Source organism: Eucalyptus grandis, chromosome 8 (assembly GCF_016545825.1).
Source record: "Eucalyptus grandis isolate ANBG69807.140 chromosome 8, ASM1654582v1, whole genome shotgun sequence".
Taxonomy (NCBI): Eukaryota; Viridiplantae; Streptophyta; class Magnoliopsida; order Myrtales; family Myrtaceae; genus Eucalyptus; species Eucalyptus grandis.
The window spans coordinates 20,168,101-20,312,279 of record NC_052619.1 but is presented as its reverse complement, the minus strand read 5'-3'; the positions used below and the strand labels follow the sequence as shown (position 1 = coordinate 20,312,279).

At 39.7% G+C, this 144,179-nt stretch overlaps 3 protein-coding genes, 1 non-coding gene and 6 pseudogenes across 4 annotated transcripts; 8 read left to right on the top strand and 2 right to left on the bottom strand.

The window, feature by feature from the left end:
* Nucleotides 1-19,892, top strand: part of LOC104416613 — a 103,509-nt pseudogene extending 83,617 nt beyond the window's left edge.
* Nucleotides 19,893-40,617: 20,725 nt separating this feature from the next.
* On the top strand, nt 40,618-56,805 carry LOC104428296 (annotated as a pseudogene).
* On the top strand, nt 47,860-49,140 carry LOC120286864. Its single transcript, XM_039299443.1, has 2 exons — nt 47,860-48,437; nt 48,937-49,140. The coding sequence occupies exons 1-2, from the start codon at nt 47,946-47,948 to the stop codon at nt 48,985-48,987; spliced, it is 543 nt and encodes a 180-aa protein (XP_039155377.1). The 5' UTR covers nt 47,860-47,945; the 3' UTR covers nt 48,988-49,140.
* A 2,867-nt stretch (nt 56,806-59,672) lies between the features above and the next one.
* Nucleotides 59,673-66,083, top strand: LOC104416618 (annotated as a pseudogene).
* An 8,170-nt stretch (nt 66,084-74,253) lies between these two features.
* LOC120286865 lies at nt 74,254-76,423 on the top strand (annotated as a pseudogene).
* Nucleotides 76,424-80,726: 4,303 nt separating this feature from the next.
* LOC120287056 lies at nt 80,727-88,897 on the top strand (annotated as a pseudogene).
* Nucleotides 88,898-88,931: 34 nt separating this feature from the next.
* Nucleotides 88,932-89,761, top strand: LOC120286866 (glutamine--fructose-6-phosphate aminotransferase [isomerizing]-like). The gene is made up of 2 exons (XM_039299444.1): nt 88,932-89,253; nt 89,646-89,761. Exons 1-2 carry the CDS (start codon nt 88,960-88,962, stop codon nt 89,739-89,741), a joined length of 390 nt encoding a protein of 129 aa, XP_039155378.1. The 5' UTR covers nt 88,932-88,959; the 3' UTR covers nt 89,742-89,761.
* Nucleotides 89,762-107,452: 17,691 nt separating this feature from the next.
* Nucleotides 107,453-107,556, bottom strand: LOC120287935. Its single transcript, XR_005546190.1, has one exon. It is a non-coding gene; the product is annotated as a small nucleolar RNA R71 (small nucleolar RNA).
* Nucleotides 107,557-114,309: 6,753 nt separating this feature from the next.
* LOC104453164 lies at nt 114,310-115,575 on the bottom strand (the record flags this gene model as incomplete). The annotated part of the gene is made up of 3 exons (XM_039299718.1): nt 114,310-114,606; nt 114,749-114,814; nt 115,180-115,575. Coding segments are annotated over 3 exons (759 nt in total), but the record flags the coding sequence as incomplete, so codon positions are not given.
* A 21,673-nt stretch (nt 115,576-137,248) lies between these two features.
* LOC108956656 lies at nt 137,249-140,832 on the top strand (annotated as a pseudogene).
* Nucleotides 140,833-144,179: the final 3,347 nt, after the last annotated feature.

Here is a 144,179-nt window from a genome sequence, read left to right as displayed (position 1 = left end):
GTAATGTCCAAATGGTCAGATAAATGGGTAATAGGGACAAAGTTCTTGAGAAAAACTTCATATTCAACATTCTCTGTGAAAAACAGACCATCACTCAGAGGACTATTGGACCAAGATTGACTAAATACTAGTGAATATATTATTTCATCCAGAAGATTAATCACAAAATAACACAATAATTATTCATCCCCAGAATAACATGATTACTATATGCGATATGACTTGACGAAATGAGATGTCTAAAAAATTAATCACAAAATAACACAATGACTGTTCACCACCGGATGACATGATAAATAAATAGACTGATTCATTTCAGTGCCAGTCGCCCCTCAACAACTTCCCACCTGACCAAAATTCAATTTCTAATTACATGTCTCTGAAAGATGAGATAATTCAAATACCTCACAAAAATCTAAGCATCTTCCGTAAGATGCAACACTTAACATCCATTTGTCTGCAGCTCCACAAAAGCGTCCCAATTCAATAAATTGTCTAGAAAGCTCTAAGACAAGATTCCTCCTACCTTGGTTTAGTGACAGTCACGTTAAAATTCTAGCACTTGTTTTTTAACCTTAGACTTGAGGGTTATTATCCCACAGCCTATGAGCCCTGAGCTTGATAACTCGACCTCAGCTTGGCGTCGCCTTCTCCTTGCGCTCTTAGACAATTTACGTGAATCCTCGTGTAATTCAACTTGCAGTTCCTTACCATCTTCTGAGCTATCCCTCTCGCCTTAACCGAGAGTCGATAACTATGATCCCTACATTGATCATTTCCTGTTTTGAGCCCAAACAGAGCATTGCGGACAGCTTTCAATAATTGCCTTGGGTAAGCATTTTATCAGCACGTACACTTTGTTACAATTATTGATTTTCTTTTTGACATTTTAAGTATGTGTCGCTTCCTATCTCATCTTCACAATTTCTAAACTTCAGTTGGATGTGCCTTTTTTTTTTTTTTTTTTTTTGTCTAAACTCATGTTGATAAATTGTTTGTATGAAACATTAAATCCCTTGTTAATATCTTGTAGATAAAATTAGAGAGGTGCTGAAGGTCAATCAGGAGATGAAAGATCTTGCCAAGCTGCCCATTGCAAAGAGGTCACTTCTCATGTTTGGCAAATTCGCAGAGGATACAATTATGCTACAGCTTTGGAAGGTTCTTTAAAAGTAAAGGAAGTGGCATTGGTGCACAATGAAAGAATACTTGCTGGTGAATGAAACATGGTTCTCTGGCTCTAGTGGACGAGAGTCTTCCCATTGTAATGATTGCTACTTATGATGCTTGCTTCAGGTTAGCTTTTGTCGTACAGGTTTACTCTCGCATCGATGAGATCTCTATTTGTTCTGAAGCTGAAGGTGTCAATGTTAACAGCAAGCAACAATTAGTTATTCAGCAACTCCATGCCCGCAAAGGACGCCTAATTGTCATGTGGTCGAGGGAGAATGTTGAGAAATCAAGTGGATGTGCAAGTAAAATAATCACTTTATTTTATATAAGCAATATTGCAAACTCTTTACACACACCACTCTCATATACCTCTCACACCTCACATGAACACAATTTCTTGCACACACCCACTCACTCTTTCTCACTCTACACTTCACGCCACCTACTCCCTCCCACTCACACACTCACGTACACACCCCACACTTTACGTACACACACTCCTCACACTTCACACACAAGACACAACACTCTTGCACAAGACCCCCTAGCACTTACACTTCAAGAGACAACAGCCCCTATTTATAGGAGCCAAAGTCGGCACATCCACCGACTTCCCACACCATCTTCTTCCTATTATTTTATTGCAACTTGGGTCAACAATTGCGGCTGAGGAATTGTCTGGAGAGAGGAAGAGAAATCTGGAGGAGTAACGAAAGAGAGAGGTCTAGAGAATTCTAGGATGAGGGAGAGAGGCGGTGCTTTTTCAACACTCCCCCTCACCGACTACTCTCTCTTAATTTAGATATAGTAGCTATGTCGATATTATTTTTGAAATCTTCAATTGTCTTCCTCCATTTAGCATATTGTGAAGCTTCCTCAGATGTGGATGGCTCTATGGCTTCATCTCCAATTGCTTCTCTTGTTGTGACTTTCCATTGAGTTTTGTGATCTTTAAATTTTTGCAATGCCAATTCATTTTGCCCATTAATCTCCTTTTTCTTCTTCTCACTCAATTCGGTCTTCGTATTCAGCATATCTCCTCTAAGAATTTTGAGAGTGGAACTCATCTGGTCAACCCTCTCATTTGTGACTTTCATTTCGTGCTTCAACCAATTCAATCCCATCCGAAGCACTTCAATGTAGACCTCTTGATCATTTTCCTCATAAAATTTCTTCCCCTTGATCTTATTCCACTGATCCTTACACCACGGGATGTAGGGTGTAGATGGCCTCCTTTTCTCAAAGAAAACTTTCTTTTTCTCCTTCATGTGTTTGATATCTATCTCAGTATGACCAATTGGGAACATCATAGTGGGCTTGAGGTCTTGAAGCTTCTGCGGCTTCTTGAACTCACATCGAAGCTTCTCTAGCTCCCTTTCTTTTGCCTTGAGCTCTCGATCCTTCTGCCTTATCATCTCATCCCTTTTCTTCAACATATTCTCCATCTTTGTCTTCTCAACTTTCAGCTTCTTTATCATCTCCTGCATTTCTTGCAATTTCCTTTCACGACTGCTTGTTGGCATTGTTAGTTGTCTCTTCAAGTTCTCCCTTGGCTTGCTCTTATTCGGGGTTGTGATGGAACCTGTCGAATTATCCAACTCAACTATACAAGCTGTTGCAAGCTCTTCTCGTTCCTTCATTGCAACAGGCACTTGAAAGTCCCATTCTTCTTCACTTTCAATCTCCTTCTTGCAAGAAGTGATGACATTTCCTTCTTCTCGCCTGTACCAACAGAATCTGGCAATATGTCCTACCTTGCCACAAACGTAGCACCGTTTGCTACGCCTTTTGTTGCTCTTATCTTCATCGTTGTTGACGTCACGATCTTGACGAGCTCCCCCTGGCTGATAACCTTTCCTTTCGGGTTGCCTCCACCAATCTCCATGATCTTTCCATCGTTTGCCATCTCTTGCACCCGCTCTATTTCTATTTTGGCCCTTGAACCCTCTTTTATTACTGAAGAGGGCACTTTCATCCTCCTTAATTGAGACCTTAGGAATTTGTTTATCTAAGGCCTCTTGATTTGCCAATATATTTTCCAACTCAGTTAGAGTTGACTCATTTGCCCATCCACGGGTGGCCGTAATAATACCATTATACTCCGGCCTTAACCCGTGAATTATTATTCTTCTCATTCTTGTCTCAGAGATGGCATTCTCAGGATCTAATTTTGAAATTTCTTCACAAATAGATTTAACTTTAGAAAAGTATTGACTTACCGTCATACTTTGTTGCGAGATTGAGAGGAGCTCGTTCTCTAGGCATTGTAACTTGGCATCGTTTGTCCTCGCAAACAGCGTTGCCAAGTTATCCCAAGCCTCCTTCGGGGTCTTCGCACTCTTTATGTGTTGCAGTAATTCATCATCAACAGTCACGGTAAGAACGTAAAGAGCCTTACCTGACTTGACGTTCCACTTTCTTAAATCACTATCATTTGTGGGTGGTGTGGTGTTGTTGCCGCCAACAATATCCCATAAATCTTGTCCAAGCAAATAATACCGCATGCGGGTACTCCAATTATTATAATTAAAGTCATTGAGCTTCTCCATCCCGTTCACCGGACTCGAGAAATCCACCATGGTGACTTGAATATAATGCCCCGCACTATACCAAGTAAGCTTGGTCCCGGACCAACCGACTTCACAATCCCAGATTGTGCACTGGTAGAACTCCGACGTCCTTCGCTTCTTCGCTCCTTGGCTCAACGATCCCTGACCGCCTTGCTCACTTACAATGGTCCCCGACCACTGTCTTCGCACGGCCTCCGACGACCTGCTCTGATACCACTTGTTGAGAAATCAAGTGGATGTGCAAGTAAAATAATCACTTTATTTTATATAAGCAATATTGCAAACTCTTTACACACACCACTCTCATATACCTCTCACACCTCACATGAACACAATTTCTTGCACACACCCACTCACTCTTTCTCACTCTACACTTCACGCCACCTACTCCCTCCCACTCACACACTCACGTACACACCCCACACTTTACGTACACACACTCCTCACACTTCACACACAAGACACAACACTCTTGCACAAGACCCCTAGCACTTACACTTCAAGAGACAACAGCCCCTATTTATAGGAGCCAAAGTCGGCACATCCACCGACTTCCCACACCATCTTCTTCCTATTATTTTATTGCAACTTGGGTCAACAATTGCGGCTGAGGAATTGTCTGGAGAGAGGAAGAGAAATCTGGAGGAGTAACGAAAGAGAGAGGTCTAGAGAATTCTAGGATGAGGGAGAGAGGCGGTGCTTTTTCAACAGAGAATGCTGCAGCTGTGTCTCTTCGTGGAGCACATGGAGTCTTTGAAGTTCCCCAAGTGGTAGACTGTCGTAGTCAATATTCCTTTGTAGGTACAAAGTACTCCCAATAGTTTTCTACGCTTCCCAAGATGCAATATCTTATTTTCCCACCCTACTGAATGCGTTATAACTTGCTGAAGACGAAGCTTTGATGTTGATGAGGTGGAGCTGGATGGGAGCATCTAGCTTTCTGTTTCCTTAATTTGTTTTACGCTTTCAGTGTTTGTTTTATGATTTGGCGTTTAACTCTAAAAGTGAGTATGTTTTTAAGTCTTAAAAAAAAAAAGAAATCAATTTCATTGATTGAGCCTCCTACTTGCTGATGCTGACGATTTCAATAGCCGTACCAACATTCTTAAAACCAAAACCAAAGAGTTAGGCAGAAAAGGGGGCACTTGATGACAGGAAAGCCGGCGACCAAAGCATGGTGGATAACTGCTGTGTCCTTTACATGGAAATCAAAGGACGGGGGGTTCTTGGCGGTTCAAATTGAAAAGGAAATGGTTAATTTTTTTTTCTCTTTATCATTTAGGAAAGACTAGAAAATTTCAAGATAGCAAACATTCTCTAAAATTTCTCTTAGACTCGAACCCATAATTTATGATAGAACTAGATTACTAATCCTTGATTATTTGAGGAATCCTTCATCATTGTTTGTGAATGATTGACTTTTTTTCAATCTTTTCGACCTTCGTTCTATAGGAGTAGGTCAAAATTTTGCTGTTTTTATTGTTTATTTATTCATTGATTATAGAATATTTCCACATTCCCATTCTTCCTTTCAAATAGCCGGTTTCAATTAATTCGTTAGACATGAGATATTTTTTAACATTTGGGGTTTAATTGTCAGCATATCATCTCAAGTTCCTAAGAGGATACAATGTTGACTTGACCAAGAGCCTTGCACAGAGTGTGAAAACAAAGTAGAAGCCCACTAACAAATTCCTTCTGATTGTGTATACTCAGTAGCGCAATGGATTATGCCATGAGAATGTAAAGCATCCTTTGGACACAAGAATATGCATTTTGTTGATCATTTGTACTTTATTGAATGGCAGTCCCTGCAAGATCTTTATTTATGATCAATTAGGAATAACTGTCGTAATCTACCTTCTTGCGCATTTATGGCTTGTTATGCATTTACATGTCAATCTACCTCGAAGTGTCACCTGAACATTATTTCAAGATGGAGGTTGGAAGAGGAAGATTGTATCCTTATTCAGGAAACGAAAGCAGGTGGTATATAAAAAAAAGTGTCATTAAAAGTGCAAGATTGAAGTAATTGATTGAGTATCTAACACGTGATTTGCTTCTTTCATTAAAATTAATTTTTTATGTTAAGCACATCTCTTGAGTGTTGATTGTCACATCGGTTGTTAGTTTGAGGTAAATTGTAAAGTTGACATGATATGTTACTTTATAATATGGTCCGATTTGTAGACACAAAGAGGCCTCATGTATTCAAATGAAAAGAACTTCGATGTCAACTTGCTACAAAGCAGTCCATTCTATTAGTTGAGATGCATTTGTTTTGTGAAAAATATTTTTAGGAAGATATCTTCCTCATTTTTAGATATTTGGTTCACTTAAGAAAATGAGTCATTTAACTTAAATTCAAGAAAACGATTTCCCTTTTGAAAGAACCGAAACGTTTTCAAAAATGTTTTTCCTAGTCTTAGGGTGCTAGGTTAATGAAAATTTTATTCTTATAAAATAATTTTTCAAAAAAATCAAAATTTTATTTTGAATTTGTACTTATTATTCTTTTCTCTTCTCTTCTCTTCTCTTTGCTGTCCTTACCTGCCGTAAACCTAGCTCCTCCTCCCCTCTCCTTCTCTTTCGCCCCTTCCCCTTCGCTGCCGCTCTTCGGTACGCTGTCACCGGCCGCGTCCGGAGGATCATCGCCCTTCAGAATGGCTCAGCCTGCCACGAGCTCTGGTCCGTCGCCATTCGCGTCAAGTTCCTCTTCGCCATTGCTTGCCTCGTCGGGAAGCCCTGCTGCTTCTCTGTTCAGCACACCTACGCCTTCTTCCAGTGCAATTGCAAGTTCGTCCTTGTTTGGGCCGGCCCTGCCTATGCTTTGAGGTCGGCCAAGCTTCGGTGGACGGAGCCGGCGTAGAGGGAGGCAAGGTCGTCGGAGATCGCGGCGGTGGCGGTGGACAGGAGGAAGGAGCGATGGGTGAGGTGGAGAGGCCGATGGGAGAGAAGAAAAAAGAAAAAAAGAGAAAAAATAAATATTATTTAATTTTTTGTTTGTTTGAGATAAAGTATTTTCCAATGGAATCCAAACATCAAAAACCATGTGCAATCGTATATTATTAAACAAAGGAAAACTCATCGTACTCCTATCAGGAAAATATTTTCACTTTTTCCAACTATATTAACAGGTGAACATCGCAAAAGCACAGCGCTAAGCTCCTACCGTGCTGATAACGATTGTTAGGTTTCTTCCCAGCTCGTGTTTCATTTTCCAGGGGTGTGCTAGCGGTGGAGACCCCCGTAGGACATCTGCGGCCGTGTCGACCTGGACCGATTCCCAGTTCCTGCACGGAGCGCACGTCCAGCATGGCAAAGAGGCAAGAGCTGCAGGGCTGCCCTTTCAGCGTGTAGACGGCAAGAACGGAACACGACCTCAAAGATAGATTTAATCTTGTTCTGGATCCACACGTAAAGGATTCGGGCGAGAGGCCCGGCAAGCAACACGAATAGCAAGAGATAGGGGAAAGAGCGAAAGGGAACCGGGACCAACAACGATGCAAGGGAGGCCACCGAGAGCGTGGCGGTGAGCATCATGAGGATGCGGAACGCCGGGGCACAGCAAGCAGGACCCAACGACAGATGAGCTGCGATCGCCAGTGCGAAATAGAACAGAACGCAGTAGACAGCAAGGGAGGTGGTGAAGGGGTGGGTCTCGAATGGAGACTCAGGTTTCCCTTGATATTTCACCTCAACGAAGTTGAGAAGCGCAGAAACAGTGAAGGCGAGAATGGCGTGGAGGGAAGTGAGGCCAGGGAAACCTCGGACGTTTGTGTGGGGACGGTGGTCGGTCGGCATTGGGGTCGGCTCATAGAGGATCTGTAGTCCTATGTAGAGGATGATTATGGAAATGGTCGGAGAAAGGGATGGCTAGAGTGGGAAGCATATCTTGGGGTTTTATAGTGGAATTTGAAGACAATGGCAGTCTTCCACGAGTATAGCAACTGAGTAATTTCCCCAAAGGATTCGCTTTCGGTAAGTTTCCAGTAAATTTCGCCAAAATATTATAGTAATGCTTAGTCAGCGGGCGACGACCGTTTTGACTCGAGCGACTTCTTCTCGGCACTTCCACGTTGCCTTGCGATCTTGCGATCGACGACGTGGCCATGCTCGACGTCAGCAATAGCGTATAATCCCTCTCGAGTGTCCACTCGGTGGGGGTGGTCATGTGAACGGTGAAGCCACACACGGATGTGAAAATTTTCTCTAACAGGTTTAATATCCTAAAAATAAAGTTCGCTACCAATTTTATCCTATAGTCATTTTAGCAAGAATATTTAGGTTCGCTCCCAATTTTATCCAAATTCCATACACAGAGAGAGATACTTCTGAAAAACATATTCTACAAATCATTTTATAGGAATATGATGGGAAAAATTATAAAAAATTTCATTTTCTTAGGATATTCCACGAAAAACTCCAAAATGGTACACCTATGATAAACTTATCACGAACTAATTTTTTTTACTACCAACTAATTTTTTTACTACAAAAACTTCAAATTGATACATTTATGATAAATTTATCCTCAATTAGTTTTCATTAAATTTGGTTAATACCACGAAAATCTCTAAGCTATATGCCCGTTAAATTGGGGAGTCTTCAAGGGTTTGGCTCCATAAGATTCTTTCTCAAAGCTTTGACAATACAGCCTAGCCTCTTCAAACTAAATCGGGCGGGGACAATCCATTGGATCTATTCCTCTTTTCTTATGCATGTGGAATTATGTATCAGATTCAAAAGCAAAAAAAAAAAAAAAAAGAGTCAAAAGATTGAGTACATAAGATGACCTTTGTGTAAGAATTGTGGTGTGGTTATTCTAATTCACTCAGGTTACAACAATATAATATGAGTTATTGGTAGCACATATTCACTCGTTTGGTTTAATAGAAGATATAGGCTGCCAAACACTTAAGGTTTGTTTGATAATCATTCTATATTTCTATTTTTCTATTATTTTGTTCTTAGAAACAGGAAAGGAACAAAAATCCATTTGGTAACGTTAGCAAATTTTTTTTATTTCCCGAATAGATTAGTAGCCGAATAGATTTGGAACGAAACAAGAAGTAAGTAAAACTCACTTCTTTTTCTTGAGAATAAAAAGAGAAATAAGGCTATTTTTGAAAAACAAGCTCAACGTAACCTAATGCTTGTTTTTACACAATCAACACAAGGTCCAATTTCCCGACCTAATCCAAGTCCCCATTTTTCAGAATAAAAAAAATCATAAATTTAGGGAAAAAGTTAGAAATTAGATTTTGAGTAGTTTTACCAAATTTTAGAGTTAATTCTAGTTTAGAATTAGTTTAGCATAAAAAATATGAAATTGTTTGATGAAAATTGGATTCAAAGTTGAATAAGCTTTTAAGGCCTTACTATATGGACTTTTGAATGTTGTTTTCTTTTAGAGACAATATTAGGTCGCAAGAGCTTGGTGACTCTGGTATTCTTCCTTTAAGATAATATTAGAGACATCTTTCAAATCATCTATAGTTCTATTTTAATAGAAAAATAGATGGCTTTGAATAAGTATTTTGCATTATCATTTGTCTTGTGTTCATAGCAAATAAGTCTATGCTCCATGAATTTTCGATGTCATTTCCTTGAAGGTTTGACGAGTTTGTACAAATAAGTGCACCAAAAATTGACTCCATCCTCAGTTGTTCTGTCATCGCCCATTCTGCTGAGCAACGTTTGCTCTTTTTCTTGCAATTAAAAATGGTCAAAAGGTCGAGCGACCCCAAGAGGAGAGAGGAAAAGATAAGGAAAACGTTGACATTTATAATGGTGTCCCACGGACAAGTCAGTGGGAATCGGCACGTGTTGGTGGTCTGACCGTTATTTGCTTCCCTCCTAATCTTTTGTTTTCTAGCGGGTTCCCCTTTGTCCGTATTAACAAAGGAGAAAAACGCCACGAGAAAAAAAAAAAGTTCAAAGCTCCCACCCTTTGGCTCGACGCCTGGACAGGGTTGACCCCGGGGGCGCACGTGTCGCCGCCTCCTGCTTGGTGGCTCGCGACAAATATCTGTCCGGAGGCGCGACAAATATCTGTCCGGAGAGAGAGAATCTATTCCTTTCTGGGAGGCTATTGGATTGTTTTCTCTGATTGGTGGGGGGACGCGCCGGTCGCCATCCCGCTTCTCTTTCTAGATTTGAACTTTTGGAACCATTCAATAACATAGGGACAAAGTTTGGAGTCCCCACCACCCCCCCCTTGACATTTATAATGGTGTCCCACGGACAAGTCAGTGGGAATCGGCACGTGTCGGTGGTCCGACCGTTATTTGCTTCCCTCCTAATCTTTTGTTTTCTAGCGGGTTCCCTTTGTCCGTATTAACAAAGGAGAAAATACGCCACGAGAAAAAAAAAAAAAGTTCAAAGCTCCCACCCTTTGGCTCGACGCCTGGACAGGGTTGACCCCGGGGGCGCACGTGTCGCCGCCTCCTGCTTGGTGGCTCGCGACAAATATCTGTCCCGAGGCGCGAAAAATATCTATCCGGAGAGAGAGAATCTATTCCTTTCTGGGAGGCTATTGGATTGTTTTCTCTGATTGGTGGGGGGACGCGCCGGTCGCCATCCCGCTTCTCTTTCTAGATTTGAACTTTTGGAACCATTCAATAACATAGGGACAAAGTTTGGAGTCCCCACCACCCCCTTGACATTTATAATGGTGTCCCACGGACAAGTCAGTGGGAATCGGCACGTGTCGGTGGTCCGACCGTTATTTGCTTCCCTCCTAATCTTTTGTTTTCTAGCGGGTTCCCCTTTGTCCGTATTAACAAAGGAGAAAATACGCCACGAGAAAAAAAAAAAAAAGTTCAAAGCTCCCACCCTTTGGCTCGACGCCTGGACAGGGTTGACCCCGGGGGCGCACGTGTCGCCGCCTCCTACTTGGTGGCTCGCGACAAATATCTGTCGCGCCTCGGGACAGATATTTGTCGCGAGCCACCAAGCAGGAGGCGGCGACACGTGGTGGGGACGCGCCGGTCGCCATCCGGCTTCTCTTTCTAGATTTGAACTTTTGGAACCATTCAATAACATAGGGACAAAGTTTGGAGTCCCCACCACCCCCCCCCCAACTTCCCCCACCCCACCTTCCTCTCTCTCTCTCTCTCTCTCTCTCTCTCTCTCGTTTGGAGAGAGGGGGACCCATTACCCGAACTCCTCATTTTAGTGATGGCACGGTTAGATAATACTAATAGATTTATTAAGATTGATCTACAAAATCGGTGTGGGATTATGGATAGATATTAGATAAGTGGGCCATGTTCAACACCTGATAACAGTATGTATATTTGATTTTATAGACCAATCTCAAAAAAACTTGAGGTTTTTAAGATTTATGCACCTGTTTATTATAATGCCCAAAAATTTACAGTTAACATTCTCATATTGTGAGGTATAAACTATAGAACTCTTTGCTGTCATTTCCAACCATTCATCTTTAACTAACTGTTACATTGGATTTTCTAATGCCATCTTAGAATATTTGGATCAATTAAATCCTTACAAAAGTCTAGTTTTATTTAAAAATGAATTGTTAAATTTCCACTAACTTTTTTATAATTAAATGAAAAAAATGGGAATAGAAATTCTAGAGTTGTACCAAACGCATTTATGTCCTTTTTCTATTCCATGAATAAAATTTTTGTATAATTATTAAATGCATTATTCTATTCAGAAACTTATCTAAGAAATTAAAAATAGAAAAAAAAAGTTATGAACAAAATTCCTCCCGATTTCAAAAATGTAACTAAACGCATCCTTAGCCTCCCACCTCACCTTGCAATCTCCACCACATCAGCATAATTCCTCTCCACTCAGTGACACATGGGACCCATGTCCTATAGGGATAGATTTGAAAATTCTCTCTAATATTTCAAAATTTCGGGTCTCCCTCTTGTCAATGAAGAAGACTCTCTCTCTCTCTCTCTCTCTCTCTCTCTCTCTCTCTCTTCCCCCCCTTTACTCCCAATCCGCCGAATTCTTCGGTGCGTCACTACAGCATAATAAAATAGACAGATTCATTCAACTATTGAAGTGTGTTAAGCCACATCAAATTATGGCAAACCCTACGGGGAAAGCTTATGAGTACAACTAATAGAGAATGCACTAATTGATTGTTTTTTTTACCTTTCTAGTATGTATCACTTCCTATCTCACCTTAACAATTTCTGAACTTCTAAGTTATATCCACCTTTTCATCTAAACTTATGTTGAGAGAATTTTTGTGTGAAGCATGAAATCCTTTACTATTATCTTGTAGACAAAGTTAGAGAGGTACTAAAGCTTGACCAGGAAATAAAAGATCTTGCTAAGCTACTGATTGCAGAGCAGTCACTGCTCATGTTTGGCAGAGGATACAACTATGCTACAGCTTTGGAATATTCTTTTATAGTAAAGGAAGTGGTATTAATGCACAGTGAAGGAATACTTGCTAGTGAGATGAAACATGGTCTTCTGGCTCTAGTGGATGAGAGTCTGCCTATTGTTGTGATTACTATTTATGTTGCTTGCTTCAGGTTGGCTTTTGCGGTATATGTTAACTTGCATCCCAATAATCTCTATTTGGTCTAGAACCGAGTGTGTCAATGTAAACAACAAGCAGCAATCAATTATTCAACAACTTCGTGCCTGTAAATGACGCCTGATTGTCATGTGCTCAAGGGGAAATGCTGCCGCTGTGTCTCTTGGCGGAGCATGTAGAGTCATTAAAGTTCCTTAGTTGGAGGATTGTCCTGAGCCTGTAGTCAATACAGATGCTTTGCAGGTACAGGGTACTTACAATAGTCTCTTTATGCTTATCTATCAAGAGAAAATCTCTTTATGCTTGCCAAGATGCAACATTTTTTTTTCATGTTGTACTGAATGTGTCATATCTTGTTGAATACGAAGCTATGATGTAGATTAGGTGGAGCTGGAAGGGAGCATCTAGTTTTCTGTTTCCTTGATTTGTTTTATGCTCTTGGTGTGTGTTTTTGGATTAAGGGTTCCAAAATTCTCTCTATAATTTGGGGTTTAGTTCTTAAAGAGATTTCTTTTTTATGTCTCAGCTAGCACAAACATAACCAATATTATTGATTGATCCTTGTCATTATGCTGTTCGAACTATTTTGGTCTTATAAAGTACCTTAATATTATTGTTTCCTCTTTTCTGATAGTCTGTTTCATTTTAGTTGATTTTGTTGATTCGTTGAACATGAGAAGATTTTTAACTTTTGCGCTGCAGTCGTTGGTGTATCAAGCCTAGGAAACTCGCAAAGAGTGTGACAACAGAGTACAAGCCCACTAATAGATTTCTTCTAATTGTGTTTATCTAGCAGCGAAATGTATTCTGTCATGAAAAATAAAGCGTTTTTGCAGCAGAGAGTTTAGATTCTATTGATCACATTGATTCGCAAATACTTGTACCTTTCTAATCAATTAGGAAAAATTGTCATAACCCAACTTTGTGCGCATTCATGGCTTGTTATGCATTCACCTATTAATCTATACCTTGAAGTCATAATCATGGTACCCGATCATTGTTTTTTATAATTGACATAGCAAGAATGACTACATTTTAGTCTTATCTTGGATGCCATGCAAATTAGAGACAATATATAGTTCATTAGTGCCTTTATTTTCAAGGTCATGAAAATGGTTATTGCCGACATTGTAGTTATCATAATTAGCATTCTTGAGGGTGCGGCTATCCTCGAGTAATACCATATTCGGAGACTCCTTTTTTATGGTGGACTTTGTTTGAAGTATCTTTTGCTGTATCATAAGATGCGAAAGGAGTCTGGTGAAGGGAAGAGGAAAAATGCATCCTTATTCTAGAAAAAGAGCCGGGGTGGGAACAAAAAAGTACTTATTAAAGGTGCAAAATTGATGGAATCAATCGAGTTTCTGAGACATGATGTTGCTTTTTCACTCAGATCGGTTTTTGATGTAAAAATGTCTCTCGAGTGACGATTTTCATCAAACTGTTAGTGAATTCCACATGGTTCATACCTTTCTCGGGAAATACTCTTGAGGTTACTTGTACTGTCTGTTGAATCGACCAAATGGGCATATTAGCATGTATTCCTCCATGGAAACATTCCGCTCCGTAGGCACTGTGGGGACTTGTGTATATGAATGGAAAGATCTTCATGTCAACTCCCTCCAAAGTAGTTGTTTATGGTCTCTCACTTTGACATGTTGTTACCTGAGTTCATTCTATTAGTCAATTGTGTTACAAGATACAATGCAACTCTCACACGTGAAGCTCGCCTCGCCGAAACTGATCCGAAAATTTTCTCCAATAGGATTAACATCCTGAAATGATCTTTTGTCCCATAGGATTAATATCCTATGTACAAGATGATATCAAAGTAATCGGATAGAAAGATGGGCTAGTAGAACAGGGAAAATACTAATGCATTAGAGTGGGAGCAAATCTTGCTTTTTATAATGTGAGTGGTTGAGCACTGCACTAGTAGAGTGTCGATCTATTCTATATTTGTGTCGCCACTTTTCGGAAGTTTGACGAGGCTGGACCAAAGGAGGGTGACCTAATACTCAAACTGTCGTCTTGCAATGAATGCAACGGGGGTGGGGACATCACACGTAAGATAGCATACTATGACTTTCATGTCATGTCCACGAAACTCTTACGTTCATTTTCTGCTTCACACATCGGAGGACAAACGAAAGTTGTCTAGCTTTTCTACTTTATAGAGCGCTGGATGGTCGCCACGTATTTATTTCTTTATGGAGACAACGAAGCAGACCCTCCAATGAGCCAAAAGAGTTGAGTGCCTCCAAAATGCAAGATTCCAAGTCGACATTGATTAATATACAAGAATTTTAAAAAGAACCTCCGGAGAAAACGAAAGTTTTGGCTGGGCAGCTCGGAAGCTGGTCTTAGAACCCCCTCCCCATTCGCCCGAATAAAAATGGAATAAGACGGGTGTTATGAAATTTACCGGTGGGCCTTGGACAGATATTATTGGTCGAGGCTTATGCCAGCAGATCTGAATCTACAAGGGCCCACCTCAATTCCTAGATTCAGTGCGCGATGGCAGTTCAGCCATTGTTACTTGCTGCTTGCAGGCTCGAAAATCTCTCCTTCGCCTCTCCTCCTTGTCTCAAAATTGGCTAATCATGAAATATTGTTTATGGTCGCCCTCCTGGTTACAGGCGATAAAAATCGTTTTTCAAGTTGAGAGGATGTTCCACAAAGCTGGGAAATCGATGGAGGTGGAAGAGGGGGATGATCTCTCTTCCCAGTGATAGGATTTGTTTATTCTCTGCACTTCACTTGCAGAAAAATTGCAGGAGCTTTTTACAATTTCCTCTCCCATTTTTCACTTTAGACAAAAGATAACTAGGTGCCACCAAGGTCACATGCAAAATGCATACTTGAGCAATCCCGTTCACAGTATGTCCATCTTCTAGAACGGGTGCACTTCTTATATGGTCACCTTCTACTGAACAATGGACACCCGTATATTGTTCACCCGTACCTATATTACTAACTTGCTTAGGCTTTGAAAGCATCTCAGTCCTTTTAATCATGTCACTTAACCTCTATTAGATAGAACGAAAACAAAAGTGCAATAGAACGGAAGCCATTTCTTGACAAAACCGTTACTTTGGTCCGTTTCTTTACTGGCTAACTCTCTGATGCATGTTGAAAAGCAGAGCATACTGAAGAGCTGACTTGTTGCAGAAGCTAGCTGCTGAGTCCCTGACCCTTTTTCGGGTTTTGTACAGAACAATTGAGAGGTGAATCTGATTAGTTGCCATCACGCGAGAGACTTGATGACAATTACGTCATAGTCACAATATAAACAACACAAAGGGAGTTGTATGGATGATCATTTTCCTCTCCAATCAAAGGTGAAAGCTTTAGTCAATATGGTGCGAATAAACAAGTCACAGTCCTTCAAAGTATAGTTGAAGGAATAATTACAGCCTTATGAAATCATGATTCTTTCTGGAATGCTTAAAAATAAGAGATAACTACACCAAAATTTTTATAATTTTTTTGAAAAATGCAATTCAATCATAGAACTCCGAAAAAGTACAATAAATCATGATACTTGTGGAGTTGATTAATGTGGTTTTTTTTTTATTACTTTCTTAAAACACAGCGTTTTGTGGCCTTTTCTTCTTTCTTCGTTTTCACGCTTGCTCTCCCTATCACTATTCATCTTCTTCACCGCACAAACTCAACCACGATGCAGTCATCATTTTTGTTTGCCCGCCAACCAGGTCTCGGGAGAAATGTCACCACCAATCTCTTCCCCACCGTTGACGGCCAGTGGCGAGGCTAAACAACATCCCCTAGTTTCAACTCACCATTTTTGTTGTTCCGAGCAGCCTCTTTTTTTTTTTTTTTTTTTTTCACTATGACAGTTCTCAAGCTGTCCCCAATGCTCATCCCATGCTCCGTAGACTTCTGAGTAAAGGCCAGCGACACCTAGAATCCACCACCGACCGAGATCCAAATGCCCTGTTTTCATGCTCATGTCTTAATCATAATCTACCTTTTTGCTCATTCACAGCTTGTTATGCACTTACCAATTAATCTCTTGAAGACGTAATCATGGTACCTGAACATTGTTACATGATTGACATGGCAAGAATGACTAGGATTAGTGTCATCCAAGACGGCACAATTCTCAGAGCAATATTTTAATTCATTAATGCCTTTATCCTACAGGTCATGAAAATTTTCTATTGCCGACATTTTAGTTATCTATCAAAGTTGTAAACTCCTTTTTTTATGATATATTTTTTCGTTTAAGTTATCCTTCGCTGGATCGTAGAATGTAAAAAGGAGTCTGGGTGAGGTCGGAAGAGAGAGGCTGCATCGCGCATGCAGAAAAAAGAGTAGGTGGGGGAACAAAGAAGTGGGTCATTACAAGTGCAAGATTGATTGAATCAATCGATCATCTGAGACCTGATTTCGCTTTTTCGAGTGGTGATTACGAGGCCTCTTGGATTCAAATGAAAATAATTCAATGTCAACTCCCTCCAGAGCAGTTGTTCGTGGTCTCACTTTTGACTTTTTATCACCTAAGTCCATTCTATTAATCAGCCAAGTTACAAGATACAATGCTACTCTTCACTATATAAACCAACAAAAGCAAAGCCATAAGATCCAAAATGTGCTGTTATTAGTTATCTAACTCGCTGTATATATGTTTCTTCCCAGGTAATGTTTCCCTTTTCAGGATGTGCGAGTTGCCAGCACCCGTTGGGACATTTTGCGGTCGTGTCAACATGGGCCGATTGCCTATTCTGGTACAGAGCGCACATCCATGACCGTAAGAGGCAAAAGTGGGCGCGCCCTTCCACCGTGTAGCCGGCGAGAACTGGACACACTGAGAGACAAAAGTACAATCTTGTGTTGAATCGACGTGTAAAGTTTTTGAGCGAGACCAGGCAAGAGCACTACGGAAAGCCATATGGGTAACAAGAAATGCGGGAAGGAGTGAAATGGGCCTTGGAGCAACAACCAAGTAAGAGGAAGCCACTAAGAGCAAAGCAGTGAGCATCACGAGGATGAAACTCGGGCACAACAAGCGGGGGTCAATGATAGATGAGCAACATGTGCCAATCTGCAATAGAACAGAAGACAGAAGATGGCAACTTAGGTGGTAGACCGTGAAATAGAATCTTGGGTTCCGCTTGATATTTTACCTCGATCATGGTGAAAGCTTTAGTTATAACCATGCGAATAAACAATATGATCCTTTAATGGAGTGGAAAGGAAAAGTAATGGCTTATCAAATAATCATCCTCTGCAAAATTCTTAAAAACAATGACTCAATCGAAACACATTTTTTAGTAGCACAAAACTAGAAATTCAGATTGATTTTGTCTTCCTCTTTGACTTCAAGCCCACCAATTGATTTCTCTCTACAGGATTTCACCCAGCTTGACATGATATATATGGTGACAGTCAGCTCAACAATGATAGGCAACACACATGCATTAAATAAATAAGCTTGACAGTCAGCTCAACAATGATAGGCAACACACATGCATTAAATAAATAAGCTTTTTATTTAACATTTTGAAAGAGAAAATTGCTCTTGTAGTCCTCATTAAGCCACGCATTTGTTCAAGAAAACTATTTCCGTTAAGTAATGTCAAACTTATCCGATAAAGGGGTAATAGGGGATAAAGTTCTTGAGAAAAATTTTGCATTCAACATTCTATATGTGAAAAACAGACCATCACCCAAAGGACTATTGGACCAAGATTGACTAACTACTAGTGAATATATTATTTCATCCAGAAGATTAATCACAAAATAACACAATGACTATTCATCCCTGAGATAACATGATTATTATATGTGATATGATTTGACGAAATGAGATGTCTAGAAGGTTAATCACAAAATAACACAATGGCTGTTCACCACCGGGATGACATGATAGATAGTGCCAGTCACCCCTAAACAACTTCCCACCTGACCAAAATCCAATTTCAAGGTACATATCTCTAAAAGATGAAAGAATTCAGATGCCTCACAAAAATCTAAGCATCTTCCTTAAGATGCAACACTTAACATCCGTATATCTGCAGCTCCAAAGAGGGTCCCAATTCAATATAAAGCTCTAAGACCAGAATCCTCCTACCTTGGTTTAGTGATGGTCTCGTTAAAATTATACTACTTGGTTTTTAACCTTAGACTTGGGGGTTATTATCCCACAACCTATGAGCCCCGAGCTTGATAACTTGACCTCAGCTTGGCGTCGCCTTCTCCTTGCGCTCTTAGACAATTTACGCGAATCCTCATGTAATTCAACTTGCAGTTCCTTTCCATCTTATGAGCTACGCCTATCACCTTAACCGAGGGCTGATAACTATGATCCGTACATTGATGATTTGCCGTTTTGAGCCCAAACTGAGCATTGCGGACAGCTTTCAATATTCGCTTTGGATAAGCATTTTGTCGGCACATACACTTTCTCACAATAATTGATTGTCTTTTTGACCTTCCAAATATGTGTCACTTCCTATCTCACCTTAACAATTTATGGACTTCAGTTGGATGTGACTTTTGTGTCTAAACTCATGTTGATAAATTGTTTGTATGAAACATTAAATCCCTTGTTAAGAGTAGACAAAATTAGATAGGTGCTGAAGCTTGATCAGGAAATGAAAGATCTTGCAAGTTACTCATTGCAGAGCAGTCACTTCTCATGTTTGGCAAATTGGCAGAGGATACAATTGTCCTACAGCTTTGGAAGATTCTTTAAAAGTAAAGGAGTAGCATTGATGCACAGTGAAGGAATACTTGCTGGTGAAATGAAAGATGGTCCTTTGGCTCTAGTGGATGAGAGTCTTCCCATTGTAGTGATTGCTACTCTTGATGCTTGCTTCAGGTTAGCTTTTGTCGCATAGGTTTACTCGCATCTGTGAAATCTCTATTTGTTCTGAAGCTGAAGGTGTCAATGTTGAACATCAAGCAACAATCAGTTATTCAGCAACTCCATGCCCGCAAAGGATGCCTAATTGTCAAGTGCTCGAGGGGGGATGTGGCAGCTGTGTCTCTTGGTGGAGCATGTAGAGTCATTGAAGTTCCTCAAGTGGAGGACTGTCTTTAGCCTATGGTCAATATAGTTCCTTTGCAGGTACAGGGTACTTCCAATAGTTTTCTATGCTTGCCAAGATGCAACATCTTATTTTCCACTCTACTGAATGCATTATAACTTGTTGAAGATGAAGCTATGATGTAGATGAGGTGGAGCTGGATGGGAGCATCTAGCTTTCTGTTTCCTTGATTTGTTTTATGTTCTCGGTGTTTGTTTTTGCATTATGAGTTCTAAAATTCTCTCGGGGATTTGGCGTTTAGTTCTAAAAGAGAGTATTTTTTAAAATCTCGACAAAAGCAAAAGAAATCATTTTTATTGCTTGAGCCATAACATTAGGCTGTTTTTATTTGTTTGTTTACTCATTGCTCATAGAGTACTTTCACATTCCTGTTCTTCCTTTCAAATAGCCTATTTCATTTTAGTAGATTTTGCTAATTTGTCGGACATGAAATGATTTTTAACATTTGGGGGGTAGTTGTTGATGTATCATCTCACGATCCTAAGAGGATACAATGTCGACTAGCCCAGCAACCTCTTAAAGAGTGCGACAACAAAGTAGAAGCCCACCAATAGATTTCTTCTAATTGTGTTAACTCGGCAATGAAATGAATTATGTCATGAGAATGTAAAGCATCTTTCTGATACAGAATATGCATTATGCTAAACACTTGTACTTTATTGAATGGCAACCCCTGCAAGATATTTCTTTATGATCAATTAGGAAAAAATGTTGCAACCCACCTTTTTTGTGCATTTGTGGCTTGTTATGTATTTACTTTTTGATCTGCCTCAAAGTTTCATACTCATGGTACCTGAACATTGTTTTGTTATTAACATAACAATGACGACTACAACTTAGTTTCATCGGTGATGCTATGAGACTTAGAGCAATACGTTGTTCATTAATGCCTTCATCTTAAAGGTCAAGAAAAAGTTCTATTGCTGAAAATATTAGTTATCTTTTTTAGCATTTAGTGGGAACTCCATTTTTTTATGGTGGACCTTTGATTGAAGCATCTTTTCCTACGTCACGAGATATCAAAGGAGTCAGGTAAAGGTTGGAAGAGGGATATTGTATCCTTTTTGGGGAAAAAAGAGCAGGCGGTACAACCAAAATGTGTGTCATTAAAGGTGACAGATTTTAATGGAATCGATCAAGATTTGCTTCTTTTGCGGAGATCAGTTTTTTGCGTTTTGAAGTCTCTCAAGTGGTAATTGTCGCATCGATCGTCAAACCGCTAGTTAACTTCCAGTTCATACCTTTCTTAGGAAATAGTCCAAGGTTAATTGTATAATGGTCTGATTTCCTTTTTCAGTATGATTTTGTAAGGAGAGGCCTCATGTATTCAAATAGAAAGAATTTCAATGTCAACTTGCTGCAAAACTAGTCCATTCTGTCAATTAGTCATGTGTGGAAAATTCAATGCGACTTTCAGAAGATACCAACAGAGACAAAACCCAAAGCTCCTACCGTCGCTGTTATTGGTTGTCGAAGGCAACGTTGTCATGTTTCTTCCCTAGTTGTATTATCTTTTCCAGAATTGTGCTAGCTGTGGGCATCCCGAGGGATATCTGCGGCCGTGTCAAGACGGGCCAATCCCCAAGCAATTCCCACTTCCGGCGCAGAGCGCACATCCATGACCGCAACAGGCAAGAGAGGCTGGGCTCTTCCACCATGTAGGCAGCAAGAACGAAACACAGCGACATGCACAGATACCCACATAAGAAGGTTTCGAGCGAGATGATACAAGAGGACCATGGAAAGCAACACAAATAACAAAAGATAGTGGAAACAGCGAAAGGGGCCCGGGACCAACAAAGCTGCAAGGGAAGCCACGGAGAGCAAAGCGCGAGCATCGTGAGGATGGGAGATGCTCGGGCACAAGAATCGGAAGCCAACGACAGAAGAGTAACGAGTGCCAATGCGCCGTACAACACATTACAAAAGACGGCAAGGAAGATGTGGAAAGGGTGGGTGTCAATTGGGGATGCCGATCTCTCTTGGTATTTCAGCTGGAGGAGGTTGAGCAGCGCGGAAACGAGAAAGGCGAGAATGGCGTGGAGGGGAGTGAAGATGGGGGAACCTCAGACGTTTGCGAGGGGATGATGGCGGATTAGGCTCCTAGAATCCCGGAGTCCTATGTCGAAGATTATGGACACAATCAGAGAGATGGCTAGAGTAGGAACAGATCTTGGGGGTTATTATAGTTGGAAAAGAGGTCGGGTGGTCGTACCGCACAGGCGGATCTGAGAAGCTTCCCAGCACTTCAGCAGTTTACCACGATATGGGTCGTCGTCCTTGGCCTTGCGTCTTCCCATGTTTTGAGTTTTGGTCGAAGACTTCCCATTTGCGAGCGACTTACTTTTGCGCCTTTGCCTTGGCACTTACGTGGAGAAAATATTGGCCGAGCGATGCCGTGCAAGGTCAGTCTCATGCAATATTTCCTTATATTTTCCTAACTCGCCTTGTTGAGGACGGGGCCATTTAGAAATATACCATTTAGAAAGTCATTTTACAGGAAAATGACTTTATTTTTTGGTATTTGATGGAAACCTTAAAAAAAAAATTGAGAAGTATTTCCCAAAATATGTTTTCCACAAAATGGATTATGTCATGAGAATGTAAAGCATCTTTCTGAGATAGAGTATACATTCTATGGATCACTTGTACTTCATTAAATGGCAATCTCTACAAAATTTTTGTTTATGATCAATTAGGGAAAACTGTCATAACCCACTTTTTTGCACGTTCGCAGGCTTATTATGCATTTACGTGTCAATCTCCCTCAAAGTGTCATACTCATGGTACCTGAACATGGTGTCATGATTGACATAACAAACAATAGCAACTACAACTTAATTTCATTTGGGATGCTATGCAACTTAGAGCAATATATTGTTTCATTAATACCTTCATCTGGAAGGTCATGAAAAGTTATATTGCTGAAAATGTTAGTCATCGTATTTAGCATTTAGTAGGAAACTCCAATTTTTCTATGGTGGACTTTGATTGAAGTATCTTTTGCTGCATAATGAAATGTAAAAGGAGGCTGGTGGAGGTTGGAAGAGGAAAATTGTATCCTTATTTAGGAAAAGAGAGTAGGCGGCAAAACAAAAAATGTGTTATTAAAGGTGCAAGATTGATGGAATCGATCGAGTATCTAAGACACGATTTGCTTTTTTCGTTGAGACTGGTTTTTGCCTTTAAAGATGTCTCTCGAGTGGTGACTATTGCGTCAGTCATCAAACTGCTAGTTAACTCCCGGCTCATGCCATTCTTGGGAAAAAGTTCGAGGCAACATGTACCGTGTTTTGGTTTCCTTTTTAAGGGTGATATTTAGTCCACGATATGGTCCAATTTGCAGGTACGCAGAGTATTCAATTGGAAAGAATTTCAATGTCAACTTTCTCCAAAGCTGTCTATTCTAACAACTAATTGTATTTCGAAAATACAATGCGACTCTGAAAAAGCAAAACCATAAGCTCTTGCCATTGCTGTTATTGGTTGTCAAACGCAACGTTGTCATGTTTCTTCACTAGTCGTGTTATCTTTTCTGGGGTTGTGCTAGTCGTGGGCACCCCCCTAGCACATCTGTGGCCGTGTCAACACGCACCAATTCCCAATTCTGGTGCAGAGCGCACGTCCATGTTGGTACGAGGCAAAGGCGGCGGGACTGCCCTCACACCATGTAGTCGCCAAGAACGGAACCTGGGGACAAAAATAGATACAATCTTGCATTGAACCCACATGTGAAGGTTTCGAGCGAGACGATGCAAGAGGACCACATAAAACAACACAAATAACAAGAGATAGGGGAAACAGTGAAAGGGTCCCGGGAGCAACAACGATGCAAGGGAAGCTACCGAGAGCGACGCTGCGAGCATCATGAGGATGGGGAGCGCTCGGGCACAACAGTCAGGAGCCAACGACAGGTGAGCAACGAGGGCCAATGAGCAATAGAACAGAAGACTGAAGACAGCAAGAGAGGTGGCAAAAGTGTGGGTGTCGAATGGGGATGCGGGTTTCCCTTGGAATTTCACCTGGACGAGGTTGACCAGCACAGAAACAAGAAAAGCGAGAATGGCATGGAGGGTGGTGAAGGCAGGGAAACCTCGGATGTTTGCTGGGGGATGACCGCCGATCGGCATTGGGGTCGGCTTCTGGAGGATCTCGTAGTCCTATGTAGAGGATGATTATCGAAATTATCAGAGAAAATAATGGCTAGAGTAGAAGCAGATCTCGCCGTTTTATAGTTGAAGAAAAAGTCGGTTCGTCCATTGTGGCATTTGTCGGTCTGGGAAGAAGCTTCCCACCGGTTTACACGAGACTGATTGTCGACTTCGCCTTGCTGACTTCCGACTTTTTGCGAGCCACTCAGCGTGTGACTTCCCATTTGCGAGCGATGTGGCCTGCGACTAAGCGTGCGGCTCTCCTTTGCGAGCGATTTATGCGTGCTGACTTGCGTGCGACTTCCCGTTTGGGAGCGACTTTCTCCTAACGAGCGACTTCGTGACTCTTTCGCGAGCGACTTAGCGGGTGACTTCGCCTTGGCACTTTCGCCTCGCCTTCCGATTACGTGATTGAGGGCGTGGCCCCGCTCCACGTCAACATAATCCCTCTCCACTTGGTGGGTGAAACGTGGAGCCACATCCCGCCAAGACACATCTGAAAATTTTCTCTAATAAGCTTAATACCGTAAAAAACCCTCCTATTTTAGGTTCACTCTTAAATCTATCCTTTTTTTTTTTTTTTTTTTTTTGTTCCATAAAAAACCTCCAACTTCAGTTTCGTTACCAATTCTTCCATAAACTTTTTTTTTGTCATATAAGAATCCATTTATTTCGCAAAAATATACAATTTCTCAAAAATATTTTCTAGAAAGTCATTTTTTTAGAAAAATGACTTTATTTTCTAGTATTTGACTGAAACTAGGAAAAAAACCTAAAAGTATTTTCTGTAAAATCTAATGGGGAAAATTATCAATAAAATTTTTTTGAGGATATTTCACAAAAACCCCAAACTATTACATTTATAATAGATTTATCACAAACTAATTTTTGGATTATCAAAAACTCCAAATTAATATATCTATGATAAATTTTGCCAAAAAAAGAAAAACCTCAAAATTGCATATTTATAATAAATTTATCCTCCGTTAGTTTCTATTAAATTGAATTAATATCACGAAAATCCCAAAACTAGTACTCATATGACAACCGGATGGTAAAATCGTAAACCGATATACCTATCAATTGTCACGTGTTATCTAATTCAATAATTTAACAGCAAAATTTAACGAAAATTAATGGAAGATAAATTTATTACAAATTTACTAATTTAGAGCTTTTTCGATCAAAAAATAAGTTTGGGGATTTGTCACATGTGCACTAGTTTTGATTTTTTTTTTTTTTTTTTTTTTTTTTGTGGTATTAACCATTTTTCTTAATAATTTTTTCTTTTATTCCTTTTTTCTTCTTCCTTGGAGGTTGCCGTGGGGCCAATGACAAGCCACAAGTCAGTTCGAGGCTCATGCAAAAGCCCTGAGCTTGTTGATCATCACCCGTGAACAGTTGAGGAAGAAGAAAAGGAAAAAAAAAGAAAAAAATATTTTTATAAGAGAAAATGTTTCATAACAAGGACTCAAGCCCTAGAGCCAAATATCCATACACAGCCTTTGCGAACCAGACCCTAAGGGTCTGGATGGAGCTTAAGCATTGGTGCCTTGAGCATAGCTTGTATGACCTAAGCTCAGGTGCTAGAGCATCAAGTATAGGCACCGGGGTTCGGCCTTGGCCTCGAGACTTGATCCCCGAACACCGGGACCCGGGAATATTGTGGTTTCCATGCTTAAGCATACGGTGTTGGGTCGAAGCATCAATACCTAACTATATTTTGAAAAATGTTTTCCTATTCTTTCAAAGAGAAAATTATTTTCTTGAATTTAAGTTTTAGTAGAAAAACATTTTCCATTGACTAAAAAGACATTTCTCGTGACTCATTTTCCTAAATGAATCAAATTATCAGAAAATGAGAAAAATATTTTCTCGAAAAATGTTATCAACAAAATAAACAAACCCTTAAAAACTCTCGACTTTAGGTCTACTCTTAATTTTCTCCCAAACTTTTTTTGTCTTATAAATCTGACCCCATTAACCACATGTCTCAATTTATTATTTTTTATTATTACATCCAAGAGATGGAAAACTCTTGCGTGAGCTATTCAAGGGTCATAAGTTAAGTGTCTTGAGCACGAGAGTCTCAAGTGTGAGTTGTTTGATCTCAAGAGATTAAAGACTCCCAACCATGAAAGATTAAAGATTGAGCCCAAAATCAAAGATCCCCTCAAGATGGAATGAAGACTCTCTTAAAAGTAAGAACAAATGAAGAAAGCAACCCAAGAGGTGCATTTGTTTCTGGCAAAATTTCATGATAAAACTCTTTCTGGGAAATCATTTCAAGAAAGTAGATAGTTTTTATTTGTTTAGTTATATGTGATCAATTTTTTTTTTTTTTTTTGGTGTTTAGATCTCATTTTAAAAAAAGATTTCAACTCACGGAAAAAAATTTTGACTTTATAATTTTTTTTTTCTTCTCCTCTACTTGTCGCCGGGCTTTGGCGACCCAGTGATAGACAATTAATGGCCATAGGTGCAGGCCGGTGAGGTACAAGCTTGCTCGTGATCGTTGCCAACCTTCGCCAACCAAAGAGAAAGAAGGAAAATGAAAAAAATATATATATAATATTAAAATTTTTGAGATGAGCACTTCTAGAAAGTGTTTTCATCTCTTTTAGTTTAGAAATTTACTTTCCTAAATTTATGCATTGGTGTTTTCATTGACCAGAAAGTATTTTCGGTTTACTAGTTATTTTCCATGAACCAAATGAGTGAAAGTCTGGAAAATCAATTCTTGAAAAATACTTTCCTCCAATCAAATGCATCCTAATTACTACAGTTTTTATCCAAATATTGAATCTAATAAAACACCATTTGGGTTGGTCTGGAAACTCATCTAAAAAAGAAATATTTTTTGGATATGAAATTTGGGAAAAAAATCTAGACTAATAATGTGAAAAAAGCCCCATCACTAAGGACGATTTTGGATGGAGGGTTAATGTTGGTAGATATGAGATTTAAGTAAAAGTTTAGGGTCTTTTATAAGACAGAAAAAAATTTAGGATAGAATTATGACTGAATCTAAAGTTGGTGCTTTTTTATGGAACAAAAAAGAGTTTCTAGATCAAAAGTTGGAGGTTTATTTTATGATCTTAAAAAAATTTGAAATAAAATTGAGACTAATGTTAAAGTTGGAAGTTTTTATGGCATTATGCCCTCTTGATATTTCAAAATTGTGGGTTTCCCCCTCGTCAACAAAGAAGACTCTCTTTTCTCTTCTTTTCAAAATTCACTCTCTCTCACCTTCGCTCCCAATCCGTTGCATTCTCAAGCGCATTGCCTCCGCCTCTGCCTCCGTATCCATCGTCGCATCCAGGAGCCCCAAGTTTTGCACCAGGACTTGTGCCGATAATTCTAAATTGAATGCCAAATATTTGCGCAATTACCTTTTCCCCTGTTTACCTCTGGATATGGGGTTTTGTTATTAGGGGTTTGATGGGTGAAGTTTCTGGTGTTGAGATAATTGGGAAAATTGTGTGAATGTACATCTTGGTTTTGATTTGATTTGCCGTGCAAACTGACGATAAGAACCCCACATTGCAAGAGTAGTTTGTGTCCACACTCATTAAAGGGCTTAGGGAGTTGAATCTTGTGGTGTGGGATAGCAATATCCACACTTTCAAGGACTTTGTCAGCCCTGGCCCTGGCGAGTAATTACTTCTTGCCTTGAACTCATTTTGCTAACGACACTGTTATTAACTTGTTTTGGATCTTGGTCCTTAGGTGGCTTGTGTTCTTATCTTAGTTGTGTTTTCCATGGGCTCAAAGGGTTTGGCTCCATGAGGTTCTTTCCCAGAGCTTCGATAATACAGCTTAGCCTCTTCAAGCTAAAAAATGGGCAGATATGATCCATTGAATCTCTTCCTCTTTTCTTATGCTTGTAGAATCACGTGTCAGGTTCAAAAGCAAAAAAAAAAAAAAAAAAAAAAAAAAATCAAAAGTTGGAGTAGATAAGGTGGCCTTTGTGAAAGAATTGTGGCATGGTTTCTCTAATTCACTCAGATTCCCAACAATATAATGTGAGTTCTTAATAGTACTATTCACATGTTTTGTTTCATAGAACCATAGAGGCAGCCAACCACTTAGCCCCACATTAGCCTCCTGCCTCACCTTGCGATCTCGCAATTGAGGACACGGCCGCACTCCACCACATCAACATAATCCTTCTCCAATCGGTGAGTGACGCATGGAGCCATGTCCCACCAGGACAAATCTGAAAATTCTCTCTAATATTTCAAAATCTTGGGTCTCATTCTTGTCAATGAAGAAGACTCTCTCTCTTCATCTTTTCAAAATTGGCTCCCTCTTGCCTTCAGTCCCAATCTGCTGCATCCTCCAACACGTAGCTACAACATAATAAATAGACAGATTCATTCAACTATTGAAGTGTATTAAGCCACACCAAAATTCTGGCAATACTAAGCGGAAAGCTTCTGAGTACAACCAAAAAAGAATGCAATAATTCATTGTCTTTTTGACCTTTCAAGTGTCAGTCACTTCCTATTTCATCTTAACAATTTCTGAACTTCTAAGTCGTATATGCCTTTTCATCTAAACTTATGTTGAGAGAATTTTTTGTATGAAGCATTAAATCCTTTGCCAATATCTTGTAGACAAAGAGAGGTGCTGAAGCTTGTGACTAGGAAATGAAAGATCTTGCTAAGCTATTGATTGCAGAGCAGTCACTTCTCATGTTTGGCAGAGGATATGACTATGCTACAGCTTTGGAAGGTTCTTCAATAGTAAAGGAAGTGGCATTGATGCACAGTGAAGGAATACTTGCTAGTGAAATGAAACATGGTCCTCTGGCCCTAGGGGATGAGAGTCTTCCCATTGTGGTGATTTTTACTTATGATGCTTGCTCCAAGTTACCTTTTGTCGTACAAGTTTACTCGCATCCGTAATATTTCATTTGTTCTAAAGCTAAAGTTGTCAATGTTAACAGCAAGCGACAATCGGTTATTCAGCAATTCCATGCCCGCAAAGGATGCCTAATTGTCTTGTGCTCGAGGGGGGATGCTACAGCTGTCTCTTGGTGGAGCATGTAGAGTCATTGAAGTTCCTCAGGATGGTCTTTAGCCTCTAGTCAACATAGTTCCTGTGCAGGTACAAAGTGCTTCCAATAGTTTTCTATGCTTGCCAAGATGCAGCGTCTTTTTTCCTACCCTACTGAATGCGTTACAATTTGCTGAAGAGGAAACTATGATGTAGATAGGTGGAGCTGGATGGGAGCATCTAGCTTTCTGTTTCCTTGATCTGTCTTATGCTGTCGGTGTTTGTTTTTGCATTAGGAGTTCCAAAATTCTCCCTATGATTTGGCATTTAGTTCTAAAAGAGAGCATTTTTAAGTCTCAACAAAAACAAAAGAAATAAATTTTATTGATTGTAACATTTTGCTGTTATCATTTGTTTCTTTTTTCATTGCTTATAGAGTATTTTTCACATTCTTGTTCTTCCTTTTTAATAGCCCGTTCCATTTTACTAGATTTTGCTAATTCATCAAGCATGAGATAATTTTTAACGTTTGAGGTGCAATTGTTGGCATATCATCTCACTGTCAAAAGAGGATACACTAGGAACCTCACAAAGGGCATGACAACAGAGTGCCGACTAATAGATTTCATCTGATTGTGTTTGCCCGTAGCGAAATGGATTATTTCATGAGAATTTAAAGCATCTTTCTGACACGGAGTATACATTTTGCTGATCGCTTGTACTTTATTAAGTGGCAGCCTCTACAAGATCTTTATCTATGATCAATTAGGAAAAACTATCATAACCCACCTTTTTTGCTCGTTCACGGCTTGTTATGCATTTACCTGTCAATTTGCCTCGAAGTGTTGTGCTCATGGTATCAGAACATTGTTTCGTGATTGACGTAACAATAATGACATCAACTTAGTTTCATCGAGGGATGCTATGCAACTTAGAGCAATATGTTGTTCAATAATGCCTTCATCTTAAAGGTCACAAAATAGTTCTATTGCTGAAAATATTAGTTATTGTATTTAGCATTAAGTAGGGAACTCTATTTTTATTTTTATTTTTTATAGTGGACTTTGATTGAAGTATCTTTTGCTGCATCATGAGATGTAAAAATAGTTTGGTGGAGGTTGGAAGAGGGAGATTGTATCACAAAATGTGGGTTATTAAATGTGCAAGATTGATGGAATTGATTGAGTTTCTAAGGCCGTTGATATCGGTTTTTGCCATTAAAGATGTCTCTTGAGTGGTGATAATTACATTAGTAATCAAATTGCGAGTTAACTCCTAGTTCGCACCTTTCTTGGGAAATATAATCCGAGGCAAATATTATTGTGTTCTGATTCCCTTTGTTAGCATGATAGTTAACTCCATATATGGTCCAATTTGTAGATACGGAGAGGTCTCATGTATTCGAATGGAAAGAATTCAGTGTCAACTTGTCCTAAAGTAGTCACTTTATTAATTAATCATATTTCGAACATACAATTTGGCTCTCCCTAGGCACCAACAAAAGCAAAACCGTAAGCTCCTAAGCTCCTGCTGGAGCTTATGTTATTAATTTTTCTTCTTGACTCGTGTTTCACTTTTTGCGTACGTTTTATCAACTTAAACCAATTAAAATTTGACACATTTACTGATGTCAATTTAATTAAACAAAATAAAAATTTCAGTCCGCCTCACTTTTCTACCCCGTCTACACTTTCTCCTGCGTCTCCGGCCATCTCGAGCCTAACCCCCCTGTCTCCCTATGCCATCGCCACCAGCGGAGTTGCCAACGCCGAGTCCAAGGAGAGAATTGGTGGGCGGAGTTACAGATCTGCAAGTCGACCATCGTCGCTCGTGGCTGTGGACGAGCCACTGTCACTGGAACCACGGTTGCAGATCTGGAAGTCGTTTCCAGGGGTGTGTTGGGGGTGGGCACCCGGTGGGACATCCGGGGCCGTGTCAACCTGGACCAATTCCAGATTCCGAAACGGAGAGGCCACAACCGTGACAGGCAAGAGCGGCGGGGCTGCCAGTCGGCGAGGACGGAACACGTGGACAAGAATAGATACAGTCTTGTGTTGAACCCACATGTAAAGGTTTCGAGGGAGACCGGGCAGGAGGACCACGGCAAGCAACACGAATGACAAGAGATAGGGGAATGATTGAAAGGGGCCCGGGACCAACAGCGATGTGAGGGAGGCTACCGAGAGCGTGTCGGCAAGGATCATGAGGACGGGGAACGCTCGGGCACAGCAAGCGGGAGCCAACGACAGGTGAGTGACGAGGGGCAGTGAGCCGTAGAACAGAAGAGAGGAGACGGCGAGGGAGGTGGCGAGAAGGTCGGGGTCGAATGGGGACGCGGGTTTCCTTGGAATTTCACCTGGACGAGGTTCACCAGCACGGAAACAAGAAAGGCGAGAATGGCATGGAGGGGGGCGAAGGCAGGGGAACCTTGGGCGTTTGCGTGGGGTTGACCGCCGGTCAGCATCGTGGTGGGCTCCTACAGGATCCGTAGTCCTATGCAGAGGCTATAAGTGGCTAAAATCCCCCACAGGATCCGTGGTCCTTTGCAGAGGATATGAAGCGGGTTTTATAGTTTTTATTTTCTTTTGGAGGAAAGAGGAGAGCTTGCCGATGGATCGAGTTCGGTTGCGTTATGAAAGAAGGTTTTGGTTTACAAAAAAAAAAAAAATCATCTCTTTCTTTCTTGAAAGTTTCCCAGTGGGCTCGTGAGCCGTCCGAGCAATTTCTTCGATGAACAGTGGAAGCACCAAAATTAGGGAAAAGCATGGTCAAATTCAGTCAAAACTGCGAGTTCTGTCTACGAAATTTCTATCCTAAATTTTGTTTTGTCTTGTAACAAACTCTCAACTTTTAATCTTATTTTAATTCTATACTAAATTATTTTGTTTTATAAATAATCTTAAACTTTAGATCTAATCCTAATTTGATCTTTAATTTTTTGTCTCCTAAAAAATCATAAATTTTTACTTGAATCTTATATCTATCACTATTAACTCTCCATCCAATCATCCTTAGTGACGTGGCATTTCTTGTCATTGGTATAAATGTTTCCAAAAATTTCGCATCCAAAAAAATATTTTTTCAAGATTTGATATTAGAAAAATTAGAATTGGCTTTCTTTAATTGCTCCTAAGAGACTCTTCCTCGCATAGAGTCTTCGACTGTGAGCTCGGTTTTCATGGTGCTTCCCGAGAACCTTCGCGAGCAACTTTGACTTTTACCTCGTCATTAGCATATTTCCTCTCCAATTTTCACTTGGTAGCGTGTGCTCTCCGATCGCGAAGAGCAAGAATTGTTAAAGCCCCATCTCGCGCACGAGAAAATATTTGGTGGTTCACGTCACCACGTTCTCCAGGAGCCCCATCCGCAGTTGAATATGGCAGCACCGAGTTTTGCACCGGAAATTCTAATTGCACGCCAAATCTTTGCACAATTACCACTTTTCCCGTTCAAATATGGATATGGAGTTTCATTATTTTGGTTTGATAAGTGAAGCTTCTAGTGTTGAGCTAATTGGGCAAACTGTGCAAATGAACATCTTAGTTTTGATTTTATTTGATGTGTAGACCAATTATAAAAACCCCACATTTCAAGAAAAGTTAGAGTTTACATTCGTTGATCGGCTTAGGGAGTTAAATCTTGCGGTGAGGAACACTTTATCCTCACTTTCAAGGACTTTGTCGACACAGGTGAGTAATTACTCGCTACCTTGAACCCTTTTTACTAATGACACTACTATTGATTTGTTTTGGATTTTGGTCCTTGAGTGGTGGCTTGTGTTCTTATCTTAGTTGTGTTTCCCATCGTCTCAAAGGGTTCAGCTCAATAAGGTCTTTTCTTAGAGCTTCGATAATATGGCCTAATCTCTTCAGACTAAAAAATAGGTGAGTTCAATCCATTAAATATATTCCTCTTTTCTTATGCGTGTAGATTTATATATCTAGTTCAAATGCAAATTACCAAAAAAAAAAGTTAAAAGTTGGAGTACATAAGATGACCTTTGTGTAAGAATTGTGGCTTGATTTCTCAAATTTACTCAGATTCTAGCAATGTAATATGAGTTTTTGGTAGAACTGTTCGCACATTTTATTTCATACAATGATATAGGCAGCCGATCATTTAGCGTCCTATGTTAGCCTCCCGTCTCACCTTGTAATCTCGCAATCCCTCTCCACTCGGTGAGTGACACATGGAGCCATGTCCCAGCAGGGCAGATCTGAAACTTCTCTATAATATTTCAAAATCTTGGGTCTCCCTCGTGTCAATGAAGAAGACTCTCTCTCTCTCTCTCTCTCTCTCTCTCTCTAAGTGGCTCCTCTCTCATCTTCGCTCCCAATTTGCTGCATCCTCAGGTGCGTCACTGCAGCATAATAAATAGACCGATTCATTCAACTATTGAAGTGTCTCAAGCCCCGTCAAAATTTTGGCAACACTGAGTGGTAAGCTTCTGAGTACAACTAAAAGAGAATGCAATAATTCATTGTCTTTTTGAACTTTCAAGTATGTGTCACTTCCTATCTCACCTTAACAATTTCTGAACTTCTAAGTTGTATATGCCTTTTCGTCTAAACTTATGTTGAGAGAATTTTTTGTATGAAGCATTAAATCCTTTGCTAATATATTGTAGACAAAGTTAGAGAGGTGATGAAGTTTGTGACCAGGAAATGGACGATCTTGCTAAGCTACTTATTGCAAAGCGGTCACTTTTCATGTTTAGCAAAGGATACGACTATGGCTAACTTGCATCCCTGTGGTCTGGAACTAAAGGTGTCAATGTTAACAGCAAGCAAGAATCAATTATTCAGCAACTCCGTGCCAGTAAATAATACCCGATTATCATGTGCTCGAGGGGGGATGATGCAGCTGTGTCTCTTTGGGGAGCGTGTAGAGTCATTGAAGTTCCTCAGGGAGAATTTCTTCAGCCTGTAGTCAATACAGTTCCTTCGCAGGTACAGGGTACTTACAATAATTTTCCATGCTTGCCTAGATGCAACATTTTCTTTTTCCTATTGTATTGAATGCATCATATATCGCTGAATACAAAGCTATGATGTAGATGACGTGGAGTTGGATGGGAGCATGTAGCTTTCTGTTTCCTTGATTTGTTCTACGCTCTCGGTGTTTGGTTTTTGGAGCGAGAGTTCCAAATTTCTCTTTGATTCAGCCTTTAGTTCTAAAAGAGAGTTTTTTTTTTTTTAAAGTCTTGACAAAAACAAAAGAAATCAATTTTAATTTGTTTGTTTATTCATTGCTTATAGAGTATTTCACATTCATGTTCTTCCTTTCAAATAGCCTTTTTTTTTTTTTTTGTAAGAGTAAGCAAACAAATAGCCTATTTCATTTTAGTAGATTTTGCTAATTTGTCGGACATGAGATAATTTTTAACATTCGGAGTGTAGTTGTTGGCATATCATCTCACGGTCTTGAGAGGATACAATGTTGACCAACCCAAGAATCTTGCAAAGAGTGTGACAACAGAGTATAAGCCCACCAACAAATTTTTCTGATTGTCTTAACCCAGCAGTAAAATGGATTATGTCATGAGAATATAAAGCATCTTTCTAACACAAAGTATGCATTATGCTAATCACTTGTACTTTATTGAATGGCAGCCCATGCAATCTCTTTCTTTATGATCAATTAGGAAAAATTGTTGTAACCCATCTTTTTTTAGTGTTCGCAGCTTCTTATACATTTTTCTATCAATCTGCCTAGAGGTGTCAAACTCATTGTACCTGAACATCGTTTCATATTGACATAACAATGATGACTACAACTTACTTTCACTGGGGATGCTATGCAACTTAGAGCAATACATTGTTCATTAATGCCTATCTTAAAGCTCACGAAAAAGTTCTATTGCTGAAAATATTAGTTATCATTTTTAGCATTTAGTGGGAAACTCCATTTTTTTTGGTAGACCTTTGGTTGAGGTATCTTTTGCTACGTCACGAGATGTAAAAGGAGTTAGGTAAAGGTCAGAAGAGGAAGATTATATCCTTTTTGAGGAAAAAAGAGCAGACGCTACAAAAAAATTGTGCGTCCTTAACGGTGCCAGATTTTGATGGAATTGATCAAGTATCTGAGACTTGCTTCATTTGCAGAGATTGGTTTTTGTGTATTCAAATGGAAAGAATTTCAATGTCAACTTGCTGCGAAACTAGTCCATTCTCTCAATTAGTCGTACATGGAAAATACAAATCGACTCTCGGAAGATACCAACAGAAACAAAACCCAAAGTTCCTACTGCTGCTGTTATTGGTTGCCAAAGGCAACGTCGTCATATTTCTTCCCTCGTCGTGTTATCTTTTCCAGGGCTGTGCTAGTTGTGGGCGTCCCGAGGGACATCTGCGGCTGTGTTAAGACAGGCCAATCCCCCAATTCCGGCACAAAGTGCGCATCCATGATGGTAACAGCCAAAAGCGGCTGGGCTCCTCCACCATGTGTGCAGCGAGAACGGAACACAGCGACAAGCAGATGCACAAGCTTGTGTCAAACTCACATAAGAAGGTTTCGAGCGAGACTATACAAGAGGACCATGGAAAGCAACGCAAATAAGAAGAGATAGTAGAAACAGCGAAAGGGGCCCGGGACCAACAGAGCTGCAAGGGAAGCCACCGAGAGCAAAGCGCGAGCATCGCGACGATGGGAGACGCTCGGGCACAAGAATCGGGAGCCAACGACAGAAGAGTAACGAGTGCCAATGCGCCATACGACACATTACAGAATACGGCAAGGAAGATGTGGGAAGGGTGGGTGTCGATTGGGGACGCAGGTTTCTCTTGGTATTTCGAGGCCCCTGGGGTTTGTAACGGCGAAGGTATTCCTACGCAGTTTCTGGGCTCTGCTTCTTGGAGGACCGCGCCGCGACACAACCCCGTCGTCGAGACAGACGACTTTTTCAAGGCCCCTCGTGCTCCAGCGTGGCAAATAAGAAGCCGCTGGAAAGGGCGACACGTGTCCTCTCGTGGGACCCACAGACTGAGGAGAAAATTAGGCGCCATTTTGAAAAGTTTTCGGACTGACTGACGAGACTGAGGGTTTCTTCTTGAGTGAGTCTCTTTTTTCGCGCCTTTCTCTCTACCCTCCCCCTCTCTGTCTGCGACGAACAGTACGCGACCTCCCAGTCTCTCTGTGCCCTCCCTCTTTCCGACCGGCGAACCACCGCCAGCAACCGACGAACCGCCGCACGGGACCGGCGAGAGGACCGCGAAACCTAGCTCCCTCTCTCTGCCCTCCCCCTTTCCGACCGGCGAACCACCGCACGGGACCGGCAAGAGGAACGCGACCTCCCTCTCTCTCTCTCTGCCCTCCCTCTTTCCGACCGGCGAACCACCGCACGGGACCGGCGAGAGGACCGCGAGCAATCGACGAACCACCGCACGGGACTGGCGAGAGGAACGCGACCTCCCTCTCTCTCTGCCCTCCCTCTTTCTGACCGGCGAACCACCGCACGAGACCGGCAAACCACCGCGCTGCCCCTCCGGCTCCGGTTCCGGCCCCGACTCGTCCGTCCCTTGCTCTTTCTCTCTCCTCGCGTCTCTGTCTGCCCTCCCTTTCTTCGACGGCGAGCCACCGCGTGACCCACGAACAACCGCGCCCCCCCTCCGACTCCAGATCCGGCACCGGCTTGTCCAGGTAATTTCTTGCTTTCTCTTTTCTTTCTCTCTGTCTGACGGGGTGACGGAAGGGATTTTATAGGAGTTCAGCGATGCCTGTGCTTGAGTGTAGAAGTTGTGGTCATGGCGAAAGTCTTGGTCAGTTTTGATGATAAATGTAGCTCAGTTCCTTTTGGCGATGAGGTCAATAGTGGTGAAATTGATCTGATTATTGATCAGAAAATGCCAGACAATCCTATCAGCTTTTGGACAGCCAATATGCATACCCAATGGCCAGATTTCACTGAGGGGGAGTTATCTGAAAGTCTCTATCGGCATAATTTTTCCACACGTTAAGTCTAGTGTAGCCTAGTCAACCGTCATCATTTATATGACTAATTCAATCTCAGATGACGAACTCCCTTAAAAGATTTGCAGAGACATGTGTAGGTGCTCCATTTAATCTTACTTGTTGATGAAAGTTGCAACGGAGTGGACATGCTCAATTAGAAAATTTATACTGATCGCAATGCCTTTATATTTGGAAGCATGTAATAGACTATTTAACACAGAATAATAGCAATCAATCCCTTTCTTTTTCAGGAATTTGGAACTTATGTTGCATAGCTTTGAGGACATTTTTCACATGAGAGCTGCTTTTTTAAATACCGAGACCTGAAAAGTCATTAGTTATGTTGTTCTCACATTGGTACCAATTTTTACCGTAGGCAAAGCTTTCACTTGGTCCCAAAAATTGCAAGTTTTCACTTTTTTTCCCCTGGTCATCATTCTGCATTGTTGCGATAATTCATTTCGATGGCTATTTGGAAGCTAAACTCTAACACCCCTAAAAAGGTTGCCATTTTTGCATGTGAAGCTTCTTAGGAGCAATTTGAACTGGTGAAAATCTTAGAAGGGGGTAAGGTGTATATTAATTGGTGTTTTATGGGCAAGCAAGAAGGTGAAAGTACTAACCACTTGTTGCTACGAGTCTAGTGTGACCAGAGCTTTGAGAGCTGCTACTATGTGTGGTGTTTAATAGGTCATGCCGTACTTGGTGAAAGAAGTTTAGGATTTAGCAAAGGACTTACTTAGGTGAGAAATAAGAGAACCTCTTGAAATGGAAACTTTGGGAGTGCTTAACAAAGTGCCGTTGTAATCTAGGACTTTAATGTGAGTGTGCATTCTTTATTGGTCTGAGGTGTACATATATCATGTTGATGATGTAAAGTTAAGAGAGTTTGGACCGCCTATTGTTTTTGCGTCTGTTGACTTTGTCCATCTCCTCTCTTTCTGTCTATCTGATATGCAGCACGTTATTCACATGCATTCTTTATGATTTGCAGCACGTTATGCAATGCTTTTGCTAGTCTATATCAAGGATAATGTCCTACTCGTAATATATTAGCTATAGTTTAAACGGCTTACACTGGAATCCATTTTCAGTATGTGCTGGTTATTTGTGGTGTTCAATAGGTCATGCCGTACTTGGTGAAAGAAGTTCAGGGTTTAGCAAAGGACTTACTTAGGTGAGAAATAAGAGAACCTCTTGAAATGGAAACTTTGAGAGTGCTTAATAGAGTGCTGTTGTAATCTAGTACTTTGATGTGAGTGTGCATTCTTTATTGGTCTGAGGTGTACATATATCATGTTGATGATGTAAAGTTAAGAGTTTGGACTGCCTATTGTTTTTGTTGTCATAAATACATGATACAACTAATATATTGCGTCTGTTGACTTTGTCCATCTCCTCTCTTTCTGTCTATCTGATATGCAGCACGTTATTCACGTGCATTCTTTATGATTTGCAGCACGTTATGCAATGCTTTTGCTGGTCTATATCAAGGATAATGTCCTACTCGAATGTATTAGCTATAGTTTAAACGGCTTATGCCTGGAATCCATTTTCAGTATGTGCTGGTTATTTTAGGCCATACTTAGTAATTGATTGAACTAAATAATAGCTGAAAGCAAGTAGACTTGTCCATGGCTGATTGCATGTCGTACCTCTTTAACAGGTCAAGCATTTGGTGTTTCATTTTAATTCCAGTTTGGGTGCGAAGTTGCACGTGTAAATTTATTGGATGGCTGAATCAAAGGTAATTCTTTACTTGTACTATTTGAAACATATATTGTTTTCTTAAGTAAAAGTGGGATAATGATATTTTTTTCTTTTAATTGCAGCTTGAAATTTCCCATTCTGCACATGTAATGCGTGATATGGAAAAAGACTTTGAGTTTGTAATAGGAATGGTTTTTTCAAATGAATTTGAAGCATATAATAAGTATGTGGCCTATGCACTTAGTAAAGGATTTGGAGTAAGGAAGGGTAATTTGGTTAGAAATACTAAAGGAAAAATAACCCGCCGGACTTTTGTGTGCAATTGTGAGGGGTATTCAGTCAGCTCATCTTATCAAGAAAAGAAATTTGAAAGGCTTGAAGTTAGATGTGGCTGTCTTGCTCATATCAAGTTTAAGGTTGATAATGATGTCTATGAAGTCATAGAGTATAATTCTGAGCATAATCATGCATTTATTCCCGAAGATCAAAGGCATTTGATTAGATGTGGAAGAATCATGTCCGAGACTTGTAAGGGTGTTTTAGTTGACATGATGAAAGCTGACATTGGGGGAATTACGACATTTAAGTGTTTGGCAAATGGAGCAGGAGGAAGCAAACATTTAGGTTTGCAGAGGACAAGATCCAATGGTATAAGTGGGGAAGATTGTCAAGATCTTTTGAACCATTTTCATAGCATGGAACAACAAAACCCAATGTTTTCATATGCTTTACAAGTTGATCAAGATGGTAGATTAACAAATATATTTTGGAGAGATAGTTTGTCAAAATTTGATTATGGTTGTTTTGGTGATGTGCTAGTGTTTGATACCATTCATCGTATCGACAAATGTAATATGATATGTGCACATTTTGTTGGGGTTAATCATCATTGGAAAAATGTTTTGTTTGGCTATGCATTTTTAATGGACGAGACTGTGGAATCATTTATTTGGTTATTTGAGGCGTTTTTGAAATCTATGAAAAATAAGGCTCCAAAACCATGTTCACCGATCAAGACCAAGTCATGGAAAAAGCGATTAGAACGGTATTTCCGAATACACAACATCGTTTATGCACTTGGCACATCATGAAAAATGCCAATCAAAACATTCCACATCTTTATCACAAGCCGATTTCGGGGATAAATATTTCTTAGCGCTTATGTATAGATGCGGATCGAGGACGAATTTGAATCTACTTGGAGGAAATGGAAGAAAGGTGGGATATTAAGGATAACATTTGGCTTCGGAGATTATACGACCTTAGACATAAATGGAGTTTAGCTTTTGGTCGTGATATTTTTACATGTGGTATAAGATCAAGTCAAAGAAGTGAGAGCATCAATAATGTCTTCCAAAAAATAGGGAGCAAGACATCGACCCTTGTACAATTTGTCTACTACTATGAAAAGCAAGTGGCGCATATGAGAGAAATTGAAATTCAAGATGATTATAGTTGTCGTGGGACACCCAAATTGATGGTTTCGCACGACATCTTGAAGCATGCTGCTTCAGTTTATACCGGTGCCATTTTCACAAGGTTCAATGATGAATTTCTCCAAAGTCTCTCTGAAATTATTGTAAGTAGTACATTTGATGGATTGATTTATTCATACACTCTCATGTGTGGGGGACTCAACGTGAACATGTTGTCGATTTACTCCGTAGACTCTTCAGTTTTTTGTGAATGTAAATTATTTGAATCAAAAGGGTGGTTGTGTCGTCATGCTTTGAAAGTGTTGATCGAGAACATATCAGTTACGCACATTCCACCTGCCTATGTTTTGAAAAGATGGACTAAGGGTGCAAAACAAGGGATTGCGAATGATGAATTTAAGCAAATGTCATTTGATTCATCTAAGTCTGATCGGTTTTCCTTGTTAATGCAACAATCTTTTGAAATGATGAATTTGGGAGCTGAAGATGACAATACTATGAGAATAGTGAGGAAATATATGCAAAAAGCGAAGACTGAAATTTCATCATACAAATCAAGTGTGATTGTGACTGATGATGTTAGTAATGAGGATAATGAGGCTTCTTTGTGTGACATTTCGGTATTGGATCCCCTTCGAAAGAAAGGAAAGGGAGTAATTTATGAAAGACTTAAAAGTTCAAATAAGAAAAAGAAGAAAAAATCTAAGAAAGGAACACCCCCAACGCCAATCGAAAGTCGAGGTGAGTGACATATTATTGTAATTATATGATTAGTTTAATTCTTTTTATGTATGTTATATGACGCATATTAACATATTTATTGTAAACTCATTTCCTAGATTATTCGAGTTATTCAAATCAGTTTCACAAGGTGCCTTTCATCCTAGCAATATCGGTGGTCCTACAGTAAATTCAAATATTTATAATCAGGTACGTCACTTTTAGTCTTCCATTTGAATTTATATTTTACTAATTTGGTCAATTTCTTTTATATAGATGCAGCAGTCACCATACGTCATGCCGCTGGGAGTTATGAGTGGATTTAGCCCGTTCCCCAATCAGGTATTTAATAGTTTGGTATGTTAATTTATTTGCGTTTTACTAACGGATTATTTATTATATGTAGATGCGACCACCATATGTCATGCCATCGGGGATTATGAATGGTTTTTTCCCATTTACTAATCAGGTACTTATTATGAAATCATATTACATCCAATGTTATTTTATCTTATTATTACTACTATAATATTCATTATTTATGGTTTATCTTGAATAGATGTTGGAGTATAATAATGGAAATCACGAAACCATTTTGAGTCAGGTACAACTTGCGTTTTCTCTTGTGGGATTATTTGAGACATTTTTGTCTTGGCATTTATTTAGTTTATGTAAACAAATTGATTTTTCCTTTATACAGGGATCATCAAATTCTTTTCAGCATCCTGGGTTAAATGAATTGAACAATTCTGAAAGAACACAAACAAATGGTCCAAAGTAACGGTACAGGACTCTTATCTTTCGCATTGCGATGCTTCTTGTGGTAAGATCAGCATCGTTGATGTTGGGAGCGGCAATTGGAGTAATTTTTTTGGTATTCTGTAGAATATATTATGTTTCCCGAAGTGCCAATTGCTTTGAGGATGTCTGGCCATCTTCTGTTGGGCATTGTTTGGATATATTAAAAAAAAGTGGATTATCTTTTCCACGCGTGTAATGTTCTACTCACTGGATTGAGCAAATTTTTTGCTCCAGTAGAGCTTAATTTGCCAGAGGATACAAGACAGCCACCGGTACAATCTATCACTTTGCTCAACACATTTGAACTTGATGCCATGGATTTGGATGACGCACATGAAGAGGGACACAGATAAAGAATGTTGCTTCAGTTGGTGGAAACGTATGTACTGCTAGTCCAATATCAGACTTGAACCCTCTTGGATGGCTTCTAGGGAAAAATTTGGAGTTATTGATGGCAAAGGAAACATTAGAATTGTTTCAGCTGAGAATTTCTTTCTAGGTTATCGGAAGGTGGACCTTGCAAGTGGAGAGATTCTGCTCTCAGTGTTTGTGCCATGGAGCAGAAGGTTGGAGTATGTAAAAGAGTTTAAGCAAGCCCACAGGAGGGATGATGATATTGCTATTGTAAATGCTGGAATGCATGTTTTTCTTGAGAAAAAAGATGATCTGGTTGTTGCAGATGCATCAATCATTTATGGTGGAGTGGCTCCTTTATCTATTGCTGCAAGGCAAACCAAAGAGTACTTGATTGGAAAGACTTGGAATCAGGAGCTTTAGCAAGGAGCTCTGGAAGTTTTGAGGAGTGACATAATCATCAAGGAAGATGCTCCGGGTGGGATGGTTGAGTTTCGAAAGTCTCTAACACTTAGTTTCTTTTTTAAGTTTTTCCTCTGGGTTTCTCAGGAGATGGATGAGATGAGATCCATCAGGGAAGAGATACCATCGTCACATATATCTGCCATAAAACCATTTGAAAGGCCATCTGCTGTCGGAAGTAAGGATTACGAAATTGTGAAGCAGGGGACTTCCGTGGGATCCCCTGAGATCCACCTTTCCTCAAGGCTACAGGTATCTGTACTATGTCTGGGAATCTAATGCGGTGAGACTCTTGCATCTTTTGCATGGTTGACATTGCGTATTTTCATTTGCATCATGGGACTTAATGCTACTTTCCTCAAAGCCAAATTTAGTTTCCGTGATTGCCGTCAAATTAGGTATTTGGTTGCACCTTCCTTTCATCCAATAGTATGAATTCGTGGCCCACTAACATGTTGTAATAAAGATATATACACGAAAGAATGCATGAAATGGCTGCATCCATTTCCCGAAATTGAGTTCACAAACTTTAGACTTCTATTTACTTGCTACAACAAATTTAAATAAAGCCAGAATGTTCAGTTAGTCTTCTTTGCTTCCCATATTGACGTGACCAATCTTTAACTGATGGCAGTTCTTGATGCTTATTCAACCCAAAATTCCAACTATTTTTATTTTTTATAACTTCACATGTGTTTGTCACCATATAATATTTAAGTAAGCTCATGAAGGATGGCCATTTCTGATCTCAGGGGATATCTGTTTGGCATTCTTCAATGACTATCTGTAACTCTTTCTTATTTCCATTTTCTATTTCCTTCTTTGCTATTATGTTTTGTTTTCTAGGCGGGACATCTTTGTTTCTTTGTTTTGTGAATTATCCTGCTGCAAATTATCTTATGTATTTAGTACGCTAATATTGCACATAGTCTTGATTGATGTGCCTAAAAATTTTTGTGTCAATTCTTTAATGTGCGGGCAAGGTTTTTCATCTTACATTCTATATAGTTGTGTGATGAAGATGTCATCATGATGTGATCTGTAAATTTTTATTTCCTATCAGTTGCTTTTTCCATATGCTGAGAATAACTGTTTCACATTCTTATCCGCTATTATTTCTTCAGGTCACGGGTGAGGCAGAATATGCTGATGACACACCCTTGCCACCTGACGGTCTGAATGCCGCGTTAGTGCTAAGCAGAAAACCCCATGCCCGTATAATTTCGGTAGATGCTTCAGTAGAGAAATCTTCTCCTGGATTTGCCGGCATATTTCTTGCAAAAGACATCCCAGGAAAATACAAGATGGGGGTTGTTATATCAGATGAGGAGGTATTCGCTTCAGAATCTGTCACTTGTGTTTGCCAGGTATATCATAGCAGTCAGTCTTTGTATGTTGTACAAGTGCTTTGGACTCCCCCAAACAAATCGAACTTATGACTTAAACTGGGACCCTCATATTGAAAATTCAAGAGTTAACTGCCAGACTAGGAAATTTTTTTACAGTTTTTCGGCTCTTCCTTACCCCTTTGTATGTTAAGTCTTCTTGTTTCCATATATTTGTCACAGGTTATTGGGGTAGTTGTTGCCGATACACAAGAGAATGTGAAATAGCCATGAGAAAGGTTCATGTGGAGTATGAAGAAGTTCCAGCTATCTTTTCAATAGAAGATGCCATCAAAGCTAGAGCTTTCATCCCAACATAGAGAGGTCTTTGTGAAAAGGTGACAGGGATCTCTGCTTTCAGTCGGGTGAATGTTACAAAGTCATACAGGGGGAAGTTCAAGTGGCAGGTCAGGAACATTTTTACTTGGAGACACATTGCACCCTGATATGGACAGTGGATGTTGGAAATAAAGTCCACATGCTTTCCTCCACTCAAGTGAGTGAGGCCTTTGACCAACATTCTTTTTGCTCTCTTTTATGTTGAATTTGTCTGCAGTCAGATTGAATTGCCAAATGTGGATAGCACAACTTGCTTGATAACTGAAGTCAGTTCTAATGGGTTGCTGTGGGATTGGATTTAGCCATTCCTTAGTGTGGCTGTTTATATGATGAGGGTTTTGGACAGAATTGTTGCTTTGGACTTAGTTGCTAAGTTTGATTATGAGAGATTTATATGCATGTTTTAGTTACCCTTGTTCTTTCATAAGCGGAAAATGGATTCCAGGACTTGACTTTGTAAATAGTAACATGATAGTATTCTTCCTCTGCAGTGCCCGAGGCATCATCAGAAGACTGTTTGTTGCTCACGTGCTCGGCCTGCCACTCTCAAAAGTCGTTTGTAAAACCAAGAGAATTGGTGGTGGGTTTGGAGGAAAAGAAGCAAGGTCGGCGTTCCTTGCTGCTGTAGCTTCTGTCCCAACGTATCTCTTGAACAGACTAGTGAAGACATGATGATAAGTGGGCAGCGCCATAGCTTTCTTGAAATATATAAGGTGACGTTTTGCTACTGAGCTTGTCTTTTGTTTCCCAAAAAAGTTGTTCATCAAGAAAAGTCAGAGGAATATTACCAAAGAAGTCATATGCAGATGTGCCAATTTGGTTATAAATCTTTCAATTGTACCATTTGAATTCTAAATCTTTTCACATTTGCCAATTTAGTCATTTTGATCAATTTTGGTCAGAAATTGCTATTTTTACATTCTGAATCTAGATATTAGCATCATGGCTTGTTGCATTATGGCATGTTAAGTGTGCTTAGGGAAAAATTATCTCTGCACGCACAGCACAGTGACCAGTTAAATTACTTGATAAAGGTAGGATTTACGAAGGGAAGGAGGGAAAGGTGCTGGCGCTGGATCTCGAACTTTATAATAATGCTGGGAATTCTCTCTGACCTGTCTCTTGCTGTCCTTGATCATGCCATGTTTCAATTTGATAATGTCTATGAGATACCCAACATGAGGGTCATTGAAAGGGTTTGCTTCACTAATTTGCCTAGTAACACAGCATTCCGAGGTTTTGGTGGTCCACAGGGCTTGCTTGTTGCCGAAAACTGGATCCAGAGAGCAGTGGTAGAGCTGAAGAAGAGCCCAGAAGAGATAAGGGTAACTTATACCATTGTTCCTCGGTTTACTCTTTTCCTGGTTATTTTCTCTATGCTTTCTTTCTACTTACTCTCAAATTTCCTTATAGGAAATTAATTTTCTAGGCGATGGGTCAATAATACACTATGGACAATGAATTCAGCACTGCACGCTAGACCCTCTCTGGAATGCACTGAAAGAGTCATGCAACTTCTTGAATGCTCGTAAAGAAGTCGACCAATTCAATCTGCAAAATCGATGGAAGAAGTGTGGAGTTGCCATGGTTCCAGATAGAGTTGGCGTGTGTTTCACGATGAAACATGTGAATCAGGTATGGAATAGCATATGCTGCTCTAGGACATTTTCCGGGGTCACTTTATCGAACACCTTGCTTATTGTTGTGTCCCTGTCTTTTCACTTGGGCAGCAAGAGAATTTGTTTCTGCTCTTGATCTTGCTTTCTCCTGACGGCTCATTTGGATATTGATAGTTTTCTTCGTCAAGATGCGCCGTGTTTATAGTGATTTTCTTATGGTTTCTTTAGGCAGGTGCACTTGTTCATATTTATACAGATGGGACTGCTTTAGTTACGCATGGTGGTGTAGAGATGGGTCAAGGTTTGCATACAAAAGTCACCAGTACTGACAAGGCAGAACCTTATTCATCCCGGCTTTAAAGGAACATCTTCGCAAGGCTATCAAGGATAGAGCCTTTAACTTTTCGAAGGTCCCGGATATGACCCGTAATAGAAGACTACAACTCAGTTGGGGTATCCATCCCTCGATCTTTGACTAAGGCGTTACATTTTACTGGTCGGTGCCTCCAAGATTCTGGTTGGTTTTCTTTGCAGTTCATCTCGGCAAGTTTTCTAAGGACACCCTCCCTCCTTCTCCGTTTTTCCCCCGGAGGGTTCCCGTTTGTTGGCTGTTCGCTTTCTGCTCGACACTGGTTGCTGGCTATCTCCGGTGCTTCCAAGATATTCCCTTGCGTGATGCGGCATCCAGTCTCTTCAGCTTTCGATGCTTCCATGGTGTCCCTAGCTTGCTGTTTTTCAGTTTTCTGGTTGTTTTCCTTCTCCCCTGCACGGGTGCCTTCATCTTTCCTCCTCTTCTTTTTGGCTGCTGTTTAGCCTGCATCTAGCTGCTGTTCTTTCATTCCTCTTTCTGCATCTAGCGGTGCTGTTCTTTTTGGTTGTCTTCTGAGTGTAAGCCTTGGTGCCAGGGTCTGTTGCTGTACATTTGTGTAGCTCCTTGGTTCTTTAGTTAATATATATTTACCCTTTACCAAAAACAAAAATCTTTTGACTTGAGTTGTGCAGCTCATTGGATGAAATACTTTATCTTGTAGATGTGAATATACGTCACCGCTAGTAAATTCATCCATGCTGGTATTTCGGGCTAATTTTGTCAAAAATAGTTCTTTTCCAACGGTATATTGTGCAATGCCTTGTTGTAATCTTGTATAAATCCTTGCGATATAGGTTCCCAACGCATCACCAACAGCTGCGTCTGCAAGTTCTGATTGTATGGTGCTGCAGTTTTGGATGCATGTGAGCAGTTAAAAGCACGCGTGGCACCAGTTGCTGCGTGGGCGAATTTCAGTTCTTTTGCTGAGGTATATCCATTGTGCGGAGATAATTATGTGAAAATCATATTAACATGGACAAGTGCTGAACTTAATATGTAAGAACTTCTCTATACGAGTTTCTTAACCGCTATAGTTCGACTCAATCTGCTAATCCACTCGATTTTTTGGTCCGAATCACGAGTTTATATATGAAGTTGCTAAAAGCTGTTTGCTTATTAGATTCTGCATGTCTTTGTCCTCTGATACCTAACAAGAATGGCTTGTTTTATAGGATATTCTGGAATTGTCACAACATGCGCTGGTAGCTGTTTCTGTAGTTAGTTTAATGGAGGAAGAGTCAGTGTCCTTACAAGAGTTTTCTTTTTTTTTTTGGTTTCTTATATTGTGCAGTTTACAGAAAGATATGTAGTCTTTTTATCGGACAATGATACGGTGACTTCTATGCGTGTTTAAACAGTAGTTGGCGTTCTGAAGGTCCTAGTCGTAGTCACCCAGAAGTACATAGGGAGAGATTCCAGGATTCTCCTCCTAGATCAGGAGGAGAGATTGATCATGACATTCCCACGCTAGATTTGCCAGAAATAGAAGTTATGCATGATGCAGTTCATGATGATGGCTTTGGGAACTTTCCTCCCCTGACAGATCATGTAGATGATAGAAAATCTCCGACAAGATCTAAGCAAATCATGATGGAAAAGGGAACTGTCACCCCTCTTGTGCCAGATGCCTTGGCTTCTGGAGGGTCATCATTAGCATATTAGCAGCATTCTGCAGAAACAGCTGCAGCATTCAGAAACAGCTGCTTCAGCAGATCTGCAGAATGCTGCTGTGTTTCCGGATGAGCATATTTTGTTTGGTGGGTCCTTCTACTACTTTCCACGCACATTTTATTGTGTTTATGAACTGAGTTTATGCCTTTCCAGATTTCCCATAGCTGGCATTCTTTACATGTGTTTTTCTATATGTCAGAGCATGCATCACCTGAAATGGCTATTCGATCAAGCCCACCTGTCCAGCAGCCACCAGCAAGGAAAAGAAAGAGAAAGCAATTGTTTGATGAATGTGTAGTGTTGAAAAATAGGTAATCTTAATAGTCAAGACACGCGAGCAGACTCAGATATTCTTGTTGCCTTATAGTAACTCGAAAATGTTTATGTGCAGCTTTATGGAAAGGGTTCTTGACAATCCCAGTGATATACCACGTAAAAGGAAGAACATTCCTAGCTCTGCTTTTGGTATGTGGAAGTTAAATAAATGCCTCAGGAAGGAGTGTGATTTTCAGGAACCCCCCTTCAATGGTATTTGTCTCTCTAAAACTTTTCTACTGCTTTTTTTGCATGTGCTAGGTGGAGAAATCTTCACTAGCGGATCACACTATATGCATAGCTGCAGGCATGTGCAGTGATCTTCAGAATATATTTAAGAAGGATTACGTACCAATAAATCTACATCTTTCTGGCCAAGATGATGTTATTCCAGAGCATGTGGATTCAGAGACTCCAGGTCCAACAACTGAAGTTTTGCCTGTTCTTGGGATTTCTCGTTCTCCTGATAATGCTACTGCTTTTGACACGGAAATCGAACATCTTCGGCATGACAAAGACCAGACTGGTGGCAACTTCCTGGATTTTGTTTCACTTTGGATAAGAGGCATTGACTCCTTTCTTGGAAGAGATACCTTTACCCCTATATCGGGCAGTTTAGGATCGGCACCAGAGCTTCCTGAGGGAAGTACTGTTGGAACTGGAGTCCTGCCAACACCTGATGCTGCCACATCCACTGGTCCTTTTAGGTCTGACACAGAAACACCACTGACATTTATAGAAGAAAATCAAGTCGAAGAGAACACTTGCCTTTCAGATATTCCGGAGATGAGTGCTGCAGAAGTAAGTCTTCGCTTGCTTTCTAGTGTATTGTTGAATTATATTGAATTCCTTTGCTAACTGGCCAATTACTTCAACAGAACATCTTGTTAGTTATTTGATACCTGGCATTTTTTGTAATTCAAATTTGTCTTGTTTCACTTGGTCCTTCTATAAACTCTGTTACAACTGTTTTCATTGTGACATGCCTACAATTTCCACGCTGCAAAGTTGCTCGCGTTCAAGAAGTTTGTTTGGCACATTCTTCATCTTATTTTGCATCACCAATCTCAGTTCCTTATCCTTGGCTTAGAGTTTTTCTCCTGGGAGTATTCTTTCTTTTGCCTTATCTACTTGGCATTACTACCTTGCAGTCTTTGATGCATCGCCTAGTGCATAATGCTTCCTTCTTGTTTAATAAGATCAAGAGAAGCACACATGTATTGATTTTTTTTCCCCAGTAAGTTTGGGTAGTGGAGAGCTTTGACACAAGTTTTTAATTCTGTTGCCAACATATATGCAGGAACTTTCTTTTGTGGATGCAGATGATACTTCACTGGTGGGTATGATGTAATACATGATTTGTACTACTACTTTTTTCTATCTTTTGTAAGGCTTAATAGGCAAGACTTCATGCAATGATGTTGCAAATTTCCATCTGATACAGGCTTCCTAGAAACCAGCATGATATAATATTCTGAATAAATGCTAAGAATCTCTTCTCCTACTTACTGTTAGGAAAGTGGATGCCAATACTCTACATATAAGCTAATTAATGATAGACACTTTTAACTTGATTTATCATTCTTCATTTGGAAGAGTGAACTAGGCTAATATTTGGTCATTATCTGTGGGACTCGAATGTAAGACGTTTGCTTAACACAATGTCCTTTCTAGCAAGCTTTTGGTATTCAAGTATATAATACAATAATTACAACATAAGATGTACCAAACTGAAGCCATATCAAAAGTGCTTCCGATTTTCTGGATCGTTTTCTCAGTCAATGACTTTTGAAGAGTTACGGACTCATTGATGTGCAATGAGATGAAGCTTATGGTGATAGATCGTTGAAGTTGACTCCTACATTTTCAAAGGCACAAATTTGATGTTAGATGGTCGTGTTCTTTTTATTATCTTGCTGTACTTGGACACAAGGTTATTATGAGTAATGAAGGTGACTCCTCTTAGCAATGATGTTGCACTCTTTACTAATTTATCATCTTGCTATACATAGACACAAGGTCATTGTGAGTAATGAAGGTGACTCCTCTCAGCAATGATGTTGCACTCTCCTCTAATTTCTCTTCCCTCCTGCATGTTCAAAGGCTAGAGAGTTTTGTAGAATCAACAGTCGGCCATTTTCTTTATCTATGTGACACTTTAAAACAAGATATTTAACCGTGGTTTATTGGTGGCTCATGTATAGAAATGGTGTATACAATATTTTCTGCTTTGGATGCATGTGAATAGGCAATTGTTCTTCCATGATAGGAAGAGCCTGTAATTTGCAGCCAAACTGGTTCTTCACCTAGTGCGGATGGACCTTCGTCAAGTTAGCATCAATATCCAAATCCTCACCTTTGATTTGACAATCAAACTTATTCAGACATGACATAATTGGATGCATGTTGAACGGGAATTGTAGTTTTGAATTCTTTCGTTCAAATTTTTGAAGCTTCTTCAGTCCCTCAAGTGATGCTTGAACTCAACAAATTGAAATGCCAAGGATATCACCCGAAAATGGTAAAGCCCCAATAACCCACAAAAACACAAATCTTGTTATCTAGTGTGCAGTTCATTTGCCCCATAGGTTAGTTTTTGTAAAACCTAGAATATACAGCGTTAAGGATCTTCAATCAAACATTTATAATTTGAATTTAAGAATCCTCAATCAAACGTTTATAAGGATCTTCCACATGGATTTTTTTAATTAGTTTTTATTCATTTTTTAATAGATTTAAAAACTAAAAAAATAAAAGTTAAAATTGCCATCGCCAAAGGGGCGGCGACCATCGCCAACCCCTCCGACAATGGCGGTGGCTGCCTTTTTTTTTTTGAATTGTTTTGTTTTTTAAATTAATTTTTAACTTTTCTTTTCTAATTTTTAAATCTAATTTAAATAAAAAAATCCACATGGAAAATAATAATTAATTTTAAATACCATGTTAGCATTTTCCATTAAAAAAGTCGACGCCATTAATTTTAAGACTCAATTGAAATAATTTGATAAGTTTTAAGATTTGATTGCATTTTTTGCAAGTTTTAAAATTCAATTGTATTTTCGTGATAAGTTTTAAGATTTCTGGAGCACTTATCCCTAAATTTAATGTTATGCCAATATAAAAGTTCACTTTATTCATCCTACAAACAAAATGCACATACATTTACAAGCGACAACTAAAACTATGAACAACCCAACCAACATCTTGCCAAATCTCATAACATATCAAGTTTAAAAGCTAAAAGGGATAAGTGTAATAAAAGTCTTAAAACTTGTCACAAAAATGCAATTGATTCATAAAACTTACAAAAAGTGTAATCAAATTCTCAAACTTGTCAAATTATTTCAATCGAGTCTTAAAGTTAACATCGTTAACTTTTTTAACGGAAAATATTGAAGTAGCATTTAAAATTAAATTTTATTTTCCATGCGGATTTTTAAATTTTTTATTTAAATTAAATTTAAAAACTAGAAAAGAAAAGTTAAATTTATTTTAAAAACAAAACAATTAAAATAAAAAAAAAAAAAAGCCGGCGCTTCCTTCGCCACCACCTATTGTTGGAGTGGCTGGCGAGGGAGGACTTGCCTTTAAAAAAATTGAAAATAAATTTTAGCTTTTCTTTTTAGTTTTTAAATCTATTTAAAAAATTGAATAAAAATAATTTAAAAAAAAAGCCATGTGGAAAATGAAAAATTATTTAAGATGCCATGTCTAAGCCATGTCAGCATTTTCCATTAAAAAAGTTGACGGTGTTAACTTTAGAACTCGATTGAAACAATTTGATAAGTTTTAAGACTTGATTATATTTTTTGCAAGTTTAAGAACTCAATTATATTTTTGTGACAAGTTTTAGGACTTATATTGCACTTATCCCAACTAAAATTACCATAAACAACACAATCGACATTTTCAATTTAGAATTTTCTTTCTTCAGTTTTGCCAAATCTTGCTTTAATTTTGCATTGAGAGTCTTCAACATCCATTGAACAACCCTCATCCTCATTATGGGTCGACATTTGTTTTTGCTCGACATTGCTTTGGCAAAATCTTTTTGACACGCTCCTTGCCAATTGACCGATTTCCTTATGAACTCAAACAAAATAATTACAACTTTCTTCTCTATTGTAGTGGTTGTCTTTTGGGCAACCATAGTATCTTCTCCCTAGATTGTCCTTCGACCTTGCTGTTTGTAGATGATATTTTAGGCCAATAGCAAAACATGGATGTATCGTTGTTGATTGAAGGGGTTGGCATCATTAATTGTGACGAATATTCTGCAAAAAAGTGAGAATAGCCTAAGATTTAATAGAATCTGCAAGAATCCACTTATCAAAGTTCATAATTACAAAAGGTTCATCAATTATTAAAATTTAATACATGAAGAAGTACATGAAATTACTTTCTATAGAGTCATGATATCGGTGTAGAATATGGAGTTTGGTTAAGGAAGTCTTTAGCGAAATATATTCTTACGCTTCTCTAACAATAGTGACTGAGCTAACTAAAGTCTTACCAAATGGACAGCCACATTGAAAGCTTAAAACATAAGTCACATACCTGAACTATCTCCTAATTCCAAATGACAACTGCAATTAGAGAGTCTTCAATATTTCTACCACCTTTTAGGAGCTTCCTCAAAGAGCCATCAATCTGGAGATCAACAATTAAAACAGGATTGCATTTTATCATAATAAAAAGATGGCCAAATGTAAACATTTCATCCAAATATGCAAACGTTCTGAGGTCAAGGTGAGCAGACCTTCCTACTCCAATTTCTCCTTCAAATATGTACAGTTTGTCAGACATTGCTGCATACACAACAGAATCCAACAGTCATTATAGGTTTATAATCCAAATAGTTAGCATAATGTCAAGAGAGGAAGAATGGTTAAACCAGAGAGAATAGGCCTCGCCCTAGCAATGGCATCTGACTTTCCTGATTAAGAGATTTGAACAACAACGGGAAGAGCAAAGGGACAAGATAGAAAAATCAAAAGCAGCACTTTAATTATTATCCAACTAGACAAATATTTAGTGTGGTTCTACATGCACGCAAACTGCAGTATAGTCAGAAAAAGAATGTTAGATTACCACGAGCTTTCCGCTTAAATGCTCAAATGTTCCCGTAGACACATATGCATCTACTACAAAGACCTCAGCATTTTCTGAATGAAATAGACAGATCAAGTTTGTCACAAGCAGGCAAAACTAGCCAGGATTCTGAAACAGTGTCTACTGCATGTTCATTACAATATAAAGGGAATCAAAAGCAGGCACAACTAGCTAGGATTCTAAAACAGTGTTGTCAATTACTATGTCTGCCTTAGACCTTTTCAAATCGAACGACATCTGAGCATTTATCCTGTTCCTATCATCTTCCTCGTTTGTTTTGTCTCTTGCCACAAGCCGTTGAAGCTGAGTTTCTGGATCGACCCAGACAACAGCAATGGGCTTTGTCCACTTATCCATCTTTGCCTCAAACAATAAAGGTATGTCAAGAACAATACCTTATGTCCTTTCAACAAAAGTTTCAAATTTCTCGGAAGATGCCTGATGATATATAAGGAGCCAGAAGCCTAAACATGCGTAAACACAGTTAAAAGTTTCTTTTTTCTCCCGAAGTTCAATGCAACTGTTAAGGCATCATTCAAATAAACACGAAAAAATCCAAGCTGCATCGTTAAAAGCAAATGGATACTGGCTTCAGAATGAATAACTCAGCTATGACCAAGGCAATGAAGATGAAAAAATTTCAGACTAACATCACAAATTACCCACAGCAACTACATGCACGACAGGTTAGAAGAAAAACTCAAAAATTAGAATTTGTCCCATGTTTCATCAAAGCAGGAAGTTTTCCGAGTTGAGCAGAATCTTACGCATCTGCACTCATGCAAGGTAAATTTGCTGTTGCGTTCAGCATGCTTCGATCCCCATTTTGACGCTAGAACTAGTACTGCAAGTTTAGTTCAGATTTACCATGACCTATTCAACACTTGACGCTTTTCACGATCGAAAAAGACAATTCGGCCAAACTTCTGCCTATCAACTTCTCCATCAGCTTGTAGAATCTCCTCCCCGAATGCAGCAAAAACTTTCTTCCATCCACCAGTCCCTTTCTTCAATACATCCTGCAAGCACAAGGAATTTAAGAATTCCATCCACCAGTCCATTGACTGTCCCAGGACAAGAAGAAGAGTCAGGTCTTAGCCTGACGGACATTTTAGAAGGAACGAACAGAAGATCATGTGCGAGAAGGTTTTTTGAGACACTAGTACGTTCCTCGAAATCTCTATGGTAGATGGAGAAGGGCCCAAAGTTTAGAGCACCCCATGCTTGAATCCACACAACAAATTACCTGAACGTTCGAGAGGACGACCACGGACTCGAGGAAGGAGGTCGGGCTAGTGACCGGCGGGATTGTGATGCAGGCAGAACTGGAGATCGGCAGGCCGGTGGGTGAGAGGGGGTCAGGTGCGACGGTTCCACCGTATGGGACGAGCCAGCACTGGATCTAGAGCCGGAGGGGCGGCGCGGTGGTTCACCGATTGCCATGTGGACTGATGTAAAAATTTATCTTCAAAAAATCTTTTTTGGGATATGAAATTTTAGGAAAAAATTATAGCAATGATGAGAAATGCCATATCACTAATAAAAGTTTGTAACTTTTAGGATCAAATTAGGACTGGATCTAAAGTTGGTGGTTTTTAATAAGACAAAAAACGGTTAAGGTAGAATTAGAATAACTTCGCGAGAGAAAAAAATTTAGGTTAGAAATAACGTAGAAGAACCCTCCCAATATTCCAAAATTTTGGGTCTCCTCTCGTCTACGAAGACGACTCTCTCTCTCTCTCTCTCTTCTGCTTTACAAAATTCGCTCTCTCGCCTTCGCTCCCAATCCGCTGCTTTCTCCGGCGAATCGCCGCTGCCTCCGCATCCGCCGTCGCCTCGAGGAGCCCCGTCAGCCGCTGGAATATGGCAGCACCAAGTTTCGCACCGGAACTTGCACCGGTAGTTCTAAACTGCACACCAAATGTTTGCACAATTACCTCTTTTGCCGTTCAAATCTGGACATGGGGTTTCGTTATTGGGGTTTGATGGGTGAAGTTTCTGGTGTTGAGCTAATTGGGAAAACTGTGGGAATGGACGTCTTAGTTTTCATCTGATTTGCTGTGCAGGCCGATTATAAAGACCCCACATTTCAAGAGAAGTTTGTGTCCACGCTCGTTGAAGGGCTCAGGGAGTTGAATCTTGCGGTGCGGAATGGCAATATCCTCTCTTTCGAGGACTTCGTCGGCACTGATGAGTAATTACTTGCTACCTTGAACCTATTTTCCTAACAACACTGCTGTCGACTTGTTTTGGATTTTGGTCCTTAAGTGGTGGCTTGTGTTCTTATCTTAGTTTTGGTTTCCTTGGTCTCAAAGGGTTCGGCTCCATAAGGTTCTTTCTCAGAGCTTTGATAGTATGGCCTAGCCTCTTCAGACTAAAAAACGGGCGGGTGCGATTTATTGAATTTATTCCTCTTTTTTTATGCATGTAGAATTATGTATCCGGTTCAAAAGCAAAATACCCCCCTAAAAAAAAAAAAGTTGAAAGATGGAGTACATAAGATTGCCTCTGTGAAAGAATTGTGGCATGGTTTCTCTAATTCACTCGGGTTCCCAGCAATATAATGTGAGTTTCTTGACAGTACTGTTCACACATATTGTTTCATAGAATGATATACTTAGCCGACCACTTAGCCTCCCATGTTAGCCTCCCGCGTCACCTTGCGATCTTGCAATTGAGGACATGGCCATGCTCCACCACATCAGCATAATCCCTTTCCACTTGGTGAGTGACGCATGGAGCCATGTCCCACCAGGATAGATCTGAAAATTCTCTCTAATATTTCAAAATCTTGGGCCTCCCTCTTGTCAATGAAGAAGACTCTCTCTCTTCTTCTTCTCAAAATTGGCTCCTCTCTTGCCTTCGCTCCCAATCTGCTGCATTCTCTGGTGCGTCACTGCAGCATTATAAATAGATAGATCCACTCATCTATTGAAGTGTGTGGAGCCACATCAAATTCTGGCCACACTGAGCGCAAAGCTTCTGAGTACAACTAAAAGAGAATGCAACAATTGATTGTCTTTTTGACCTTTCTAGTATGTGTCACTTCCTATCTCACCTTAACAATTTCTGAACTTCTAAGTTGTATCTGCCTTTTTCGTCTGAACTTAGTTTGAGAGAATTTTTTATATGAAGCATTAAATCTTTTACTTGTATCTTGTAGATAAAGTTAGAGAGGTGCTGAAGCTTGACCGTGAAATGGAAGATCTTGCTAAGCTACTGATTGCAAAGCAGTCACTTCCCATGTTTGGCAGATGATATGGTGCAGCTTTGTAAGGTTCTTTAAGTAAAGGAAGTGGTATTGATGCACAGTGAAGGAATGCTTGCTGGTGAGATGAAACATCGTCCTCTGGCTCTAGTGGATAACAGTCTACCTGTTGTAGCGATTACTATTTATGATGCTTGCTTCAGTTTAGCTTTTGCGGTTGAGGTTAACTTGCATCCCAGTATTCCATATTTGGTCTAAACTGAAGGTGTCAATGTTAACAGTGAGCAACAATCGGTTATTCAGCAACTTTGTGCCAGTAAATGACGCCTAATTGTCATGTGCCCAAGGGGGGATGTTGCAGCTGTGTCTCGTGGAGGAGTGTGTAGGGTCATTGAAGTTCCAAAGGTGGAGGACTGTCTTCAGCCTGTAGTCAATATAGCTCCTTTGCAGGTACAGCGTACTTATGGTAATTTCTTTACACTTATCTATCAAGAGAAAATCTCTTTATGCCTTGCCAAGATGCAACATTCTTTTTCTTATGTTGTACTGAATTCACCATATCTTTCTGAATACGAAGCTATGATGCAGATGGGGTGGAACTGGAAGGGAGCATTTAGTTTTCTGTTTTCTCGATTTGTTTTATGCTCTTGGTGTTTGTTTTTGCCTTTTGGATTAAGGGTTCCAAAATTCTCTCTATAACTTTTTGTTTAGTTTTTAAAGAGATTCCCTTTTTAAGTCTCAACTAGCACAAAAAAAAACCAATTTTATTGATTGAGCCTTATCATTATGCTGTTCTAACTATTTTCCCTTTTTAAGTCTCAACTAGCACAAAAAAAGACCAATTTTATTGATTGAGCCTTATTATCATTATGCTGTTCTGACTATTTTGTTCTTATAAAGTACCTTAACATTACTGTTTCCTCCTTTCAGATGGTCTGTTTCGTTTTAGTATAGGCAGAGATTTTATATTTATCAGGGAAAATTCGAACTGTGTATGTTTTTAAAAGGCTCCTTCACTCCATTCCCAAAGATTCAACCCGAACCGCGAATCGGGTTCTCTTTTTCGTCCTCATGATATTTAATACCCTAAAAAAGTCCGCAACGCCATGCTAAACGACATCACCATCGTCTCGTCAGTTTTTTGACCTTTTGGAGCACCGATGGCATGCGACGGCGGAGGAGTTGAAAATCACGGGGTTTCGCGAGGGCAGGATCGTAAAATCATATTTGAGTTAGATCGTGCGCCTCTTCTTTATTTCTCGTTCCAAGTGCTGGGGCTTGTGACATCGTAGTTTAGAGAACTGTGCGAATGGACATCTTAGTTTAGGTGGAGATTTTATATTTATCGGGGAAAATTAGAAAGGAAAAATAGATGAATAGAGGATCGCTCGAGTTAAAGTAAATGAAAGGATTTAAAAAAAATATTTATGGGATTTTTATGGAAATGTGAATTTGTAAAAGGAAGATTTAATTTTTTTTACAACCAAAACACAACGACAAGTATACTCAATAAGAGAAATACAATGAGCATAGTGTGTATTTTCGTCCTCCTTCCACTATGAAGAAAATGCAATTTTAAACTTTTATGGTACCTTTCTAGATGACCAAAATTGACTTGAAAAAGATTCAGATTTCATTTATTCTACTCCACCGAATCACGTTTAGATAATTGCAATGAAATCACTACAAGACAGATTGATGTACTTTGCAATTGTAGGGGAGAATAATAAAAGTAATTATCAATATGAAATAAAACTAGTGGGAAAAAATGGGATTTTGCCTCATTTCTAATCTAAGGGGTAAGAGAAAAAAATGATGGCGTAAAATAAAACAGAAAGGAATATGAAGACGACCTTGGACATTGAAGAACAAGCGCAGCACGGCTAATTGGTGAAAATCGATAGACGTTCATTCACCTTTTTGTGCTAGAAACTGTTAAAGATTGGAAGAACAAAATGGGGCCTTAAAGAAGGGCCAAGGCCCACGAACAACTCAAGGACAACCGTCACTGCAAAATGGAGCAGGCCTTTTTTCCTTCTTTTTCTTATTTTTTATAGGTAAATTAGTTTAGGATAGAATTAAAATCAGACTGAAAATTGGGAGTTTTTTGCGAGGCACAAGAGTCTTTCGGATAGAAATTTCGTAGAATTTTTTTTTTTTTTTTTTTTTGACAAGAAAATTTCGTAGAATTGGATTCATAGATTTTTGACTGTATTTACCCTCCCAATAATCCCCACCAATTTTTGGTCTCCCTCTCGTCATCGAAGAGTCCCTTGTCCTCACCGAGGAAACTCCGTCGAAGAAACGAGGAAACGAGGAAACTCCCCCTCCTCAACGAAGAAGACTCTCTCTCTCTCTCTCCTTTTCAAAATTCGGTCTCTCGCCTCCGCTCCCAATCCGCTGCATCCTCCGTCGCATCGCCTGTGCCTCCGCCTCCGCCATCGCCTCCGAGAGCCCTGTTGGCGGCTGGAATATGGCACCACCAAGTTTCCCATCGGAACTTGCACCGGCAATTCTAAATTGCATGCCAAATGTTTGTGCAATCACCCCTTTCCCTGTTTACATCTGGATATGGGGTTTTGTTATAGGGGTTTGATGGGTGAATGGACATCTTTAGTTTTGATTTGATTTGCTGTGCAAACCAATTCTAAAGACCCCACATTTCAAGAGAAGTTTGTGTCCATGCTCATTGAAGGGCTTAGGGAGTTGAATCTTGTTGTGCAGAGTGGCAATATCCTCGGTTTTGAGGACTTCTTCGGCACTGGCGAGTAATGATTTGCTACCTTGAACCCATTTTGCTAACAACACTGTTGTTGACTCATTTTGGATTTTGGTCCTTGAGTGGCGGCCATGTTCTTATCTTAGTCGTGTTTTTCATGGTCTCAAAGGGTTCAGCTCCATCAGGTTCTTTCTCAAAGCTTCAATAATACAGTTTGGCCTCTTTAGATTAAAAAACTTCGATAATATGGTCTGGCCTCTTTAGAATGAAAAACGGTTGAATCTATTCCTATCATCACTCACCGATCGTCAATTGCCAAATGTTGGATGCTCATTGCCATCCCGCTACCAGTCGCTAGTCGTTGGATGTCACTCACCTACCTCTTGCCACCGATTGTCAGCTGTCGAACACTGCTCGCTCACATCCTACCAATTCTTGCCGGACGCCTGGGACATTGGCCATACACCGCCAGTCACCCACACACCACCGCATGCCAAATCGCCAGTCACCGATTGCCGGTTGCCATCGATCATCGGTTGCCCATTGGATGTTGGCCGCCTCTTATCATCACTCATGAGAAAGAAATTTCGTATCGTTATTAAATGAATTTTTATTTCAGAACAAAAATTTTATAAGATTATCAAAGGTGTATTTTTGCTGAGAAATTTGGCCAATGAAAATAGAAAAATTAATTTTTAGTTAAAAATTAATTTTTGAAATAAAATCCTTATCATACACACCCTTTAACTTTCCACGTTAGCCTCCTGCGACACCTTGCGATCTCGCGATTGAGGACGTGGGTACTCCCCCGCATCAGCATGATCCCTATACACTCGGTGAGGAGAGAGGGACCCATCATCTGAAAATTCTCTCTTATATTTCCACATCACCATAATCTTTCGTTTTCATCTCGTTCAAGCACAGGTCGTTGGTGGCGACACGACCACCTCTTGACGAGTCGTCGTCGATCATCATCCTTCCATCCTTCGAGGAAGACGAATAAGAAGAAGTAGTAGAAGTAGTAGAGCGGGTCAAAGGTCAGAAGTGATCTCCATCTCTGACTACCTCTCTCTCTCTCCCCGTCTCCGTCTCCCTCTCGTGGATTTTTTAGTCGGAGTTCCGGCAGCCATGAAGGAGGAGGCGGACGCGGGCGCGGGAGGCGAAGGGGGAATAAGGGGAGAAATGTACGGCATATTCGCTTGCCTGAACTACAATGTGAAGAGCGAGAGGAGCTACATCCTCCAGGCCTTCGTCGCCTCAGCCGGCGTCTCTATCGATTCCTCCTCCGTCTCCCTCCCGCCTCTCGTCTTCCGCCAGGAAGGCAACATCGAGTCCCTCGCCAAATCCGTCTACCAAGGTATACCCCACAATTGCCCTTCTCGCGCTCGAATTTCCCGCTCGCCTTGTGATCTGACGAAGCTTTCTTATATATTATGCTTCTCGTTTGATTTGGAGATTGATTTCGGAACGATCGATTGCCCCGTTTAGTTTATCTTCCCCGCTTGACATGATTCTTGTGGAAAAGGTCTCTCCTTTTTCGTTTTGTTTGTTTCCTACTCGTCTGATTAGTTGTGGAAGCGTACTGTTATGCTCCGCCGATCATGTGGCTGCATATGATTTTCATGCGCACCTCCTATACAGTTCATCTCCTCGATCTGGTTTAGTCTCTCTCTCTTCTTCTTTTTTTTTTTTTAACTAGTTAATTTATTTTTGTTTGTCCTCGTGAAGGACGTTGTTTTGGGACTAGACAAGCGCCTCCTTCAAGAAGCCTGCTATGTCGTTTGTCATTTTGTCCACTTCTGGACTAATTTTGAGAAATCGTCCACATGGTCAGAATGCACCGCTGTATAGCGTCTTTTGTACTGGAATTCTGTTGTTTCTATTCAATTGTAGCCCCTGATATATCAGAAAAGCTCGATAATCCAGGGGGCGTAAGCTTAACCTTATTGCTGATAGTTGCTGGACATTATCTAAACTAATTGAGGGGTGAAACTCCATCTTTTCTCCAGGATTCTCTTAGAAATTAATTCAGCAAAAATACAATATTAGAGTATCTTTGTTACAAGGAGCATTAGGATTTCTTTTTGGACATAGAGGAATGTTAAGAAGTGTCCACATGTTCACTGTCAATTTTAAATGCAGTTTTTGGATTGAAACTATCGCGCCTCATTTGTAAATTCTAGGGGCCCTAATGGATTAAATGCTGCAATTTTACATGGGTGCATGCATTACTCAAGATCTTTGAACTAGGAATGTATTTTTGTGTAGGATTTTTCTCGTTTATTCTGTTGAATGAAACTTCTATGTGGCTGTTCTACTTTGTTATATTTGTGTGATGGATTATTTGACATCTCCATATTTCAAGTCTTTAATTTTCCTCAACTAAGTTCAACGAACTCACTATTGATTATGTTATCATCAGAGGTTGATGCCACAGACTTGAATTTGGAGGAATCTTTTCTTACTCATAAAAGAATAGCACACGCACAGTGGGTGACTCATGGAGAGCCTGCTCCTAGGAGTAGTCATCCTTAGAGCTCTGGTGCTGAAAATGACTTTTAGGTCGTACACAATGGGGTCATCACTAATCATGAGGTTGGTTGAGGCTTAACTGGCAAATATTTAGACTATAGTCTTTTTATTTATATTTGGGTTGCATTTTGCTATATAAATTATGAAAGCTTTCTTTCACCTTTGAGGGGAGTTAGCTTTCAAATTTTCATCTAGGCCGAAAGTACATCCTTGTCATTGATTGTTGTAACATTATGACAATGGGTAATGCTTACATCTCCTGAGGTATCACAGATCATATTTTGTGTTTGGATGAATTTATTCCATAAATCAATTTATGCATCTTAGAGATATTTAATCTAGACAACTACTCTTTCTTAGAATGTGAGTGAAGGCATAGCTGCCAACTATAGGGAGAGGTTAAATCAATGAAGCTTTATTGATTGATCTAGTAAGGGGTGTTATGAATAGGCCGCATTAGTCATTGTTAATAATAAACTCGGGCCAAGGCTTATCCTCCTGTCATATTATCAATGGACCTTTCATTGAAGCCTTCACAGATCACATGCATCTTGATGTGTTGATCATTAGCAGCAAATGTCTTGTGTACCACAAGGAACCTTGCTGCAGGTTGTGGACCACATTTTACCCCAATGAGAAGCATTTTTAGATACCAAGATGCTTTTTTAACGAAACTATATGATATGCTCCTAATTTATATGTTAGTCTGTGATGAGTTTGTAAAATGCTGTACAATCTCAATGGTATTTCTCTCTAGCTTAAAACTAATGAAGAAATTTTACCAGTAGATTCTTCTGAGTTTCTTACCTTTTCGTTTACAATTGCAGGTCTTAAAGCAAACGCTAATTCGACATGGGTTCACATTTGAATCTGATACTGACACTGAAGTGATTCCTAAGTTTGTCAAGTATGTTTTTGATAAATCTAATGAAGATTCAGATAATAGCTTATATGCAATGAAGATCATCATTGCATTTTAATGAGCTTCTTACTGAGTTTGTGTGTGAAGAAAAGGTAAACCTCAGTCAACACAATTTCATGAGATGCTGAAATTAAAAAAGATGTTGAAGTTAATCATTTTAATTTTCTGCTTAACAATCTTCCAATTCAAGCTATATTAATCTACAGATTTTCAGTTGAATCTCGTGTAATTATATGAAGGTTGTAGTGTTGGAAATCTGTTCAACTCTTTGTAAACACTAAAGAGCCATGATGGATAAAACATCTCTGACATCTTTTGTTGAAAGTATCGTTTATGTATGTTAGGCCCATGTTGCGCCAGTACTTTTCCCTACAAGTATAGGGGCTTCAGATCTTAAAACGAATTGTTTTGGTGACTCGTTTTCTTTCTGTAGGGCCTCAGTAAATGGATACTTAATTCTGCAACAGCCTTTTAGCATATGAATGACATCATTTTGGGCAAAAGTTGATTTTATTTCTCCAATTGTTTGCTTGTAGTAAATTAACTGGCAATATGACCACCATTGGGATTGTGCTCAACATATATACATACTCCACATAATTTGCTTTGTGTCTTGAAGTGTGCTATTGCGTTACTTTACCCTAGAGAACAATGTTCAGTGACATTCCATTTATGACTGATATATTATTTGGACTGCAGGTGACACGACTGTCACATTTAGTCGAGTTGTACTGGAAGTCATGAGGCATCTTGAAGGAGCCTATGCCCTTATTTTTAAGAGCCAGCATTATCCTAATGAATTGATCGCTTGTAAGCGTGGTAGTCCATTGCTTCTTGGTGTCAAAGTAAGTTCCATTTAAAACTTGGGTGGTACTTCCTGCAAATGAGTTACTTTTGATCACATCTCATGAATCATTATCCATTTTCAATTGCTTTGTGCCCTTTCAGGTTCACTAAAAGCTATGCTATGTATGTTCTTCTAGAACTGAGTCTATTAACCATAGTTCGATCAAATGTTTCTTATGATACAATGTTTCTGCAAAGAGTTGAATAGCATCGGTTTTGCTTGGTGGAGACAGTAGATTGAGTTTTTACTTTGGGTCTTAGAGTGCCTTAGAAATGCTAAGCTGGATGCACATCAATTTCCTATTAGAACTGGGAATTGGAATAGCATTGTTACTGTTGTCCACCGTGACACATATTTTTGGTCATGATATGATAAGTTCGAGAAAAGCTTGTGTTTGTCTATGGTGCCGAACTCTTAATTCATTTTTAGGTCTCCATGATGCGTCAACTGTAGCTTAGTCTTAGGAGTTCTTTTTTCATTTGTAGTTGTCCATTCCTGTGTATGTCTTACCTATGCATTTTCGTTGTCAAAATTCTTGTTTGTCTTGTAATTTATCATAATTGTAACATAGTTATTAATTCATTCAGGAATTGACAGAAGAATCAACCAAAGGATCATTATTTCATGATGATAAGTATCCTTCACAGAATGGGAATCCCAGCCAACTGTTCTTATTGAGTGATGCAATGCTCTGGTTGAGCACACAAGAAAAGTTTTGGTTATTGAAGATGGTGAAGTTGTTCATTTGAAGGTAATTACATGGTTGTTTTAAGGAATTTATGTGTATTCTTGGCCTTTATGGCACAGGCTGCCTTATCAGTCTCTTGCTTATATGTTTTATTGATCGACCAAATGTATCTTAGTTGTTAAGATTTTAGGGTGGGGGTACTTCAGTTCAACGTGAGTTCTATCGATTTCGTCTCAGTATCAATTTGTGAATATACTATCGGACTGCATAGCAACATGGTTAAATATGCTCAATATCACCAGTACTAACCACCTATTTAGTTGTACGGAGAACCTCTTGGCTCAATGTCGCCAGAATTCTATTTGGCTTGACTTCTTGCATGTAGCTAAATAGCAGTCTTGTCCTTTTCCATTGGAGGAGCATGTTGCCTACATGGGAGGTGAACTTTGATGCAGAAAGTCCTGCTATATCACCTCAATCGAGGGCTGATGACTATGATTGTTTCTTTCCAGAGTATTTTCATAATGTGGTGACTCATGAGAAGCCAAATGCTGAATTTATACTACTAATGCTGGTTGCATCAGGATGGAGGGGTATCTATCCTAAAGTTTGATGGTGACAAAGGGAAATGTGGTGTACTTTCCAGGCCGGCATCTGTACACCGTGCACTTTCTGTTCTCGAGATGGAAGTTGACAAATAAATAAAGGAAACTATGAACATTATATGCAGAACAAAATTCATGAACAGCCAGAATCCCTAACAACCACAATGAGGGGCAGACTTATACGTGGAGGGACCTGCAAAGCTAAGACTGTCCTTCTGGGTGGATTGAAGGATCATCTCAAGACAATTAGGAGGAGCTGGAGGATTGTTTTTATTGGTTGTGGTACGAGTTATAATGCTGCTTTAGCTGCAAGGCCCATCTGGGAAGAACTTTCAGGCAAGTAGTGAATGATAGCTTATGTGGGCTGGAGATGTTAATTTATTTTTACCAACTCTTTTCTTGTTTGCTTGCTTTCAAAACAGGAATTCCTGTGACAATGGAAATAGCAAGTGATCTTTTGGATGGTCAAGGCCCAATTTATAGAGAAGATACAGCAGCATTTGTCAGTCAGTCTGGTGAAACAGCAGATACCTTACATGCACTGGAATATGTCTCCAGAATGGTGCATTATGTGTAGGAATTATTTATACTGTTGGCAGTGCAATTGCCAGAAATACACATTGTGGTGTCCATATAAATGCTGGTGCTGAGATAGGTGTGGCAAGCACCAAGGTGAGAGAGTACCTTTTGACATTCTGTTGCAGAAACGGTCCTCTCTTCTTCATGGTTTTCTTGTCCTTTTTTTTTTTTTTTTTTTTTTCAATTAAATTGATTTGCAGATATGCTTTTTGAGCAGGCATATACAAGTCAAACAGTTGTTATGGCTATGTTAGCTTTAGCAATTGGAGGGGATGCTATTTCTAATGAAGTGAGAAGAGAAGCAATAATTGATTGTCTTTTTGAACTTCCAAGTATGTGTCAATTCCTATCTCGCCTTCACAATTTCTGAACTTCTGTTGGATGTGCCTTTTCTTTCTATATTCATGTTGATAAATTTTTTGTATGAAACATTAAATCCATTGTTAATACCTTGTAGACAAAGTTAGAGAGGTGCTGAAGCTTGACCGGGAAATGAAATATCTTGCTAAGTTACTGATTGCAGAGCAGTCACTTCTCATGTTTGGCAGAGGATGCAATTATGCCACAGCTTTGGAAGGTTCTTTAAAAGTAAAGGAAGTGGCATTGATGCACAGTGAAGGAATACTTGATGGTGAGATGAAACATGGTCCTCTGGCTCTAGTGGATGAGAGTCTTCCCATTGTAGTGATTGCTACTCACGATGCTTGCTTCAGGTTAGCTTTTGTTGTACAGGTTTTACTTGCATCCGTGAAATCTGTATTTGTTCTAAAGCTGAAGTTGTCAATGTTAACAGCAAGCAGCAATCATTCAGCAATTCCATGCCCGCAAAGGACGCCTTATTGTCATGTGCCCAAGGGGGGATGCTGCAGCCATGTCTCTTGGTGGAGCATGTAGAGTCATTGAAGTTCCTCAGGCGGAGGACTGTCTTCAGCCTATAGTCAATTTAGTTCCTTTGCAGGTACAGAGTACTTCCAATAGTTTTCTATGCTTGCCAAGATGCAGCATCTTTTTTTTCCTACTCTACTGAATGCGTTATAATATGCTGAAGATGAAGCTATGATGTAGATAGGTGGAGCTGGATGGGAGCATGTAGCTTTCTTGTTTTTGCATTAAGAGTTCCAAAATTCTCTCTATGATTTGGTGTTTAGTTCTAAAAGAGTTCTTTTTTTTTCTTTTTTTTTAAAGTCTCAACAAAAACAAAAGAAATCAATTTTATTGATTGAGCCTTAACCTTTTGCTGTTTTTATTTGTTTATTTATTCATTGCTTATAGAGTATTTTCACATCCTTGTTATTCCTTTTAAATTGCTTGTTTTGTTCTTTAGATTTTTCTAATTCGTCGAACGTGAGATAATTTTTTGACATTTCGGGTGTAGTTGTTAGCGTATCATCTCACAGTCCTAAGAGGATACAATGTCGACCAGCCGAGGAACCTTGCAATGAGTGTGACGACTGTGACGACAGAGTAGAAGCCTACTAAGAGATTTCTTCTGGTTGTGTTTACCCAGCAATGAAATGGGTTATGCCATAAGAGTGTAAAGCATCTTATGGCATAGAGTAGGGGTGTCAAAAACTGAATCAAAAACCTAACTGAACCGAAAACCGAACCGAACCGAAAAATTCGGTTTTTTCGGTTCGGTTCTCATTAAAAATCGATTTTTTTTTATTGGCTCGATTTTTATTGATTAACCGATTCGAACCGACAAACCGATACGAGTTTATTTCTTGGAAATGAAAAATATATACAACAGAAAAAAAAAAAAAAAAAAAAAAAAAAAAAAAAAAAAAACAAATGCAAAAACCAAAAGCCAAAAGTTGAAATCCAAAAATCGAAAGATCGAACTGAATCGAACCAAATTTTGGTTTGGTTCATATGCAGTTCGATTTGGTTCTGAAGTTTTTCCTAATTGTTTGGTTCGATTCGATTTTTCAAAAAAACCGAATCGAACCGTTGACACCCCTAATATAGAGTATCACTTGTACTTTTTGGAATAGCAATCCTCGTGAGATGTTTATTTATGATCAATTAGGAAAAACTGTCTTAACCCACCTTTTTGCGCGTTCGCATCTTGTTATGCAATTATTTGTTAATCTACCTCCGAGTGCCGTGCTCATGGTACCTAAACATCGTTTCAAGGTGGAGGTTGGAAGAGAAAGATTGTATCCTTGTTCAGGAAAAGAGAGTGGGCGGTATGACAAAAAATATGTTATTAAAGGTACAAGATTGATGGAATTGATCAAGTATTTGAGACAGAATTTGCTTCTTTTGCTAAGATCGGTTTTTGGCATTAATTGAGTGGTGATTGTCATATCGGTCATCAATGCAATTTGTACCATGTTCTAATTTCCTTTTTTAGTGTGATATTTAGCTTCATGATGTGGTTCAATTTGTAGACACGCAGAGCCCTCATGTATTCATATGGAAGGAATTTTGATGTCCCTCATGTATTCATATGGAAAGAATTTCGATGTCTACTTGCTCTGCGAGCAGTTCATTCGTACGATACAATTCGACTCTTATTCTATCAATTAATCGTACGCGGAAGATACAAGTCAACTCTCACTAGATTCCAACAAAAGCAAAACCCTATACCAACAAAAGCAAAACTATAAGCTGCTTCTGGCGATGTTGACGGTTGTGCAACGCAATGTTATTTATATTCCGGTGTTTCACTTTCCAGGGGCGTGCTACGGGTGGCACCCCGTAGGACATCTGGGGATGGGTCAACTTGGACCGATTCCCAATTCTGGCACGGAGCGTGTGCATCCATGACTGTGCGAGGCAAGAGCTGTGGGGCTGCTAGTCGGCGAGGACGGAAAACCTGGACAAAAATAGATAGAGTCTTGTGGTGAACCCATGTGTAAAGGTTTCGAGCAAGACAAAGCAAGAGGACCACGGGAAGCAACACGAACGACAAGAAATAGGGTAATGATTGAAAGGGGCCCGGGACCAACAACGATGCGAGGGACGCCACCGAGAGCATGGCGGCGAGCATCATGAGGATGTGGAACGGTCGGGCACAACAGGCGGGAGCCAACGACAGATGAGTGACGAGCGCCAGTGCGCAGTAGAACAGAAGACAGAAGACGGCAAGGGAGGTGGCAAAAGGGTGGGTCTCGAATGGGGACTCGGGTTTCCCTTGGAATTTGACCTCGACGAAGTTCACCAGCACGGAAACAAGGAAGGCGAGGATGGGGTGGAAGGAAGTGAAGCCAGGGGAACCTCGGACGTTTGTGTCGGGACGACGGTCGGATGGCATTGGGATCAGCTTCTTGAGGATCGATTGTCCAGTGTAGAGGATGATGATCAAAATGATGAGAGAGAAAGATGGCTAGAGGGGGAGCATACCTTGACTGACTGCAGATGCCCGGGTAGCGACGCATATATAAGGGGGAGCATATGTGCACCAACTACTGACGCTGGGGAGCGACGGATTTATAAATCCGTCGCTCCCCAGCGTCAGTAGTTGGTGCACATATGCTATATAAATCCGTCGCTCCCCAGCGTCAATAGTTGCTATATAAATCCGTCGAAATCCATCGCTCCCCAGCGTCAGTAGTTGCTATATAAATACGTCGAAATCCGTCACTCCCCAGCGTCAGTAGTTGGTGCACATATGCTATATAAATCTGTCGCTCCCCAGCGTCAGTAGTTGCTATATAAATCCGTCGCTCCCCTGAAGTAGTTGGCGCACATATGCTCCGCCTTATATATGCATAAATTCGTCGCTGATATATATATATATATTAATCCGTTCCCGCCCCTGCCGCTGCCTGGGCACACACACACGCACACACACACATATATATATACACCTTGGTACCTACAAACACGGGACCCGAAGGCGGAGTTGACTATTTTGCCCCGTATAAACTGTGTCCGATGAGTCAGTACGTTTAACGAAGAGGCTATGTCGGTAAAGTCCGGGGTTCCCACTTTCTATCGCCCAAGTCAACAGGCAGCTTCTGGGCTGCTTCTTCATCTTTCTAGCCGCAATTGAAGACACCGGCGCCTAATGAGGTGTTTCGGTGCTGAGCCCATGTGGGTGATCCTAAAATTCTCTCCAATAGGATTAATACCTAAAAGACCTTCGACTTTACATCTGCTCTCAATTCCATCCTAAACCTTGTTTACTTTATAAAAGTCATCCACTCTAGGTCAACTCTCAATTCTATCCTAAAATCTTTTTTGTCTTAAGTCTAGTCTCAATTTTTCCCTAAACTTTTTTTTTTGTCTCATAAATCTATTCCCATTAACCATATGTCTAGAATTCTCGAAGCGGGTATTTGAGGCGGCTCCATGACCCGAGTGCCTCGAGCGTGAGCATCTTGAATGTGAGCTCTCCAACTGCAAGAAATTGAAGAAAGTCAATCTTAATTTTTCTACTTTTTACCCAAATATCAAATTCAATAAGACGTCGTTTGGATTGATATAAAAATCTATTTCCAAAAAAATCTTTTAAGATGTGAAGTTTTTGGAAAAAATTATAGCAATGATGTGAAATGCCATATCACTAATAAAAGTTTGTAATTTTTAGGATCAAAATTAAGACTGGATCTAAAGTTGGTAATTTTAATAAGACATGAAACAGTTTAAAGTAGAATTAGAATAACTCTACGAGAAAAAAAAAAGTTAGAAATATCGTAGAAGACCATCCCAATATTCCAAATTTTTGGGTCTCCCCCTCGTCTTCGAAGAGAACTCTCTCTCTTCTCCTTCACAAAATTCGCTCTCTTGCCTTGGCTCCTAATCCGCTGCTTTCTCCGGCGCATCGCTGCTGTCTCCGCCTCCACTGTCGCCTTCAGAGCCCCGTCGGTGGCCGGAATATGCCAGCATTGAGTTTCGCACCGGAACTTGCATCGCTAGTTCTAAGCTGCACACCAAATGTTTGCACAATTACCTCTTTTCCCGTTCAGATCTGGATATGGGGTTTCGTTATTGGGGTTTGATGGGTGAAGTTTCTGGTGTTGAGCTAATTGGGAAAACTGTGTGAATGGACATCTTAGTTTTGATTTGATTTGCCGTGCAGACCGATTATAAAGACCCTACATTTCAAGAGAAGTTTGCGCCGACGCTCGTTGAAGGGCTTAGGGAGTTGAATCTTGCGGTGCGAAATGGCAATATCCTCGCTTTCAAGGATTTTGTCAACATTGGTGAGTAATTACTTCTTGCCTTGAACCCATTTTACTAACAACACTATCTATGGACTTGTTTTGGATTTTGGTCCTTGAGTGGTGGTTTGTGTTCTTATCTTAGTTGCGTTTTCCATGGTCTCAAAGGGTTCGGCTCCATAAGGTTCTTTCTCAAAGCTTCGATAATACGGCCTGGCCTCTTCAGACTAAAAAATGGGCGAGTGCGATCCATTGAATCTATTCCTCTTTTCTTAGGCATGTAGAATTACGTATCTGGTTCAAAAGCAAAATACAAAAAAAAAAAAAAAAAAAAAAAAAAAAGGAAGGTCGACAGATGGAGTACATAAGATGGCCTTTGTGAAAGAATTGTGGCATGGTTTCTCTAATTCACTCAGGTTTCCAGCAATATAATGTGAGTTTCTTGACAGTACTGTTCATGCATTTTGTTTCATAGAATGATATACGTAGCCGACCACTTAGCCTCCCACATTAGCCTCCCACCTCACCTTGCAATCTTGCAATTGAGGACATGGCCATGCTCCACCACATCGGCATAATCCCTTTCCACTTATTGAGTGACACATGGAGCCATGTCCCACTAGGATAGATCTGAAAATTCTCCCTAATATTTCAAAATCTTGGGCCTCCCTCTTGTCAATGAAGAAGACTCTCTCTTTTCTTCTTTTCAAAATTGGCTCCTCTCTCGCCTTCGCTCCCAATTCACTGCATTCTCTGGTGCGTCGCTGCAGCATTATAAATAGATAGATTCACTCAACTATCGAAGTGTGTCGAGCCACATCAAATTCTAGCCACACTGAGTGCAAAGCTTCTTAGTACAACTAAAAGAGAATGCAACAATCGATTGTCTTTTTGACCTTTCTAATATGTGTCACTTCCTATCTCACCTTAACAATTTCTGAACTTCTAAGTTGTATCCGCCTTTTTCGTTTGAACTTATTTTGAGAGAATTTTTTGTATGAAGCATTAAATCTTTTACTTATATCTTGTAGACAAAGTTAGAGAGGTGTTGAAACTTGACCGTGAAATGGAAGATCTTGATAAGCTACTGATTGCAAAGCAGTCACTTCCCATGTTTGGCAGATGATATGATGTAGCTTTGGAAGGTTCTTTAAGTAAAGGAAGTGGTATTAATGCACAGTGAAGGAATGCTTGCTGGTGAGATGAAACATCGTCCTCTGGCTCTAGTGGATGACAGTCTATCTGTTGTAGTGATTACTATTCATGATCCTTGCTTTAGGTTAGCTTTTGCAGTAGAGGTTAACTTGCATCCTAATATTCCCTATTTGGTCTAAATTGAAGGTGTCAATGTTAACAACGAGCAACAATCAGTTATTCAGCAACTTTGTGCCAGTAAATGACGCCTAATTGTCGTGTGCCCAAGGGGGGATGCTGCAGCTGTGTCTCGTTGAGGAGTGTGTAGGGCATTGAAGTTCCAAAGGTGGAGGACCGTCTTCAGCCTATAGTCAATATAGTTTGTTTGCAAGTATAGGGTACTTACATAATTTCTTAATGCTTATCTATCAAGAGAAAATCTCTTTATGCCTTGCCAAGATGCAACATTTTTTTCTTATGTTGTAGTGAATTCACCATATCTTGCTGAATGCGAAGCTATGATGTAGATGGGGTGGAATTGGAAGGGAGCATTTCGTTTTCTGTTTTCTCGATTTGTTTTATGCTCTTGGTGTTTGTTTTTGGATTAAGGGTTCCAAAATTCTCTCTATAATTTTTTGTTTAGTTCTTAAAGAGATTCCCTTTTAAGTCTCAACTAGCACAAAAAAAAAAAAAAACCAATTTTATTGATTGAGCCTTATCATTAATGCTGTTCTAACTATTTTCCCTTTTTAAGTCTCAACTAGCACAAAAAAAAAACCAATTTTATTGATTGAGCCTTATCATTATGCTGTTCTAACTATTTTGTTCTTATAAAGTACCTTAACATTACTGTTTCCTCTTTTCAGAGGTTCTGTTTCATTTTAGTTTAGGCAGAGATTTTATATTTATCAGGGAAAATTCGAACTGTGCATGTTTTGAAAAGACTCCTTCTCTCCATTCCCAAAGATTCAACCCGAACCGCGAACCGGGTTCTCTTTTCGTCCTCATGACATTTAATACCCTAAAAAAGTCCGCAACGCCATGCTAAACGACATCACCATCGTCTCGTCAGTTTTTTGACCTTTTGGAGCACCGATGGAATGCGACGGCGGAGGAGTTGAAAATCACGGGGTTTCGCAAGGGCAGGAGCGTAAAATCATATTTGAGTTAGATCGTGCGCCTCTCCTTTTTTTCTCATTCCGAGTGCTGGGGGCCGTTTACGTTTGGACCGGGGGTGATTGTGACATCGTAGTTTAGAGAACTGTGCGAATGGACCTTAGTTTAGGTAGAGATTTTATATTTATCAGAGAAAATTAGAAAGGAAAAATAGATGAATAAAGAATCACTAGAATTAAAGTAAATGAAAGGAATTAAAAAAATATTTATGGGTAGACGATTTTTATGAAAATGTGAATTTGTAAAAGGAAGATTTAATTTTTTTTTTACAACCAAAACACAACGACATACTCCTCAATAAGAGAAATCAATGAGCGTAGTGTGTATTTTTGTCCTCCTTTCAAATCTTTATAATAAAAATTGACTGTACCTTCTACAATTAAAAATTTTTATGGTACCTTTCTAGATGGCCAAAATTGAATTGAAAAAGATTCAGATTTCATTTATTTTACTCAACTGAATCGCGTTTAGATAATTGCAATGAAATCACTATGAGACAAATTGATGTACTTTGCGATTGTAGGGGAGAACACTAACAGTAATTATCAATGTGAAATAAAAAGTGAAAAGATGGGATTTTGCCTCATTTCTAATCTAAGGTGTAAGAGAAAAAAAATGATGGCGTAAAATAAAACAGAAAGGAATACGAAGACGACCTTGGACATTGAAGAACAAGCGCAGCACGGCTAATTGGTAAAAATCGATAGACGCTCATTCATCTTTTTGGGCTGGCAAATGTTAAAGATTGGAAGAATAAAATGGGCCTAAAAGAAGGGCCGAGGCCCACGAACAACTCTCGAACAACCGTCGCTACAAAATGGAGAAGGCCTTTTTTCCTTTTTTTTTTTTTTTGATTCTAGGTAAATAGTTTTGATCCTCTTCTTCAAAAAGCTGTCTCCGCCATTGGCGAGTGACTTGCACCGGAATTCTAAATGGCACGCTAAACGATTTATTCCTCTTTTATTATGCATGCAGAATCATGTATCTGGTTAAAAGCAAAATACAAGCATATGATGAACTTTGTGTAAGAATTGTGACATGATTTCCCTAATTCGTTCGGATTCCCAACAGTTTTTGGTAAAACTGTTCACACATTTTGTTTCTTAGAACAATATAGATAGTTGATCACTTAGAATGCTAATGATAATCATTATGTTTCTTTATTTCCTTGTTTTTGTGCTTCCCGGAATAGTTTTGAAATAAAACTTTGTTTGGTACTTCAAAATGGATTTGGACAAAAAATCAAAATCTAAAATTTTTATTTTTTCTATTTTTGGAAAAATGTGAGAGATTAAAACTCTTCTTATTGTTTATTCTCATTATCACCTGTCGCGCACTCGCTACCGATTGCTAGACGTTAGTCGAACCGCATGCCACCAGTTGCGAGATGTTGGATGGTGGCCATTGACCACTGAATGTTGGATGCTCATTGCCACCCCACCGATGGTCGCTAATCACCAGACGTCGCTAGCCCGCCTCTTGCCATTGATCATCAGCTACCAAACGTTGCCCGCTCACCTCTTGCCGCCTCTCGCCATACGTCAGACATCGGCCACACGTTGCTAGTCGCCCGCACACCACCGCATGCTTTGGACACTAGTCACCGTCGCTAGTCATCGCCCGATTGCCGATCGCCCGTTGGACGTTGGCCGCCTCCTATCATCACTCATGAGAGAGAAATTTCGTATCATTATTAAATGAATTTTTATTTTAAAATAAAAATTTTATAAAATTATCAAATGCATATTTTAATTTAAAAATTGGTCAGGAGTAAAAGTAGAAAAATCAAATTTTTAACGCCCTTAACTTTTCACGTTAGCCTCCCGCGCGACCTTGCGATCTCGCGATTGAGGACGTGGCCGCACTCCACCACATCAGCATGATCCTTATCCACTCGGTGAGGAGAGAGTGACCCATCTGAAAATCCTCTCTTATATTTCCACATCAGCGTAATTTTTCGTTTTCTTTTTTCGTTTTCATCTCGTTCAAGCACAGGTCGGTCGTTGGTGGCCACACGACCACCTCGTTGACGAATCGTCGTCGATCATCATCCTTCGATCCTCCGAGGAAGACGAATAAGAAGAAGAAGAGGAAGTAGTAGTAGTAGAGCGGGTCAAAGGTCAGAAGTGATCTCCATCTTTGGCTACTTCTCTCTCTCTCTCTCTCTCTCCCCGTCTCCGTCTCCCTCTCGCGGATTTTTTAGTCGGAGTTCCGGCAGCCATGAAGGAGGAGGCGGACGCGGACGCGGACGCGGGCGCGGGCGCGGAAGGCGAAGGGGGAAGAAGGGGAGAAACGTGCGGCATATCCGCCTGCCTGAACTACAATGTGAAGAGGGAGAGGAGCTACATCCTCCAGGTCCTCTTCACGGCCTCCCTCGCCTCAGTGCCGCAGCTACGACTCCACCGGCGTCTCCATCGATGCCTCATCCGTCTCCCTCCCGCCTCTCGTCTTCCGCCAGGAAGGCAACATCGAGTCCCTCGTCAAATCCGTCTACCAAGGTATACCCCCAATTCTCATTCTCGCGCTCGAATTTCCCGCTCGCCTTGTGATCTGACGAAGCTTTCTTATATATTATGCTTCTCGTTTGATTTGGAGATTGATTTCGGAACGATCGATTGCCCCGTTTAGTTTATCTGCCCCGCTTGACATGATTCTCGTGGAAAAGGTCGCTGCATATGATTTTCATGCGCACCTCGGATACAGTTCATCTCCTCGATCCGATTCGGTCTCTCTTTTTTGTTTTTTAGTTAATTTATTATGTTTGTCCTCGTTAAAGGACGTTGTTCTGCCGCTTCGGCGGTTAGACCTGCTGTGTCGTTTGTCATTTTGTCCCTAATTTCGAGAGAAACCGTCCACATGGTCAGAATGCACTGCTGGAGAGCGTCTTTTGGACTGGAACAGAAACACACGCCCTTTTTATCATTCTGCTGTTTCTATTCAGAAAAAAGCTCAATAGTCCAAAGGGCCGCCTTTTCTTCTTCGGCTTTCTGATTCTGGTGAAGTAACACAGTTACTTGGCTAAGATAAGGGAAGAGGAAATAAGAAGAGAGAGGTGGAAGCGTCGTGACAATGAAATTGGCCTTTGTTCAGTGGGACTTTAATCGAGACCAACCTTATTGCTAATGGTGGTGGACATTATCTAAACTCTTTAACTCACTACAAGTTGTTTAGATACCTGAGCTTCTGGGTGAAACTAGATTTCATTGTGGGGTGAAAGTTTAACCTTGTTGCTAATAGTTGCTGGACATAATCGAAGCTCATTGAGGTGTCAAAGTCCATCTTTTCTCCAAGATTCTCTTAGAAATTAATTTGGCAAAAATACAAGTTGAGAGTATTTTCGTTTCGAGCAGCATTAGGATTTTTTTTTTTGGGAGATAGAGGAATGTTAAGCAGTGATCCACATGTTCACTGTCAAGTTTAAATGCAGTTTTTCGATTGAAGGAAATATTATTACATAGACCATGTGTATTCACCTTGAATCCATTTGTGCCATTGAAACTATTGCGCCTCATTTGTGAATTCAAGGGAGCTCCACTGGTTTCAATGTTGCAGTTTTATATGGATGCATGCATTACTCAACATCTTCAAACTAGGAATGTGTTTTCGTGTAGGATTTTTCTTGTTTATTCCGTTAAACAAAACTTCTGTATGGCCGTTCTACTTTGTTATATTTGTGTGATGGATTATTTGACATCTCCATATTTCAAGTCTAGCTTTTTAGTTTTCCTCAACCAAGTTCAAGGAACTCACTGTTGATTGTGTTATCATCAGAGGTTGATGCCACAGACTTGAATTTGGAGGAATCTTTTCTTACTCATGCCGGAATAGTGCACACACAGTCGGCGACTCATGGAGTACCTGCTCCTAGGAATAGTCATCCTTAGAGCTCCGATGCTGAAAATGAGTTTTTGGTTGTACAAAATAGGGTCGTTACTAATCATGAGGTTGGTTAAGGCTTAACTGGCAACTATTTGGACTATAGTATACTTTTTATTTATATTCAGGTTGTCATTTACTATATAAATTATGAAAGCTTTCTTTCACCTTTGAGGTGAGTTAGCTTCAAATTTTCATGTAGGCCGAAGGTACATCCTTGTCATTGATTATTTGTAACATTATGACAATGTAATGCTTACATCTCCTGAGGTATCGCAGATCATATTTTGTGTTTGGATGATTTTATGCCATGAATCAGTTTATGCATCTTAGAGGTATTTAATCTAGACAACTACTCTTTCTTAGAATGTGAGTGAAGGCATAGCTGCTGACTAGAGGGAGAAGTTGATTCAATCAATGAAGCTTTGTTTGATTGATCTAGTAAGGGGTCTTATGAATAGGCCACATTAGTCGTTGTTAATAATAAACTGGGGCCAAGGCTTATCGTTCTGACATATTATCATGGACCTTTCATTGAAGGCTTCACAGAGCACATGCAGCTTGAAGTGTGGATCATTAGCAGTGTCGCGACCCGATTTCGCCACCCCCTCGAAAAGTATCCAAGGTGGGGAAAGGTCGAGTTTAGAGGTACTTTGATCACGGAAGTTTCCTCACGAGATCACGAGCTCTCCCAAGCTCGTACCCCGTGCGACAGCGGATTTATTTATATGATCTAGGTATTTAACAACCTAAAAAATGTACAGGAGTCGCCACTAGCCTCATTTTTGGGGGTTGGCTAGAAACCCAATCGAGGGTCGGGAGTATTCCCTCGATTCCTACGCAACCAGATATCTAGGTTCGGGGACTTGGGTTACGCTAATATTACTATTAGCGCCATTTCGGTACCTAAACAGTATGTTGTGTTTTTCCTAATATGTCTATGCATTTCTTTTTATATTTTTAGGATCGTCAATTATAGACTAAGTGATCACGCGTGGTGGATTATTTCGTTCTATTTTATTCCTAAAAAATGAAAGGAAAACAATCAATGAAATTGAAATTGCAAGACATGAAGTAAACAATCAAGAAAAGCAGTAAATCTATCATGCAAACCTAAAAGAAAATATATGGGAAAAAGAAAGAAAAACTCGTAACTCGTCGGGTTTTATACAATGCATGGAACCCGAGACATATGTCGGGAAAATGGGTATTACATGAAAATGGTCGGAATGGACATCGACCTCCACCATCTTCACGCCTTCTCCATCTTCAAGGTCCTAATCTAAACCTAATCTAAGAAATTTATGACTAGGTGCATACAAATAAAAGAAACAGTCAAACACATCAAGCAACCAAAAACAATACATCATATCAAAATCAATTGTTTAAAAGAAGTACAATGCGAAGTCGAGTTTCGAGTGATATCCTAAAGTTCAGCATTAATATGTGTCGCACCAAAATCATTCATCAAATGATCACGTGCAAAGCATATAATATGACATACATCCAAGTCATATAACCTTGGTTCTCAGTTAACCAAACAAGTGAATTTGCTGACAAAAGATCATTCACCAAACAATATGCATCATCGAGCGTGTTCATGCTACATGTATGTCCATCTAATCAATGTTTAATCCACAACTTCCAGCATGCAATCAGAATTGTAACAGAGCACGTGAGACTATAAAGTGTAATTGTTTGATGACAAATCGCCATGAAATTGAAGCCATATCTTACCACAAGCACGTATGAATTTTCTTGATCAAAATGGCATCAATTAATAACCAAACTAACCTCAAGTTAGAATCAAATGCACATCCAATCATGGTAACAATTTTCATGGAAAAAGTTTTTAACGTGAGTTACATAGAAGTTAAAAAAAATTCAAGAATGCACAATATCACGTCGGAATTGCAGCAAAATATCGAGATGTCACGACACATTAATAGTGATTTGACCTAAAAGAAAATCTGAAGAATATGGAATTTTACCACAGCGCGAACAAAAGAGAGACGAACAAATTTTGTTAAGGATCCAATTTTAGAGTTTCTTAATAAGAAAATCATAGAAAAGTGACAAGGTCAGCTTTGATAAGGGAAAAATAAGGGTCATGAATTTCATTTTTTATGACAGATTTCTATCATACGAATCACAAGAGAAGTTGAGTCCAATCGATACACAAATCATGTGAAATCAGCATCATAAGAACAATTTTTACGAGGAAGCTTCTCAAAATTTTTAACACGTGAATTTCTAAAAATTCAAGAACATGAAGAGGTCAATAAAAAATAGAACATGGTAGCATGTCACACCGTCACTCTACAACAGTATTAAAAGCAATTTGACAAATCTACTATCTCATCTTAAGACTAACAGCAATTAGCCACAGAAAAGACAGCATTTCCCTAATTGAATCAATTCCAAAATAAAAAAAAGGAACTGTATGTTATAACCAAAGGCATTTCATGAAGCATCAATTCATGAGTCCAAGTATAACATCCAGCAGAAAATTTCAGATACAAGGTTGAACAATGCATATCAGTAAAGAGTTATCATCTAACTTTCATTAGAAATTTCAGTTACTAATGTATCATGGCCCCGAACTTTCAATGTCGAGAATACACTTTGACACAAAAGGTCCTCGCCTCATCGGACACTATGATGATCACCAACAATCACAGTATAAAGGCAAACAACTGAAGGAAACAGCCATAAGAAAAGCAAGGTTAGCTGACAACCAATCACTTTAAGTATATAATTTGCTGTCTTGCATTCTTTTTGCACAAAAATCCCCAACAGAAAGAGATTGATATACAAGAGAAAGAACAATAACAACAAAGTTGTATATCTGCAAGAACCTAAAAATCCTCTTTCTCTTCTTCAATATAATGAGTCTCATTCGAAAGAAAACCAGAAGAAAGGTAAGATATCCAAGATGTGATATATCTATTGCAAGGTCCCAGTAATTAAAACTAAAACCAGCATGGGATCCAACAGATGGCAACAACAATATATCCTCAGATAATCAGGAATTATCCACGTACTTTTAGTTTCAAATGAGAGGTCTCTCCATACAAATGTGTTTTTACGCTGAGATATCATTTCTCTGTAAGTTCATGAGCCTGAAAAGCTAGACCTGTGATCGGCACGAAGTTTCAAACAAGCAATCACGAAGACGACGAAGTAACTAATCAGGACATAAAGATCATCAATGGTAAAACCTAATCAATCTGATCAAACACAGGACTTCACTGACACAGGCTTCACACAAGCATCAATGACAACTGGAATCAAACATATGAAAATAGTAATAGTAACCTGATCAACTTCCAGTTCATAATATTTGACAATCACTTCTAACAAAGTCTGCTAACCAAATTCAGAATGATACCTTGTTTGTGAAACTTTGATGCTTGATCGAGTGATCGTAGTCTTCGTGAACACCAATAGATCTACTCTTTGGTTCTGCCCTCGGAACCAAGTTGAGGCTTCTAATCTCGGCGCAATTCTGAATCCCTGCACCTCGAGCTCCGGAAGGACGCGATCCGCGATGAGATCGTCAGATTCAACCGAGAGCAAAATCACCAGAGAAAGCGATCGAGAGGGAGAAGGCAGAATCAATGACCCGAACGGATTCAAAGAGAGACAAAAATCGAAACCCTAACGGTTCGAGAAAGAGAGAGAGAGAGCTCACCGATTCGGTGAGCCCGATCCCCAGAGATTCGAGTCCGAGAATGGCGAAAGATAAAGCGGATCTCCGGCCGGCTTTAGATCGGGTCAGATCCAGCGAACAGAACCGCCGGCGTCGTCGTCGCCGTGACCGCCGTCGCTTCCGATCGATCGAAATCGCACGCAAGGTCGGGGAATGGAGCGATGACGATCAATCCTTTTCCTCTCCTTGATTCTCTTTTTTTCCTCGTGAGCTCTCCACCGAACAAGAGATGAAGACCGTCCGCCTTTTCCCACACCCAGAGAGAGAGAGCGTGAAAAGGCCAGAGAAAACCGTTCCTCCCCGAGCGAGAATCCTCCCCCAGAGCCTCTGTGTGCAAAACCCCCAAGAGAGAGAGAGAGAGCTTGCCCGCGTGAGAGAGAATACGGATCCCCCCCAATCCCCAGAGAGAGAGCCCCCAAAAGAAAAAAAACCTCTGAGAGAAATCGTCATCCCCTTTCTCTCTTTTTTTTTTTTTTCGTTTTTCCTTATTTCTAATTAATTTTTTTTTATCTTTTCACTTAAAAATTTTTTTTTACTTTTGCAAATTGAATGTTTTAAAACGTCGACAAAAATTTCGGGTATCAACAAAGAAATATCCTGTGTACCACAAGGAACCTTGCAACAGGTTATGGACCTCATTTTACCCCAGTGAGAAGCATTTTTAGATACCAAGACGCTTTCCTAAAAGAACTATATGATATGCTCCTAATTTAAATGTTACTCTGTGATGAGTCTGTAAAATTCTGTACAATCTCAATGGTATTTCTTTCTAGCTTAAAAGTAACGAAAAAAATTTTGCCGGTAGATTCTTCTAAGGTTCTTACCTTTTCGTTTACATTAACAGGTCTTAAAGCAAATGCTAATTCGACATGGGTTCACATTTGAATCGATACGACACCGAAGTGATTCCTAAGCTTGCCAAGTACGTTTTTGATAAATCTAATGAAGATTCAGGTAATAGCCTATATGCAATGAAGATCATCATTGCATTTTAATGAGCTTCTTACTGAATTTGTGTGTGAAGAAAAGGAAACCTCAGTCAACACAATTTCAAGAGACACTGAAATTAAAAAAGTTGAAGTTAATCATTTTAATTTTTGCTTAACAATCTTCCAATTGAAGCTATATTATTAATCTATAGATTTTCAATTGAATCTCGTGTAGTTATATGAAGGTTGTAGTGTTGGAAATCTGTTCAACTCTTTGTAAACACTAAAGAGCCATCTAATGGATAAAGCATCTCTGACATCTTTCGTTGAAAGTATTGTTTATGCATGTCAGGCCCATGTCACGCCAGTACTTTTCCCAACAAGTGTAGTGGCTTCAGATCTTAAAACAAATTATATTGGTGACTCATTTTCTTTCTGTAGGGCCTCAGTAAATGGATACTTAGGCTCCGTTCATTTCGCGGAAAATAACTTCCAGAAAATATTTTCCATATTTTCCGGTGTTTGGGTGGGCGGAAAATCACGGTCAAGGAAAACATTTTCCGTTGATCGGAAAATTCCTTCTTTGCCTCTTGCCTCTTCTCTTCCTTCGGTTCTCGTTCTCTCTCTCTCTCTCTCTCTCTCTCTCTCTCTCTCTCTCTCTCTCTCCGCGGTCGGCTTCGACGACGTCCTTCTCGGGACCAGCCTCCGCCCTCCCTAGCCGCTCCCCGCCCGCCCGCTCCGGCCCGGGCGCCGCCACCACCGCCGCGCTCCGCTTCCCGCGGCTCGAAGCCGCTCGGGAGGATCCGGCTCAAGAGGGAGCTCCGCGGCGGCACCGGAGGCTCGCGGGGAGCCCGCCGTCCCGCCGCTCGTCGTGCGGTGGCGAGCCGTAAACTCGTCGAATCTGGCGGCGGAGCCGCGGCTCGCCGGATCTAGCGGCAGAGCTCGGGCTCTCGATCCAGGCCAACTCGAGCCCCCCGTCACCGGATTCGGCGAGCTCGGGTGAGATCGGCCGAGCCTCGAGCTCGCCGGATCTGGCGGCGGAGCTCGTGGCTCGCGGATTTGGCGACGAAGCTCGCGGCTCGCCGGATCCGGGCGAGCTCGAGCTGTCGCCATCCGACGAGGTCGGGTGAGACCGGCCGTGTAACACCCCGAACCCTTCGCGGGTCGTTAACGGTCCGATGTTACATCTTTTACCATCTCTATCTCTTGGCTAAATTAAGCCTTGCCAGATTACGGGCATTATTATTATTATTATTTTTTAAAGCGGTCCCATGCGCGACTCATAGCAGAAGCAAAATTCACATCGTCATCTATCTCCCTTCTAACCCATGATACAAATACACACCAGCTACACATCAGGATTTTATATACGAACATCGACACTTTATTTACATATTCTTTTAAGATGGGACTCTTCCTTTCTCGGGTCGATACAAAACAAGAAAAGCGAGGACTCTGCTATGTCCTGCTTAAAATCTCAAAAAGAAACTATCAACCCTCTACATTGAGCGCACAAGCTCCCATCAAAGGTGTCGATTATCTACATCAAAAAGCTTGGCTCCTACTCATCGCGCGTGAGTCTCACACCCAACCCGGTGCGTCAGGTGGTGGCGGCGGCAGCATCCCTCGCATGGCACCATCTCGACGGACGTGAACAGAAATGAACTCTTGTATGACAGGGCCCCCAGCCAGGCCGATATCATACATAACTAAGTATCGCACTCGGATAAACGTCAATCCGGCACGGAGGGACAATCTATCTCCGTGCACTCCACCTCAACATCGACGGTAGACCGTAAAATACCCCACGCGAAACAGCGGGTAGCGGCATAGTGCTAATGCAAATGTTATCCCCAAAAGGGGTGAGTACAACCACTCGGCGAGATAGGAAATCCAATAACAACTCAAATCTGCACCATGCATACCATCATACAATGCAAGCATTGCTTACCTTTTTGATGTCAAGCGTATTCATGCATCATCATAGCATATATATCATCATCATGGCGTCTCATATATCATTATCATCACATCATCATTAACCATGCATCACCATGCATATCACATCATATCATCATTAGCCATGCATCACCATGCATATCACATCATCATTGGCCATGCATCACCATGCATATCACATCATCATTAGCCACGCATCACCATGCATATCACATCATCATTAGCCATGCATCACCATGCATATCACATCATCATTAGCCATGCATCACCATGCATATCACATCATATCATCATTAACCATGCATCACCATGCATATCACATCATCATTAGCCATGCATCACCATGCATATCACATCATCATTAGCCATGCATCACCATGCATATCACATCATATCATCATTAACCATGCATCACCATGCATATCACATCATAGATCAATTTCCACTTTTATTTATCAATTGATCCCCACATTATCTTTTCTCAAATCATCAAATTCACCATCATCACCATCCCTTCGGGCGAAAACCTTCGGGGATCCCGGTATCCCAGCCATCTCATGGCCACCGGGCTTCCGGCCCCCACATTCCGGGCATCTCGCATCTCAACTAGCATCACGAGACATTCCCTTCGGGCGAAACCTCCGACAGGGCTTCCGCCTTTACCCTTCTAACCGGGATCTCGCACCCTAATCCCGGCATCGCGAGTCACTCCCTTCGGGCGAAACCTCCGACAGGCTTCGGCCCCCACATTCCGGGCATCCCGAAACTCCCGGGAATCTCTGGAATTACGCCACCAGGCCACCAGACAACATCCTCCACCACAACCTCTTACTCACATACCATTTTCCACTTTTTATCATCCTTTTCATCTTGTTATTTCATGGCATATGATTTACATACATGCATCACAATTCATGATCATTCATACATCAATGCCATATAACAATACATCATAATTCATGATCATACATGCATCAATGTCATATAGCAATGCATCATAATTCATGATCATTCATACATCAGTGCCATATAACAATACATCATAATTCATGATCATACATGCATCAATATCATATAGCAATGCATCATAATTCCATGATCATTCATACATCGTGCCATATAGCAATACATCATAATTAATGGTCATACATGCATCAATGTCATATAACAATGCATCATAATTCCATAGGACTCATGGCCAATAAAATAATCCACCTTTTATTTTTTATTTTTATTATTATTATTATTATTATTATTATTATTATTATTATTATTATTATTATTATTATATTATTATATTATTATATTATTATATTTATTTATTTTCATAAATAAATATCATATTTAATATTTATGATTTTCCAAAAATCATAATCTTCAATCAATCATTAAACAAACAATTAGAATCAAATTTCACATAAAATCCATGGCTAATTTGCATTTTACATAATTTCCCAAATTTCCACAAAATATACACAACATTCGGATCATGGCCAGATTGCACAGTTTTCGAATTAATTCAATTAAAATACTCATATGACCTCCGAAAATTCCCAAATTTTGCAGGATGATAGCCAACACATTTTCGTGCATTTTTCATGAAGAACTCTAAGCCAAATTATTTATAGATTAATTTATATAACTCCACGAAGCTTCTGGAACCTCTACCGTTTCGTCCAGAACGTACATCACCGAAAAACTTAGGTTTGACCCATCAAATCTCTTTCGTTTCCTCTGAAATTCGAGTATGTTATATATCAATGTGTCATTTACAAGTTTCATGAGAGATCTAGGTTAAATAACCAAAGTAGGATCCTCTTTTAAGTCCTTGAAGTCTCGGGTGTCTCGGTTCACTTCAACAGAACCATCCGTCTCAAAGATCTAGCTGATTAACTAGGCTATACTCATTTTTTTCTCCTCAAATTTGAGTATGTTATAGTTTAGGATGTTATCTACAACATTCATGAAGAAAACAAAGTGATATCTCCAACAGAAATCAACATGCAACCAAGAAATCAACAAAAGGTCAGTAGGAAATTCGCAGATCTAAAGCCTCCGTGAAATAGAACTTTTGACCCCTCATATCACCATCGTTTTCCATGAAATTCAAGTATGTCATACCTCAAGATGTTAGCTTCAACTTTCATGAAGACACCGAAGCCAAAATCACACTCCAAATACACATGCAAGCTCGAATAAGATACTGTCTACCACCAACCGAACGGAAACAGCCACATAACATGAACACATTCAACCCTTACTTCGGTAATTCGCCCAAATCACCCCTAAAACCGAACATGCAACCATCAAAACAACATGCAAGAGAAGTAAAGGACCCCCCCACTTGCCTCCAAAATGAACGAACAGCAAGCACAAGGCGGCGTAGGACGGTCGGACAAGGCGGCGACGGCGAACGGGCGGCGGGAACTCTCGGCTCCACCTCCTCCCTCTCGGTTCCTCTCTTCCGCTCAAGCCCTCTCTCTCTCGCACACTTCTCTCTTGGACGGAAATGAAGCAAGAACCGGCCACTCTCTCTCCAAATCCCCTTTTTATACCCCCTCAATTGCAATGATTAATCCACCTCAACCATGGCCAATGCATGAGGATTTGTCTTGCCACTTGTCATTTCTATTTTTGAAATTTGATTTGGGTTAATGGGCTTGGGCTTAGGCCCAACCGGCCATTCCCCCTTGGGCTGGTCGAACTCCCCTTCTTGGGCCCAATGGGCCGACTAGCTTGGCCCACCAAGCTTTAGGCTAATGGGTCTAAGGCCCATTTCGAAAATAACCTATTTTCTCTTTCTTTTTTTTTTTTGAATTCCTTTTTATAAATATTTCTAAATTCAAATTTCATCTTGGCCAAAGTCTTGGGATATTTTTTTTTTTAATTATTGAAATTTAAATCATATGGCCAAGCATTAATCTATTAAATTTGAATTTCCACAATCACAAGCATAATTCATCAAATTAAAAGACAAATTGGCTAAAGCATAAGCCATAAAATTCTATTACCTAATTAAAGACATTTAACACACCTTAAGGCTCGGCTTTGAATTTCCGGGATGCCACAGCCGAGCCTCGAGCTCGCCGGATTTGGCCACGGGTCTTGGTCGGCCGTTGGGCGTAGGCCATCGTCGGGCGGGAAGGAGGTGGCGGCGGCGGACGGAGGAGGAAGAAGGAGGAGGAAAAAGGCGACGGTGGAGGAAGGAGGAGGAAGAAGGAGGAGGAAGGAGGGAAGGAAAAGAAAAAAAGAAAAAAAAAATAAATAATAAATAATAAAAATTTCGATTTTTAAAAATATAAATAAATAAAATAAAGTTTGTAGTCAATTAAAAATATTAAAATTTAATTTTTGATAATTTTTCTAAACAATTAAATGAGCTAACGAACGACGGAAAATATTTTCCACTCAAATTTTAGATTTTGACCGAACACCGGAAAATAGAGTCATTTTCCAGGAAAAATAACTTCCAAGAAAATGTTTTCGAAAACATGATATTTTCCGCGAAACGAACGCAACATTTATTCTGCAATGCCTTTTAGCGTATGAATGACATCATTTTGGGCAAAAGTTGATTTTATTTCTCCAATTGTTTGCTTGTAGTAAATTAACTGGTAATATGACCACCAATGGGATTGTGCTCATCATATATACATAGGCCCTGTTTGGTTGGGCTTTCCGAAGGGGCTTTGTGGCCCCAAAGCCCCTTTGGGAAAATTTTGTGTGTTTGGTTGAGCTTTTAAATGCCCATTTGCAAAATGTGAGCATTTTAGATGCTGAAAGCCGAAAGCGGGAGGACCAACTTTGAGCATCGGGCATTCCGAGATGCGATTTTACTTTCACCGAGTTCTTGTTCATCGTCTCCTTCGCGTTCGTCTTCTTTGTGCGGTGGGCGGCTCTTAGCCGCGAGCGGCCAGATCTGGCCGCCGGAAAGCCTCGCCTGAGGTCGCACCACCTCAGGCGAGGTGGCCTGAGGTCGGGCGCCTGAGGTCCGCGCGACCTCAGCCGGCGTCGCCTAGTCGCGCGACCCAGGCGACCAGGCGAGGCCAGATCTGGCGGTCTTAAGGCCAGATCTGGCCGTCCAGCGGTGGCCGGCGGTTGGCCGGCGGTGGCCGGCCGCCGGAATTTGATTTCAGACTTAAAAAAAATAAAAAATAACAAAAGTTACTTACAAATGTGAATTTTGCCAAATGGTATTTATACTAAGTTGCATTTCAAAGCTATAATTTACCAAACGGTCTAACATTTTCGAAAGCCCCTTTCCCTCAAAGTATTTGCATTCTCCCAATGGCATTTCCCCAAAGTCGAACCAAACGGGGCCATATTCCACATAATTTGCTTTGTGTCTTGAAGTGTGCTGTCGTGTTACTTTACCCTAGAGCACAATGTTCAGTGACATTTTATTTATGAATGGTATATTATTTGGACTGCAGGTGACACGACTGTCACATTTAGTCAAGTTGTACTGGAAGTCAAAGTAAGTTACATTTAAAACTTGGGTGGTACTTGTTGCAAATGAGTTACTTTTGATCACATCTCATGAATCATTATCTATTTTCAGTTGCTTTGTGTCCTTTCAGCTTCACTAAAAGCTATGCTATGTATGTTCTTCTTGAGCTGAGGCTATTAACAATAGTTCAATCAAACGTTTCTTATGATACAATGTTTCTGCAAAGAGTTGAATAGCATCTGTTTTGCTTGGTGGAGACAGTATATTGAGTTTTTACTTTTGGTCTTAGAGTGCCTTAGAAATGCTAAGCTGGATGCGCATTAATTTCCTATTAGAACCGGGAATTGGAATAGCATTGTTACTGTTGTCCACCATGGCACATATTTTTGGTCATGATACGATAAGTTTGAGAAAAGCTTGTGGTTGTCTATGGTGCTGAACTCTTACTTCATTTTTTAGGTCTCCATGATGCGTCAACTGCAGCTTAGTCTTAGGATTTCTTTATTCGCATGTGTAGTTGTCCATTCCTGTTTATGTCTTACCTATGCATTTTGGTTGACAAAATTCTTGTTTGTCTTGTAATTTATCATAATCGTAACATAGTTATTAATTCATTCAGGAATTGACGGAAGAATCAAGCAAAGGATCATTATTTCATGATGATAACTACCCTTAGCAGTATGGGAATCCCAGGGAACTGTTTTTATTGAGTGATGCAAATGCTCTGGTTGAGCACACAAGAACAGTTCTGGTCATTGAAGATGGTGAAGTTGTTGATCTGAAGGTAATTACATAGTTGTTTTGAGGAATTTATGTGTATTTTTAACCTTTATGGCACAGGCTGCCTTATCAGTCTCTTGATTTTATGTTTTATTGATTGACCAAATGTATCTTAGTTGTTAAGATTTTAGGGGTGGGGGGTACCTCACCTCAACGTGAGTTCTATCGATTTCGTCTCAGTATCAATTTGTGAATATACCGTCGGACTGCGTAGCAACATGGTAAAATATGCTTAATATCACCAGTACTAACCACCTATATAGTTGTACCAAGAACCTCTCGGCTCAATGTCGCCAGAATTCTATTTGGCTTGACTTCTTGCATGTAGCTGAATAGCAGTCTTGTCCTTTTCCATTGGAGGAGCATGTTGCCTACATGGGAGGTGAACTTTGATGCGGAAAGTCCTGCTATATCACCTCAATTGAGGGCTGATGACTATGATTGTTTCTTTCCAGAGTATTTAATAACATAGTGACTCATGAGAAGCCAAATGCTGAATTTATTGTACTAATGCTGGTTGCATCAGGATGGAGGGGTATCTATCTTAAAGTTTGATGGTGACAAAGGAAAACGCGGTGTACTTTCCAGGCCAGCATCTGTACAGCGTGCACTTTCTGTTCTCGAGATGGAAGTTGAACAAATAAATAAAGGAAACTACAAACCTTATAAGCAGAAAGAAATTCATGAACGGCCAGAATCCCTAACAACCACAATGAGGGGCAGACTTATACGTGGAGACACCTGCAAAGCTAAGACTGTCCTTCTGGGTGGATTGAAGGATCATCTCAAGACAATTAGGAGGAGCCAGAGGATAGTTTATATTGGTTGTGGTACGAGTTATAATGCTGCTTTAGCTGCAAGGCCCATCTTGGAAGAACTTTCAGGCAAGTATTGAATGATAGCTTATGTGGGTTGGAGATGTTAATTTATTTTTACCGACTCTTTTCTCGTTTGCTTGCTTTCAAAACAGGAATTCTCGTGACAATGGAAATTGCAAGTGATCTTTTGGATGGTCAAGGCCCAATTTATAGAGAAGATACAGCAGTATTTGTCAGTCAGTCTGGTGAAACAGCAGATACCTTACATGCACTGGAATATGCTCTCCAGAATGGTGCATTATGTGTAGGAATTACTAATACTGTTGGCAGTGCAATTGCCAGCAATACACATTGTGGTGGTGTCCATATAAATGCTGGTGCTGAGATAGGTGTGGCAAGCACCAACGTGAGAGAGTACCTTTTAACATTCTGTTGCAGAAATGGTCCTCTCTTCTTCAAGATTTTCTTGTCTTTTTTTTTTTTTTCATGAAATTGATTTGCAGATATGCTTTTTGAGCAGGCATATACAAGTCAAGTTATGTTTATGGCTATGTTAGCTTTAGCAATTGGAGGGGATGCTATTTCTAGCCAAGTGAGAAGAGAAGCAATAATTGATTGTCTTTTTGACCTTCCAAATATGTATCAATTCCTATCTCACCTTCACAGTTTCTGAACTTCCGTTGGATGTACCTTTTCTTTCTAAACTCATGTTGATACATCTTTCGTATGAAACGTTAAATCCCTTGTTAATATCTTGTAGACAAAGTTAGAGAGGTGCTGAAGCTTGACCAGGAAATGAAAGATCTTGCTAAGCTACTGATTGCAGAGCAGTCACTTTCATGTTTGGCACAGGTTACAATTATGCCACAGATGCTGCAGCTGTGTCTCTTTGTGGAGCATGTAGAGTCATTGAAGTTCCTCAGGTGGCGGACTGTCTTCAACCTGTAGTCAATATGGTTCCTTTGCAGGTATAGAGTACTTCCAATAGTTTTCTATGCTTGCCAAGATGTAGCATCTTGTTTTTCCTACTCTATTGAATGCGTTATAATTTGCTGAAGATGAAGCTATGATGTAGTTAGGTGGAGCTGGATGGGAGCATGTAGCTATCTGTTTCCTTGATTTGTTTTATGCTCTTGTTGTCTGTTTTTCATTAAGAGTTCCAAAATTCTCTCTATGATTTAGCTTTTAGTTCTAAAAGAGCGTTTTTTTAAAAGTCTCTACAAAAATAAAAGAAATCGATTTTATTGATTGAGCCTTAACATTTTGCCGTTTTTTTTTTTTTTTTTTTGTTTATTCATTCATTGCTTATAGAGTATTTTCGCATTCCTGTTATTCCTTTCAAATAGCCTGTTAAGTTTTACTAGATTTTTCTAATTAGTTGGACATGAGATAATCTTTTTGACATTTGGGGTGAAATTGTTGGTGTATCGTCTCATGGTCCTAAGAGGATACAATGTCATCCAGCCCAGGAACCTCGCAAAGAGTGTGACGATAGAGTAGAGGCCTACTAATAGATTTCTTTTGATTGTGTTTACCTAGCAGCAAAATGGATTATGTCACGAGAATGTAAAGCGTCTTTCTAACACAAAGTATACATTCTATTGATCACTTGTATGAACGGTAGCCTCTGCAAGATCTTATTTTATGATCACTTAGGAAAAACTGTCGCAACCCACCTTTTTGTGCGTCCGCGTCTTGTTATGCAATTATTTGTTAATTTACCTCCAAGTGTTGTGCTCATGGTACCTGAACATTGTTTCGAGGTGGCTGTTGGAAGAGGAAGATTGTATCCTCATTTGGGAAAAGAGAGCAGGCGGTATAACAAAAAATGTGTTAAAAGTACAAGATTGATGGAATTGACCAATTATCTGAGATAGGGTTTGCTTCTTTTGCTAAGATCGATTTTTGGCGTTAAGCTTGTCTCTCAAGTAGTGATTGTCATGTCGGTCATCAAGGCAATTTGTGTCATGTTCTAGTTTCCTTTTTTAGTGTGATATTTAGCTCCATGATGTGGTTCAATTTGTAGATACGCAGAGCCATCATGTATTCAAATGAAAAGAATTTTGATGTCTACTTGCTCCATGAGCAGTCCATTCTATCAATTACTCGTACGTGGAAAATATGATATGACTCTCATTAGACACCATATGATATGACTCTGACAGAAAACGATAGGGAAAATGGAGAGTATTTCTGGGAGAAATTGTAATATGTATATTTCTGTGTATTCATGTATAGGGGCATTGTTCTATATATGTTACAAGAGGAAAAAAGGAAATAGAATATACACGATTGTACTACAATTACATTCCCACTTTAACAAACTAATCACGGATTAACTAAATCGATTAATTGGCAATTTAATCGATATGGAATCGATATTTGCCATCATATTTCCAACACTCTCGTTAGACACCAACAAAATACACTATGACTCGCGAGATACCAACAAAAGCACAACCATAAGCTGCTTCTGGCATTGGTGAAGGTTGTGCAACGCCATGTTAATTTTCTTCTCAACTGTTGTTTCACTTTCCAGGGGTGTGCCGGGGGTGGGCACCCAGTAGGACATCTGGGGATGGGTCAGCTTTGACCGATTCCCAATTCTGGCACGAAGCGCGTGCATCCATGACTGTACGAGGCAAGAGCGGCGGGGCTGCTAGTCGGCGAGGGCGGAAAACGTGGACAAAAATAGATACACTCTTGTGGTGAACCCACGTGTAAAGGTTTCGAGCGAGACAGGGCAAGAGGACCACGGGAAGCAACACGAATGGCAAGAGATAGGGTAATGATTGAAAGTGGCCCGGGACCAACACCGATGTGAGGACGCCACTGAATGCGTGGCGGCGAGCATCATGAGAATGTGGAACACTCGGGCGCAGCAAGCGGGAGCCAACGACAGGTGAGCGACAAGCGCCAGTGCGCAGTAAAACAGAAGACAGAAGACGGCAAGGGAGGTGGCAAAAGGGTGGGTCTCGAATGGGGACTGGGGTTTCCCTTGGAATTTGACCTCGACGAAGTTCACCAGCACGGAAACAAGGAAGGCGAGGATGGGGTGGAAGGAAGTGAAGCCAGGGGAACCTCGGACATTTGTGTCGGGACGACGGTCAGGCGGCATTTGAATCAGCTTCTTGAGGATCGGTAGTCCTGTGTAGAGGACGATGATCGAAATGATGAGAGAGAAAGATGGCTAGAGGGGGAGCGTATCTTGGCTGATTGCAGATGGCCTATATATATATATGGCTATAATATGCTCTTTTTTTTTTTTTTTTTTTTTTTCTGGAAAGCATATTGTTGATTCACCTTAATATGTATAGGCATCTTCCCAGGCGCTGTCCGGGCATATAATTTGCCCCGTATAAACTGGGTCCGATTGGTCAGTACGATTAACGAAGAGTCCGGGCTCCCACTTTCTATCGCGCAGTCAACAGGCAGCTTCTGGGCTGCTTCTTGATTTTTCAAGCCTCAATTGAAGAGGCGGCGGTCAACGAGGTGATTTGGTGGGAGGGCCATGTGGGTGATCCTAAAATTCTCTCCAATAGGATTAATAACTAAAAGACCTTCTAACTTTAGATTTGCTCTCAATTTTATCCTAAACTTTTTTATTTTTTATTTTATAGAAGTCATCCAACTTTAGATCCACTCTCAATTCTATCATATAGTTTTTTTTTGTCTTAAGTCTATTCTCAATTTTTTCTTAAACTCTTTTCTCATAAATCTATTCTCATTAACCCTAGTAAAAAATTCTCAAGCGAATTGTTCGAGACTTCATGACCCAAGTGCCTCTAGTGCGAGCATCTTGAATGTAAGCTGTCCAATTGCAATAAATTGAAGACTCTTAAGCACAAAAGATTGAGGACTAAGCTCAAAATTGAAGATCCTTTACGGGTTGAAGGTAAACTCTCTTCGGAGTAAGAACAATTGAAGAAAGTCAATCTTGATTTTTCTAGTTTTACCCAAATATCAAATCCAATAACAAGTCGTTTGGATTGATATAAAAATTTATCTCCAAAAAACATCTTTGAAGATGTGAAATTTTAGGAAAAAATTATAGCAATGATGTGAAATGCCATATCACTAATAAAATTTTGTAATTTTTAGGATCAAATTAGGAGTGGATCTAAAGTTGGTGGTTTTTAATAAGACATAAAATAGTTTATGTTAGAATTAGAATAACTTTGCGAGAAAAAAAAAACTTGGATTAGAAATATCGCAGAAGACCCTCCCAATTTTTCAAATTTTTGGGTCTCCCTCTCGCCTACGAAGAAAACTCTCTCTCTCTCTCTCTCTCTCTCTCTCTTCCTTCACAAAATTTGCTCTCTCGCCTTGGCTCCCAATCCACTGCTTTCTCCGGCGCATCGCTGCTGCCTCCGCCTCCGCCGTCGCCTTCAGAGCCCCGTCGGCGGCTGGAATATGGCAGCACCAAGTTTCGCACTGGAACTTGCATCGCTAGTTATAAACTGTACACCAAATGTTTGCACAATTACCTCTTTTCCCGTTCAAATCTGGATGTGGGGTTTCGTTATTGGGTTTTGATGGGTGAAGTTTATGGTATTGAGCTAATTGGGAAAACTGCGGGAATGGACATCTTAGTTTTGATTTGATTTGCTGTGTAGGCCGATTATAAAGACCCCACATTTCAAGAGAAGTTTGCGTTGACGCTCGTTGAAGGGCTTAGGGAGTTGAATCTTGCGGTGTGGAATGGCAATATCCTCGCTTTCAAGGACTTCGTCGGCATTGGTGAGTAATTACTTCCTGCCTTGAAGCCATTTTACTAACGACACTGCTGTGGACTTGTTTTGAATTTTGGTCCTTGAGTGGTGGCTTGCGTTAAGCCACATCAAAATTCTAACGACACTGAACGGGAAGCTTCTGAGCACAACTAAAAGAGAACGCAATAATTCATTGTCTTTTTGACCTTTCAAGTCTGTGTCACTTCCTATCTCACCTTAACAATTTTTGAACTTCTAAGTTGTGTCTACCTTTTCATCTAAACTAATGTTGAGAGAATTTTTTGTATGAGGCATTAAATCCTTTGCTAATATCTTGTAGACAAAGTTACAGAGGTGCTGAAGCTTGTGACCAGGAAATGGAAGATCTTGCTAAGCTACTAATTGCAGAGCAGTCACTTCTCATGTTTGGCATAAGATACGACTATGCTACAACTTTGGAAGGTTCTTGAATAGTAAAGGAAGTGGCATTGATGCACAGTGAAGGAATACTTCCCAGTGAAATGAAACATGGTCCTCTGGCTCTAGTGGATGAGTCTTCCCATTGTTGTGATTGCTACTCATGATGCTTGCTTCAGGATAGCTTTTGTCGTACAGGTTTACTCGCATCCATGAAATCTTTATTTGTTCTGAAGCTGAAGTTGTCAATGTATACAGAAAGCAACAATCAATTATTCAGCAACTCCATGCCCGCCAAGGGTGCCTGATTGTCATGTGCCTGAGGGGGGATGCTGCAGCTGTGTCTCTGGGTGGAGCATGTAGAGTCATTGAAGTTCCTCAGGTGGAGTGCTGTCTTTAGCCTGTGGTCAATATAGTTCCTTTGCAGGTACAGAGTACTTCCAATAGCTTTCTATGCTTGCCAAGACGCAACATGTTTTTTTCCTACTCTATTGAATTCGTTATAACTTGCCAAAGATGAAGCTATGATGTGGATGAGGTGGAGCTGAATGGGAGCATCTAGCTTTCTGTTTCCTTGATTTGTTTTATGCTCTCGGTGTTTGTTTTTGCCTTAAGAGTTCCAAAATATTACAGCAATGAATAAACAAACAAATAAAAACAGCAAAATGTTACGGCTCAATCAATAAATTGATTTCTTTTATTTTTGTTGAGAACTAGAAAAATACTCTCTTTTAGGACTAAACGCCATATTCCAAAATTGATGGCAGCACCAAGTTCCAAAATACAAAATTGATTTCTTTTGCATAGATACTAGCTTGTGTCGAACCCACATAAGAAGGTTTCGAGCGAGACGACACGAGAGGACCATGGAAGGCAACACAAATAACAAGAGATAGGGGAAACAGTGAAAGGGGCCCGGGACCAACAAAGCTGCAAGGGAAGCCACCGAGAGCAAAGCCGCAAGCATCGTGAGGATGGGAGACGCTCGGGCACAGTAATCGTGAGCCAATCACAGAAGAGTAACGAGTGCCAATGCGCCCTACAACACGTCACAGAAGACGGCAAGGAAGATGTGGAAAGGGTGGGCGTCGAATGGGGACGCGGATTTCCCTTGGTGTTTCAGCTGGAGGAGGTTGAGCAGCGCGGAAACAAGAAAGGCGAGAATGGCGTGGAGGGTAGTGAAGGCAGGAGAACCTCGGACGTTTGCGACGGGATGACGGCAGATCAGCATCGGGGTCGGCTCCTATAATTCCCGAGTCCTATGTCGAAGTTGATAATCGACACGATCAGAGAGAGATGGCTAGAGTAGGAGCAGATCTTGGGTGGTTTTATTGTTGAAAAAGAGGTCGGGTGGTCGTACCGCACAGGCGGATCTAAGAAGCTTCCCAGCAGTTTACCACGACATTGGTCGTCGTCCTTCGCCTTGCGTCTTCCCATGCTTTTACATTTGGTCGAAGACTTCTCATTTGCGAGCGACTCACTTTTGCGACTTTGCCTTGGCATTTACGGGGAAGATATTGGCTGAGCGATGACGTGCGAGGTCGGTCTCATGCAATATTTTCTTATATTTTCTTAGCTCGCCTTATTGAGGACGGGGCCATTTAGAAAGTCATTTCATAGGAAAGTGAATTTATTTTTCGGTATTTGATAAACTTGTAAAAAAAAAATCTGAAAAGTACTTTCCATCGATTGATAAAAATCTAACGGTGAAATGGATTATGTCATGAGAATGTAAAACATTTTTCTAATACAAAGTATACATTTTGTTGATCACTTGTACTTTATTGAATGGTAACCTCTGCAAGATCTTTGTTTATGATTAATTAGAGAAAATTGTCGTAACCCACATTTTTTGCGCATTCATGACTTGTTATCAATCTACCCCAAAGTGTTGCACTCATGGTACTTGAACATGGGGTCCTGGTTGACATAACAAACAACAGCGACTGCAACTTAGTTTTATTTGGGATGCTATGCAATTTAGAGCAATATGTTGTTTCGTTAATACCTTCATCTGACAAAAAGTTCTATTGCTAAAAATGCTAGTAATTGTATTCAGCATTTAGTAGGGAATTCCATTTTTTTTTTTTTTTTTTATAGAGGACTTTGATTGATGTATCTTGGGCTGCATCATGAGGTGTAAAAGGAGTCTGGTGGAGGTTGGAAGAGGAAGATTGTATCCTTATTTGAGAAAGAAGTGCAGGCAATATAGCAAAAAAAGTGTGTTATTAAAAGTGTAAGATTGATAGAATCAATCAAGTATCTGAGACATGATTTACTTTTTTCACTGAGATTGGTTTTTGCCATTAAAGATGCCTCTCGAGTGTTGACTGCCGCGTCGGTCATCAACTCTTGGTTCATACCTTTCTTGGGAAAAAGTCCAAGGCAACATGTGCCGTGTTCTAATTTCCTTTTTCAGTGGGATATTTACTCCATGATGTGGTCCAATTTGCAGACACGCAGAGTATTCAATTGGAAAGAATTTCGAAGTCAAATTTCTCCAAAGCTGTCCATTATTCTAACAATTGATCATTTTTCGAAAATGCAATGCTACTCTACAGAAGCAAAACCACAAGCTCCTGCTGTCGCTGTTATTGGTTGTCAAGCACAACCTCGTCATGTTTCTTCACTAGTCGTGTTATCTTTTCTGGGGTTGTGCTAGCCGTGGGCACCCCCCCTAGCACAACTGTGGCCGTGTCAACACGGACCCATTCCCAATTCCGGCGTAGAGTGCAAGTCCATGTTGGTACGAGGCAAAGGTAGGGGGCCACACCACGTAGTCGGCAAGAACGGAACATGGGGACAAAAATAGATACAATCTTGCGTTGAACCCACATGTGAAGATTTCGAGCGAGACAATGAGAGAGGACCACAGAAAACAACACAAATAACAAGAGATAGGGGAAACAGTGAAAGGGGCAAGTTTGTGATTTTTTATGAGAAAAAAATTAGGGTCAAATTAGTACTTGGTCTAGAATTGGTGATTTATGAGAACAAGATCAAAAGTTAAAGGTTTTTTATGAGAAAAAAAAAATAGAAATATCGTAGAATAATTTGAGGTAAAATTTAAATTTTAAATGGCATTAGACCCTCCTCATATTCCAAAATTTTGGGTCTCCATCTTGTCATCAAAGAAGACTTTCTCTCTTCTCCTTTTCAAAATTCACTCTCTCGCCTTCGCTCCCAGTCTATTGCTTTCTTCAGCGCATTATTGCTACCTCCGCCTCCAGGAGCCCTATCCACCGCTAGAATATCGCGGCACCAAATTTCACACCGGAACTTGTACTAGTAATCCTAAATTGCATGCCAAATGTTTGCGCAATTACTTCTTTCCCTATTCAGATCTGGATATGGGGTTTACAGGGATTTGATGGGTGAAGTTTCTAGTGTTGAGTTAATTGGGAGAATTGTGTGAATGGACATTTTAGTTTGGGCAGGGTTTATATATTTATAAAGAAAAATTAGAAAGGAAAAATAGATGAAAAGAGAATGAGTTAAAGTAAATGAAAAGAATAAAAGAAAATTATGGGTAGGCGATTTTTATGGAAATGTGAATGTGTAAAAGGAAGAATCATTTTTTCACAACCAAAACACAACGACAAGTGTACTCCTCAAAAAGAGGAACACAATGCGCATAGTGTGTATTTTCATCCTCCTTTCAAATCTTTATAACAAAGATTTGACCGTACATTCCACAATGAAGAAAATGAAATTTCAAATCTCTATGGTACCTTTCTCGATGGAAAAAAATGACTTGAAAAAGACTCAGATTTCATTCATTCTACTAGGTCTAACCACGTTTAGATAATTGCAACGAAATCACTGCAAGATAGATTGATGTGCTTTGCGATTGAAGGGAAGCATACTAAAGGTAATTATCAATATGAAACAAAAATAGTGGGAAGAAATGGGATTTTGCCTCATTTCTAATGTAAGGTGTAAGAGGAAAAAAATGATGGTGTAAAATAAAACAGAAAGGAATATGAAGACGACCTTGGACATTGAAGAACAAGCGCAGAGCGGCTAATTGGTGAAAATCGATAGACGCTCATTCACCTCTTTGGGCTAGAAAATGTTAAAGATTGGAAGAATAAAATGGGCCTAAAAGAAGGGCCAAGGCCCACGAACAACTCTAGAACAACCGTCGCTACAAAATGGAGAAGGCCTTTTTACTTCTTCTTCTTTTTTTATTTATTTATATTCTGGGTAAATAGTTTTGATCCTCTTCTTCAAAAAGATGTCTCCGCCATTGGCGAGTGACTTGCATCGGTAATTCTAAATGGCACGCCAAACTAGGGGTGTGCAACCGGACCGGGTAAACCCGGTTCCCGGACCGGCCCACTCGGAAAACAGATCGGAACCGGTTCCCGTTGAAACCGGTCTGGGAACCGGTTCCCAAAATTCAGAACCGGTTTGAACTGGTCCGGGAACTGGTTCCAAGGGATTACCCACCGGGAACCGGATCGACCGGACCAGTTCTGGAACCGGTTTGAGAACTGGTAGTCCAAACCCTAATTTGTTCCCCTGTTTGAGAACCGGGTTGTACGCCTTCTTGTCGACCTTGCAACTCCACTGGTTGCTGGTGTCGCGAGGAGCCGAGCGATGGTGCTAGTGCAGTGGCGGCTTCATAGGGGCAAGGGCGACGGCGACGGAGCTTCGGGCGTCAGAGGTGTTGGGTCGTTGCGGCCATAGCAGGGGCGACGAGTGGCGGTGTGAGCTCGCGGGTGAGGGGGCTCCGGCGTGGCACGGTGGTGCGGCCGCGGCGACGCAGCGCAACAGTCAGTGGCTATGGCGTGCGGAGGGAGCCCGTGAAGAAGATGAATAGTGCACTGTTTTGTTTCTTCTTTTTTCTTTTTCTCCCTGCTGGCTTGTCACGTCTCCCTCACGTCCCTCTCTATGCTACCCACGTCTCCTCTGCCTCCTGACCTTGACCTTGATTCTCAAGCCTTTCATTCCCTTTTTTTTTTTTTTTGTGTTTCTTTTTTCCAAGGAATGAAGAAGGTCTCTTGTCGAGTGATCCCAAAAATAAAACCCCGATGAAATCGTCAAGGCATCGTGACCTAAACTCATTTAGGATTTGGCTAATGCATACGAAATGAAATAGAAATTTACTTATTAATTACGCTTAATATTTCAATATAAATTAGAAGAATTATATTGTTTTCTCATGTATTAAAATAATATTCGAAATCGTATAGATGTGCGATTGCAAAATAGGTTTCAATAAAAACAGGGTGGGCTGGGAACAGGTCCAATGCAAACAGGGTAGGAATAGGGTCCAAAAAAAGAGAACCGATTATAACAGGGTCGGAAACAGGGTCCAAGTCTAGACACTACCCACCCTGGACCCGATCACCCCTACGCCAAACGATCTATTCCTCTTTTCTTATGCATGCATAATCACGTATCTGGTTAAAAGCAAAATACAAGCATAAGATGACCTTTGTATAAGAATTGTGACGTGATTCCTTTAATTCATTCTGATTCCCAACAATGTAATGTGAGTTTTTGGTAAAACTATTCACACATTTTGTTTCTTAGAACGATATAGATAGTCGACCACTTAGAGCGCTAATGATAACCATTCTATTTCTCTATTTCTTTGTTTTTGTGTTCCCCGAGACAATTTAAAACAGAATTCTGTTTGGTACTTCAAAAATGAATTTGGACAAAAAATCAAAAATTAAAATTTTTATCTTTATTGTGGAGACGTACCATTGTCCATGAGGCTGCGAAAGTATTATTTCGCCAATAATATTTAGTGCCGGAGTGTCATGGACTCCCCATTATCTGTTCTTCACTTATCCCATCATTCTTTCCCTCAGACTTAATAGAATAGATTTTTAACAGGAAGGATAGTTCATTGTCCAGCGGAAGATGGAAGTTTGGATGGTTGCCTCTTTGACTTTTATCTCTTGATTTTGTAATTGCTACAAGGGTGGCTTTGAATTCATGATTATCTGATGTGATTTTTTAGCTTGTATGGCCTTGTGGACTAATATATTTTCTTATCTGAATGTTTTTCCAAATGTAAGAGTAAACTCATCCCATTGAGTTATTGAGGGTGTTCTCTTTTGCTTTATGACTGATCTTTACTTATATGAAGAGTTTAGTGGCTTACTTCTGGGTGATCCCATGCAGGCCTGGCTATTTTTTCTTACTTTTGCGGATGTACTTGGTCTATGGCCTTTTACTCTTGATGAGTTTGTTCAAGCTTTTTACGACTATGTAAGCAACGTTCCCTCTAATTGGATATCTTTGTTTCTCATATGATTTCCTTTTATTAATTTTTATGCCCATCTGTACATTCTACTTCATGGCAGGATTCAAGATTGTTGGGCGAACTACATGTTGCTCTTTTGAAGTCAATAATTAGAGACATCGAAGATGTTGCAAGGACACCTGCTACTGGTTTGGGTATAAATCAAAATAATGCTGCCAATCCTAAAGATGGACATCCACAGATTGTTGAAGGGGTAAACTATGCTTTTCTAAACTATGCTTGGGGTTTCGATATACGCAAGTGGCAGAAGCATTTGAATCCATTGACATGGCCGGAAATACTTAGGCAATTGGCATTATCTGCTGGATTTGGTCCACAATTGAAGAAGAGAGCTGTTGCACGACCTTGCCGGCAAGATATTATCGTCTTAACCATGAGGAGGGGAAGGAGAAAGAGAGAGGGAGAAGGAGCCCGCGAGAGGGGGGATTTTTTTGTGCTCGTCAAAATTGAAGAGGAAATTCATACAGAATTCCTCCTTTTAAGAGCCAAAGTACGGGTGCTTACCTAATATCCTCAGACATAAAAGAAGCAAAAGTGCCAATTGGCCTATGATTATGAATGTCACATAATTCGACCTAATTGACGTGCCAAGTACATAAATGATGTTGTGTATTCAGAAACACCATTCTAATGGCTTTCGCCATGGCTTGATCTTGATCAGTGAATATAGTTTTAGGAGCCTTATTTCCCATAGACTCCAAAAACACATTAAGTAACCAAATAAATTATTCCACGGTCTCGTCCAACAAAAATGTATAGCCAAACGGAGTATTTTTCCAATTGTGATTAACCCCAACAAAATGTGCACCAATCAAATTATATCTATTAGTTCGATACGTGGAATCAAATACTAGCACATCACCAAAACAATCGTAATCGAATTTGGACCAACTATCTCTTCAAAATAAATTTGTCAATATACCATCTTGATCTACTTGTACAGTGTAGAAAAACATTGAATTTTGCATTTGCATGTAATGGAAATGATTTAACAGATTTTGACAATCTCCCCCATCTATACTCTTATTGCTTTCTCTCTATAAATTCTTTTGACAATCACGTAGAATGAAACCCAAATTTTTACTTCCACCTACTTCATTTGCTAGGAACTTATATGCCGTAGTCTCACCAATGCTTGCTTTAATCATGTTACCTAAAACACCTTTGCAAGTATCGGATATCATCCTTCCACATCTAATCAAATGCTTTTGATCCTCTGGTACAAATGCATGATTATGCTCAGAAATATGCTCTATAACCTCATAAACACCATTATCAACTTTAAATTTGATATTAGCAAGACACCCACATCTAACTTCAAGCCTCTCAAATTTCTTTTCTTGATCAAATGGGGTGACAAAAGGGCCCTCACAATTGCACAAAAATGTTCGTCGGGTTATTTCTCATTTTCTATTTTTAACCATATGACCCTTCCTCACTCCAAAATCCTTTGCCAATTGCATAAGCCACATACTTATGATATGCTTCAAGTTCATTAGAAAAAACCATCCCAATGGCAAACTCAAAATCATTTTTCATATCACGCATTACATGTGCAAGATGGGAAGTTTCATGATGCAACCAAATGAACAATAAATAATCAATAAGAAAAATAACATTAAAAGAAAACAAAATATATTTCACATTGTATGAATAAAGAATTACCTCTGATTCAATCATTCGATAACTTTACACTTGCAAATTAACTAAGGTGATGTCTTCAAAATAGAATTAATTCTTCAAGAATTCCTTTCTAATAAAATACAAAACAAACATTTTTAGAACATAATCACTCACACTTGTACATATCAACCAATTAATTCTAGGTTATGTTTAAACCTTGAATGCAAATGTCATATTAACCAATTTTAGAATATGTGATCAAAGATTTTTTTTTTTTTTTAGACACTCACTTATGCAATTCTTCTTATCGTTTTAAAGCATGATAAAATAAAAAGAAGATATTTATTTAAAAGCATCCGAAAGAACTTAGATAGTTTTGCATGACCTAAACGTGTATCAATGTGTAACTCTCATAAGAATGCGCCTTTGTGATTTATAAGAAAATTTTTAATTTGTATAAGTTGATAATTATGGTAAAGTTAAACTTGCTTCCATCTATAACAACTTGCAAAATCATGAAAAACCAATTAATCTCCATCTCAAATGCTCCTTTCTCTATCCTCACTAAGAAAAAAGCCAAATATAATTAGTCTATTGCATACATGCTACAAGGTTATACCTATCGGCAATACCAAATGGTTGGCTATGAATCCAGTATAATGAAGCTTAGGTACAGATACAGCATCATTGGGCTACAATAGAAATCTGGAAAATATAGGTAGGTGGTCTTTGTCATTAATCATCGGCATATAAACGATAAAAAAAAAAAAAAAAAGACAATCGAGTACCACTGCATAATATGATCAATAATCATCCAACAATTTTAAAGTTTTCTCTAATGCTTGTTAACCGGTCATTTCGATGCTCCGGACAATACTCATAGCAGTAACATAAACTTGGTAAATATGGATATATTACCTGCCAAAGCATATCAAGAGAAGGATCCACACAAATGCACTAAGCCAACTTGATTCCTTATAAGCAACCCAAACCTAAAAGATCATGAGATCGAAATAGAAATGAGTTACACAGGGTAAAGCAAGACAAATGTCTCATCCCCAAACTGTAGCCATCAAACAAGAACTCCTAATTGTGGGTGTCTAAAACCAAAGGTGTTGCTCTCAAATCTAATAGGCATGATTGCAGGCAATGGTTCCATAAGCTTATGAAGGATAAACTCTGAAGTTGATGAAACCATATTATATCGCTTCACAATCGTCCTATCCATTACTAACGGACACAAAGAGTCCTTTTTATGCATGTCCTCTATTCTATCAGATTAGTCAAAAAAAATTGCATGCACCAAAGTTAGCCAACAGAAGCATTAGAGACATACAAAAAGAGCAACGGTGTTGATGTAGAAGTCAATTAGTGTCGCTGTCATCCACCTGCAAATTGATAGCATCATTCAGTGCATTCATAGGACATAGACTAATATGCTTACATGTTAAAAACTGACTCAGATGCAAATGAAAGAAGTAGGCTCCCCTCATATTTATATTAAAAAAAAAGAAAAAAAGAGTCAAGTCCTGGTATGGGGACCTGCTTAAATTGCATGATCTCATGATTGAAGAAAATCTAATATCCCAAGGGAGAGTTTGGTTCTAGCAAGCGAAAATACTCCTATGACAATTATAATATATGGCATACGCAGGGCACAACACACCACAAAACAAAAAGAGAAGAAGGCAACATATTGCTAGGGTCAAAGGTACATTTTTAAATCAGTAAACTCTTCCTACTCACAAATTGCATATCTAATCCAAAACCCAACAATTATTTCCCATGAACAGTGATATTCTTCAAACCCGCATCCAAGACACGCCATTTTACTCTGGTACAGTTTGAGATGATTTACGCACCGTATATACGAGGGGAAAAAATGGCGGCTCCTAACAGCTGAATAAGTAAGAAAACTAATGCAACAAAAGGTGTTTAAACCAAAAACTGCCGAGTCCCTAACCAGTTTTCGAGATACATGAATAGAAAAATATGCATGGGCACTTATAATAATCCTATGTGTATTATGTTGGAAAAATATGGCTTCAAAATGGCTTGAACAATGAAATTGGATCGAGTAAAACAACTCGGACTTTGAGGCGTAATATCACTTTCTTTAAGGATTTATTTGCCCCATAACGTTGCTGATGGTCACCGGCAAAAATCCTTCAGGATACAACAAAGTCTCAAATGAGAATACTAGACAGCAATTCTAGTATTTCTCCAGGATCTCTCTAAGAAACAATCTAAAAAATGGCTGCAGTTTTTCAGAAAGAAGACTCGAAAATGACCACCATTTTCCTTATGAAAATTGACAAGTATATATATGAAACAATCTCGCAAGTCTTCGTGAAAATTGCCAAAGAATGAACAAACGTGTTCTTTAGAAAATTGTTCGGATAAACAAATGCGACTCTTCGGAAGAAGTTGAAAACCGAACAATTGCAACTCTTCGGGAAAAGTTGTAAAACCGAATAAGTAATTTTTCCAAAGGTTGTCTTGAAAAGACACAAACAAAATTCGGAATAATAATAATTTTTATAATAAATAAATTTCGAATTTTCATTTTTTATATTTTATTTCCGAAAATTCTTAAAAACAAAAAAACTTTGATTAAAATTAATAACATAACAAAAAATAATAATAATAATAATAATAATAATAATAATAATAATAATAATAATAATAATAATAATAATAATAATAATAATAATAATAATAATAATAATAATAATAATAATAATAATAATAATAAAGGGACTAGTGCTAGGCGCACAAAGTGCTAAGTGCGCCAAATAATCGCGCCAAAATCGCACAACCGCACGCAGGTATGATGGGGTCTAGCCCCACCCGATCATTCCTTTATTTACTCAAAGGAAATCCCACACTTTTAAGCTAGCCCACTTCCTCCCATTTTTTCTATGTGGGACAGAGAAAAAGCACTCATTTTGTTTTAACAAACAAAACTTCAACAATCCCCCACTTTGTTTGTAAAACAAAGATTTCAAAATTAAAATTAAAAAAAAAAAAAACCATGCAGCCAAAGTTTCAGTAAGATTAATATACATACATAAAGGTCTCTTTCAAGTTAAATATTTACTTAGTGCAAGTATATCAAAGCTCTATCAAAGTGACAAGTAGCTCGGCTTTAAAGTTGTACTTTTATGTAATAGAGTTGGATATACCGCACATATACTAACCTCTTGTTTCAGCGAGAAGCTTTACATTACTCCGCACTATTATGGCCTTGTGCTTGATCCTATTTCATGAACTCTCTAGAAAGCAACCCTAACTTTCGTAAGAAGTGGCACCACTTCTAAGCTCATATAGGTGAAGTATCTATCATGTGTTTTTGTTACTATCAACACACTACAAATTTGTATCATACTTCATTAAGAATTCAATTCAACCTACAAAACATAACAAACGATACTGACTTCTCATATCAGGGCTACGTCAGTATTAAACAATTACACTCAATAACTTGTTATTACCCATTAAACCTTGTAACTAGTGATGTTCTAGAAAAATGTCAGGTTACCATTATTGGTGACTTTAATTAAAGGGTTTCAGCCCCATTTCTTATGAGGTCATTATTACCATATGTCTTGGTAAAGCTTTCGTCAAAGGATTGGCAAGATTATTACTTGACCTCACATAGATAATTGTTATGGTACCATCTTTAATCAATTGTCTCACATATTCATGTCTTAGACTAATGTGTCTAGACTTACCATTATAGGTGCTACTATAGGCTTTTGCCAAAGTGGCCTGACTATCACAGTGAATAGAAATAGGAGGCATAGGACTAGGCCATAATTTGATATCCAACAACAAATTCATAATCCATTCAGCATCTTTCTCAACTGCTGATAACTCTATAAAAATATAGTTATTTTACCTATTTTAGGCAGTAATTAATGCATTATCTATGAGAAAATATTTGGATTTCCTTATGATTATTTGAATTTTCCTTATTTATGCAGAATAATGAGATATGGAGAGGATAAGGAAAAGAATGTCAACTGTCAGGAGTTCAAATAAAAGCAACAGTGGAAGATAGATATCAAATTAGGAAATTCTTGATTTTGTTCTCTAATGTTATCTGCAAGCGTTGGGAGATAGATATCTTGGATATATCCTATAAATAGAGAGAGAGGAGGGGTTAGATCGTTTTCGATTGTTCTAAGAGTTTTTCAAGTATTTTGAAGAGAAGACAAAAGTGGTGACAAAATTCTTGTTCTTTGATTCAAGATGCTGGGTTTGATTTATATTTATATTTTTTCTTCTACTATATTCTAATTTTCTTTTGTTAGGGCTACGATGTAGCCTAACCATGATGATGTGAATTTCATGATTTTTATGTTTTACAATTGATTTCATTCATGTGAGTTACATATTATTGCGTTTAATGCTTTTGAGTGACTGGCCACCACTTGAATGATCCGATGTGCATGTTTGAGACTGATAGGTGATAATATGCAATTGCTCATTATAATATATAACCATGAATTAAACGTGGATAGAAATATACCGCGTTATTTGTGTAGCTTTCGGTGATAAGGTAATCCAAAAGACTCATTGTAAACCGGGAATATTCATAGTTTTTAATGCACTCATGTTTATTTTAATTCACATAGAGATATAGTGGATTAATAAGCTGAGTAGGTTTGTTATACCTAGAGATATGATAGTAAATAGATTAGAAAATTCCGCTATCACATATTTGATATCGTTATTGTATTCACAACAATATGAAATTCATATCTAGTGGTCCTAGTGAAATCAGATGTTCTAACATATTTATCTTATTGATTTTACTGCATTTAGTCTTCAAGTTTTGTTTTTAATTTATTCTAAATTATATTTTGATTTGTTAGATAAATTTTAGAATTAATCTATTTTAGTATTTAATTAGTTTATTAATCATCGATCTCCGTGGGACGATACTTTTTCTCATCATGATATTACTTGTTCGATACGTGCACTTGCGTTTAGAATTTTACGAACAAGTTTTTGGCGCCGTTGCCGGGGATCGTTTGTTTAATACTAATTAATATTGATACCAGATAATTCTAAGTTTAATCTAGCTTTCGTTTTGTTTTATTTTTCGGAGTGTACATCGGTTTATGACACGTAGCCAATAAGGGGAACTTGTTGAACTTGATCTAGAAATCGAGCGTACATTCAAAGGGCAACTGAGAGAACAGAGAAATCACGCTAAGATGGCAGACGGTGATAATGAAAATCCACGTAGACTTTTAAGAGATTATGCTGCGCCAACAGTTCAAGGCACCACATCAAGTATCAGAAGACCTGCAATTCAAGCAAACAACTTTGAGATCAAACCGTCACTCATTCAGATGCTTCAACAATCGGTGCAATTCAGTGGGCTACCAAGCGATGATCCAAACGCTCACATCGATGCTTTTCTTGAAATCTGTGACACCATTAAATATAATGGAGTTACAGATGATGCTATTAGATTGAGATTATTTCCATTCTCTCTTAGAGATAAAGCTAAGAGTTGGCTTTCTTCTCTTCCTGCAGGATCAATTACTACATGGAATGATATGGCTAAGAAATTTTTTGGTAAGTTCTTTCCACCTGCAAAGTCTGCGAAGATACGTAATGATATTACTAATTTTATGCAGATGGATAATGAATCATTATGTGAAGCATGGGAAAGATTTAAAGAATTTCTTAGGAGATGCCCACATCATGGACTACCCGTATGGATGCAGGTACAAACTTTTTATAATGGCTCTAGTGCAAATCTTCGTTCTATGATTGATGCAGCTGCAGGGGGACTTTAAATAATAAAACACCAGAAGAAGCCTACAATCTATTAGAGGAGATGGCGTCCAATAGTTATCAGTGGCCTACTGAGAGATTACCAATGCGAAAAGTTAGCGGAATTCATGAAGTAGATGATTTTGCTGCAATTGCTGCACAATTTGAAACACTCAACAAAAAGCTTGATAATATGAGTGTTTCAGCCATGAAAATTCACAATTTGACATGTGATTTTTGTGGTAGATGACATGTTAGCACAAAGTGTCAGGTAAGTAATACTTTTAAACAATCTCATGAAAATTCTAACTTTGTTGGGAATTTTAACAGGTCACAGAATAATCCCTACTCCAACACATACAATCTGGGATGGCGCAATCATCCAAATTTTTCATGGAACAATCAGAATGTGACAAGACCACAATGATTCAAACAATCAGAAGAGACAAAGTCAAATTTGGAAGACATAGTCACCAAACTTGCTAACATAACTCATGACTTCATCAAAAGCACGGATGTGAGATTTCAAAACCAAGAGGCTTCAATCAGAAATTTGGAAATGCAAGTGGGTCAGTTAGCAAGCATGATGTCAGGACGACAACAGGGTTCTTTGCCGAGCAACACAGAGAAAAATCCAATTGAAAACATAAAGGCTAGTACCCTGAGAAGTGGTAAACAAGTGGGAAAAGAAGAGATTGTCAAAGACAAAGAAGAAGTGATCAATAAACAATCGAAGGAGACAAGTAAGAGTAAACTTTTTCCAAATAATCCCAAGCCATATGTGCCGCCAATTCCATTCCCTCAACGACTCCAGCAGCACAAAATGGATAAGCAATTTTCTAAATTTCTTGAAGTATTTAAAAAATTACACATTAACATTCCTTTTGTAGATGCTTTAGCGCAAATGTCTAGTTATGCAAAAAATTTTAAGGAGATTTTGGCAAACAAAAGGAAACTGGAGGATTATGAGACTGTGAAGTTAAACGAGGAGTGTTCAGCTATCCTACAAAACAAATTACCTCCGAAATTAAAAGATCCAGGGAGTTTTACTATTCCTTGCACTATTGGGGATTCTTACTTTGAAAAAGCATTATGTGATTTAGGTGCAAGTATTAATCTGATGCCTTATTCAGTTTTCAAGAAATTAAGATTGGGCAAGGTAAAAGCAACCACGGTGTCACTTCAACTGGCTGATCGATCAATTAAATATTCGAGAGGTATTGTGGAAGATGTTTTGGTAAAAGTTGACAAATTTATATTCCCTGCAGATTTCATAGTTCTTGACATGGAGGAAGATTTTGAGGTACCACTTGTCTTAGGTCGACCTTTTCTAGCCACAAGAAGAGCTCTTATTGATGTACAATAAGGGAAGTTGATCCTTAGAGTTCAAGATGATCTTGTTTCATTTAATGTTTTTAAAGCAATGAAATATCCATATGATGATAATTCTTGTTTTAGAATTGAGGCAGTTGACAAGTTGGTGAATAAGGTTTTTCAGGAAAATATTTTTGAAGATCCACTTGAAGCATGTCCGATTCAACTAAGGGACAAAGATATTCAGAACGAGGAGATAAAGGAGTACGCAAATTTCATGGAGGCAATTCCACCATATTCAAGGCAAAAGGCAATTAAATTTGAGGAGTTGGGACAACACATTACAAAGCCTAAACCATCAATTGAAGAGCCTTCAATTCTTGAACTCAAACCCTTACCTTCTCATTTGAAATATGCTTATTTAGATGGAGTTTCTTCTTTACCAGTAATTATATCTTCTTCTTTGACAGATTTAATGGAGGAGAAATTGCTCAGAGTATTAAGAGAGCATAAAGGTGCAATTGGATGGAAAATAGTTGATATCAAGGGAATTAGTCCTTCAATTTGCATGCACAAAATTTTGATGGAGGAGCAATATAAACCCACTATCCAACCTCAGAGGCGTTTGAACCCGAAGATGCAAGAAGTAGTGAAAGCTGAGGTAATTAAGCTACTTGATGCAGGTATCATCTATCCTATCTCTGATAGTTCTTGGGTAAGTCCTGTACAAGTTGTGCCAAAGAAAGGTGGAATGACTGTTCAGAAAAACGATAACAATGAATTGATTCCAACTAGAACAAGCATTCTTGGATGGCGTGTGTGTATGGATTATAGAAAATTGAATGATGCCACTCGAAAATATCACTTTCCTTTACCATTTATTGATCGATGTTAGAAAGACTTGCAGGGCATGAATTTTATTGCTTTCTGGATGGATATTCAAGGTATAATCAGATTCCTATTGCACCAGAAGATCAAGAGAAAATTACTTTTACTTGTCCCTATGGTACTTTTGCTTTTAGAAGAATGCCCTTTGGTCTTTGTAATGCACCGGCTACTTTTCAAAGATGCATGATGGCTATTTTCTCTTATATGGTTGAAAAATATATTGAGATTTTCATGGATGATTTTTCCGTTTTTGGCCTATCATTTGATTCTTGTTTAAATAATTTGGCTTTGGTCTTACAAAGATGTGAAGAGACTAACCTTGTTTTGAATTGGGAGAAGTGTCACTTTATGGTGCAGGAAGGAATAGTGCTCGGGCATAAAATTTCTCAAAACGGAATAGAAGTCGATCGAGCCAAAGTGGAAGTCATTGCAAAATTACCTCCGCCAACATCTGTGAAACTTGTCAGAGGATTTTTGGGGCACGTAGGATTTTACAGGCGATTTATAAAAGATTTTTCAAAAATTGCTAAACCTCTTTCTAATCTTTTGGAAAAAGATGCTCCTTTTAATTTTTCTGTTGAATGCATGCAGGCTTTTAATACTTTAAAGGAGAAGTTAATATCAACACCAATCATGGCAGCACCAAATTGGGATTTACTTTTTGAGCTGATGTGTGATACTAGCGATTTTGCAGTAGGAGCTATTTTGGGACAAAGGAAGAATAAAATTTTTCGAACCATATACTATGCCAGTCGAATCTTGTCAGGTGCACAATTGAATTATTCAACAACATAAAAGAAACTTTTGGCGGTAGTATTTGCTTTTGATAAATTTCGTTCTTATTTAATTGGCTCAAAAGTTATAGTTTATTCTGACCACTCTGCTCTTAAGTATCCGCTTGAAAAGAAAGAATCAAAACCCAGGTTGATCAGGTGAATTCTATTGCTGCAAGAATTTTATTTGGAAATCAAAGATAAGAAGGGGACTGAAAATCTTATTGCAGACCATTTATCAAGAATTCCAAATTCAAAGGAAGAGGTAAGACCAATTTTGGAAGAATTCCCTGATGAGAAAATTTTTTCCATCATGTCCACAAAAATTCCCTAGTACGCCGACTTTGTAAATTATTTGGTTAGTAATGTTCTTTCTCCTGAATTATCATATCAACAGAAGAAAAAAAATTCTTTTCTGATGTTAAAAATTATTTTTGGGAAGAACCTTTCCTGTTTAAAGTATGTGCAGATCAGGTCATAAGGAGATGTGTTCCAAATGAAGAGAAGGCAAACATTCTACATCATTGTCATGATGGAGAGGCAGGTGGCCATTTTGGTGCCACAAAAACTGCAGCTAAGATTTTACAATTTGGATTTTATTGGCCTACACTTTTTAAAGATGCATACTCCTATGTAGCTTCATGTGATAGGTGTCAGAGAACTGGAAATATTTCAAGAAAAAATGAGATTCCTTTAAACAACATTATTGTTTGTGAATTATTTGATGTTTGAGATATTGATTTCATGGGACCCTTTACACCTTCTTATGGAAATTTATACATTTTAGTGGCTGTGGAGTATGTGTCTAAGTGGGTAGAAGCTGTAACATTGCCAACAAATAATGCTAAGGTTGTGGTGAAATTTTGAAGAAAAATATTTTTACCCGATTCGGCACTCCTAAGGCAATCATAAGTGATAGGGGGACACATTTTTACAACAAGCAATTTGAAGTACTTTTGAGTAAGTACGGAGTCACACATAAGGTTACAACCCCTTATCATCCTCAGACTAGTGGTCAAGTAGAGATTTCAAATAGAGATATCAAGAGAATTTTAGAAAAAACAGTGAATGCCTCTAGGAAAGATTGGTCAATAAAACTTGATGATGCACTTTGGGCCTATAGGACAGCGTTCAAAACTCCAATTGGGATGTCTCCTTTTAGGCTAGTGTTTGGAAAGGCTTGTCACTTACCAGTGGAATTAGAGCATAAAGCATATTGGGCATTGAAATTTCTGAATTTTGATATGCAATCTGCAGGTGAAGAAAGATTATTGCAACTGAATGAATTGGAGGAATTTCGCAATGAGGCCTATGAAAATTCTAAGTTGTACAAGGAGCGTACAAAAAGATGACATGACAAGCACATATTCAGAAGAGAGTTTAAAATTGGTCAAAAAGTCTTACTCTATAACTCTCGTCTTAAACTTTTTCCAAGAAAGTTGCGGTCTCGATGGTCTGGTCCTTTTACACTTACACAGGTATTCCCATACGGAGCAATTGAAGTTGTGCATGACACTAAGGGTACATTCCAAGTGAACGGTCAACGTTTGAAGCCCTACTTCGAAGGTGGTTACAACAAGCAGAAGACCACCATTGAACTTCATCCTCCAAAATAGCGACATCTGAAATAGTTTGGCTGAAAACTATAAAGCAAGCGCTTCTTGGAAGGCAATCCAAGCATTTTAATTATGTTTTTATTTATTTTTTAAGTTTATGTTTTGCAAAAAAAAAAAAAAAAGATTAACTTTTCTCTGTTTTATCCAGGTTAATTTTTATGGAGCACCTTTCAAGAGTTTAATCATCAAGGTCATCTATGGACTTATCTTACAACCAGGGAGTTTTCTTCTTCCTATTTCTATTTTTCGCATTGAGGACATTGCTTCATTCAAGTTTGGGGGGGAAGACAAATTTTTAGATAATTTTTTTATGATTGCATTCTTGGTTGTGAATTTTTATGATTTTTAGGAAAATTTAAATTTTATTTAAACTTGCAATTGATGGGTAAGTTAATCTTAATTCTGATTTTGTTGATCCATTTACTAAACACTAAAAGTCCTTACTTTTTAAATTATGTGTAAATCTAGAGAGCATTCATGTGAAATATGTGATTTTCTTAGATTTCATCCAAATCTTAGAATTTGTTTGATTTTCTCTTGAGGCAAAATCCTAAGCTAAATCTAACTGAGAAAATGATATAGGCAGTTTTTGGATCGATTGAGCCTTTCAAGCCAACCCTATTTATTTATCCCTAGTTACCCCGTTGAGTCTTAATTGCTATCCAATTTTTCATTGGCACCCATATATGTTGAGCCTAGCCGTGATCAAATTATATCCTTATCACATGCCCTATAAACACGTTGATTTTCTTTTGGGATAAAAAAAAAATTATTTGAGCATGATAGAAATTTGGAAGGAATAATGGAGTAAAAAGAAGAAAAAAAAAAAAAGAGTGCAGTGGTTGTTTGGGGTGTATTGTCAAAAAAAAAAAAATTGCTTTTATGGTTCCCTATTTAACTTTCAATTGAGTGAGCCTTTTGGATACTCAATGGGTTGGAAATTTTCATGTTATATTAGGAGGGACTTTGGGAGAAACTCCACCATAAAACAATTCATAAAAAAAATAAAAATTCAAAAAAAAAAGAAGGGGAATGATGATATATGGCGGTAGAAAAATTATCTTAAAGGAGTGAAATTGGACAGTGACATTGGCTCTAATTAGATCCTAGAAATCAACGTGTTGATGGGTGATTTGAGCTTAAAATTCCTGTTATCTCACCTTTAGCCCAGCCTTGCATTACAACCCAAGAAAAGTCCTATTGATTTTTGGTTGGATAATTAGCTTACATTAGTGGAGAGAGGAATGAAAAGCAAACCTATGAGATTTGGTCATAATTATTGAAAATTTTTAAGAGGTCGCATTAATGTGAATTTATTTAGATTGCATATAATTCGGAAAAGATGAGGACTTTCACACACACACTTGGATCATATAGTTAGAATTGGTCTTAACTTATAAATTGATTTCAATGTTTGGATGGAATTTATGGGCGCACGCATGGAAACACTTATGTTCTTTTTTTGTTCCTGGAAACAGAAATAAAAAAAAAAAAAAGTGTTTCTGTTCCTGGAACAGTTTCGAACAAAAGAACGCGTTTGGTAAGTGTAAAAAAAAAATTGTTCTTGGAATAAAAAAAGGAACAGAAACACGTTTGGTAACGCAATCAATTTCTGTTCCTAGAATAGAAAAAGAACAAACACGTTTGGTAAACAACAAAAAAATTTCTGTTTTAATTTTTTTAAACATTTTCTTTAATAAAGTTTAAAATTAATATTGAATTCTCATTCTTATGAAATGCTCATTAATTTTATTTTATTCATGGTTAGTGAAGACAAACATTTTTAAAGGCATATTTCGTAGAAAATTTTGTAATTAAAGTTTGTATCAAATTTTTCAAGTACTTTTTTATTTTTTAGTTTTAAAGCATATAAACTTGATATTGATTTCTCATTCTCATTAAATGCTTATCAATTTAAGAAGGATGAAGGAAACATTGCACCAAAACTATAAGAAAACAAACTATTGTTAAGAAAAAGAACATGAAATATACAAGAAATAAGGATAACCAACCACATTATCGAGCAAAGTCAATGCAGTGACAAAAGTATTTTGAAATTACAGAGAAAATTCGATGCAGGAGATGAGCAAGAAAAACTCAATTTCCCAACCCCCAACCCCCAACCACTCCCCCACAAAAAAAATAATAAAATAAAATAAATAAAATGAGCGTTCTTCTGGACTGTTTCCTGGATAAATTTTTCTCTCTGACAATTACAAGCAAAGGAGAAAACTTTGCATAACTAATATAGTACGGGCAAGCTTCACATAAGCATTGTGTATCATCCAAAAACAGTTGATCCACAATTGCGTCAACGAGTCCCTTAGTAGAAACTATACTCTTCATAAGAACCTCATGGCAAGCAACATTCCCTAAAATTCCAAGACAAATCTCCTGCAAACCAATAAAAGCAGCAGAAATGGAATTAGATTAATATATTTATTTAGAACCAACCGGGCCACCGTTCCCAAATATGGTTTCCAAATGCCCACCAACACAACGGTTTAAGAAAACAGAAGCATGGAGAATAGCTTACTCTAACCCTAGTGGATTGGGAGACTGTGAGGTTTGCCAGAAGCACGTCCATGACAAGGTTCTCAATCTGTGACATGCAAAACATAAAAAGAGTAAAGTGGCTACTCAGTTGAATCAGATACTATAACTTACTATATCATACAACATTTTCCTTCAGACATGGCTTTGTTTGCAAGTGACTCAGTTCAGGCTGCAAGCTACTAGAGAGGATGGAGCTCACATACAATGTGAAGAAACAATTGTTGAATATGACAAAAGAAACTACAGAAACAACAAATGTTTTGTTATATTTGGCAAACAACCAAATCACCCTTTTTGCAGAAATTTCCTATTAATGAGCCAATTACCAGATAAGTCCACCTAAAATGAAGCAAACAAGATATCGAGGTACAATAGATAGCATTTGAAAAACTAGGATGCAATCTCTTGTACCATGAGTTCTGCATGAGTTTGACTTGCAGCAAGGTCCCACAGAATGCAACCATTCCCTTCCCAAACCTCTTCTAATGTAGAAGCTTTGGGTAATCCATTTCCGCAAGTTGACTCTCCATCAACTCTGCCTTCTTCACAGGCAGATTCCTTATTATCATCAATGATGTCCATTGTCTCAGAAAAGTCACTTGCTGGGTCTTGTACTCTCGTATTATCCAGTGGGGCCCGCTTTTCTTCAATGGAATCCGAGCTAGACTTCTGGGAATTATTTCCGTCAACTCCATTGGAGCAAGAGTTATGTGTCTGATTCGGTGGTAGAAGTTTTCGTATGAGGGAAATTATGTAGCTGGGATCAACTGTTGTTGGGAGGTCAAATAACTGCACAAAACAGGACACTTAAGGAGAATTAATCAATTCCAACTCACACTTTCTTTCTCGACGGTCTCTCTATCAATTAAAAAACATTAGAAATCACGAAACGATGCAGAAATGGCATCCACAAGTTCTTTCATAACAGTCAAAGACAGAAAATAAGAGACAGGTACAAATGATCTTGAAGAGCAGCAATCTAAACTCAGCAACAGATTGACGCCCCCACCACGACATCTAAAGTAAGAGCGACTCCATCGACATCACAAGTCAAAACCAAGCCTAAAATGTCCCGTAGGTTCCCATGAGTAAAGAGACTAATAAGTAATAACCTAGGAAATTCAATATCTTCCAGGATAACATCACCACCATGGCCGCTATCGTCTTTTTTGCATATAAGAGAAGCTCAATCCCGACAGTGACCATCCATAACATCACGGGAAATGCGTCACACGGAAAGTAGCCGCTCCCGAGAAAGAACAACCATCGGATTCTAGTTCTCGACAGTCGAAATGCGCGTCTCCGGCACTCGGAAGCAGTTCGATTGCGGGAACGCTAGGGTTAGCGGAAGACGAACAGACAAAAAACCTAGCACCGGCCCGCATCCCGTCTGAGACGGACCGTTCTCCGTATTCTCGGACGACGCGATTCGACAAAACTGGAGAGTGCGAGCGATCGTACCCTCGTTGGGTGGCGCGGCGAGATGATGAATTGGCACGCTTAAAAATCACACCTCCTGTCTCGCTGGACCGTCGGCTATCAGCCCCACGGGATATCGGCGGCGGCGACTGGCAAGGCAGGGAAGATAAAGACCGCCGCATTCGCTAACGAAGCTTCAGCCGAGAGCACCAGCATGCACGAAGGAGAAGCCGCAGATCTGGGCGAGCAACGCTCGCTCGAGGCTTGAGCGAGCCGTCCCAGATCTGCCGTCGGCAGCCTCAACCGAGCGTCCCAGATCTGCCGCGCCGAAGCCCATCGTTGACCGGAGAAGGAGGAGCACTAGAAACGCACTGAGTCGCCGAAGTGAGGAGTCGTCGGAGAGTCAGCCGAGTGGGAGCCGCCGAGAGATGGGAGAGACGCCGGAAAAGGGAGAGCACGAGAACGAAGCTTCAGCCGAGAGCCACGAGCACGCACGAAGGAGAAGAAAGCTTCAGCCGGTGTTGTTCCAATTTTGTTCCGGTTTTGTTTTTTGTTCTTTTCATTTTTGTTCTTTTTTGCCTTCCAAGAAGTGTTTCTTTTGAAAAGAAACAACTCTTTATGTTTCTTTTTTATTCTTATTTTGTTCCGGAACAAAAAAAAAAAAGAACAGAAACGCAACCAAACGCGTTTCTGTTCTTTTTTGTTCCCGAATAAAAACCGTACAGAAGTGTTTCAAAACGTTTCTTAGAAACGCTTTCCATGCACGCCATATGTTTTTCTTTGAATTGTGAATTTGAGCAATTATGGAAAGATGTCATAGAGAAGGTTGTTAGGTTGAGTATGTGTTATGTCTTACTTTTGCTCGAGGACTAGCAAAAATATAGTTATAAAAATATAGTTATTTTACCTATTTTAGGCAGTAATTAATGCATTATCTGTGAGAAAATATTTGATTTCCTTCTGATTATTTGAATTTTCCTTATTTATGCAGAATAATGAGATATGGAGAGGATAAGGAAAAGAATGTCAACCGGTCAGAATTCAAATAAAAGCAACAAAGGAAGATAGATATCAAATCAGGAAATTTTTGATATTGTTCTATAATGTTATCTGCAAGCGTTGGGAGATAGATATCTTGGATATATCCTATAAATAGAGAGAGAGGAGGGGTTAGATCGTTTTTCGATTGTTCTGAGAGTTTTTCAAGTATTTTGAAGAGAAGACAAAAGTGGTGACAGAATTCTTGTTCTTTGATTCAAAATGCTGGGTTTAATTTATATTTTTATTTTTTCTTCTACTATGTTCTAATTTTCTTTTGTTAGGGCTACGATGTAGCCTAACCATGATGATGTGAATTTCATGATTTTTATGTTTTACAATTGATTTCATTCATGTGAGTTATATATTATTGCGTTTAATGTTTTTGAGTGACTGGCCACCACTTGAATGATCTAATGTGCATGTTTGAGACTGACGATGTGTGATAATATGCAATTGCTCATTATAATATATAACCATGAATTAAACGTGGATAGAAATATACCGCGTTATTTGTGTAGTTTTCTGTAATAAAGTGATCCAAAAGACTCATTGTAAACCGGGAATATTCATAGTTTTTAATGCACTCATGTTTATTTTAATTCACATAGAGATATAGTGGATTAATAAGCTGAGTAGGTTTGCTATACCTAGAGATATGATAGTAAATAGATTAGGAAATTCCGCTATCACATATTTGATATCGTTATTGTATTCACAACAATATGAAATTCATATCTAGTGGTTATGGTGAAATCAGATGCTCTAACATATTTATCTTATTGATTTTACTGCATTTAGTCTTCAAGTTTTGTTTTTAATTTATTCTAAATTATATTTTGATTTGTTAGATAAATTTTAGAATTAATCTATTTTAGTATTTAATTAGTTTATTAATCATCGATCTCCGTGGGACGATACTTTTTCTCATCATTATATTACTTATTCGATACGTGCACTTGCATTTAGAATTTTACGAATAGCTGCCGCCAAAGCAATAAATTCAGATTCTATTGTTAAGTGAGTTATACATGTCTGTTTCTTGCTCGCCCAAGATACAGCACCTCCAGCTAGTGTGAAGATCCATCCAGAAGTGGAACGCTCATCTCCCATACTTGTAATCCAACTAGCATCGGTGTATCCTTTTAATACAGTCGGATAATTATTGTAGAACAATCCTAAATTTTTAGTTCTCTTAATATAACAAAAAATTCTGGTAATAGCTCTCCAATGTTTAGTACTTGGATTACTAGTATATCTACTCAACTTGCATACAGAATAAGCAATATCAGGTCTAGTACAATGTATCGCATACATTAAAGACCCTATAGCACTTGCATATTCTAGTTGTGCCACTGCCCTATCAGTATTATAATTTAATTTAATACTGGAATCAAATGGAGTACTTATTTCCTTAAAACCAAGATGTTGAAATTTATTTAATAATTTTTCAACATAACTACATTGGCTTAAAGAATAACCCCCAATATGTTTCTTAACTTTAATACCTAAGATAGTATCTACTTCACCAAAATCCTTCATTTTAAACATGGAAATTAGATATTTCTTAGTCTCATTAATTCTAGTCATATTCGTTCCAAAGATAAGCATATCATCAATATACAAGCACATTAAGACACCATAGTCTTTAGTGAATTTAGAGTATTTACACCTATCGGCACTACTATTTATGAAACCATTTGACAATATGACCGAATGTTAAGGAACCAAAACATATTCCTCATAGTACACCATGACCAAGTAAAAAACAACCTATTTCAATACCTTCTCCAACATAACTCCAAATGTTAGGGAACCAAATGACAAAGACCCATTGAAGACAGAACAATTAACTTACGGAGTTAAAAGTTCTTTCCGGAAAGGGCTACCATCGGTGAAGATAGTGTAGAGAAGAGTCGCCAGCATCAAACAACCCAAAACAATGAAAGTGATTCTAGCAATTATAACAGGAAAATGCTGCTTCTTCTATTCTATGCCATCCTTGAAGAAAGAAATTGCTCAGATAAAAAGGTATTCCAACACACCCAAAATCATAGTTGGAAATGACAGAATTAGCACATCAAAACTTTCCATTTGTTGTTCTCCTCAAGAAAGAGACTGCAGCTCAAAATTGAAAGCATAATTTTGGAGTGGTTGGGCACATTAGTAACCTGTTATTAAAACTGAATATGTGGAGCAACCTAATCAATGTCTGAAAGATTTATAGCTTTGGAGCAGAAAAATGTTCGTTTACTGTAATCCGGTGAAACCATGAGCTCATAAAATGGAGTGCAAGCATACTTGCTAGAATGCTGCAGCAGAACATGGTAGATGGGATCTTGTGAAGACTCTTGAGGTAAGAGCTTGAGAAATTGCAAAAGAATGTAGAAGCACGTTGTGACACTGAGATAAGAATCGCATCATAATGCACATAAATGTCAGCTGAGAAATTAATCGAAAGCATATTTCTTGTTAAAACAACTTAAAGTGGCTTTTGTGCTACTTGCAACTACAAAATAAGAAGCGGAAATCCCGTTGAGAGAATTTAAGTCATACCTGCCTAGGCAGATAAGAAGCACTGTCCAAAGTAAAGCGCTAAAAAAGTTCAATTCCTTTTACCAAACCCAAGCCTGAAGACATATTAATTGTAAGCATTCACTGCAAATTCTTCACAGAACTCCATATAAAAAAAAGCTTCAACAACAAATGAAATATATCATCTTGCATTGACCGACGCAATTATTTATTCACTTCTATATTATGACAAAATCACCACAGGGCGGACCTACAATATCTACAGATGCTCAACAGCTAGAAAAAATTGAGAAAAACAGCACAATTTGAAGGCAAGATGGCCTACAAATAGCCTAAGATACTTGCCACAAACGGGCGTACAGGAGATAAAGCAATACCTGCTGCAGATGTATCTATAAACTTAAACATTAACATCGCACCGAATTCTACTAAGTGGAATAAATAAATAAATAAAAACGAACCTTCGGATGTACGGGAGTCGCCAATGGGGTGCCTATCGGTGGGGCTTGGGAAGGCAACGGCGGGAGGCGACGGCGTTGGCAGCGTTCGCGTTCAGGAGCAAGGGTGCTTTGTGGAGGAAAGAGAGAGAGAGCGAGTAGAGCGACCTTCGTTCGCAGAGAGGGAGGCCAAAACGCGAGCAGGGGTTCGTCTGCGTCAGGATTGGCCTGCAAGGGCACTCCACAGAGGAAAGAGGGAGAGAGTGGAGCAGAGGTCACGAGAGGAAGGTGAAAGGGCGTCGGCGACGGCGTCGGGGGTGGAGGTGGAGGCGGAGGCGTCGCGGTTTTCTAGAAGAGAGGTGCGACTTTAAGGACGAAAGAGACAGAGAATGAACTAGAGGTCGCGAGAGGGAGGCAGAGGGGCGTCGGCGTCAAAGTCGGGAGTGACGGAGGCAACCGGCTTGAGGGGCGTTAGAGTCGGGGGCAATAGAGGCAACCGGCGAAGGGTCGTCGGCGTCGCGGTTCACTGGAAGAGAGGCGCCACTTTGAGGAGGAAAGAGAGAGAGAGAGAGAGCGGACTAGAGGTCGTGAGAGAGAGGCAAGGGCGTTGGCGCGCGTCGGGTTCGGGGGCGTAGGTGGAGGTGGAGTCGGCGGTGTCGGCGTCGGCGTTGATGTCGGAGTCGGGGGCGACGGAGGCAACCTGTGGAGGCGGAGGTGGAGGGGCGTTGGCGTCGTGCGAAGGAGCGTCGGTAGCATCGGCGTCAAGGTGGGGGGAGATGGAAGCAACCAGCGGAGGAGAAAGAGCAAAGGAGGGGGAAGAACATATGGAAGCAGATCTGCGATTTTTGTTCTCCCCACAACGGAACGGAGAATGGGGAGAGAGAGAGGAGAGAGAAGACGAGTCAACACGTCTGCAGAGGAGAGCAGTTCGAGCAGAGGAGAGAGAGCGTCAGAGTGTGCAAAGTGGTGGGTTAGGTATACAGGAGAGAGAGCAGAGGAGGGCACTGAGCAAATTTTGAATCTCTGACCCATTTACATGTGGAGCCACGTGTTGAGTTCTGAATGATTTTACTCTTCGCCTACGTGGAGTGTGGAACCCAACCAATATTTTCTCCGGAAGATCTCTCCTTCGGTCTCTGTACGAGAGATGATCAAAGCGTGCTTAAAGTTCGCACCTTTACCCTTAATCTAAATCAAGTTTTATTGTACTTTTAGGCTATGTTGCACAGACATGTTACACATGCTTCCATGTCGTGTCCGACATGTCGACATGCTTGGACACGCGTTGACCGCATGTTGGATTTGTTGACATGTGGTCAATTTTTGTCGACACATTTCGACACACGTGTCCGAGGGTAGAGGCAAGGGCGAGGGAGCAGAGATGAGGCCGCGAGCCAAGGCAAGCCCGCGACAGCGAGAGATGGCCAGAGAAAGAGTAGAGACTGAGGTGAGGGTCGTGAGGAGGAACTTCATGAGGGAGGCGCGCGTGGGGGAGGGTGGCGTCGTCAAGTGGGGCGGCGGCAGTGACGGCAACGACAAGGGGGAGGAGGAGGAGGAGTTCGTGACAGTGTGCAGCCTCTCAGCGCATAGGAACAGCGCGTTTCACCTTCTTTTCCGATTGCTTTTCACTGAAATTTTTTCTGGGCTACTCCCTTTTCCGCTCCTTCGGTGAATGTTGGTGCTCTTCTTGATCTAGTCTTCCATGCTTTCGGAGATAGGCATCGTGCAGCGAGGAGGAGGAGAAGAAGGCGATGCTAGCCACTAGTGCTAGGGTTTTGAGAAGCAAAATAAAAGAATGAAAAAGGGACTTGAAGTTGTCATGTTGGAGGGAGGGGGAAGTGACAGGAGGGAGGGGGAAATGACGGGCTGTCAGGTGGTGTGGGAGGGAAAAAAATTGAAAAATTTTGGGATGGAGAAAGATACGAGGGAAAAAAAGAGAGTTTGGGTGGGGGAAGGGGGTTTTGGTGGTGGATTTCAAAAAAATAAAAGTAAATTTGGGACAATGAAATAAAAAAAAAAAAAGCCTAGAATCTTAGCGAATTGTTGAATGATTAGTGTAAATTCATAGTAGATTTTTTAATTAATTATTTATTTATAAATTATATTCAAATTAATTAAAAATAAAAATATTCATTTAATATACAAAGTGTCCCAAAGATGTCGGAATTCTCTATTTTTAAGAAATGACGTGTCGACGTATTGTGTTGTGTCGTGTCGCGTGTCCGTGTCGCATGTCGATGCAACCTAGGTTGTAGGTGGACGAAATCCAGCTAAATTCAATTAATGTGACCGTCAATCCACGTCGCAGTGTGATGGGATAAAATTTTCCCAAAGTGCACGTCCACGTGAATTTCCACACCGTCTAAGTTTTATTCACATCATACTCTTATATTATATACATTCGCTAATATTTTTCACATAGATTCAGTAGGCTTCAACCTGATTTATTTGCTTTGTCATACTTTTGCGTTGCACGATGGATAAAGCGAATTTTTCTCGGATTTGGTGTCAGAGAGACTTGATTAGAAGATTTATGAATGACTTGATAAGATTAATAAAATACGCAGTTGACTGGGCCATCCCTACCAAGCCCCACTCCAAGTCCATCAATCCAAAAATGCTATTGACTAGGCTAGAGGTACATGGGGAGTATCCTCACACAACATGAGATATAGCATTCTTTGGGAGGTCGGATGGATAAACATCAATGGATGATTAATGCTACTAAAGGAGAAGACTTGGCGGCGAGGCTTCGATATCTTTCTGATGACTAGTTATTGCACTTCGATAGTTAGCAAGGCTAGACATTTTCAAAAGAAGTAAGCTAATAACCACTTTATTTTGGTTAATGTGCATAAAATTGTAAGAGATAGAATGAGGACCTTTAGACCTTTTTAGGCAAATGTCGTATTGGCTATTATGTGGAGGTTTTCTCTCTCCATCTTCTCGCATTATTAGTTTAGTTTGTAATATTGATATGCCCAAAAACTTCTATACTTGTTTCACTAGAATTTTTCTTGCTACGAAATATCTTTTACCAAAAGTCGTTATTTTGATTTTTAATTGAAGGAGAGAGGTTCTACGTCAACTACGGATAGGAAATATCACAAGCAATAAGAAAATCAACAAAATTAATTCAAAGGGGACTTAACTCTTTACTCAAATTGATAATCATATAAAGCAACATATATTTTAGCAATTTGCATCAAGCTCAAGCTTCCTTCTTACATACATATTCCTCCGAAAGCACACATTAAAATCAAAGGAATAATTTATTGGCAGCATACTCGATCAAATGAAATAATCCTTTTTTTTAACCCCTTTTTCAGAAAGAAGAATAGGAACAAAAAAAAAAAGATCTGTTTCTTATTTCCAATGGAAAAAATTCAATTCAATTCTCAACTACTCCTCGGATATACTGATTTCTTCTAGACTAGTTAGGTAGTACTGGTACATGTGTAGAAAAAGGGTCTCCCTTTGAGGAGAAAACATAATCCCTCTGATTGCTTTAGTATTCTCTTATTTATTACCCGTATTTACTATTTAGACAGAATACTGTCACCCATTACTAATAAAAAAATTCAAAGAAACCTCATAAATGGAAGAAAGGGAGAAGACGAGGAAGAAATAGATATAGAAATAGAAACGACTTTCGAAACAAAGGGGACTAAACATGAACAAGAGGGATCGGACAATAGGTATGCCTATAACTAAAAGGTTAGTAGACATCGTATATCTATATAGTTCAAAAGACCACTCGTTACGCTCCTATCATTGTGTTGGGAGACACTGACTCATTGCGTGAAGGACAAGACACCAACCAAACAGACCAGTTGAGAGCCAACTCTAATGCCTGATTATTATGCCAATTCGGTTACGTTTTCATGTTCCAATTGAACGCTTCCCATTTTGGATTATTCTCTAAGGAGAAGAACAAACATAAACTATGCTGGACATTAATTGATGACAAGGCCAAGAAAATATAGACTCTATGATAGAACCAAACATAAACAAACGATGTCGGAATTTAATCGACAACAAATCTTGAAAATGCAAAAATGCTATGCCAGAATTGAATCGATGATGCAACATCCAAGATAAAGAAACACCTCAAAATTTAATCTACAATGCGGATATGGAAACTACAACTAAGTAACACATCGGAATTTAATCGACAATGTGAGTTTGAAATATAAAGTTAGAATGCAAGAAAGTAAAAGTAACTAAAAGATAGTAAATATGTTTGATCCGTGTGAGGGTCTTTAGTAGACGGGCGATGGTATTATAATGGCAGTGTCACAATCGCTCTTGAGTAGTTTCCATCATTTGCATCCATGTTTTTCCATCTCTGGAAGTTTTTGTGCCAATGTTCTCTCGAGGCCATGATCTTGTTCTTGAACATTTGCTTCTTTACAAATGCATGCCAGTTGTTCCACGATCTCAAATTGCTTTGTTCTCTCGTGGTTTCGAACTTGTAATCATATCTTGATGCTCCTCATGCATTCAGCTTTCCTCCATCACCTTGATAGTTTGTCAATGTTGCTAGTCAACATCCTCATTGATCGTTGTTGAAAACACGTGGTCGTATATCGACAACCAATCGGTGACAATCATGGATATTCGCCAACATTGATATTGATTTTAGTTGTCGACAATGGGTCATGTGCTTAACAATATTTGATGCTCTAATAACGTGTCTACTCATGTCAATGACCTGGTCATCTTTTGGTGCAAATAGTACTTCATCTGATTAACAATACTTACATATTTACCCAAAAAAAAAAAATTGGTTAGTGTTTTAGTATTTAAATATTCTTAAGTCTACCAACTTTAAAGGGTAAAAGTCACCAAAAACCCAAAAGTTTGCCCGTTTTGACACATTTACCTCAAACTTTTTTGTGACACCAAAAATTTTAAATTTGTATCAATGTGACACATGTATCCCAAATCTGTATAGGGTGACATATTTATCTCAAACTTTTCTTGTGACATAAAAAATTCTAAACTTATATCTAAGTAACACATTTATCCTAAAAATTTGGTGTCGCAGTTTTTTTGTGTCACAAAAAAATAAGTTTGGCTAAATATATCACATAAGTAAAAGCTCGGGGTGAATGTGTCATATCGGTTCAAATTTTGAGTTTTTGGTGTCACAAAAAAAGTTTAAGATAAATATGTTACAATGGGTAAAGTTTGGGACTTTTGATGACTTTTTCCCAACTTTAAATTGGAAAATCAGAATGCCTTTTACCTTTTACTCCTCAATGCTGTAAAATCTTAGATCTCGCGCATTTCAACTTTATTGTGGATTGTTTCTTTTGATAATGCCAACTGATCTAAACATCTGTCTAATGTCACTTGAACTTAGCAATTAACGTATTAAGTATCAATCAATCTGACTGATGAAGTTGCTTTTTCTTTGACTAATGACAATTGCAGGGGGAAGCGGAGCAGAAATTACAACTGTAGATCAATAAAATGGAGCCAAGAAGCAAATCACAGTGGGCTTTGGTATGTGTACAAATATGTTTGTGTCTAGGGCATGTGCAGAAGCTTACTAAAAGGGCTATCCTCATCAAGCAAAGTTAGCTGATTTTCATTGAGCTAAGTGACGGAAGTAACGTGAAAAGAGGTGGGCATAGGAACGTATGTATGGCTTCCTCACTTAAGCTTGCGATCATCTTTTATTTCGCTTCTCTTATTCGTAATCGCACAGAAGGCTTTCCGGACATGACCGTAGTGACGAAAATATGCAACAGGAACATCGTTAATGAGATTGCCGACTTTCATTACTTGAGGGATCTGGTGATGGAGTTGTCTGCCAAGAGATCCCGTTCGGGTTTTAATCCTTACGTCGGTGAAGGCACGTCATGGTCGTCAACGCCTTGCTACGGTCATGCAGCTTGTAACGAAGCTCTTACGGATTCGGATTGCTTTATGTGTCTGGTCGGTGGCAAAGAACATGATCCTCAAAGAATGTTGGATAGCTCTCGAAGCTCGAGTGCAGCTTCAGGGCTATAGAATCATATATGAATTGTATCCATTCACCGAAAATTGAATCTCCGTGCTTGATAGAGCAAAGTGTTTCAACATATTTTTGCTCGCGATAAGTTCCTTCGCGCATTTCGTGAACAAAAATGTCCAATAGTCTTTTGTAAGAATTGAATAAGAAGATTGGGACAAAATCAAGTGATCAGAGTCCGGAATTGCGCCAAGTGCATTGTCTAACTTATTATTATTATGCCAGTGATATACTTAGGTTTTTCTCTGATGTGTTAAACTGACCCCATTAATTTATTATTCTAATAACTTGTACGAATTACAGCGAAAAGAAAAATGAAAATGTGGGGGTCGTGTTGTTAAATCTCCTGTTATTGTAGAAGATATTATGATTAATAATGTATCCTAAGTCATTTTGAGCAATTGGAGCGGGAAAAGTATGGACCCAATTTATTGCAATAGATTTTTAGACATTTCAAAAGTAAGCTAAGTTGCACATCAATGTCGAAAAATCTCATTTTGATCCTATTTAGCCGCCACATTACGATATCTTTTCATTTCCATTTCTCAATTCGGAAATGTCCTTATATGTTTACCGTTGAGGATATTTATTCAGCACAAAGTAATGTAAACTTACCCCAAATTGTAAAATGTCTAATTGCAAACTTTTTTTTTTATGACGTTGGATATACTTTCTGTATAGCAAAATGAATATCAACAAGATCAACTAGTTAATTACTGAAAAAAGCAACACAAATGTCCTCAATGAGCAGCAATATCATTTCTGATGAAATAACTATATTATTATTATTTTTTAATTATGAAACGATGCCATTACAAATTGGTTTTACACTGAATGAAATCTCAATTATTTATAATTAAAAAAAAAAGGGTGACAATTTTATATAGGAGGGACATGCACTCCCTTAGGGTGCATTTGATAACGTTTCTATTACGGGGAATAATTTTTTAATAGAAATAGTTTTTCTTTGCTAGTGGGCATGGGCTTCGTTAGGGGATCCCTTATCTCCCTATTTGTTTACTTTGGTCATGGAGGTGCTGTCCGATATTCTTTCTATCCGCTCTTCGAGGCCGGAGTTCAAATATGTTTGGAGATGTAGAGTAACGAACCTCTCACACTTATTCTTCGCGGATGACATTTTCTTTTTCTGTGAAGCCGATTTGCCTTTGATGGAGCTCTTCAAGGAAGGCCTCCAAATATTCTCTAGGTGGAGTAGTTTGTATCCAAACACAAACAATAGTGAGATTTATCTTGCAGGAGGATCGCCTTCCTTAAGGACCCAAATTCTTCTTAGCCTTGGTTTTCAAGAAGGGAACCTGCCGGTTCAGTACCTTAGGGTCTCGATCATCACCTCCAGGCTTAGCAAGGCGAATTACTGCGTTCTAGTCAATCGCATTACAGTGAGTATACAATCTTGCACCCATCGCTTTCTATCATTTGCCGGCCGTCTGCAAGTGATCAGGTCAATCCTTCATGCCATCTAAGCATATTGGGCTGGTGTATTCATTTTACCTATAGCTATTTTGGATCAAATTAAGCAAATCCTCATACAATTTCTACGGAAAGGTCTAGATTTGGGTAGAGGGGGTGTGAAGGTGTCCTGGGAGGATGTATGTTGCCCAAAAGAAGAGGGGGGCTTGGCATCCGAAGGCTTCATGACTGTAATAAGGCCGCCATGCTAAAGCATGTCTAGCTTATGGTGCAAATGGATTCACTCAACTTTTTTAAAAAGGACGAACTTCTGGGTGGCCAAAAAGTCTACCTTCTGCTCATGGGCTTGGAATAAAATCCTTCAACTTATGGTTGAATTTTGCAGCTCTTTTTATTGGAGGATTGGCTAAATTTCGCAACTCCTTTTATTGGAGGATTGGGGATGGCCGATCGGTGTTCCTTTGGTTTGATAATTGGCACCCCTGGTCCCTTGAACTTATATTTTTCAGATTTAGCCATTTATAGCTCTAGCCTTTCTAGGTAGGCGATAGTGGTGGACCTATTCACCAACCATGGCTTAACGGTCAAGATAGTCTTGGATTCTTGGGAGTAACCCTTACCGATCCTTGCCCATAACTCGAACCATTTTAACTGGAAGGGGAACACCTCGAACCTCTTCATGGTGGCTTCAACTTGGGAGATCATTAGAAGGAAGAAGTCTTGAGTATCCTGGCATGCGTTCATCTGGAATAACTCCATCACTCCAAGGTACCAAGTGAACCTGTGGCTTATTGCCAAACGCAGGCTTCCTACCCAAGCTCTATTATTATCTTATGGTAGAATTGAGAGCGCCTTGTGTCCTTTTTGCAATGAGGTGCCAGATTCTATAGATCACCTATTTTTTCGATGTCGCATCATTGTTGGCATTGCTTTTTTTTTGGGCCACAAGATGCAACCTTTTGTGGCGAAACAAGTCGTGGGGAGAGAACCTTAGTTGGGTCGCTTCCTTTCTTTCGAGCAAAGACTTCTATAAGTGCATTGCTTGTTTCTCTTTGGTGCCCTCTATTATCTTATTTGGAAGCATAGGAACAGCATCTTCTTTAGGGAACAAAACTTAGCTATTCTAGCGGTGAAGAATCACCTTTTCGAAGTCGTTAGAGACAAGGCCATCACTTTCAAGAATGTAGACGATACTTTTAGGAATAGGAGGTTGCAGCGTAGCTGGGGAATTGACTCGATTATCTTCTCTTCTGGTGATTTTGCTATTTCTGTTGGGCCGTAGCCTGTCTATTGCCTGCCTCATGGCTAGTATCTCGAACTGCGGCTCTTTGTTTGGTGGACGTGGTGTACTTATTGGCGGCTGTGTTGGCCACTCGAGGCCACTGCGGTCCTTCTCTATGGCTCTTCCCCTCTCGTCACTAGCGGATGCGGTCTTGCGGTTGTGGGCTCCTTCCACCCTTGTTTTGCCTAGTGCTGTTTTTTGCTAGGTTCCTTTTGCCTCGTTGTTTAGGCTATTCTTACTTGTTTCGTCCGCTTTGTTTGCGATCTACTATTTTACTGCTCCCTTCCATTCATTTTGACGTGTTGTCACTTTGAATGTAAGTTTTTGGCGCCGTTCCTTTTGTATAGTTTGGTTCAAAGCTCAAAATATCCTTACCTTTTACCCAAAAAAATAATTTCTGAGTATAAGAACGCGTTTGGTAACTATAAAAATTTCTACCCAGAAACGTAAATGCGTTTAGTAAACTTGTATAATTTTTTTGTTTCTTTTAATTTTTCGATATTTTTATTATATTTTTCTTTTTTCTTCTTTTGGCTTGCCACCGCCTTGGCCATGGCCGACAACCGACCGACGAGGGCCGGTGACCTCACGCCGCCCGGGCAAGAATGAGCCTCGCCGGTGACCCGCCTAGCCACCGAGGCCACCAAAGGAGGCTTGGCCTCGCCTGAGCGACGTGAGATCGACCCGCCGGTGGCCGGGCAAGCTCAACCTCGCTAGGGGCTGGCGACGCTCCGGCGAGATCACCGACCATGGCCGAGGCCGACTACCGCCAAAAGGAAGAAGAAGGAAAGAAAAAGAATAAGTAAAAGAAGAAGAAAAATAAGTGTTTTTGGAATTGTTCCTAATAAAAACAAGTTTTTTCTACTTGGTGTGCATGGAAACGTTTCTAAGAAACGCTTCCTAACACTTCGTACGGATTTTGTTCCTCGAACAAAAAGAACAGAAACGCGTTTGGTTGCGTTTCTTTTTTTTTTTTTTTTTGTTTCCGGAATAAAATAAGAACAGAAAAAAGAAACAACAATTTGTTGTTTCTTGTTCCAAAACAAAAACGAAGAAACGTTTCTTCTCTCTCTTCTTCTTCTCTTCTTCTTTCTTTCTTCTTTTTTTCTTCTTTTTTTTTCGCCGGTCACCGCCTCGGCCATGGTCGGCGATCCGGCGAGGCCGAGCCTCGCCGTGGCAAGGGCGAGGCCGCCGCCGAAAAAAGAAAAAATAAAAAGAAAGGAAAAAATGAAAAAAATTAAAAATGTTTAAAAATTAAAAGAAACAAAAAAGAATAAAATTTACCAAACGTGTTTCGTTCATTTTTTATTCCCTGACCAAACGTTACCAAATACATTCTTTGTTCAAAAATTGTTCCCTAACAAACACTTTTTTTTTTGTTTCGCTTTCGAACAAAAAAAGAACAAAAATATTACCATTCGCACCCATTGTTTCGTTTCCCGAACAAAAAGATAAATTTTTTGTTCCCTTTAATAAAAATGTAAATAAACATGTTTCTTTTTTTTTTTTATGTTCCCAAACAAAAGAATAGAAATTTGTGTTCGTGTTCTGAGGAACATAAACAAACAAGCCCTTAGTGCGAGACGCCATGTTTTCCTCCAATTCTAAGCAAGTTCATATACACAAGCATTTTAATATTTGACGTTAGCTTTTCCCATAAAAATATTTTTTATTTTAAAAAATTGAATAAAAACTATATACCCAAAACTCAATAACTATTCAACTCCAAAGTTGGATTTTTCTTCATTAGTAAAAGCAAATCGATATCTATGAATATAATTTAAGAATAGAATGAAATTATCTAGAGACCAAGTTATGGTAATAGCTTGAATTAGTCAATTAACCATCAAATAGAAAAAAAAAATATCAGCATTATGAATTTTAATTTTTAGAATGTAAATAACATATATTATTATATATGTTGGCCTTCCTTTTTCGTGCGAGAGACAAAATTTATATTTTCCCACAATATTATAGTGGGTGGTCTTTCCTAAGGGTGTGCAACGGAACCGTTCAAACCGAGAACCTACTGGACCGACCGAACTAGCCGATTTTGGGCGGTCCCCACAGCTAGTGGTCCAGCTCCCGATTCCTAATCTTGAACCGGTGGCCGACCAAACCAGACCGACTGCACTAAACCAACTTTTTTTTTAATATATAATTTTTATATATATAATATATAAAATATATAAACATTATAACTTATTGCAACCAAAATTGCAATTGAGGTGGCAACCTCTTATGTGGCCAAGAGACCATTAAAATTCTTCTTATTACTCTTTTATTTATAGAGAAAATCTACTTGTTAGTTTCATCTTCTACTCGATATGAGACTAAGGCTCCAAGAGACACAATGCGCTACAAGCCTCCGAGAGTCCCATGTTGACTAAACATTCAAAGAGCATAAGAGAGATTGTCTATGGCTGCGTTTGGGAGTAGCTTCTCAAGGCTACTTTGAAGCCCCAAGGATCTTTGAGCCAAGTATGGGGTGTTTGGCAAAGAATTTTCAAGGCCCTTTGAAAATGTCGCCAAGGGAAAGCCGAAAGCCCAAGGCAGTGGGAGGCTGCGCTGGGCTTTCAAAGATGCCGAAAATGCCGAGGGTGAGGGTTTAAAAAAAAAAATTTCTTCCCAAATTATCCTTGTTGTTTCTTCGTTTTTCCTTTTGCCCTCTCATCGTCTCATCTTCTTCGCGGAGACCTTGCTCGCGCTGCCCACCGTGCCGGCAGCCCTCGACCGCGCCAAAAGACCACCCGCACCGCACCCGAGCCGCCGACCACCGCGACGCCGCCTCGACCGCACAAAGACCACCCTCGCCGACGACCCTTCGGCGAGGGTCGCGTGACCCCGCCGAGAGGTCGCCGCGAGAACGCGACCGCGACCCATTTGGTCGCAGATCCGGGTCGCCGCCGCGACCTTGCGCCGCGACTGATGGGTTGCCGGCCGCGACCTTCAGCGACCTTCGCAGAGGTCGCGACGCAGACCGCGTCCGCCGCCGTGCTTCAGCGACCTCCGCGGAGGTCGCGACCTCGCGCGACCCATCCGGTCGCGACCTCGCGCCGCGACTGATGGGTCGCCGACCGCGACCTTCGCGGAGGTCACGACGCAGATCCGGTAGCGACTGATCTCGCGCCGCCGCCATGCCAGCGACCTCGCGGAGGTCGCGACCTCGCGCGACCCATCCGGTCGCAGATCGGTCGCGACCACGCCGCCGCAACCTTCACGCGCGACCGATGGGTCGCCGCGACCTCTCGCGCGCGGTGGGTCGCCGCCCGATCCGAGGTCGCCGGAGGTCGCCGGAGGTCGCCGCCACCCGCGAATGCCGCCCGCCTTTGCCGGTTTTCATTTTTTTTATTTTTCTTTTGATAATTTTTTTTTTTACAAAAGTCCTTTGTCCCCAAACGCCATTTTGCTCAAAGATATTTCACAAAGGGCTTTTAAATTATAATTTACCAAACACAGCTTTGCATTTTGAAAACACATTTAACTCAAAGATCTTTGCATTTTCCTAAAGGCTTTCCCCAAAAGTCTTTCCAAACGCACCCTATAAAACCTAAGCCAAACACATCCTTTAGCCAAATTACTCATGGCCTTCATGGTTAAAGTTATGTATGAGACACACGAAGTGTGATTGATATTCACACAAGTGAAGTTTGAATATATTGTATATGGAAACATGTGATTAATTTTTAATCGCCCGAAACCAAATCGGATTGATCATTTGCCTTTGGGCTGGAAAGACGGCCACTTTAATATAAAAAAGAGTTCTCATTTTGTTGGACCGACGATCCGAGCCCGATTGGCCCGGTCCGATTCTCAGTCCTAGGACCAAACGATCCTGTCCACAGTTCCCAATTTAGGGAACCGGGAACCGATCACCCTAGTCTTTCCTCGCTGCTTTCAAGTGTGTCCAGTCGCTCCTCTTCTGATTCGTCTCCGTTTGGAAAGCCAAAAAGGATAGGGGAGAAAGTGAAGGAAAAAGCAGCAAGAAAGTGAGAGAAAAAGACGAGAAAATCCCCTTAGAAAAATCATTCCGCCCCTCCTTTCAATTTCAGCTCTCAATTGGTCGGTCTGGTCTGGTCTGGTCTCCTAGGCAAAAACCCCCGGTTGAAGTGAGAGAAAAAGCAATGAGCATTCCTCTGCCCGCGAGGCACTTGCTGCCCCTCACCACCAACACCACCGTTGATTTTCCCTCCAAACCCTCGAGATCCTTCCACAGCAACGCTCCGATTGCCGGAGCTGATTTGAGCGTCTTCTTCACTTCAATCCTTCTCATTTTTGTGTCGGATGGCCTCGAAGGAAGAGACTCTCAATCTCCCAACAGACGGTAATAGTCTTTCCGCCGTTCCTAATTTGATGGTGTTTGCCGGATTTTGCGTTTCGGGTTTTGTTCGTTTGGGATGAGGGTTTTGTGGGCTTGAGCTTGTCTTATGTGCGTTGAATCTCAGGTTTTGAGATGGGATTGCTGGGGAGGGAACGGAATTTGATTTTGATTGATTATAATGATTTGTTGGTGGAGTTTTGGCCAAAAGAGTCATTTTGAGATCGGCTATCCCGGTGTGTTCTTTTGTGTGAGGTAGTCTTTATGTTAATCGCTTGGCTGCTTAAAGAATCAACTTGAGGGTTGCTATTTGGGTGAGGTTGTTTGATAAGGGGTGACTTGTGTTTTCACACAGTTGAGATTGAGTCACCGGAGAAGATGCTTCTTTTTGCCACCCCTTATTTCTTTACCAAATAATGGAATCTAATGAGCTGTCGTCTTTGGTGGTTGCTCTATATATAAGATTGTTGTGTGCTTTCGGTGGTATGTATAAGTCGTGATTTGGTCACATGAGGTATGCGTTACACCTATGTGTAGGATTGTGCTTCTCGTTACTAGCAAATGGAAGTTCTAAGAAAATTAAAAGGAAGGACGGCATGGCTCTTGCATCTTAATTATTCTCAATGGATTCTGGTTTAATTACTGGGTTTCTTGTCCGTAGTTTTCGGGCAGGGGCTTCTAACTTAACTGTGTAAATTATGACAACTTTGCATTTCTTCATTTCTTCATCCGTCGAATTTGAGTTTCTTTTTAGGACATTGAATAGCCAACTCATATTCTAGTAAAAGTTACTGAGATTTTATTGTTATCTTTATGAGATGTTCTTCACTGCTACCTTTTAGAAATGATTAGCATCTGTGTTCAAGAATACTGAGAAGACTAAGGCTGCTTCGGGTCAAAAGGGGAAAGAAAGAAAGAAGACTCAGGTTTATAATCATTTGCTAGATGTAAAAAGAAAAGAACGTAGTGACTGCACATAGGATTGTTCCTAAACAGTTGTGAACTTCCACATGAGCTTATGACCTACAATTTTCTTGTATGACCAATTGTTTGGGCTGTTGGTTTTCACTAATGACTTACTAGCAGGGGCTCTGTTTTTATGTACTGGTATAGTGGCTTTGTGGGATTATGAGAAGGGATCAACATGTCAAAAATTCAGACTTCAGAGAGGAGAGTGAAATGCAGATGCTCAGTTCCGAGGATGATGCTGGCACTCAAATTCTAACTCAAGCTCAATCTCTCGTGGAAGGATCTGGTGTTGTCGTAGCATCAGAATACAAACCAGTTCCCGAAGTTGATTATTTGCAGGTCAGTAGTTTCCATTCAGTAGTGCACATGATGTATTAATAATTCCTCTTTTTGGTTAGCTCCTTCCTTTTCCAAATCTTTTTTGCTATGTGAATTATTATATCATAGCAGCAGATGCTTTTTTGGGTAAGTGGCCTGTCTCCTGTAACATGCTAATGATTTTTTCGCATTTGATCCTTCTCTTTTTATTTTTGTGATCCTTTTCTTTTATTGATTCTAAAGCGCGGCAAGATTTTGATTTTTTTTTTTTTTGGAGATTGTTGTATCATGTGAAAATTTATCTTCCTGGAGAGAAGGCTGAAATTCGAATTGGACTGATATAAGCTGAGAGCCCAAGCTTCTCCTTTCTAGATTTATTACTAGATGAGAAGTGGACATTGAATATCTCAATTGCGAAATTCCTTGTTTTTTCTGTGCAATTATTCAGCTTCTGTTGAGAGATTTTGTGATAGTGAGTGAGATGCCATGTTGGGCCAGTAGGGTTGTGAAAAATCATTGGAAGAAAGAAACGACTGAGCAATTTGTATTATATTTTGAAATCTTGTTTCCTGATGTGAATAACATTGCTAGTATCACTCCCAGTTGGAGTGTTTTTTTTTTTGGAACAATTCCGATTTAAAATTGTACGAAGAAAAGGGGATGTGACTTAACTGAAGACAACCTTGTCCCAAGTAAGATCAGGAACATTGTCCTAAAGGCTTCAACGGAGAGGTCCAAAATGACCTTAAAAGTATGCTAATTCAAGTGACATTTGCCAAATGCACGCGGACTTAAAACCCAACTTTAGAATAGAGTTAAAGATTACACTATCTTTGGAGCATTCAAGTTCATGGAGGCATGTGCTTTGTCATGTAGATAAAGTTTTGGTTTGGTTCATGAGGAATCATCAGCTGCTCTAAAAGAGTCTTAGTAGGATTCTTCTTGATATACTTTCTTGCCTCTTTCTTTCCAATTGAGGCAAAAAGCAAGGAGAGAAATTATCTTGATTATTTCTTCTTTCTTGAGCAATCCCAGGCCCATAGTTACACTTGTACTGTTTATCTTGCACCATTCTTCCTCTGTATCTCTTCACTTATTATATTGTTGCACTGTTCCTATCTTTCATTCTTTCTTTCTCTCTCCATCTTGGTTTCCTTCTCTTCTTGGCCAACTTTTGCCTCTCTAATTTCCTTTTGAGATATGTGTCAATAGAACGGTGAGGATTTCTTGTTTGATTTGGATATAAGATATTTTTAGTTCAAGTCGTGTAGAACATATATGCACTATCTTAAATGTATGGTATGCTTGGCACCCTGTCCACTCCATTTTCTACTTTTGTGGCCTGGAAGTCAAAGCACCATTTGTGACTGACAGAATCTTAGTGGCTTAAATCAACAAAAGACAGGCTGTAGTGTTAGTGGGCCACTGGAGGTCATCAGGTTTGTTGGGAAATGGTGTTAGTTCCATGTAAAGCACTCTTGGTCTCGGAGGATTTAACAAATTGTTAAACGATAAGTACATGCAGACATCAATAAATATCTTTATTTATCTCTCTATATGTATATACATGCCTATTACTTAAAACAATTCCTTAAATGTTTTGAATTTACTCTGCTTTGAGGAGTAGGTTTTAAAATTAGAAGAAAATTAAGTTTATGCTTTTTCCATTGTTTCAGAAACAGAATTTGAGAATATCTTCAATTAGCCTATTGCAACTTTTGAGGCAGAGTCTATAGAGATCAAATCCAGTTTCCTAGCTTCAAAAGAGACATGTGGTTGCTAAAATTTGTTGGGAGTTAACTAGGAAGTGTTTTGGGTACCCTGCATAGGGTCATCCAAGATTCAGGACTCATGTAGGTTGGAGCTTGGGTTCCCGGTCACTTCTACCTACTTTAATTTATCACAAGGGCCAAGTATTGTGCCCTTGCTTGCTAGTTTCTGACATAGAATTATTCACATGATAAAGGTTCTATTTCTAAACATGAGTCTCTGAATGTGGTGTTTGCTATGTTCTGCGACAAATTCTTGATCTAATTAGAAATCCTATAGTCAAGGTTTGACATCTAGAATTTGAATTTTTGCTACCAAATTTCCTGAATCTAGCTCCTATTTTTTTTTTCCGAAGTTTATTTCACACATTCTTTAAGCAATTTAATAAGTGGAGTTCAGAATTTATTCTGAAGTGATTCTCTTCTTTGGCAAAGACTGATGGAAAGAGTTTTGTGGTGGTGACTTAGACGACAGAACCAGTGGGCTGGTTTATGGACTCAATCAAATTACGCTCACTTGCATTAACTGATGTACATACTATTCCATTGTGTATTTCCTTGCTCTTTGACTGAGTTATTCTACTGCAAGTACTTGCATTATCAACTCTCTCTTATTCCTATGTTATTGAACTCACTAAAATGATTCATTTTTGCAAGAGTTATTGGCCATTCAACAGCATGGCCCTCGAGCTATTGGCTTCTTTGGGACAAGAAACATGGGATCCATGCATCAGGAACTAACTGAGATGCTGTGAATGTGATACGAGTCGTTTTATATTGCATTTGACTGCTGACATCTTGTGAAGTTGTATCTCTATTGTTTAAGAGGCAGATACTTAATACTATAGCTTGACCTTTTTGACTTTAGGTTGAGGATGAATACCTGTCTACAGGTGCTTTGTTGATTCTATCTGTCTAATTTTTGAACTTACGTCACAGATGGAATCTTTCTAAAGTTTGTTTTGTATTCTCTGCCAGGTTGAGCATCCTGTGACTGAGATGATTGTCGGTCAAGACCTTGTTGAGTGGCAAATTCGTGTTGCCAATGGTGAACCCCTTCCCATTGATCAGTCAGAGGTTCCATGGTTAGGTCTGTGATTTTTTCCGTAAAGTCATACCAAAGTACTTCCTACATGTTCTCTGGATATGTGTTCATTATGGACTTGTACTGATGTAGTTGAACACTAGATGACTTATGCAATGCACTTTGGATAATGGGCCTGTGCACGTGTGTAAGTGCGTGCAGGCACATGTGTTCAGAGATTTGATTATGGAGATATATGTAAAATACGTCCCTCTTCTGCTTTTTCGTTTGGAGGGGTTGCAAGTAGGTAAGGATTGCAGGGAAGAAAAAGTAGTTTATTTCTAAGTGAAATGTTCATTATGTTTTTCTTTTAAATGGCCTATTATATGGCAGCATATTGCCATTTGTTTTTTGGCAAGTAGAAGCACAATTGGCTTTGGTAAATAGTTTAGATGTTCTCTATAAACAGTTGTCCTCCTTTTTTATAAACTTTGACAGAGGAATATATATTCAGAATAATATACATGCTATCTTCTTATTCATATTCTTGATGACAGGTCATGCATTTGAAGCCAGAATATATGCTGAAAATGTTCCTAAAGGATTTATTCCAGCGACTGGAGTCCTTCATCACTATCGTCCTGTTCCAGGCACATCAAGTGGTCAGTTACATCAGGAGATCTAGCTAAATTTCCATCAGATAATTTCACATTGTTTGAAGATCCCTCTTCTTCTTTTGGAATGAAGAATTGTAATGCCTATAAGGATTTTCCTTTAAGAAACTCTTCCCTGTCTTGTGCTTTTGAAAAGCTTTGATAGTGCTGAGTTGGCCATAATGTGCTGGATATGTCATCTAGCGGTGAGGGTCGATACTGGAGTTGAGGAAGGAGACACTGTTAGCATGCATTATGATCCTATGATTGCGAAGCTTGTTGTATGGGGAGAAAGCCGGAGTGCAGCACTGGTTAAACTGAAGGATAGCTTGTCAAAGTTTCAGGTATCTGTTATGAAGATATCAGTTCTTAGATAAGAGCAAAGCACTTATAATGATTCTTTTGAACTATCAAATTTATGTACATGGATCGCTAGTTTGATAGGTCTTCGGGCTTGACTAAACTTTCCTTCTTGAGTTGTCCTATGGCATTGCAAAATTAAATGAAGCACAATAATGAAACACATCCATGACATGATGAGGGCTATCCTTCTGATGATGACTACTTCAGAATTTAATTTGACTTAATTGTTTGAGATTTTTTATCGTTTCCTCCTTTAGAAGTTTCTTTTGCTTTAGTCTCAGATGATCGACTTTGACAGGTTGCAGGCCTTCCAACCAATATAAATTTTCTCAGAAAGCTTGCTAATCATTGGGCATTTGAGGATGGAAATGTGGAAACTCATTTTATTGAGCACTTTAAAGATGACCTCTTTGATGATTCCTGTCATGAAAACGAGGCATATGAGGAGGCTATATATGGTGCAGCCCTGGTTTCTGCATGCATTTGCAATAAGGAACATTCAAATTTTAGAGAAGGTTTTCCTGGTGAGTTCAATGTGCTATGTGATTGTATTGTCTTTCATTCTTTCTTAGTAATTCCTTGTAATGTGAAATTTCTCTTTGTTCGGGAGGCAATGGATTAAACTCCATATGGTATGCTAATCCCCCTTTTTGAGTCAATCACTGTGCAAAGCGTGTCTTTGAATTTCAGTGGAATGACGATTATGATAGCACTGGCTCAAAACCGCTGGTGCTTTCTCTTACTTATCAGGCTGATGGGCAATATGATATCGAGGTACTTTCCCATCTGCGGTAAGTTAAATATTATAATTAACTGTAAAACCACTCCAAAAATTTATTGCGGTTCTTTGTTCCAGCATTATAGTTTATTATGAATTTTCAATTGTTACCGACAAATCAAGCATCATTTGCATAGCTCATGATGCTCTTCATCTTCTACCTGAAGGAGAAGGTAATTCCTTGGGCTTTCATGTCAAAGTGACATACCCAGGCAACCATGTTTTTAGAGTTCAAGTCGATGGTGTCAGTATTCAAGTTAGTTTAGCAACCTACGAGAAGGTATAATTCTGTTCTGACTGTACTTTTTGCCTGTGCTATCTTGTGTAGTTGCATATCAAAATTCTTATTGGGGAGAAAAATCATATGCCCCAAATTAGATGGTTGTGGTGTGTTCCTGTAAGTACTTTATCTGTAAAGATGGCACTAAACCCATCATTTAAGTCTCCACCCACAATAATTGGTTCACCATGCTTTTCTTAACTATAATTTTCCAAATTTCACATTTAGTTTTCTTTTTCTTTTTCTTATAGAAGCCAGTTGGGAGGCCGCATTATCAATGAGCATTTGTTGCCAAATAAAGTTACAAGAGTAAAAGAAAATAAAAAACAACACTAAGCAAGAAAAAAGCCATTCACTTGCAAACGAAAATTATGAATGCCTCAAATAATTTGAATTTAGTATAGATAAAGAATATTCTTAACTAATCTTCTTTACCAAAAAAAAAGAATATTCTTAACTAATCTTAGGAAGTCTTCTGAGTTTAGTTCTATCAGCAGGATGGGTAAGCTTAGTCCCAATTGTTTTCTGCATTTTAGACCATCATTAAATGCTTAAATACATGTCTAGCGAGTATGTATTTCCTTATGAAAGATTGAGTCAAGTCATACTTACTCGTACTCAACAAAACCATAAAACTTGGGGTGTCACATCTTTGTCTTCGGGATGCACAGTTTGGCATAATTTTTTAGTCAGCTAGTCTTGACATGGTATTTCATGTGAACAAGATTGAGCTCATATTCTAGTTGATTATCTATGCTTTACTTTGGTTTATATGACTTAAGCTCCAAATCATGATCAAAGTCTGAAACTTTGTAGAGGGATGGTCAATGTCCTGTCTTACCTGTGAGTTTGGGAGTAATTGATTAGATGCTCCATCCTCTTCCGTTAATGAAGAATTTTTATTTTGGCAGGATTTGGATAAGCATATTCATATCTGGCACGGGTCTAAACATCATCATTTCAGACAGAAACTGGGACAGCCATTGTTCAACAACGACGACAGCCAACACAAGCCCAGTTTTGAGATGGCATCACATCCACAGGGAACGGTAGTGGCCCCAATGGCAGGGTTAGTGGTTAAGGTCCTGGCGAAGGATGGGATGCGGGTGGAGGAAGGTCCACCTATATTGGTTTTAGAAGCAATGAAAATGGAGGTACATGGCAATGCTTGATTCACCTGCTATATTTCACCTTCATGTTCCCCTGTATGGAAGAACTGAAAGTTTCTGTAGGTCACAGCATGTTGTCAAAGCACCGTCTGCTGGGTATGTTCATGGACTTGCCGTAATGGCTGGTCAACAGGTTCCTGACAGTAGTGTTCTCTTCAGCATCAAGGTTAGCAATTTCTTTACAACGAACTTTTTCAACGAATCAACAAATCTAAATGAAGATTGGTTGACTATTTCTCCTGATGTTACTCACAGGTAGTATCCAGACCAGAAAGAATAATTCAAAATAAAACATATCAGTGGGCGTGACAAATTGTTACGACGACGGTGACTGTTTGTGGCTTAGTGGCATCGCTGCTGGTTAAACTTGAGATGGTGCTCATTTGCAACAAGGAGTGGAAGTTCACTCAATGCCGGCGAGGAAAGGCAGTCACTAAAATGTATATGTTATTCGTTACATTGTATATTTACACAGCCAAATGCACAATTTCTGCTCTCGTCTATTGGCGGAGTCAATCAGACCTGTAAAACATGTACATTTTTCGGGATTCATCGGCAGACGTTCAAATGTATTGGATGACTTTCGTCCTATGAACTTATGTCCTAGTTTTCTCTGCTACTCCTAGGGGATGGACGTATCATAGTAGTTCTAAGGGTAGTTCTCTTGCAGGTTGGTTAATCTAAATCTAGCTAGTTTATGCAAGGGTTAAGCTACGTCGCTGATCAGAGTGGTATAATGAATACGTCTTTTTATCTAAGTATGAATCCAATGGATAAAACAAAGATAAAAAGGGAGAGAGGCTTGTAAGGCTAATCGGTTCTTGGTTCGTTCTAATTCAACGGAATTGGTCAAAAACGAAGTGAAAGAAAAAAGGTTCTTGAGGAATTCCTTTGTATTCACTTTGCTTAGATATGTATTCTTTACATGTAGTTATATTCGAAAGTGTAAACAAGCAAAAGAAAATGCAAAGATACAAAATCGTTTGAGTGGATATGCAAATCCGAACTCTTCTATCCACACGTCGCATGAAAGCATCATCCTCCCTTCAGACCATCTCCTTCCATGGGCGATCCTGCCTTTTCTCCACCGGGTCGCTCCCAAAACCCTACCTTTCCGCGCCGGCCCGAGTGGCGCCGGACCCGGAGAAGGCGGCGGGGGAGAGGGAGCGGGTCCTGGGAGCCCTGCTTTCGGAGGAGGCAGTGGCGGAGCTCGTGGAGCGGTATCGGCACAGCGATTGCAATCGCCAGATTAATCTGGGTAAGAGTGCGTGTTTCGTCCTTTCTCTGTAGTTATAATTCTGATGATCCCTGAGGCCCCCAAATGATGAGATGAGCTTCTGCTAAGTGTGATTGTAGAATTTTTGTGAAAATTTCTGTGTTGATGCATGAAATCAACCTGTTTTTGGATTTTTTTTTTTTGGTAAGTTTTGATTTTTCTTGATTGGCTTGGCTACTCATTATTATAGCTGTGGGCGAGCTCGAGGTCCATTGGCCATGACTCGTTCGTCAGCAGGGCTTCAGATCCGGACTGATTGGGTCATGCTCGGGAAGAAAGCATGACTTCCGCTCCCTCTGCTTTAGATTTAAACTGAAGTTGTGCTTTCTTCAACAGTGGATGGTACTGAAGGCATAGCTCCCAGATCTGAAGCTGCCTGCAGATTTGGCATGATTGCTCGTGCATGGCCGTGATGGGCAAGGTCGAGATCCCGAAGACCAGGGAGCTCACATGTCTCGACGGCCATGGACGCCTGAACTCGATGGATCAACGCCGACGATTCGGCCATGGACGGGCCAGATTCGAGATCTAGAGAACGAAAAGACGAAGAAAACAGGCTCGGCTTGAACGCAGTGGCGGTCGGCCTGTTCACGGCGCCGGCGACTCCGCGGGTGCAACGGCCGAGGAGGAGAGGAGGAAGAGAGAGGAGAGGCGAAGGGGAGAGAAGATCTTCACTTGATTTGGATGACATGGACATGTCAACACGTGTCAAGATTTGATTGGATATGAGTAAAAAAAGTGACGTGGTGGTCCATCCACATCCACAGTCTACTGGAAAATATCGAGTCTTTACATTCTCACTGATTACCGCATCCCTCGCACGAGGTGGATAATCTAATCTACAGTATCGTCTCCTCCTCCTAGGAAGAGAAAATATCGAGTCTACTCCTACATATACGGTCCACCTCAGTCTTCTCACCCGTCTCCACTTTCTCCTCCGTCTCCGGCCACATCGAGCCTAACCTCTCCGTCTCTCTCCGCCATCGCCACCGGAGGAGTTACCAATGCCGAGTCCAAGGAGAGAGCTGGCGGGCGGAGTTGCAGATCTGCAAGTCGAACACCGTCGCTGGCGGCCCTGGACGGGCCGCTGTCACCGGAGCCACGGTTGCAGATCTGGAAGTCCTTTCCGGGGGTGTGTTGGTGGGGGGCACCCTGTAGGATATCTGGGGCCGTGTCAACCTGAACTGATTCCCTATTCTGGGGCGCTTCAGCGTTCACATGCTGGCGAGTAAGAGGCAAGAGTGGCGGGGCTGCCGGTTGGCCGGGACGGAACACGTGGACGAAAACATACAAGAGGACCATGGAAAGCAACACTAATGACAAAAGATAAGGGAAAGAGTGAAAGGGCCTCCGGACCAACAACGACACGAGGGACGCCGCCGAGAGTGCGGCGGCGAGCATCATGAGGATGTGCAACGCTTGGGCACAACGATCGGGAGCCAACGACAGGTGGGCAACGAGGGCCAGTGAGCAATAGAACAGAAGAGAGAAGACGGCGAGAGAGGTGGCGAGTGGGTGGGATTCGAATGGTGATGCTTTCCTTGGAATTTCACCTCGACGAGGTTGATCAACCCGCTAATAAGAAAGGCGACAATGCTGTGGAGGGCAAGGAGGTCAGGGGACCCTCGGGCGTTTGTGTGGGGAGGACCGCCGGTCGGCATCGTGCCGGGCTTCTGGAGGATCTCGTAGTGCTATGTGGAGAAAGAGAGAGATAACTAAGGGGTTTTATAATCATCTCCTTTGCCGAAGCAGAAGCAGTGGGATCACCGAAATGGGGGTTTTCCTTTAGCATGGTTTTTATCTTTTTGGTGGTTGGGGTATGACAAAGGGGGATTTGAAAAGGTGGAATGCCTAAGATCGACGTGGTACTTGAAGATAGGGTGGCCTACCGTCCTGGACCCACTTTCCCCCTGTGGGAAAAGCCCCCGAATATAAAAGCCCCGTCCTGGGCTCACTTTCCCCCTCGGGGGGCAGCCTGCTTGAGGTCCCTTGCCATGATTGGAGCTTTTTAAAGTCTTGCTCACGACTAAAATGGGGGTTTTTCTATAGCAGGTTTTTGTTTTTGGGGGTTGGGGTATGACAAAGGGGATTTGAAAAGGTGGAATGCCTAAGATTGACGTGGTACTTGAAGATAGGGTGGCCTACCGTCCTGGACCCACTTTCCCCCTGTGGGAAAAGCCCCCGAAGATAAAAGCCCCGTCCTGGGCTCACTTTCCCCTCGGGGGCAGCCTGCTTGAGGTCCCTTGCCATGATTGGAGCTTTTTAAAGTCTTGCTCACGACTAAAATGGGGTTTTCCTATAGCAGGTTTTTGTTTTTGGGGGTTGGGGTA

Coding starts and splice junctions, on each gene's coding strand:
- LOC120286864 (XM_039299443.1), top strand. CDS start 47,946: ATGTGCAGTGATCTTCAGAATATATTTAAGAAGGATTACGTACCAATA. Junction 48,438..48,936: donor CGGAGATGAGTGCTGCAGAA/GTAAGTCTTCGC, acceptor ACATATATGCAG/GAACTTTCTTTTGTGGATGC.
- LOC120286866 (XM_039299444.1), top strand. CDS start 88,960: ATGGAAATTGCAAGTGATCTTTTGGATGGTCAAGGCCCAATTTATAGA. Junction 89,254..89,645: donor ATGGTCCTCTCTTCTTCAAG/ATTTTCTTGTCT, acceptor TGTTTGGCACAG/GTTACAATTATGCCACAGAT.